The sequence below is a fragment of the Aotus nancymaae genome, unplaced genomic scaffold (assembly GCF_030222135.1).
Source record: "Aotus nancymaae isolate 86718 unplaced genomic scaffold, 86718_ANA_hifiasm-v0.15.2.pri h1tg000041l, whole genome shotgun sequence".
NCBI lineage: Eukaryota > Metazoa > Chordata > Mammalia > Primates > Aotidae > Aotus > Aotus nancymaae.
In genome coordinates this window covers 25035949-25152915 of record NW_026988455.1, presented here as the reverse complement: position 1 = coordinate 25152915, position 116967 = coordinate 25035949, and the positions used below count along the sequence as shown (strand labels likewise).

The 116967-nt window shown below is 44.0% G+C and overlaps 2 protein-coding genes and 3 pseudogenes across 2 annotated transcripts; 2 read left to right on the top strand and 3 right to left on the bottom strand.

Moving 5' to 3' along the window:
- Nucleotides 1–6253: 6253 nt before the first annotated feature.
- On the bottom strand, nt 6254–75896 carry LOC135268679 (zinc finger protein 169-like). The gene is made up of 4 exons (XM_064361607.1): nt 74182–75896; nt 17565–17760; nt 12341–12526; nt 6254–7305 (listed from the first exon to the last, which is right to left on the bottom strand). Exon 4 carries the CDS (start codon nt 6986–6988, stop codon nt 6254–6256), a length of 735 nt encoding a protein of 244 aa, XP_064217677.1. The 5' UTR covers nt 6989–7305; nt 12341–12526; nt 17565–17760; nt 74182–75896.
- On the top strand, nt 17730–18429 carry LOC135268680 (splicing factor U2AF 35 kDa subunit-like; annotated as a pseudogene).
- Nucleotides 27475–36265, top strand: LOC105725176 (NUT family member 2G-like). The gene is made up of 7 exons (XM_021671896.2): nt 27475–27490; nt 29851–30544; nt 32374–32502; nt 33482–33576; nt 34042–34331; nt 34806–34922; nt 36260–36265. The coding sequence occupies exons 1-7, from the start codon at nt 27475–27477 to the stop codon at nt 36263–36265; spliced, it is 1347 nt and encodes a 448-aa protein (XP_021527571.2).
- On the bottom strand, nt 58984–60252 carry LOC105724690 (rho GTPase-activating protein 10-like; annotated as a pseudogene).
- A 23851-nt stretch (nt 75897–99747) lies between the features above and the next one.
- LOC110568495 (small ribosomal subunit protein eS28-like) lies at nt 99748–99930 on the bottom strand (annotated as a pseudogene).
- Between the last annotated feature and the right edge of the window lie 17037 nt (nt 99931–116967).

Genomic DNA, 116967 nt, shown 5'->3' with positions numbered 1-116967 from the left:
GTAATCCCAGCACTTTGGAAGGCCAAGGTGGGTGGATCACTTGAGGTCAGGAGTTCCAGCCTGGCCAACATGGTGAAACCCCATCTCTACTAAAAATACAAAAATTAGTTGGGCATGGTGGTGGGCACCTGTAATCCCAGCTACTCAAGAGGCTGAGGCAGGAGAATCGCTTGAACCTGGAGGTGGAGGTTGCAGTGAGCTGAGATTGCACCACTGCACTCCAGCCTGGGCGACAGAGCAAGACACAGTCTCAAAAAAAAAAAAAGCAGGCAGCCCGGCGCGGTGGCTCAAGCCTGTAATCCCAGCACTTTGGGAGGCTGAGGTGGGTGGATCACAAGGTCGAGAGATCGAGACCATCCTGGTCAACATTGTGAAACCCCGTCTCTACTAATACAAAAAAATTAGCTGGGCATGGTGGCGCGTGCCTGTAATCCCAGCTACTCAGGAGGCTGAGGCAGGAGAATTGCCTGAACCCAGGAGGCGGAGGTTGCGGTGAGCCGAGATCGCGCCATTGCACTCCAGCCTGGGTAACGAGAACGAAACTCCGTCTCAAAAAAAAAAAAAAAAAGCAGGCAATAAGGCAATGGCTCTAGTAGAGTCAGCAACAGACAGAGGCTACCACACCTTCCCCATCCTTTCTGTTTCCACTTGCAAGTAGTCTTGCGTTCTCTAAATGTTTACAGCTTTTTGGCAGGGCGCAGTAGCACGCCTATAATCCCAGCACTTTGGGAAGCTGATGTGGGCCAATCACGAGGTCAGGAGTTGGAGACCAGCCTGGCCAACGTGGTGAAACAGTTGGTCCAGCAGTTCACTGATGTCAGCGTCCATATATCTGTGATTCTCTTGGTGGTCTCCCTCATGGTTCCATAATGGCTGCTGCAACTCCAGCTTTTGAGTCTTCACACAAAGTGGAAAGAGATGGGGAGGTGTGGTGAAATTTTCATGTTTCTTCTTTCAGGAGTGCAAAAAAGTTTCTTTGAAACCTCTCAGCAGACTTCAGCACATTTCACTGGACAAAAGCATATCACATGATCACCCCTTGACATCAGTCTGATGAGGGTAGTAGTCAGCATTTCTGGCCTTGATGGAAGATGGGCAGAGATCTCATGACTAGTTGGCCAGCTGGGATGCCTGCAACTCTCCTTCTGTATCTGTCTTCTCCATTGGACTGAGAGCTCTGTGAGAGCAGGAATATTACCCTATTTCCTTTCTTTTTCTTTTATTTTTTATAGAGACAGGGTCTTGCTATGTTGCCTAGACTAACTAGTCTCGAACTCCTCGGCTCAAGCGATCTTCCCGCCTCAGCCTCCTAAAGTGCTGGGAGTCAGGCATGGGCTACTGTGCCCAGCCTACTTCTTCTTTATGACATGGACCTGATTATATAGGAGTGTTCTGGTGAGTAACTGGGACAGTGCATGCTGATAACTTGTATGTACTGAACCCTCCAACAGCGGCTGTCACCATCGTGAACAATGAGCATTCACAGCAACTTCAGCCCCCCAGGGCCCATCTTATGTCTTGAACATATTTGATGCTGGGTGCCTGCATGCTGAATGAGGGGCTGAGAGTGTTGGGTGTGGGTTTTCACTCCTTCCTCCCTGCTCCCCACGGTCTCATAAGCATGTCTAGCTGTGTATTACACCCATACATTTTTTTTTCTTTTGATGCAGAGTTTTGCTCTTTTGCCCAGGCTGGAGTGCAGTGGCATGATCTCAGCTCACTACAACCTTCACTTCCCAGATTCAAGCAATTCTCCTGCCTCAACCTCTTGAGTAGCTGGGATTACAGGCACCTGCCACCACGCCCAGCTAATTTTTGTGTTTTTAGTAGAGATGGGGTTTCACCATGTTGGCTAGACTGGTCACGAACTCTTGACCTCAAGTGTTCCACCCACCTGGGCCTCCCAAAGTGCTAGGATTACAGGCGTGAGCCACTGTGCCTGGCCACACCCATACATTTCACCATGAACCTTCACATCTACAGGACAACATCATCTGTGAGGTAACATAGGCTGCCAGGAAAAAAGAAAGAATAATATGGAACATGACACCTTGCAGCCTTAGACAGGTTATCCTACCTCTCTGTGCCTCAGTTTCTCTGACTTAATGTAAGCTAATTCCTTGAGCCTGTTAGGGCTGTAGAGATGAAATAAGAGATAACACATGACAATGGCATCCCAACATTGGTGCTCAACTAGTGCCCCTTGTTTAGACTGGCTGATCCTCCAGGAACCCCAGGCAGGCAGGTGAGACAGGCACTGAGGGCTGGGAAAGGTCAAGTCACAAGCCAAGACTGGTGATGCCCAGGATCAGAAAACTCGAACAGCTGAGAGATGGCCTTGTGCAACACGCCTGAGTGAAGGAATAGCAGAGGCCAGGGGCTGCCTGCCTCAGACAGTCCAGCTGTGGTGGGGGGGCTATCCCCCAACTTCTCCCCGATAACCTGAGTCCAAGATGCTGTGCATAGGAGGGACTGGATTTTAGTATGTTCATCTTCTCAATGACACAAGACCACAAACTCTTTCAGTAAAGAGCCGGAAAGTAACTATTTAAGACTTCACAGATCATGTATGGTCTCTGTTTCATATCTTTGTTTTTGTTGTTTTGTTTTTTGTTTTATACAATATCAAAAAAAAATGGCCAGGCATGGTGGCTTACGCCTGTAATCCTAGCACTTTGGGAGGCCGAGGCAGGCAGATCACCTGAAATCAAGAGTTAGAGACAAACCTGACCAACATAGTGAAACCTTGTCTCTCCTAAAAATACAAAATCAGCCAGGCATGGTGGTGCATGCCTGTAATCCCAGCTACTCAGGACGCTGAGGCAGGAGAATCTCTTGAACCCGGGAGGCAGATACTGCAGTGAGCCGAGATCATCCCATTGCACTCCAGCCTGTGCAATAAGAGTGAAACTACATCTCAAAAAAAAAAGGTCTAAAAAATCTAAAAGCCATCTTGGTGCACAAGCTACACAGAAAGGAGCTGCAGCTGGATTTGACCGCCTGGCTCCTCGACATGTCTTGGCACACCTGAAGCACTCAAGGAGCTTCCTTGCTTCATCTGCTGGAGGAAAGCCAGGCCTGGCCATGGCGCTGTTGTGACGTGGCTCCCAGAGCGTTTCCCGGCCTGTTCTAGCATCTGGTCAGGCCAGCAGCCTGAGAGCCATGGAGTCGCTGGGTGCAGCACTGTCCTGCCCCGTGTGCATGGAGCTGGTCACATCACCTGTGCTGCTACTCTCCCACTTCCAACGCTTCTGCAAACAGTGCCTGGAGCTGATCTTCATTTGCCAGAATTGTACCCATGTCCAGGAATGGTTCTGCCATCCAGTGTGTAGGAAATTAAGAGGAAAACTGGGGCCATTTCACTCCATGAGGGAGCAGACTTCTTTGTGGTCTGTACTCTTCGGACCCTGGTCAATAAGAAAACTGGAGATATTGTGCCCCAAATGAAGACCAGCAAGGCAGACCCACATCTATGAAGGGCTGTGGGAGGGGGCAGGGAGGGGGGACAGACTTCTCCTTTAGGCTTAGAAGACCCATCAGGACCCATGGGGAGGAGCTACAGGAGGATATACATTGTGGTCTAAGGTTGGAGAGAATGTTCTCACAGAACAGCCTGCTTGGTATATGCTGGGGTAGAGGTATTTATTAGCACTTGCTAGGTGCCTTGTCACTGTGGTAGAAGACCAGAGAAGCAGAGCTGATGAGGTTTCAGGCTTTGTCTTTCAAGGAGAGATAGACCACACATATGATGGCAGACCTCACAGTGCAGGTCTGCCGTGTGCCATAGGGGATGGGAAGGACACAGGGTAGGTGATGCTGGGTAGAATCTACAGTGGGATAGACGCTGATGGGGAGGGCAATTGTGGAAGAGAGAGTGGCAGATATCAAGGCCCGAGAAAGAGGGTCTAGGAAAGGAGGTGCTTCAGGGCCTGGCCGAGAGATCAGGGAGGCTTGAGTGTAAGGTGCTGTGGGACACATCTGGGGATTTAGGGTACCCACCAGAAGGGTAGGTAGGACGTGTTCCAGTATGCCCTACACATCATGCAAAGGGCTTTGCATTTTGTCCTGCAAATACAGAGGGGGCTAGTGACACATTTTAACCTGGAAAGGGTCATCATAACATTGACTTCTAAAAGAATACCATCACATGCTCTCATGGAAATGCCTTGTGTAACATTTCCCCAGCTGGACTGTAGAAATTATGATTGGTGTTGCTCCACACCCTTTGGATATTCATGGAAGGAAGGAAGAAAATCTAGAAGGAAGAGGTTGCAGGCAAAGGAATCCTGAGGGGCTGGAGGGCATGGAGGGAGACAGGCACAGATCTCCCAGTCCATTATCAACTGGCTCTTGGGGGAGGGGTGCCATGAGGTAACTGCAGAGACAAGTCTGCAGCTCAGAAGCACCAGACATTCGGATGGATCATTTTATTTTTCAACCTGGAATTTTTACTTACTTGTATATTTATTTTTAAATCACATCAAAGAAATAATGTAGAAAAGAGTTTATAATGAAAAGCAGTGCCATCCTACCCCTAGTCCCACTCTCCAGAGGCAATCTCTTCCAACTGTTTCTTTTTTCATTTTTATTTTGTGAGACAGAGTCTCGCTCTGTCACCCGGGCTGGAGTACAATGGCACGGTTTTAAATTTTAAGGTGATTATGATGAGACAGAAATGAGGAATGCATAATTGGAAACTGGAATCCTTGCAAAGGACTTGCCCAAATTGCATTCAAGTGTTTTGTGGAGTACAGAAATTATGAGTGAGGCAGTGAAGGATATTCAGGTGATGTTTCTACACAAAGCGATGCAAGCATAGCTTTCTCCTTGCTGTTTATAGGAAAATGTGAGAGGAGAAAGATAAATGGAAGGAACACTTAAGCAAAAAAGAACCAGTACTTAAAGATTTGAAAAATTCTCAGCCTGTTCACATTGCAAAAAATGAGAAAGTATGTTCTCACAAGAACACTAGGGTGTGTCTGGACAATCACATGATAGAGAGTTTAGTGTAGGTCTGAATGGAACCGATGAATCATCTCACCAGAAATGCTCCCAGCTTGAACTGAATAGAGAAAGAGACAGGACAAAATGAAGGCAGGCTGTTGGACTGGGATTCCACAGGAAGGTACAAGAGAGCTATCCAGCTGCAAACATAAGTTAATCTTCAAGAAAAGGGAAGAATGTGATTCTCAAAGGTTCTAATGAGCCTAGAGCATACAGGTCTAGAGGGCAAGCATGTCTCCTCAATTTCAGTGGGCCAGGAGCCGCTGCCCAGGGCTAAGGGAGCAACGCTGTGGCTCCCGTGAGCCCACAAAGCAAGGGTGCCAATCCAGCTGGCCCAGAGGGCAGAGCACTGAGCCAAAGGAGATTATTCTCAAGACTTAAAATCTAATGGAAGTTGCCTTGCTAGGTTTGAGACTTGCTTGGGATCCATCATTCCTCATTTCTTTCTCATGTCTCGCTTTTGGAATGGGGAAGTCCAGCCTCTGCTTGTCCCACCATTATATAATATTTTGGAAGCAGATAATCCATCTGGTTTCACAGGATCACAGCTGGAGAATTTTGCCTAAGGATGAATTGTACCTTAAATCTCACTCACACTTGATTTAGATGATATTTAAATGAGATTTTGGATCCAGAGTTGATGTTGAAATGGGTAAACAATTTTGGGACTGTTGGGATCATGTGAATGCATTTTGCATGTTAAAAGGACCTAAACTTTGGTAGTGGCGTATCATAGACCAAATTTGGTTTCCCAAAAATTGTTGAAGTCCCAGCCCTGCAGTGTGGCTGTCTGGAGATAGGGCCTTAAAGAAGGTTATTAACGTTAAATGAGGCACGTGGCTATGGCCCTATTCAAAATGACTGGTATCCCTACAAGAAGAGGAACTCACGCCAGGAAAGCATCCACACAGAAAAAAGGCCATGTGAGGACATGGCCAGAGAGCAGCCATCCACAAGCCAAGCAGACAGGCTTTAGCAGCAACCAAACCTACCAATACCTGGATCTGGGACTTCCAGCCTCTATAAATATGAAAATGCATTTCTGTTGGTAAAGTCACCCAGCCTGGGGTACTTTGTTATGGAACCCCTAGCAAGCTAAGACAAATTGTGAACATAGAAAGTAAACCAAAAATCAACTCTCTCATGATTGATGAAACAAAGCTACAGTTTTTGTTTCCGTTCCATTTCAGGAAACTGAAGCATTTACTAGTGATTTCTGCCAGCTTCACACTGACGAGGAAAGGAAAGGTCAGAAGACCTCTTGTGGTAGGAGCTGATGGCCAGACTTGGTCCTCCTGTGTCTATGCAAGTGAGACTTCTGGCTAAAGCCACGCCCACACTCCTTGCAGACATAGGGCTTCTCCCCAGAATGGGTCCACTGATGTCGGATGAGGGGAGACTTAACGCCGAAGCCACGCCCACACTCATCACAAATGCAGGGCTTCTCTCCTGAGTGTGTCCTTTGGTCAGAGATAAGGTGTGACTTCTGGCCAAGTCCTTGCCCACACACCCTGTCTACATAAAGCTCCTCCTCTGAGTGTGTCCTCTGGTGTCGGGTGAGGAGTGACTTAAAGTCAAAGGCACGCCCACATTCAGTGCACAGATAAGGCTTCTCCCCTGTGTGTGTCCTCTGGTGTCTGATGAGCGTGACCTTCTGACCAAAGCCACGCCCACACTCAGGGCACAGGTAGGGCTTCTCCCCTGTGTGTGTCCTCTGGTGTCCGATGAGGGTGACCTTCTGGCTAAAACCCCGCCCACACTGGGGGCACTGGTAAGGCTTCTCCCCTGTGTGTGTCCTGTGGTGCTTGATAAGGTCTGATCTCTGGCAAAAGCCTCTCCCACATTCAGGACACACATGATGCGTCTGGTGGCTGAACAGTCTTGACTTTTTGCTAAGTCCCAGTCTATAGTTTCCATGTGTGACTGCTCCAGATTCTGAGGTGTCTACTCCCTTCAACATTGTGTCTGAGCCCCCAGGACTCATCCTCTGGGCCAGGCAAAGGTCTATCCCTCCTTCTCTGTTGTCTTCCACCCATTCTACTGGGTCACCTTGATGTGAGCTGAACAATGTCCTAGAAATTCTGCTTGGTCTCTTTCATAACGAGGTGTCAGGGACTTCTGTCTCTCCACTTTCTCCTTTTTCACTAGAGCAGCTTGGAGCTTCTAGTTGGAAGTCATTTCCTGCAGATGAGCTTGGGGAGATCTGTGTGGGATGACCACTTAGCGCATATTGTCTGAGGAGCTGAGAGCTAGAAAAGGCCGCCAGGCGGGGAAGACTGGGCTGGAATTCTGTCCTAGGCTCTGCTAGAGAGAAAGTCTCGGTCAGAATCGCCACGGGTGCCTGTGGATTGTAATACCTGCCCAGAAGTTATTCTTCAGATGTTCACAACAAAGACCTATCTTCCATCCCACAAGGGCACTTTACATCCTCTACTGCAGCACAGAAAACCCATACTACAAACTAGTCCTATCAGCCAAACGAAAAAGTTCAAACAAGCATCACAGGCAGCTTCAGCTCTATACATTGTTGCAAGTAGAGTTACACATTTATCTTCCTTTCCTGGGCACTGCTCCCTTGCTTTTGCTCCAGCTCAAGCCTATTAAATCTTGCCTGAGAAACGTTTGTTTGGCCTGCTGTTTATGCAAGAGCCAAGAACTTGGTGTCTGGGATGCAGTAACAGACTGACTACCATCTTGAAGGAGCTATAAATAAGATCTAAGTATCTGGGCTTGGTGCGGTGGCTCATGCCTGTAATCCCAGCAGTTTGGGAGGCTGAGGTGGGCAGATCATGAAGTCAGGAGTTCAAGACCAGCCTGGCCAACACAGTGAAACACTGTCTCTACTAAAAATACAAAAATTAGCTGGGTATGGTGGTGTGCACCTGTAGTCCCAGCTACTCGGGAGGCTGAGGCAGGAGAATGCTTGAACCTGGGAGGCGGAGGTTGTGGTGAGTGGAGATCATGCCACTGCACTCCAGCCTGGGTAACAGAGCAAGACTCCATCTCAGAAAAAAAAAAGTTCCAAGTATCTGAAGGGGAACCATACTTTGGGCTTCCTTGACTGTGATAACTCAGGTAAGGGGCAGCTGTGAATCTGATAAGCTGTAGCAAGAGATACTGGTTCCTGTGTGGAATAGGCTTTAGGCCAGGGAGCTTCCGTATCAGCCTGATATGAGTCATCTCCTGAACTGCGGTATGGACACTCTAAGTCCTCTTGAAGAAGAGGAATCCCTGATGCTGCCCTCCAGCCTCTGGGCAGATTGCTGCCAAGTATGCTCCCCAAATAGCACTGCACAACACTGTGCAAACTGTTTTGCTCAATAATCCAACTTTTTTTTTTTTTTGAGATAGAGTCTCTCACCAGTCTGGAGTGCAGTGGTGCAATCTCAGCTCACTGCAACCTCTGCCTCGTGGTTTCAAGCAATTCTCCTGCCTCAGCCTCCCAAGTAGCTGGGACTACAGGTGTGCGCCACCACGCTCAGCTAATCTTTGTATCTTTAGTAGAGACAGGGTTTCACCATGTTGACCAGGATGGTCTCGATCTGTTGATCTCATGATCTGCCTGCCTCAGCCTCTCAAAGTGCTAGGATTATAGGTGTGAGCCACTGAACCCAGCTGCAATCCTGGATTTTTAAAAAATCTGGAGAATTAAGGAGAAGCTCAGTGTTTGAAGGTTAATAATAGATAACTCCTTATTAACACAAAGATGTTTCAGGGATTATACATATTTTGGCTTAAGCATATTCTTATCCATGCACAAAAACTGTTAAAACTATAGAAATTGACTTTTTAAAAACATTTTGTTTCTAGGTTTAAATAAGCTGTCAATTGGAGATAATATGAATTCCCACCATGGTATAAATTAAAGACTCTGGAAATTGGCAGTGCTTTCAGCGTCCATAAGTTCATACCATAACTCCTAGGTAATTATGGACTAAGTTCTCTCTCTTTTTTTTTTTTTTTTTGAGTTGTAGTCTTGCTCTGTCACCCAGGCTGGAGTGCAGTGGTGTGATCTTGGCTTACTGCAACCTCTGCCTCCCAGGTTCAGGTGATTCTCCTCCTTCAGCCTCCCGAGTAGCTGGGATTACAGATGTGCACCACCGTGCCTGGCTAATTTTTGTATTTTTAGTGGAGACGGGGTTTCACCATGTTGACCAGTCTGGTCTCGAATTCCTGACCTCAAGTGATCCAACCGTCTTGGTCTCCCAAAATGCTGGGGTTACAGGTGTGAGCCACTACGCTTGCCAGGACTGAATTATTATAAGTCATACAGGACATTCCTCAAAAGAGAAGTCTGCTTTCATCATCTCTAAAATGGTTTGCTGTAGGGAGTAAATATTCAGTAAGAGAAAAATAAGGCATTTTCTTATCCATGGCTAGTTTCTCTTTTTTACCTTACTTTTGCTTAAAAACTCCTGCTATAACTCAGATTAGAAATTTAGTCTCCTGGAACAACAAAAAAAAATTTTTTTTTTGAAATGGAGTCTCACTCTGTTGCCCAGGCTGGAGTGTAGTGGCATAATCTCAGCTTATTGCAACTTCTGCCACCCGGCTTCAAGCAATCCCCTCACCTCAGCCTCCCGAGTAGCTGAGATTACAAGAGCATGCCACCACGCCTGGCTAATTTTTTGTATTTTCAGTAGAGACGGGGGTCTCACCATGTTGGCCAGGCTGGTCTTGAACTCCTGACCTCAAGTGATCCACCTACCTTGGCCTCGCACAGTGCTGGGATTACAGGCGTGAGCCACCACACCCAGCCCCAGGAACAAATTTTTAAGAGCACTGAACAGAAATGTACCCGGTAAGTAGAGAGCCATACCAAGAAATGGAATCAGGGTTTCAAGTGCCCTAACGTAACAGAGTGAACAATTTAATGGAATTAAACTACTTAACAGAAGACCCTTGGTTCAAGGCAGATGATTATAAATAGAATACTGATTTATATGTTATTTCATTTGCTAACTACTTTTAGTCACAGAATATGTATTTCTTATTTTTGACCATACTATTCCTAAGAAAAACTCTTCGTATAATTGATTGGAGTCAGTAAGATCATATCTGCAAGAGGGAACTTAAGCAGCTTTAGGGATGGCCATTGATATTCTATCTGGAATACAGAGAAGGTTCTTGGTATTAAAATATTCCAGTGGAAAAAGATGTGAGTTTTGCAAGATTACAGGATGCAAAATCACTATAACATGATCCATTTTATCTCTATGTACCATCAATAAACAACTGAAAATTGACATTTAAAAATAGCATCAGGCTGGGTGTGGTAGCTCATGCCTGTAATCCCAGCACTTTGGGAAGCTGAGGCAAGCAGATCATGAGGTCAAGAGATCAAGACCAACCTGGCAAACATAGTGAAACCTCATCTCTACTAAAAGTACAAATACTAGCTTGGTGTGTTGGCGTGCACCTATAGTCCCAGCAACTCCAGGAGGCCGAGGCAGAAGAATCACTTGAACCTGGGAGGCAGAGGTTGCAGTGAGCTGAGATCGCACCACTGCACTCCAGCCTGGTGACAGAGCAAGACTCCATCTCAAAAAAAAAGCCTGGCATGGTGGCTCACGCCTGTAATCCCAGCACTTCGGGAGACTGTGGTGGGTGGATCATGAGCTCAGGAGTTCAAAACCAGCCTGGCCAAGATAGTGAAACCCCATCTCTACTAAAAATACAAAAAAAAATTAGCCGGGCGTGGTGTTGGGTGCCTGTAATCCCAGGAACTCAGGAGGCTGGGATATATGCATACATTAATTTTCAGGGATGTTTAGCAAGGCTACTTGTGTAGAAAAATTGGAGCTAGGTAAATGACTGATTCTAAATCATGGAAATTCGTTAAGCAGAATTTTTGTTTTTAGACAGGACCTCACTCTTTGCCCAGACTGCAGTGCAGTGGCATGATCATGGCTCACTGCAGTCTCCAACTCCTAGGATCAAGTGATTCTCCTGCCTCAGCTTCCCGAGTAGCTGGGATTACAGATTCAGACCACCACCCCTGGCTAATTTTTAAATTTTTTTTGTGGAGATGGGAGCCTCTCTGTGTTGCCCAGACTGGTCTTGAACTCCAAGGCTCAAGCCATCCTTGAGCCTTGATCTCCTGAAGTCCTGGGATTGTAGGTGTGGCCCACCAAACCAGCCTTTTAGTAGAATTTATTGTTCACATTTAAAGTCATTTTAAGGGAGAATATTTATAATCGACAGAAAATGCTCACTATAGGCCAGGCAGAATGGCTCACGCTTATAATCCTAGCACTTTGGGAGGCCAAGGTAGGCAGATCACTGAAAGTCAGGAGTTCAACACCAGCTGGGACAACATGGTGAAACCCTGTCTATATTAAAGATACAAATATTAGCTGGGCATGGAGGTGTGTGCCTGTAGTCCCAGCTACTTGGGAAGCTGAGGTGGGAGAATTGCTTGATCCCTGGAGGCAGAGGTTGCAATGAGCTGAGATCATGCCACTGCACTCCATCCTGGGCAACAGAGTGAGGCTCCGGCTCAAAAAAAAAAAAAAAATGCTCACTATATATTGAGTGGGGGAAAGCAGTTTACAAAATAGGTTTTGGGAATGGGTGCGGTGGCTCATGCCTGTAATCCCGTCACTTTGGGAGGCCGAGGTGGCACGAGATCAATGGTTCAAGACCAGCCTGGCCAACATGGTGAAACCTCATCTCTACTAAAAATAAAAAAATTAGACAGGTGCAGTGGTGGACACCTGTAATAACAGTTATTTGAGAGTCTGAGGGAGGACAACTGCTTGAACCTGGGAGGTGGAGGTTGCAGTGAGCCGAGATTATGCACTCACTGCACTCTAGCCTGAGGGAAAAAAAAAACAGGTTTTGGCTTGAAAAGAAAACAGGGAGATATACTATGGATAGACAAAGACAGGAAAGTGATATCTCTAGGTGGCTGGATGCTAGGCATAAGTTTTATGCCATGTTATTTTTGTTTGTTTATTTGTTTTGAGATGAAGTCTCACTCTTGTTGTCCAGGCTTGAGTGCAATGGCGTGATCTTGGCTCATTGCAATCTCTGCCTCCTGGGCTCAAGCAATTCTGCTGCCTCAGCCTCCTGAATAGCTGGGGTTACAGGCGCCTGCCACTACGGCTGGCTAACTTTTGTATTTTTAGTACAGACAGCATTTCACCATGTTGGTTAGGCTGGTCTCAAACTCCTGACCTCAGGAGATCCACTGCCTCGGCCTCCCAAAGTGCTGGGATTACAGGCGTGAGCCACCATACCCGGCCGCCATGTTATTTTTGTAAAAATAAGATTAAAAAGGATATTTTTTAAATCTCGGGGTTGAACACTCGGGGGTGGTCAGCAGTTCACTCACCAGTGCTTGTGGGCTTTGTTCTCTCCCTGGAAAGGGATGGAGAATTCCATGTCCAAAGGGAGCCTCTGCCATCCACAGTTCTGAGCTTCAACTCACTAGGACTTCTTTCAAACTTGTGTGATGAGGAGACTCTGATGTTGGCCTCAGTTCCCAGGCTGAACTCAGCAGATCAGCCCATGAAAACTTCTGTATTGAGACAAAAGGATTGGAACTGTCGGAAAGCAACACCTATTGTCCTGGTCTTGACACCAAGGAAGAGGACAGATGACAAAGAAACTGAAGACAGGTGGTGGAGAGAGGTATAACATTCCAGCCCCTCAATCTAGAAATGCTAGCAGGACCAACAACAGCTTCATAGACCAGGCTGGGCACGGTGGCTCATGCCTGTAGTCCTAGAACTTTAGGAGGCGAGGCGAGTGGATTACCTGAGGTCAGGAGCTCGAGACCAGCCTGGCCAACATAGTGAAACCTTGTCTCTACTGAAAATACAAAAATTAGCAGAGGTTGCAGTGAGCCAAGATCGCGCCACTGAGCTCCAGCCTGGGTGACAGAGTGAGACTCCATCTCAAAAAACAAAAACAAAAACAAAAAATAGGCCCAGGGTCAGAATCCCCCGGTGAAGATTCTTCATAAGAAAAAAGACAGGATTGTAACTCATCAACAGCTGCAGGGCAGGCCATGGGGAAAGAACAAAAATTTTCCAAATAATCAAAATTAGAACTAACTTTTCAGGTCCCAGCTTGCTTTTTAAATCTCAAGCTAATCAGAACTTTGCCAGGGCCAAATTTAGTGAGCCTCCATCACCAAGTGTTCTTCCCAAACCACCAAGCTGTTTCCTTTAATTCTTCAGATAAGGTAATAATGACATTTTAACTTAAAACCTTACTTAAAGTAGAGGAACAAAATAAGATAAAGTACTAATGTTTACATTAAGCTACGTTTACAGATAATTGTCAATTGGTCTAAAACAAATTCACCAATGGATTAATGTATTTGTGTAGAACTGTAAATTAATGTAAAAAATATAACTGACTTCATCTCATTTGTTTTATGTGTTAGGTGCACTGTGATGTAATGATAGCATCAGTGCAACTTAAAGTAACTAGATTAATAATTGTACTATTGTGTAACACTATTACGTGTTCTCAAATAATTTTTCTTTTTTGGACATAGTCTTGCTCTATCACCCAGGCTGGAAGTTCAGTGGTGCAATCTCAGCTCACCACAACCTCTGCCTCCCAGGTTCAAGTGATTCTTGTGCCTCAGCCTCCTGAGTAGTTGGGATTATAGGTGTATGCCACCATGCCCGGCTAATTTTTGTATTTTTAGTAGAGACGGGGTTTCACCATGTTGGCCAGGCTGGTCTCAAACTCCTGACCTCAAGTGATCCACCTGCCTTGGCCTCCCAAAGTGCCAGGATTACAGGTATGAGCCACTGCACCCAGCCTCAAATGAATAACTTTTAAGTGAAACCATTCAACTTTAGATTTGGAGACTGGCAAGGGAATCAATGTTCTATTGAATGTTGGAGGAAAATAGTAATATACAATTATTATTCAGGGACAGTAGGATGTTGAAAATGAATCACATTATAAACATCTACATAAGACACAGGATTGAGAAGTAGGTAAACTTCTGAAAGTTCAGAATACTAGCATCACTTAAATCAGTAATATGCCAACAACCTGATGAAATCCGGTCTCTACTAAAAATACAAAAAATTTGCCAAGTGTGGTGGCATTCACCTGTAATCCCAGTTACTCGGGAGGCTGAGGCAGGAGAATTGCTTGAGCCCAGGTGACAGAGGTTGTAGTAAGCCAAGATCATGCCACTGAACTCCAGCCCGGATGACAGAGCAAGACTCTGTCTTAAATAAATAAATAAGATGTAAACTCCTGCATAATATCTTGATAACATGTTTTTACCAACTCTAAGGGTAAATGCTAAATATGTTAACCCAATAGCAAGTAAAATAAAATGTGGGTCAATTTAAAATTTTTGGCTAGTGCAGTGGCTCATGCTTGTAATCCCAGTACTTAGAGGCCACGGCAGTTGGATCAGCTAAGGTCAGGAGTTCAAGACCAGCCTGGCCAACATGGTGAAACCCTGTCTCTACTAAAAATTTAAAAATTAGCTGGGCATGGTGGCACACACCTGTAATCCCAGGTACTCGGGAGGCTGAGACAGGAGAATCACTTGAACCCGGATGCCAGAGGTTGCAGTGAGCCAAGATTGTGCCACTGCACTCCAGCCTGGACAACAAAGCAAGGCTCAAAAAAAAAAAAAAAACTAAACAAATAAAATAAAAATTTTAATTGTTAATGCTGTTTTCTAATTTGGCACCTTTTAAATGTTTATAAGCAGATGGCTGAGTTGTATTTTTCTACATAAATTCAGATGAAATAATATTGTCCAAACTAAATACTGATATTCTAAAGTTTATAAAGTATTTAATGTCCATAATATGTATTTGAAGCAGGAATTTTTTAAACCCCCATCATGCCCCCAACTACAGAAGAAACTCAAATCTCCTCTTTAAATCCTGTCTCCCTCTTGTCCTCCAAGAGGCTGTCAGGTTTGAGAAGTGGCAGGGACTGGCTGGAAGGGCACTCACTCCTGCCATAGCCTCCACATCTGGAGAACCCACGCATCCAAGGAGCTGGGGGACAGAGATAAAGCTGGTGAGACCCTTGCCCTCTGCTAGGCTGTGGAGAGAGCAGGCCTTTCAGGATATCCAGGCAGGCTGGGGTTGTGGCCAGAGAGTACAGGCATCTGTACCAGCTCTGGTCCAGGCACCATCCCAAGGCTGCCAGCCAGCCCTGCAGGGGGAGCATGTTCCAAAGTGTTGAATTCCAGAATCCATCGGAAATTATAAGGCCAATTAAATGCCCTCAGTTTAGAGCTCTGGTGAGGCTTAAAGAGCTCCTTCAATCCCAATGACTTTTTGCAACTTATTGTCCCCAGAAATTTCCCAGTGCCTATCACTGTGAGTGGGAGGGAGCAAGGTCTTGGCCTCTCCTCCAAGTCGCTGAGGAGTGACCGTCTTAGTGTCCCAAAGCAGGGACTGGACCGAATCCCACTCAAGACCAGAAAACCAGGGGAATGTAGAACCTAAGGCAGCTGCTGGTTCCCTGGGGACACAGCCTGGGGAGGGTGTCCTGGCTGACAGCCTGCCTCAGGGACATCTGCTCACAGGTCCCTGGAAGCTGTCATCATCTTTTTCAGAATCTGTCAGGTTGCCATGCACCCCTAAACAAACAAGACACCCATTCTGCGAGTCTCTCCAGCTCCATTGCCCTTTGGAGGTTGCTAGTGACAGGAAGAAAAGAATGCCTTCCTTGAGTTTTCCTATTCAAATGCTTATCGGCCTTGCACCCTGTGCCATAAACTTGTAAAATAAGATACCGAGATGTCCAGACATGATGGACTCTCTGTGCCTATTAGAGGAGCTCCAATTTTCTTTTCTTTTCTTTTTTTTTTTTTTTGAGACAGGATCTCACTCTGTCACCCAGGCTGAAATGCAGTGGTGCAATCTCAGTTCACTGCAACCTTCAACCTCCATCTCCTGGGTTCAAGCAATTCTCCCACCTCAGCCTCCCGAGTAGGTGGGATTACAGGTGCACACCACCACACTCAGCTACTTTTTTGTATTTTCAGTAGAGATGGGGTTTCACCATGTTGGCCAGGCTGATCTCAAACTCCTGACCTCAAGTCAGAACTCCACCTCGGCCTTCCAAAGTGCTGACATCACAGGCATAAGCCACTGCACCCAGCCAGAGCTCTACATTTAAAAGCAGAATGCTGTGGCCATAACAGGATGAGAAAGAGTACACCTTGGTTTCTCAACAAGCAGCTCTTGACAAACATCCTGCTTTACAGCTCTGAGCCAGAAAAGTTTTAGTAACCACAGCCAGGATAAACTGCAGCCAGAAAGCTACTCTTCGAAACCTACCCAACTCTGTCTCCCATCCCACCCCCACCCCCCAAAATGAACAGCTGACAAAGACTTTTGGTTTGGGGCTTGAAACCCTCCCAATCAGGGCTGGATTATTTGACCAATCAGAAATGAAGTAGTTTTAATCCTTCATCAGCATAAACAGACTAAGACTATGGGCTAGAAATGTTATTTAAGCCAGACCCTCCCTTCGTTCTTTGAAGAGGACACTTTCATTTGTACTGAAAGGCTGTGCCTCCCAAGTCTGTGAATGTTTTTTATGGAAAGTAAAGTTCTCCCTTTTTCCTCTGCTGATCTCATGGTCTTTTGTTAGCCCCCACTAGGCCTTTCTAAACAGGGCCACAGCAGGAAGGTCTGATAATGGTGAAAGGTGACTGAGATAGGGCCCACCTTGCATATTTTTAGAAGCCTTAGCAATAATAATATAATCCAACCTCCTCATGTGACAGATAAAGAAACTGAGGCTTACTGGAGTGATGGGCCAGGCACGGGTGGCATACTAGCTTCAGTCCACAAAGACAGCCCTGATAAAGCCTGGAGAAGTTTGTTAGGAGGGTTTCCCACCTAATTTCCATCCACCTAGCTATTAATGCCTGGAAAATTGTAGTTTCTACCTATCTTGAATGAAGACCTGTATATAAGCTCCGTGTCTATGTGTGTGTGTGTGTGTGTATTTGCTGTATACAGACTTTGCATTCTTTCTGACATAGCATTACATGGTGAGCTTTTCCCAGTGTCATGCAGGAGGCTCTCGAATATGTTTGTAGGAAGAATGCCAAACAGTCTTTGAAAAACCTCAGCTTGAAGAGCCATCCCATATTCAACTGATACAGTTGAATGTGTCTCACAAGTCCTATTGCTATGCCTTTAGGTTTTTTAAATCAGTTTTACCTGTCAAAAAAGTGCTGCTGAGAACATCCCTGTTAAGTCTTTGCATTTCTGACTCTTTATAAGTGATTCCTAGTACTAGACTTGTCACATTAAAGACCACAGATCTTTTGGTGCACAGTGCTTAGTTGCCTACTAAGAGGACTGTGCTAGTCTATACATCTAGAGGAATGAGGGTGCTCACTTTCCTTCCTTGCTGGTGAGGCTGACAATTTGTTATGAGAGGAGGAAAGTGACACAGTCCATATGCAGCTAGATGGTGGTCACGTGGTGTATTCTAGGGGCATCACGTTCTTTGCTTGTGCCACTGGCCCATTGTGCTTGGCATCTCCAGTACACCCAGCACCATGCATGTTGCTGACTCAGTGAATGTGTTCTTACCTCGCGTCCCATCTCTCATCCCAACTCCCATAGGTCACAGCCCGATCTATCTCTGGGGCTGTCATTTTTCCATTCCTCTTCAGTGGAAAACAGGAAGACACGTCATGTGCGGGCATCGGCAGGGTTGGCAGTGACCACAGCAATGTCTGAGGCGGCGGGTGGGAAATGGTGGAGTATCTGGCCTCCATCTTCCGCACTGGAAAGATAATGTCAACTGTTCATTTTATTTCAAAATTGGAGCATGTCGTCACGGAGACAGGTGCTCTCGGTTGCACAATAAACCGACATTTAGCCAGACCATCTTAATTCAAAACATCTTTCGTAATCCCCAAAACAGCGCACAGAAGGCTGACGGCTCACACTGTGCAGTGAGCGACGTTGAGATGCAGGAACATTGTGATGAATGTTTTGAGCAAGTTTTTACAGACGTGGAGGAGAAGTATGGGGAAGCTGAGGAGATGAACGTCTGTGATAACCTGCGCGACCACCTGGTGGGGAACGTGTCCGTCAAGTTTCGCCTTGAGGAAGATGAGGAAAAGGCTATGATTGACTGGAATAACTGTTGGCTTACGGTCCGCCGATCCAGGCCGAGCGGTCGCCGCCATGAGGGACTTCAGAGAAGCCTGTTGCCGTCAGCACGAGAAGGGAGAACGCACGTGGGGCGGCCTCTGCAACTTCATGCATTTGAAACCCGTTTCCAGAGAGCTGCGGTGGGAGCTGTACGGGCGCGGTCGCAAGAAGCATAGAGCAAGATCTCGGTCCCGTGAGGTCGTTCCCGTGGTCGTGGCGGTGGCGGTGGCGGCGGCGGCGGACAGGAGCATGACAGGAGGCGTGGAGAGACTGTGAAAGATCTGCGCGATTCTGAGCCATGCCATTTTTACCTTATATCTGCTAGAAAGCGTTGTAGTTGATTGACCAAACTAGTTCATAAAGGGATTTTTTTAAAAAAAACAACCAAACACAAAGATGGGTTTCTGAATAAAATTTGTAGTGATAACAGAAAAACAAGCAAACCAGGAAGATACACACGCTGCTAGCACCAGGCATAATGACATCATGGTGTTCTCCTTCCTGTCTTTGCTTTCCCATTTGTCCTTTTGCTTTGTGTCCTTCCCAGTGCTGTCATATGCCCTGGGTGGCTGCTGTCACTTTTACTTGGGGATGTTTTGGTTCCATATAAAGGACAATAAAGGGAAGGGCAGATCTCATCTTTCCTGCACTCATCCATTTATTTATTCATTCAACAAATATGTCTTTTGCCACCTATTGTATATGGGCCAGTATGCTTATTGGAGACGTAGAAGGAAATAGTATTGGTATGAGTATCTGACAGTGCTGGACATGCACTAAATGACAAGCACTGCATTCAGGATAAAATTACATACATGATCGTATTTAATACTTACCACAGCCCAGCCAGATAAGTACTGTTATTTCCCCCATTTTAAAGGTAAGGGAAGTGATACCTACAGAAGTTAAAGGTCACAGTTGATTAACTGGTGAAACCTAGATCTCAATCCAGGCCATCAGCATTCAAAGGTAGTTTCCACAAAGGCAGGGAGTATTCCAGGAAGAAGGGGTGTCATTTCTGAATGGCCTTGATAGGGCTTGTTAAAGAAACGCTAAGAAAGTGAATGTGGCCAGGGCACAGAGTTCTCAAAATTGTACCTACAGTATTTGTGATTGTACCTCTATCATAATGTGAATGGCTTCTCCTAATCTCAGCCTGCTCTGTGTTTTGCTTGGGTACAAACTCAACTGTGACTTTAGGGCTAAAGCACTGAGCCTCCTGCAGGCTCCACTAAAGTCCTAAGCATCTGTCTACTTTGATGACTTTGTCCACTGGAATTGCCAACTTTCCAGTGTTCCAGAAGGACACTCTAAGGGCCCATGAAGAGCTCCATCAACATCATGGATGCTACTTTACTTTGACCCCAGTTGTTTATCCAGAGTTTCAAATATCCCTTTATACACTTTTTTTTAAAACTATGATAAGTGAATAGTTATCATCAGATACAGATTCAGGTAGGGAAAAGAAATACGAGCCGAAAAACTAACTCAGGAGGTCTCTAAATCCCATTAATAATAAGGCTCCACAGTAAAATGACAGAACTGTGTTCTGTTGGTATTCATTATTCCCAATGAGAGCACTGCTCTGCCCACAATCTGCATTCTAATGTTTCTTCTCATGAACGGCTTTACGATTTTGCCAAGTCACCTAGATACTCACTCCCATGTTACAGGGGTTATGAGGACAAATGAAATAAAGCAGTGGTTCTCAAACTTTCATACAGATTCCTGGTCCCCTCCCTAGACTTTCTGATTCAATTCATTCTACTTTCTATGTGATGGTCTGTCTTCTACTTTGTCCTAGTCTATTTTAAAATTTTGTTAGAAACTGGTTCAAATTATTTAAAGAAGGCCAGGCACAGTGGCTCAGGCCTGTAATCCCAGCGCTTTGGGAGGTGAGGCCAGCAGATCACTTGAGGTCAGGAGCTCCAGACTAGCCTGGCCAACATGGTATACTATAATACACAATAAAAGATGGCTGTTACAATTACAACTTTGGGGATGTGTAACCACACTTAATAACCACATGAAAAAAGACACTGTGAAGAAACACATGTTACTGCTGACCAGTAGCAGAGGTCATTGTTCCTTAGGAGCTGGTCCACCATGCCCTCCACTGGGCACAGCTGGGCACTGCTCTGTAAATGAGGGGAGTGTCTTTCACATCACCAAGTACTAATCAATAACCTTATCACATACCTCTATACATATAAATTCAATTCTCTATCCTGTATAAACACAGAACCCCATCTCTCTATCAGAGACACACATACGACATTCCCAGAATACATAACCCTAATAACCACTTACTAAAAAATACAAGCACATAGCCCCACAAAACATTCATCCAAACTGCCATGCCCTTGAACACACACACACTCAATACTCATGTAGTTCTCTACATGCCCTAAATATACCCACAATTAACTAACACCACAAATATGTAAACATGCCACTTCATATCCCCAAATACACATACAGTTCCACAATACCTGCACATATATAACCACACTTCCAAATGCTCACACAAAAATAACTCCTCCATCTTCCAAGACACAAGAATCATACAAACTCCACCTCACAACTGCACACATTCATCCTACCAGTCCCCCAAAAGTCATGGATCTTCCCTCACACATTGAAATAGCCATATACAACCCCTGAAAATCATGAGAAGAAACACACAAAATCATACAACATGTCCTGAGCACACAAAGGGCCTTCCTACATTCCCCAAACAGAGCGTACATTCACAAAAATATAGACACAAGCACTTTCTCTATTATTGCCCATGTGCACATTATAATTCTTCCAAATATTCCAAACATTAGATACATACAAATCCCCAACAATCATTTGAGAAAACACATCTTCACAACCTAAATCACAAATATCTAACCCCAGTTCTTCTGGCATACATATACTACATCTCATATCTTCCAAATATAAACACTAGCTCCTACACACTCGTGGGTAACACCCCCCATGGGCACCGAGGCAGGAGAGCTGTGCAAACCCCAGGCACAATTAGTGTCTGAAGAATATCTTAGTTTATAGTGTTATTACTCAGCTATTTCCTTTATATAATCCTTCTTATATAATCATATATTAGTTTATAGAATTAGTGCCTGAAGTATAACTTAGCTTACATATATCTAGCTTGTATAATCATACTTAATACTTATATCTAACATACTTAGTTCTATGTAATCTTTCTATATAATCATATAGGTATTGTAGTCGGAGCTGTACTGATGCATTTAGTGCTGATTTATGTAATCTTTCCATATAACCATATAGTAGTTCGTAGTGGGAGGAATGCCTAGAGCAGTCACAGAACAGAAGCAAGTACATGGGAAAACAGCCAGACCAGGACAAGAACCAAAGACCCAGGCGGTGGCGTCCCTGCCTGAAAGGACATACACTGCATGGCAGGCTTAGAGAAAGAGGCTCTCCTCCTGATAAAGGAGCTGTAGTACCTTGCATCCAGTTCCTGTGGGAAGTAGGCCTCAGGCCTGAGATCCAGGAAATAATCAAGGGAGAAGAACCCCTCTGGTGTGACCAGTCACGGCAGCTGTACACCCTGTCAGACTTTTCTCACTTCTGGGCTAGATCAAATCATCCTCCCATAAATATCTTAAGAGAGAAGAACAAGCCTGTCAGCTCCCACTGCATTGGCTTACAGTATCCTTCTATTAGAAATCCTTTGAAGTCTCCAGCCCCCAGATAAGACATGTTGTGCACAACATCTGTTGCACATGACACCTGTTGCACACAGCCCACCTCCTTACCTTGGTGACCTAATGGGGGTGGACTCCTTTTCTGTACATGACCCTCTACTACTGTGCATGGCACAGTCCCCTACTGCACACTGCCCACCTCTCTGCCCAGGTGACATAATGGGGTGGCCCCCTCACTTGTGACTCATGTGATTATGTATGCCCTATCACTAAGCCTATAGATGATGACCTCACTCATGGCCCTTCCCCCTGCTTGTACCTAATAAATAAGGACACTTCTGGGCATTCAGGGCCCCCATTGGTCTCCACTCATAGGTGGCTTGGCCCCCAGGTCAAGATGCCCTTCACCAGTTCTTCAGTGTCCTGTCTCTTTACTTCTCAGATCCTGCACTTCAGCACAGCATAAGGGACACCCCACGACCCTATTGGGGGCCCAACAGCCCTACACACACTCTCACAAAAACAGTTATGAATAGTTATGAAGAATTTTTTTTTTTTTTTCAGACAGTCTCGCTCTGTTGCCCAGACTGAAGTACAGTGGAGTGATCTCCGCTCACTGCAACTTTCACCTCCTGGGTTCAAGCAATTCTCCTTGCTCAGCCTCCCGAGTAGCTGGGACTATAGGTGCATGCCACCATACCTGGCTAATTTTTGTATTTTTAGTAGAGATGGGGTTTCTCCATGTTGGCCAGGCTGGTCTTGAACTCCTGACCTCAAGTGATCTGCCCACCTTGGCTTCCCAAAGTGCTGGGATTACAGGTGTGAGCCACTGTGCCCAGCCCAATTATTACCTTCTTTAATCTGCAATCTCCACACAGACACCACCAACCCACAAATGTGAATACATATTAGATTCTCACCAGTTAAATACATTTCAAATTCCAATCTAAGAAGTCATATAAACACATTTTTCACATACACGCAACCACCCCACAAATCTCATATTCCCCCAAATCCAAAACAAACTTTTCTTACATTCTCAAGTACACACACTCCAACTGCCCAAGAAGACACACACATGTGTGCAGTAAATTTTAGATATAATACATGTGTAGCCTACAATTTACAAATAATAATATGCACTACTTTTTATTATAAATTTCACGTAAGTAAGTGATTCTCGTAGAAGTTTTTGACTTTGGCCACACTCTTGCATCCACAACCAACTTGTGCTACCAAGTGAACGGACTATGACTAAAGACCTGTTCTTCCACTTTGCAGCTGCTCGTATCATTGACAAATGAGCATATTGGAATATGCATGCTGGGTGATCATTCTGATTAAGTCAACAAGCTTCACAACTCATTCAATGAGGATGTCCGTGAGAACATCACTGATTTTACCAGGACAAGAGCTACTTCTTTGCTGAACTGCATCACGGTTTCAACTGCTGGGGTTTTCCTCAAGCTCTTGCATTGTTCAAAATGTGAGAGGCACACACTGGTGACCAGCAGGGGCATGACCAGAAGGTGATTACCTTCTAATCACACATAGCTTTATTTTTAGGTAATACCACAGATGATGCCATGAGAGCAAAGGCCATTGGGTAACCGCCATTTCTGCTCACACTGCGCATCTCCCTGCCCCAACCACCGGCAACGGATGCTGGGAGCCATTGAGGGCACCTGCCACGTGCTGGAACCCCACCCGCCTCCAGGCTCGCGTGCAGGTCAGGGCAGGCCTGGAACCCGCCATTGGAGGGCCCTGCAGGAGCTCTGCAAATGGAGGGACATGGCACCTGGGAGCTTCCTGGGGCCAGGTGATGCCTCCTCATTGGAACCTCCATGACCGTCCCTCTGAGAAACCAGTGCGTCCAAAACGACCACTCCTAATTTTCAGTAATACAAACCTGCAGTCCATACACACAGCTAACAGCCTCGCTGAAAGGTTTACCTTTGGAGGGTTTATCCTAAATCAAATTATCCTCAGATTGAAAAGTCTTGCATTCTCTTTGGATTGCATTTATTTCATTCCTGCTCATGCCTTTCAAAATAATAGCATGCCCTATTTTCCCACTCAGTCTGGGGTTCCATTAAAGAACATTTCTGGCAAAGAATTTTAGACCTGAAAAAACACTCCAAAAGATGTTTTCTTCTGACTCCACTCCCAGAGTTTTTCCTACTGCATTTAAATGATTTCTAGAAATGTTTTTGTTATAGCTCTGATCAATTTCAGTAGACAAAGCAGCAGATAGTAAGGGAATAATTCCTCACTCCCCCACACCCCACTCTGCAACATAGTTGCAATTAAAGTTGGCAAAAAAAAACTAGTAGAGAAGCAACTCACTGACTTGAATTTGTAATAGAAGAAACTTTATTAGTCAGATCCTTTCTGCTCATTTGCAGGTTCCTATTGTTCCTGGCTCCACCTGGTGAAAGTGAAGAGTCTTCATGTCTACGTTGGTCCAGAGCCTCAAGTGCAGAAACTGAGAGCTCTGTAAGACACAGCATGGACCCACCATTCCTCTACCTACCTTCTGTTATTGGGTGGAAGAGCATCTGTCTTCTGAAATGAGATCCATGCTCTGAGATGTTCTTTCTCAGCAGTCAGTGTGGCCCAGGACTCCCTGTGGTCATGCTCAGAGAGCAGGGGCCAGAGGACTTTTAGCCACCACCTCCCATGGCCAGTCTTCACAAATTACCTTTGGCTAATTTGATTGTCTCTCCTCCTGGGATCTAGGACTTCAAACACATACAGAGGGGGTTGCAGAAGTCAGACAAGACACTGTTCCACGGTATACTTTTTGTATCAGTGGCTCAGAAAAAGACTAATTCAAATCCAGTATCAAAGCTGTGTGTGAGAATCTTGAGAAAGCGTCAGCTGACTGACTTGACAAAGGGAGGAAACAACCAAGAATTCTGCCCTTCTTCAGTGCCTGAGTAGGAGATTTTCCCTCTACATCCCTCTGAGATGAAGTTATTGATGGAAAATCATTGAAGGTTGCCCCGTGATAAAAGATCAAGTCCTCAGAAAGGTCTCCAAAGTGGTTATTTTGTTTTTGTTTTAATTCATTAAGTTTACCATGATTTTGCTTGAATTGCTGTCCATTGATCTCAGCTAAGATCGAGGTGAGCTGCACGGTGGAAGAGGGCTGCATGTAAGAAGGCAGCTCTGTCTCAGAGGACAAAAGGCCTGGGTGCACCCAGACAGGCAGGCACTGCGTGGAGGTCGCTCCCCTCCCAGTGGCCACTTTGGAGGCATTTCATAGAAATGCTCAAGGACCATTTAGGTTTAGAGTTGGGACCAAACCGAGAACCCATGAGGAATATTGGAGAGGAGTTAGGAAATGAGTTTCTCACACAACTGGAGCAAGGAGGGGGGAACCCTGGGCTTGAGACCTGCAATCCGCTGCCCTCCCTGCAGTGTGGCCCCAGTTATGTTTTCCTGCAACTCTGCCTGCATGAGTCCAGTTGTCTTTGGAAGGGACAAATGCTTCATAAGTGCCAACAGGGAGTGTTTCAGGAAATGATCACAGTGTGCACCCCTCCATCTGAAAGCTTCTTCCCTTCCCCAACTCCCATCAGTGCAAAATTACTGTGGCCCAGCAGAGAGTGACGTGTGTGTGTCAGATTTTGTTGCTGTGCTCTCAGTACTCCCCACTCCTCATCTCCTCTGATCAGTTTCCTAACACTCCTCCTGTTCACAGCACATAACATGAGTGCTCTTTCCTGCCATTTTGATGCTGATAAATGGTCAGTGATTCTCAGTGTGAAAATGAGAATGAAGCAACTTTTTTGTTAAAGACAGGCTACAATAATTCCTGTGCTGAGAACCACATTCGATGACACTGAATTCCAAAGAGCAAGGCTGTATGCTGAAGACAAGGCCAGCAGTGAGCAGAGAGAGGCCTGCCAGGATTCTGACATGCACAGGGGTGCATGGGAATGGGGATGAGACATTGATGGAGAGCATCCTGGCTTGTCTCAGAATGGACATGGGTAGTGGATTCCTAACTCCTGGAGAAAGCAGAGCTCTAGGAATTATAAGCCGCTTTATGTTAGGAAAGAAAAAGATGGTGTTATGTCTTCCTGTCCCTTACATCTGGGCCTACTGCCACTAAACCTAGAAGCTGAGAAGGATATAACGGTGACTCCAGACTTCACTGCATCAAATCAGCCTGCTATTTTTTCTACAATGGTTGTGTTTAGTGGTGTAGCCAAGATTCACACTTGAGTCTCCTTACTGTAAGTTCTCACTCTTACAGTGAAGACTTAACAATAATCACTTAATATGTTACACTTTTTTGGGAAGAGTCACCAGATAAAGTTCAAGATCCCAGTGAGTTGTGAATAACACAGATGAAGGATAAACAGATTTGTTGTAAAAGTATACTCTAAATATATGGATCACAAGTACAATAAAAACTAATTTACTGTTTACTTTGAATTCAAATTCAATTTGGTATTCCTTATTCATACTTGCTAAATTCTGCCACTCTTCTTCCATGCATTTTTAATTTTGAAAAAAATGTTACAATGTCTCATTCTAGCAATTTACCTGAGGAAATAAAGACAAGAACCACATTACTGACACAAACATAGTCACTGCAAATAACAGAAAGATGAAACATATTAATATATTAATTTTTACCCAAAAAAACCTGAAAGCATTTTTAGACAGCAAAAATAGCTTCATTATGCTTTTGTTTGCATAATATATCTCTGGAAAGATGAAAAAGAATCAGAAGACCCATTTGCTCCAAGAATGAAAATGTTGTGGACAGGGAAAAAGGTGGGAGGAAGACGGGTCACTGCCTATTTCACTGTCCACAATTTGAATTTAGAATCATGCAAAAGTGTTGATTGGTTAAATTAAAATCATTTGAAAGATTAAAAAATAAACTTTTAATACCAGCACAATACGCTGGGAAACAAAATGAAAGGCTTTCTGGCCTCATAGCCACTCTTTCCCGGACTGAAGCTTTCCAGCAAAGGAGTTGGGAAGTAAGGCCGGCCTGCTGGTGTGGACAGATTCCAGCAACATACATGACCTGGGAGCACAAGGACGGCTTCCATAACAATGATGAGCACACAGCCACCTAATAGCCTGGATCCTCTGAACCAGGCACAGGATCCAGACATGGATCGTCTGACAAACACAGGGGTTCTTAGGAAGTGTCCTAAATTGTGTTTAGGAAGTGCAGCCCCTGTTGAAATTCATCAAGAGTGGGAAAGAGCCCAAGTGGGAAGGAGCATGGGTTGAGGGGCACAAAAGTAGGTCTGTTGATAAAGAATGGAAGTAAAGGGGACATCAGGTTGAAGCTTTGTGCTGTGAGTCAGAAGGACAATTTAAAAGTTGCCTGAAGAGGTGCATGCTGTCTGTGTTGCTGCCCTCCAGCTGGAAATGAACCTCAGCTCTTGCCTATTGGCTGGAGCCCTTCACAGAATGTCCCTCACCGCTACCAGTACCTGCTGCAGCGCCCCTCCCCCTCTGCAGAATGTCTGGGGTCCTGGGTTCTAAACTTCCTTACTTTCAGATTTTAACTGATCTACCTGAACTCAGGAGAATCTGTTGAGGCAGGTCACTCTCTGGGTCCTGTCCTTGACTTTTCTCACTGTGGAAACTGCCAGACAGTGGTGTTAGGCACCAAGCCTGAGGGGATGGCTTCAAATGGAGGTGAGTCTGTAGGGACAGGGGCATTATCCAAGTCTCTGCCATGTTTCAAATCCTTGGGAATTCAAATTTCACACTGCCCCAGGGGACAGTTGATAGGGCTGATGTCAAGGAGGGAGGGAGCACTGGATGTCCCCAAAGACATCATACCTAGGGAGGGTCATGGCACCCTGAGTCTGTGGTTAGGGAGGACGGCTCCTTAGAGGTGGACCAAGGTGCCTGGGGGAATACACCATATAGGGGAAAGGATGGAGTGGATGTATTGATTCTTTCTAGAGGGGGACAGGTCATGTCACTGCGTGTTTGTAGGGAGTGGTGGGATGGTGTTGTGCTTGTGGCCCAGGGAGGATGACAGGCAAGCCTGAGCCCTGTGTTGTGTCTTCAGGCTCCTGGAAGGTGCCCTTCCATAGTGTTCAGAGGGATTTGGACTGGAGTTTTCTAGATCTTAGGAAGGAGTGGGGAGAAGTGGTCTCAGCCAGAAAACTGTTGGGTGGGTTGTCTGTGACAGAACACGCAGTGACAGCCTCTGGGTGGGCGAGGCTGGGCGCTACTGTAACTGCCGCAGCCTCTCAGCTCCCTCCCCAGGGGTGGCTTCTCCATCAGTTCAGGTGGCTGTTGGCTCTGATTTAACAGGGGTGGGGGGAGTTGGGGAAGTTCAGGCAACACGGCCTGGGCTTCCCAGGTTGTTCTGAATTGTTCATCCTTTTGTGGAAGCCCAGGTCTTCAGACCCACTTCCTCTTATCTGCTAGCTCATGGCCTGTCCTCTGCACTTTGTGTTACTATGGAGATGAAGGATTTGCTTCTATTCCATGTCTACTACCTCATGAATGGGGACAGGTGTGGACTCTTGTTGGTTCTCAGTGGAAGGATCTGGAAAGACTGGTTTCCTATTCAGTAGAGGAGGAGGGTAACACACAAATAGGAAGACGGTCCTCTTATTATTATTATTATTATTCAAGTTAGGATGTGTGTCCTGACTGATGAGGTGCATATGCTGTATCCTTTATCCCCCTTGACTGGAGACTGCATGAGGTCCTAGTGAACAGGGATGAGCTCCAGACAAAGTTGCCCGCCTGGCCCATGGCCCAAGAACCTCTGGTTCTTGGTTGGTCACTATGTTCAGTTATTGGGAGCTCAAAGGAAAAGGACCAGAGGTGGGCTCATTGTCCCACGAACTAGTGTAACACGACCAGCAGCTGTGAAAATCCCTGGACACCTCCCCTGACAGCCCCACTGCTCACTGCTTGCTGGCTGCGCCCTAATCGTGTGCCGCTGTTGCTGGCTGCGCAATGACAGTATCTCAGGGAACGCCACCACTGCTTCTCAGACCTGCTCCCTGGGAACAGAGCTTCCTGAGTGGCAGCCAGGACCACCGACCACTGAGGAAAGGGTGGGCCTAATCTGACCCCTGTGTAGCACTTGCTGTGCATGGTGCCAGGACAATCACTTGCAGGCTGGGCGTGACGCGTACCGGTTATCTTCAGGGTTCACAGCGTGCTGGCTTGGGAGAGATTTCCATCCAGTGGTTTTCTTTCAGTGTTTCTTTTTTGAGACAGATTCTTCCTCTTTCACCCAGGCTAGAATGCACTGGTGCAATCTTGGCTCACTGCTGTCTTTGCCTTCTGGTTCAAGCAATACTCCTGCCTCAGCCTCCTGAGTAGCTGTGATTACAGGCATGCGCCACCACACTCAGCTGAGTTTTGTATTTTAGTAGAGACATGGTTTCACCATGTTGACCAAGCTGGTCTTGAACTCCTGACGTCAGGTGATCCACCCACCTTGGCCTCCCAAACTGCTGGGATTACAGGCATGACCCACCACACCCAGTCTATCCAGTGGCTTTCTCTTGTTGTGCTGAGTTAGGAAAGAAAGGGCTTTACAAGAGCTTCAGGAAAAGGAAGGCTGAAGAGGAGATGGGGCCATAGTATTAGGAAGCTTCTGGCTTCCTCTAGGCCTTCTGAGTGCGGAGCACTGCCCTGGAGGAGGCCCCTCACCTGCTGCTGAGCATGCTGAGGGCCTCCAAGCTGGCGAGAGATTCATCCTGACCCATGGCTTGGGAGATGACTGTAAGGCTGGTAAGGTCTGCCAGGGATGCCCGTGGGAGACCCTCAGAGGCAGCGAAGGCTTGGCTGTTGCTTCTTGGCAGACAGGGGTCAGGGAGTCTAGAGGAGCCAGGGCCAGGCTCTCTAGTGAAGCGACCCTCCCGTGAGGTCACCGAGCATCCGATGCACACACAGGGACACTTGCAAGCTGCAGTTTCCCTGTCACAGGCCCTCAGCTGTTGGGACACCCCTCTGATTCCCAGTGACTACTGCGGACCTGCAGACCCCAGCTCATTCACCTCTTTCCTTTATCTCCACAGCATGCCCAGGGCTGGAACTGGGTGTGACCGAGAATCCTGGCACCTCCATGCCAGCGTTCACGACTCTGCCCTTCGCCACACCTGCTCCCGGCCCAGCACACGGGCCGCCCCTCGTGACTGCAGGGGTTCCTCCAGGTGGCCCTCCAGTGCTGTCTGCCTTCCCCAGGACCCCTGTGGTGGCAGGACAGGATGGCCGAGGCCCAAATTGGGCTAGGGCTTCCAACGTCCTTGTCCACATGAGGACAGAAGTGGGGCCTGTGAGGGCTCCTCAGGCACAGACCTTGCTCCTAAGTCAGGCCCCCCTCGTCTGGCAGGCTCCAGGCACCCTCTGCGAGGGCGTCGCATGTCCACCTCCCCAACCCCTGGCAGCTGCCCCTGTGGTGCCCGCTATGGCTGCCCAGGTCTTTGGGGGCACCAAGGCCTGCGAGGGAGGCTGGCCCCAGGGCCTTCCTCCTCCAGCACCACCGGCTCCCCAGCCAGCCCCCATGATGCCTCCAGGGAACGCTGGGCCATGGCCACAAGGGGCTCATGGAGAGGGCAGCCTGGCTCCCTCCCAGGCCAAGGCCCCCCCGGACGACTCCTGCAACACCAAGAGCGCATATGAGAATTTCCGACTCTGGCAGCACTACAAGCCCCTGGCCCGGAGGCACCTTCCCCAGAGTCCCGACACCGAGGCACTTTCCTGCTTCTTCATGTGAGTGTCCTCGGGGCACCAGAGCTCATCCTGCAGCTCACCCATAAAGAGGCTGCTGGATGGAAGGGAGGTCACGCTGTTCAGGGGAGCTTGCAGGGTGGTGCTGAAGGCAATGGGTTGAGCTATGGAAGGGCACATTTTCAGCAACATTAATCTGGCTGCCTCTCAGGACAGACTCTCAGGGGCCTCATCTTGCCTGACCCTCACTGTCCTGTGAGTCCAGCCAATCCTTACTTTCAATCATTTTCATGACAATGTTTACAGAACACCCAGGTCAGAGAGGGTTCCTGGTCCAACATGAGCCACAGGTTGGGTTTAGGTCTTTGAGTGAACCCCAGTGCCTCCCCTTGACCTGAGTGGTGAAGGCCAGGGGCACATCACATGGGGCTGGGGTGGGAGCTGCAGGAACCTGGCACACACCCACTATTCTGCCAAGGTCCCGCTGGCACAGCGGTGGTGGAGCCTGCACAGGGAATGGTCTTGGGCCCCGCACTAGGGTCAGTGCTGGGCAGGTATTTGCAGCTTCACCCTCAATCCCTCCTAGAAAAAGGGATGATGATGCTTCATTCAGAGGATGGTGAAGAGGTGACTTGAGCTCACATATGACGCACACAACACAGTGCCCGGCACATGCTGTGACACATTACATGATAGCAGTTATGATTACTGTTCCTATTGCTATCATTATCAGAACTAGGCCATCTAGGACAGCGCTCCCCAAAGCTACAGGCTCTGGTGATGGCTCTGAGTGCACCACGAGCCCAGCAGCCCAGGGCCGTGGACTGTGGTGACTGAGGCAGCAATGCCAGCATCTGGGAGAGTTTGTCGATTCAGTCCCAGTCCTGCCTCTCTCCATCCTGCAGTGCCTCTGTGACGCTGTGTCCCCTGCTGATGAGCAAACCCATACTCCACGGGAGCTTGAGCACATCTACCATGCAATATACTGATCACTCCCCTAGGCAAGTCCCCTGCCCAGTGTGTAGGTGTAAGGAGGCCCCATCTTTGCTCCCAAAAATCTTGCCGCCCCTGCATCCTGGAACTGGTTGCCTTCCCCCTTGGAGCTGAGTCCCGGTGCACTGGGGACCCTGATTCTCAGAATGGAGCCACCCCAGGCTCACAGGCTCCACATGCAGTGGGCTTGGACGATGCTCTGCTTTGGTTCTGATTTCCGCTCCTCTCCAGGACCCTGAGGCTGCGTCCCCAGGGACTGCCTTGCTCCAGAGTCCCGAGGAAGCTGGTTAAATGCTCAGTCCTGGGGCCCTGGAACCTGCACAGTGAACCCTCGCTCCCCGGTCATTCTTTGTGTGCACTGTCTTAGTCAACTCGGGCTCTGCCATAACAAATCCTATAGACTGGGTGCTTTATCAGGACACATTCATGTATCCCAGCTCCAGAGGCCGGAAGTCCCAGGCTGAGAGGGAGAGCCCTGGTGTCTCCTCCTGCCCTTATCAGGACTCAGATGCCATGATGGGAACCCACCCACATGACCTGCTTTAACCCCGATTGACTCCAAGAATGGACACACCGGGGCTGAGGGCTTCAGCACAGGAATGCTGGGGACACGCATGTTTCACCCACAGTACTGAGTTCACTTGTCAACACTGTAACACTGAGGACTCAAGGGGCAGTCGGGGATGCCACCTGGTGGCTTGTGTTGATGTTTGATATTGGGGGTGTGTCCTGGAGGCTAAGGAGCCCACCTTGGGGAGAACAGGACAGGGACACATGGCAGGACACGTGTGGGGAGGACAGGGGCCGGGTGTTGGGACCAGGTGGGCTTGGGATGGAGGGTGGGCTTGTGGACTGGGACTGACTGCACTGCCTTACAGCCCAGTTCTCCGATCCCTGGCCCAGCGGAATCCCAGCATGACCCTGGAGGAGGGACTGTGGTGGGCCGTGCAGGAATGGCAGCACACGAGCAACTTTGACCGGATGATCTATTATGAGATAGCGGGAAAGTGAGTCTGGGGTGCAGGGCAGAGCCCACATGGCAGGGTGAGAGAGGGTGACAGAGGCCCGGTGGCCATGGTGGCTTTTCAGGATGGAGCATGAGGAGGATGTGGACAAACACAGGCCCTCCTGGGCCTCTGGCTCCCTCAGGAAGCTGCTCCTCCCTTCTAGGGTGCTCTGGGGTCTCTATCCTCCCCTGGTGGGAAGCCACGCCCTGCCTGGCCTGGGGCCAACCCCTGCCTGATGCTGGGGGTCATGGAGGGAGCAGCCAGCATCACAGCCCAAAGGAGATCACTGCCAGCTGTGGGGATGGGGAAAAGGGGCGCTGGTGACTATAGACAGAGCAGGGTGCACTCTCCTCACAGCAGTGGCCAGAAGTCAGTTTTCACCCTTCCCAGCCTGGCCAGGATTGGAGAAACCTGTGCTGGGTCAGAGGAGACCTGCATCCAGGACACCATGAGACCCATCTCTGGCCTGCCTGCCTTTCCTCCTCAAAGTCCCCTCTGTTAAGACAGACAGACAGCAGCCTCAGGGGAAAGGGGCCCTGTCTTCTGGGGCCAGCTTTTGCTTCCTCCTGAGCAGGGGTCTCCCAGGCCTCATCTTCCTGGGTTATCCTTCAGGGACCCACAGTCCCAACCTCAGGACTCCTGCATCTGGCCAACATTCCTGACACCTTCTGCCATAAACCCCACCCCTGGCCAGCTGAAGCCTGGAGGAAGGGTCCCCCTGGTGCCCTCCAGGGCCTCGTGGCCCTGACTTGAGTCGGGAAGCCCTGTTGATGCCATGGGCTCTGCAGGGGCCGGGTGAGGGAGGGTGAGCCCAGAACTCTGGGAGCAGCTCCCTCCTGGGATGGGGGGATGGGCCCCAGGGAGGGCCTGGATAGCCCGCCCGAGGCACTCCTTCCCATCCCTACCATCGGCTGCTGCCTGGTCCTGGGGGCAGGGGGACTGGACCCTCTCAGCATGGCCTGCACCTTCTTCACCCCAGGTTCCTGGAGTTTGAGGCTGAGGAAGAGATGCAGATTCAGAAGTCGAGGCTTGAACATCAAGGACCATCGGCCCCTGAGGTGGTCAAGCAGCCAGGTACAGCTTCCCACATTCCCACAGGAGCCACAGCAAAGGCCAGAGGGGCCAAGGGAGGCCACTCTCCCCACACCCCATGCCTTCCTTCAAGAGAGGGATTTGTTCCTTCCAACAAGACAGCTCAGGGGAGCTGGGGGGCTGGGCAGCCCGTGGTCATGAAGTGGGTATTCACCTGGTCACGTTTCCTAGCTACTCTCTCCCTTCCTCATTCCAAAACTCAACATACAATCTGCCCAGGAAGCAGGGATGAGCGGGTAGAGTACTCAGCTTATCGGTGGCTCCAAACTTCCTCCAAAACGATGCTGTCTCACATGTGCCCCTCCTGCGGCGTCTCCTCTGGGGGCACTGTGGTTCAGGTGGTCCTGACCCAGCTGAGACCTACTTCATGTCCCCGAGCCCTGCCCTCCCCTGTGTGGTGCAGGCAGGAGGAGCAGCCCTCACCATCCTCCTCCCTCCCTGCCTCAGTGTACCTTCCCAGCAAGGCTAGCCTCAAGGCCCCGCCTGCCTGCCTGCCACCACCCAGGCCCCAGCAGCCAGTGGAGACCAAGGCCCCTGAGGAGATCCCCCCTGAAGTGGTGCAGGAGTATATAGACATCATGGAGGACCTGCTGGGGCCTCCCATTGGGGCCACGGGGCAGCTCACGGGACAAAGGGAAGAGGGCGAAGTGGAGCAGGAAGAGGACGGGATGCTTTCAGACCCCAACCTCCTGAGCTACATTGATGATCTGTGCTCCCAGGAAGACTTTGTCACCAAGGTGGGCTGGCCTGAAGTGCTGGGGTCTGCAGGATTCTGGGTGGGGGGCACTCACAGGTCCTTGGAATTAAGCTCTGTTCCTTAGCTACTCTGCAGGGGGTGGATGTGTGTGTTTCCATGGATTTGAGTGTCTGTGTATGTGATTGTGTGTGTCTGTGTGTTTGTGTCTGTGATTTGTTACTGTGTGTCTATGTGGGTGTGAGTGTGGCGTGTGTATGTTACTTGTGTCTGTGTCTTTTCCTGTGTCATCTGTGGGTCTGCTTGTGTGTCTGTGTGTGGATTGTGTGTCTCTGTCTGCATGTGTGTATGTTACCAGGTCTGTGGTCTGTGTGTGTAGCTGTGGTTGCCGTGATATGAGACAGCTCCAGAAGGGTGGGGACGGGGCACTCCCTGCTTTCTGCATCTCCTCCAGGTGTCCTTGGCTCCAGGTTACTCCCTGCCCGGGAAGCTCATGCCGTCTTCCTTCTGTTTCCAGGTGGAGGCCGTCATTCACCCCCGATTCCTGGAAGAATTGCTTTCCCCAGATCCACAGATGGATTTATTGGCCCTAAGCCAGGAGCTGGAGCAGGAGGAAGGACTCACCCTTGCCCAGGTAAAGCAGGGAGGGAGGGGAACCCAGGTACCCTGGGGGCAGGAGGGACCCAGCACACAAGCCCCGCCTGATTGCCTACCCCACCCTGCGGGGATGCCCGGCTTCTTGAGGAGCCACTCGGAGGTGGGGAGGTGCAGGTTCAGATGGAGCAGGATGGAGAGGAGCCAGGGAGGGGAGTCAGGATGCAAACTGCAGTGAGGCCCAGTGGGATGCCCGGCAGAGCCACACCCTCTGTCTTTGACACGAAGCCCAGCTGCCTCAGGCTTCCCTGCCTGCCACCCAAGTGCCCTGGTCTCCACCGCCCTGGGCCCTGCTCACACGTAGGGCAGTGCCAGTAAGTGCCCCCTTTCCTCCCACAGGTAGCAGAGAAGCGCTGCCTATCCCTGAAGGAGGAACGGTGTGCGAGGGCAGCCCCTAGTCATGACACCGCCCAGCTGGACTCAATGTCTTCTGAGTCTGCAGCGGGCCAAGAAGCAGAGAGAGATGTCTCTGGCCCCCAACAAGGGGGGAGCATGGAAACCTGCCCACCCCAGACAGCTGACCGGGACCCTCAGGGACGAGGCAGTGCGTGCACTGGCATAAGCAGGTCCATAAACCCTGTTGTCCTTTTGGAGAGACTAGATTCCAGCAGGCTGAGTGCTGCCCGGCCAGACTCTCCTCCCCAGGACCACAGACCCACCCCCCAGAGGGCTTCCCGGGACCCTCAGGGACGAGGCAGAGCACACACTGGGATGGCCAGGTCCATAAACCCTGTTGTCCTTTTGGAGAGGCTGGATTCCATCAGGCTGAGGGCTGCCCAGCCCAGAGCCTCTGGGGTACAATCCCTGGCTTGGGGGATGTGTGGCCCCTCACAGTCCCAAAAGAGAAAGGGTGATCCCTTGCCCTCTAAGGGGAACAAAAAGCAGCACTGTAGCCACTAGAGGGACAGGGCAGGCTCTCTGGTGCCAATCCTCAAGGGTGGGGCTCTCAACTCTCGGACCCAAATGGCACCAGGTGACCCAAAGCAAAGACTTCTCCCCCAGTGCTGATCTTGCTGGGCATTAGCTTTGGAGGGTGGGGGAGGGAGGGGAGGGAGAGAAAGGGAGAGCAAGGGGAGGAAGAGTGTGGCTGAATGGGAAGGGAGGATCTAGGGGGAGGGGGTAGGAGGTGTGGAGCAACATCTTAGAGGCCTCCTGTGTAAATAAAAATATAGTGTTGTTGGAAATGCTCTCGGGGCTGCTGCCTCTGTCCTCAGGGCTGTGCTGCTCAGTGGAGGGGGGTCTGTGAAGGAGTACAGAGGGACCGGGAGATGCCAAGCACTGGGGACCCACGGGGGCCAGCCCCACTCATTCCTCCAGGTGTAAGGTGCCCCATTAGATGCTCCAGGGACTGACAGATGCTGAGGAAGCCCTGATCCCTCCCACCACCCACTCACAAGCCCCCGCCTGCTTTAGTTATCAGCATCCCTGGAAAATCCTGGGATGGAGAGAGCTGGCTGGCTCTTGTTCTGCCCAGTGGGACCTGAGGAGAAGGCAACTGCCTGCAACATGGACACAGGGAGAGGCGGCCGCTCCTGCTTAACCCTCATCAGGAAAAGCTCGGGCCCTGGGCTGAGGGGAGATGTCGAGGCGTCCATCCACACGGGTGTGTTTGGGATACAACGGTGGGTGGGGAGCAGGGGAAGTCCCTCTGCCAGTTTCTGAGCAGGAAAGAGTCTTGTCTAACTGGCAGAAGCAGATGCTCCTTGCTGTGGCCACAGGGACTGGCCTCAGGGGCCCTCGGGGTCCTGCATGGAGCCCCCCTACAGCTATGATTCCCTTCCCATATGATGACTAAACTCTTGTATGGCATTGATGCAGACACAGATTCACATTGGTATCTGAAACAGTTCCCTCCCAACCCGCCATCACCAATGGACACAAGCATGGCCAGCCTGCCAGGCGCCGGGTGGGTGTGTCTGCTGGTCCCAGGGCCAGGGAGAGCTGGGACCAAGGCCGAGAGGGGCTGAGAGTCAGCCGTTCTTCTGCCAGGCACAGACCCCAAGGGCAGAGCAGGGGCTGCCTGGGATGTGGCACTGGCTGTCTGGGAAGTGCCCTGGGAGTCGGGGGCTAGGCGTTCGCTGAAGGGAGACTTCTGGAGTCTAAGAGTGAGATGAGGACTGCATCAGGAGAGGGACTCAGGCTGGGTAGGACACTCTGCTCTTTCCCACATTGTCCTGTCCTCCCCATCTCTGCTGAACTCCCCTCACCCCATGTGGCCAACCTCTACCCCCTTACCCCTAACCCACCTCTTAGAATCTCAGATCCCAGCATAGACAGGACCTGGCACCCGCCCTGGTTCCCTCCTGGCCAACACCTTCTTCACTGTCTGTGTTCCAGTTCCTCCCCAGGGCCCTTGTTGACTCAGGACCACGGTGACTGCCAGAGCACTGGTCTCAGCACTGCCTGTACACAGAGCTGTGATCATGGTGCTGGGGGCTGCCCGAGCAGCAGAGGCTGGTGAGGCACAGCTGTCTGTTACATGGCAGTCTGGCCCCTCTGCCTAGTGACAAAGGGAGCCATGTTTGGGTCCTCTCCGGCTCCATCCACACACAGAACACACCAGTCAGCTGGACAGATGCCCCTCTGCCCCATCCCTTCTGCTCCATGTGGGCAGTGTTGGAGTCCAGTCCTCTGTGGCCTTTGGGAAGAAGAGTTTATCTTGGCAGGGCTTCCCCAGCTCAGCGCACATCAGCCCATCGGGGAAAATGTGGGGAGTGAAGAGTCACTGGTGGGTGATGTGCGCAGCTCCCGTGATTCCTCTACATTCAGGGTCATCCTCAGGAGACAAGGTAGCACCTCCCCTTTGCAGGGTTGAGGAATGGTAAGTGAGCCGTGTTTGAAGGGAACGTGGCCTGTACTCTGGTGTGTGTGGGTGCTCGGCCAACTTCCTCACCTAAGGATGAAAGTGACACCTCGGCTTAGTGACATCTCGGGACTCCTGCTGGCTACCCCACTGGCTGTTGTCTGCCCCATGTCCCTGTCCTTGTTTTGGCTGAACCATTCCCAGGAGGAAGAACCTGTGCTTCCTCCACCTCTGTGTCCCACCTCTGCCCTACAATCTGCCCCTAAACGGGGACAGTGGGGCTGACTGCGGGGCCCTGATAGACTGAATGTTCATTTCCCCACTCCTGCCAATTCCTATGTTGAAGACCCAATCCAGGATAGGTGATGGTATTTGAAGATGGGGCCTTTAGGAGTTCTTCAGGGTTAGACAAGACCATGAGAGTGGGGCCTTAATGTTGGAATTAGGGCCCTGGTAAGAAGCAGAGACCCCAGAGCTCTCCCCAACAGGAGGACACAATGAGAAGGTGGCCATCTGCAAGCCAGGAAGACAGCCCTCACCAGAAGCTCACCACACTGGGACCCTAACCTTGGACTTCCAGCCCCTAGACTGTGACAAATACATTTCTTTTCTTAATACATGCCCTGCCCATCCCCCAAATCTATGACACTTTATCCTAGCGCCCTATGTGACTAGCACGAGGTCCATCATCTCAGGAACTCCCTTCATAACTGGTATCTGGAAACTGCATCAGAGCCATGGGAAAGAATGAAGAAAGGCTGAGCCCTTTACGATGGTCAGCACACCTCCACTCCAAGTGCAGTGTATCAAACATGAACCAGGAGTGCTGTGGAACACAGTGAAAGGGAATCTGTAAATACCCATGACATTGTCATATCCATGCTCAGGGAAGCCAGGCAGCTTGCTCACAGCAGGTGCTGGGGGAGTGCTGAGGCTCTCAGTGGGCTTGGCCTCCCTGCTTATGCACCCAGGTTACTCTCTGGGAGCCAGTGCAGCTGGGGCGCCCCAGGCACATTTGTCTCCAGAGCCCCCTCCCTTCACTGCTGAACAACAGATCCCTGAAGAAGCCATGGTCTCCTGGTAACCTCCATCTGACAATGTGAGCAAGGCCGGCCCCCGGTAGTGAACATGCTGTGGTTTCTGACAGCTGCCAGGATGGACTTGCTCCAGGTGGCTGCCATTTTCTAGCTGCACTTTGATTCTAACTTCAGCGTCCCATGATGTCTTTCAGGTCTAGGTGCCCTGGGCGGTATTAGTGAGAATCACCTGCTTTGTGGGATCTGGGCCAGGCTGCCCCCTCCTGGCCAATCGGCTGATATCTGGCCAGGGCTGCCAGAGTTGCTGTCAGAGTCCCAGCCATCACTGGACGCTGACACTCAACAGTGGCCCCCACCCTAGCACATCCCTGTGAGGGAGCTGATACGCTGGGTTACTGAATTCTGAGTTATGATGTCATTGAGCATGCTTGATCTCCACACCTGTGCCCTGTGAGCTCATTTTAGGCAAATGTATGCAGACTAAGGCTGTATTTACCCATGGTTCATTTTCTATCCTCATCTCAGTCCTCAAGGGATGAATTCCTCCTCTCACGCCATGGTCTTTCCTCAGAATCTCCTTTGTCTCCATTCATTCTAAAGATCATGTTGTAGGGATGTTTATCATGTATACAGTATTTGCATAAACTATATGAGCGATTAAAAGATATTCTCTGACATTAAACACAAACAACATAGAAATCTCACAGGTGAAGATACGATCATAAGATGCCTAATCAATGTCAGTGGATAGTTAGTCAAAGTCAATTGCTTCATCCCCTTGCCCTTCATTAGCATAGATAGAAACTGACTGTGTACAGGCTTCACTCTTTCATAATGTGCCAAAATAAAACCCCAAAGCACACATCGCACAAACCAAGTCATGCCACTGGGACCATCGTGTGTTATCTGAGCCAGCTGAGCCATGCCAACTCCTACCCCATCTCATGCTTTTCCCAGCATTGCTCAGGAATGGGAGCATCTGTGTGAGTCAACATCAAGTGTCACAAATGCTGCATTCATAAGATATCCTGCATTCAAGTCCACTGCTTTTTTTTTTAACTATGCAAATTTTACATTGATCTGTAAACACCCATGACGTCATCACTTCCACACTCAGGGAAGCCATGCACCTCGCTCACACCAGGTGCTGGGGGTGTGCTGAGGCTCTCAGTGGGCTTGGCCTCCCTGCTCATGCACCCAGTTCACATAAAAAAAAAATAGAAACCACATAGAAAAAATATGATAGAAACTAATTTAGCCACCACGTAGATGTGGGCCATGTTAACATTCCACCATTTTCTCATTTTTAAAATAAAAGTTTTATTAAGACATTCACATAGCATGCTTTCACTCACTGAAATTGTACAATTTGTGTTTAAATAGAATTTGTAACCATCACCACATTAAATTTATTTATAGAATTTGCAGCCATCACTGCATTAAGTCTACTTACAGAATTTGCAAGCATCACCTCGATAAACTTTAGAACATTTTTATTGCCTCAAAAAGAAACCCCTGGTTGGGCATGGTGGTTCACTCCTATAATCCTAGCACTTTGGGAGGCCAAGGCAGGGGAATCACCTGAGGTCAGGTGTTCAAGACCATCATGACCAACATGGTGAAACCCTGTCTCTACTAAAAATACAAAAAATTAGCCAGGTGTGGTGGCGGGTGCCTGTAATCCCAGCTACTCAGGAGCCTGAGGCAGGAGAATCTCTTGAATCCGGGAAGCAAAGGTTTCAGTGAGCTGAGATGACACCATTGCACTCCAGCCTGGGCAACAAGAGTGAAACTTAGTTTCAAAAAAAAAAAAAGAGAGAAAGATAAAAAGAAACCCTTAGGTTGGGCATGGTGGCCCATGCCCGTAATCCCAACACTTTGGGAGGCCAAGGTGAGTGGATTACTTGAGGTTAGGAGTTGAAGACCAGCCCAGCCAACATGGCAAAACCCCTTCCCTACTAAAAATACAAAAATTAGCTGGGCGTAATGGCACATGTGATCCCAGCTACACGAGAGGCTGAGGCAGGAGAATTGCTTGAACCCCAGAGGCGGAGGTTGCAGTGGGCTGAGATTATGCCACTGCACTCCAGCCTGGGTGACAGAGTGAAAAAAAAAAACACTCTGTCACCCCATCTGCACCCTAGGCCTACGTAACCACAACTTTACTTTCTACATAGTTTTACATACTCTGGACTTTAATATGAATGGAATCATACAATATATGTCTTTCACAATCTGTCTTATTTTACTGTGACTATTTCCAAGGTTCATCCATGTTTTTAGCATCTATCATCACATCAAATCTTTTTGTTGCTGAATAATATTCCATTGGTGGATATCCTGAAACTTATTTATACATCAGGTGATGAACATTTGGATTGTTTTCACTTTTTGGCTATTGTGAATAACACTTCTAAGATATTTGTGTACAACGTTTTGTGGGGATGTATGTTTTCATTTCTCATAGCTATATACCTAAGAGTGAAATTGATGGGCCATATGGAAACTCTATGTTTAACAATTTCAGAAGGTACCAGACTATTTCCAGAGTAGAGATACCATTTTATATACTCACTAGCTGTGTGAGGGTCTCAGTTTTTCTCCGTATTCCAGCTGTTTATCATAATCATATTCCAGCTCTTTTTGATAAAGTCATCCCAGTGATTCTAAAGTTGCGTCTCGTCATAGTTTTCATTTGTGCTTCCCTGGCATTGAACCTCTTTCATGTACTTATTGGTCATTTGTGTATCTTCTTTGAAGCAATGTGCACTCAACATTTACTCATTTTTAACTGGTGTGTGTTTTGTCACTGAATTATAAGAACTCTTTACGTATTCCCAATAAAAATCCTTTAAGTGGGGGGCTGGGCAAGGTGGCTGACCCCTGTAATCCCAGCACTTTGGGAGGCCAAGGTGAGTGGATTACCTGAGGTCAGGAGTTCAAGACCAGCCTGGCCAATGTGGTGAAACCCCGCCTCTACTAAAAATACAAAAATTAGCTGGGCATGGTGGTGTGTGCCTGTAATCCCAGCTACTTGGGAGGCTGAAGTAAGAGAACTGCTTGAACCTAGAAAGTGAAGGTGGAGGTTGAAGTAAGCTGAGATCGTGCCACTACACTCCAGCCTGGGCGACACAGAGAGACACCGTCCCAAAAACAAAGAAACAAATCCTTTACCGGATATAATTTGCAGTAATAGTCTCCTATTCCATGGGTTGTACTTAACTTTCTTTTTTGTTTTTTCTGTATAGAGGCAGGGTCTCGCTGTGTTGCCCAGGATGGTCTTGAACTCCTGAGCTCAAAAAATCCTTCCCCACCTCGGCCTCCCAAAGTGCTGAGATTACAGACCTGAGCCACTGTGCCTAGCCATCATTAACTTTCTGAATAGTACCCTTTGAAGAACAGAAGTTTTTTACTTTGGATGAAGTCCAATTTATCTATGTGTTCTTTTGTTACTTGTGCTTTTGGTGTCATATTTAAGAATTCATGAACTCATGCTAGGTCATGAAGATTTATTCCTATGCTGCTGCTTTTGAAAAAATCATTTAAAGCATTTTGAAGTGTACAGTGCAGTCATGTTAAGTACATTTACATCACTGTGAATATACTTAACATGTTAAGTATATTCTTCTTAATCTTTAGAAATTTACATCTTTAGAAATTTTTCGTCTTCCAAAACTAAAATTCTGTACATATTAAACACTAATCCCATCACCACCACTCCCACTCCTACTCCCAGGCCTCAGCAACCACTACTGTGATTTTGACTACTTTAATACTTCATATGAAAAAAAAATTGTCTTTGTATGACTGGCTTATTTCACTTAGCATAATGTTCTTGAGGTTCATTCATGTGACATGGTTTCCTTCATTCTAAAGGCTGCTTAGTCTTCTATTTTATGTATATATTTTATATATATATATTTATATATATATACGAAATATGGTATAATGCATATAAAAATAAAAGTAAAGAAGGCCAAAATTAGAAGGCCAAATTTTATTAAAATCACTTATACAGCAAAAAGATTTTATCTCTAGGTTTCAATAGGCTGCCAATCGGAGGATATAATTACCACTATGGTATAAATTAAAGAACTTTTAATAGTGGACGTTGGCAATGCTTTCAATATCTAAAATAAGATCATACCATAACTCCTGGGTAATTATAAACTAAGTTCTTCTTTTTTTTTTTTTTGAGATGGAGTCTTGCTCTGTCACCCAGGCTGGAGTGCAGCTGCATGATCTCGGCTCACTCTAACCTCTGCCTCCCGGGTTCAAGTGATTCTCCTGCCTCAGCCTCCCGAGTAGCTGGGATTATAGGTGTCCGATATCACGCCCTGCTAATTTTTTTGTATCTTTAGTAGAGATGGGGTTTCACCATGTTGGCCAGGCTGGTCTCAAACTCCTGACCTAGTGATCTGTCCACCTCGGCCTCCCAAAGTGCTGGGACTACAGGCATGAGCCACCGTGCCTGGCCTGGACTAAGTTCCTACGAATTATTATGGGACAACCCTCAACAGAGAAGTCTGCTTTCATCAACTCTGAAGTTGTTGATTATTATAATTAATAAAACAAGGCATTTGGTCTTATCCATGGCTAGTTTTTCCTTTTTATCTTACTGTTGCCTAAAGATCTCTGCTATAAGTTACAGAATAGGAATGGAGTCCTGGGGCAAATTTCAAGACACATTAATCAGAAATGTACCAGGAAGTATCAGTTAATAGCAGGAAACTGAATCAGGATTTCAAGGGCCCTTTCAGAACAGAAATGGACAATTTCATGCAGTTAGACTAACATAAGATCCTTGGTTCAAGGCAGACAGTTATAAATAGAAATACTGATTGATTTTATTCCATTTTAACTATTTTTAGTGACAAAATATGTATTTCTTATTTTTGACTATGCTACTTGTAAGAAAAAGTTTCAACAGATAACTCATTGATTAGTTAGTAAGATTACATCTGCATCAGGGAACTTAACTAGATTCAGGGATTATCACCCATACTTCTGGAACACAGAGTACGTCCTGTCTATTAAAACACTTTATTAGACATTTTACCAGATGATGGCTGGACATGGTGGCTGACGCCTGTAATCCCAGCACTTTGGGAAACCAAGGCAGGCAGATCACCAGAGGCCAGGGGTTCGAGACCAGCCTAGCCAACATAGTGAACCTCCATCTCTACTAAAAATACAAAAATTAGCTGGATGTGGTGGTGCATGCCTGTAATTCCAGCTACTTACGAGGCTGAGCCAGGAGAATCTCTTGAACCGGGAAGGAGGTTGCAGTGGCCAAGATCATGTATTATATGTCATTGCCTGGATAATAAGAGTGAAACTCCGTCTCAAAAACAAAAAAGAAATGTTCCTAGTTGATATTGTGATACCTTCATCCATAAATTAATTTCTTCTTGATTGGCTCACAATTATACTTTTCATGCTGATAATATTCAGAGACCAGTCTTGTGGACTAAACATTTTTGTGTTCATTTTTTAATTGACAAATAAAAATTATATATATTTATTTTGCCTAATATGTTATTTTGAAATATGCATACATTGTGAAAGGACTAAATTGAGCTAATTAACATATATTACCTGTTTAATTTTTTTCTGTCATGAACACAGCCAATCTGCTCTCTTCACAAGTTTCAAGAATACAATGCATTGCACAGTCACGCGCTGCATAACAATGTTCAGCCACTCTGGACCACATAGATGACAGTGGTCCCATAAGATTATCATCTCTTCTTTTTTTTTTTTTTTTTTTTGAGATGGAGTTTCACTCTGTTGCCCAGGCTGGAGTGTAGTGGGGTACGATCTTGGATCACTGCAACCTCTGCCACCCAGGTTCAAGCAATTCTCCTGCCTCAGCCTCCCAAGTAGCTGGGATTACAGGTGCCTGCCACCACGCCTGACTAATTTTTTGTAGTTTTTAGTAGAGGCAGGGTTTCACCATTTTGGCCCAACTGATCTTGAACTCCTGACCTTGTGATCCACCTGCCTCAGCCTCCCAAAGTGCTGGGATTACAGGCATGAGCCACAGTGCTCAGTCTTTTTTTTCCCCCTAACTATATACTATCTAGGTTTACATAAGTAAACTCTATGATGTTCTCACAATACAAAATTACATTATGACACATTTCTCAGAATGTATCCCCACTGTCAAGCAATGCATAACTGTATTATGGTTATCGTACATTACGTCTCTTAAACTTTTTCCTCTTACCTAACTGAAATTGTGTATCCTTTTACCAATATCTCTCTATAACAAAAGAAGAGGATTCCTCCTTTTGTAAGGCAGTATAATAATCCATTGTGTATATATGGTCTAATTTTTTTAAGGCATGCACTGGTATTACCACAATCTTTGGAAATATGACAACAGCTTAGCTATGAAACTATAAAGGCATATAAATAAACATTTTGCTAATGACATTCAACTTAAAGAAATAGCTAATAATTAATGATACTCAAGTAATTGAAGAGGGAAAAAGATTTTTTTTGTTTTGTTTTTTGTTTTTGCTGGATGTTTCTGTGGTAACCATAGACATATTTTGCTATAGCAATTCCAACACAGGTGGAAAATAAACTTAAAATTTCACCAAGTTTACTCTGGTTGTACCCCTCCTGGGTTCAAGTCTCAAATCAAGGTGATATTATCATATGTGAGCCTTGTAGGAGTCTGACATCTAGGAACCATTTTTATGTCAATATTTTGTTTGTGAACATCAGTACTCACAAGTAACACCTTCTTTCAACCATGTACCGACTGACATGCACAGCTCCCCTGAAACAATCAGAGATATTGGGCTCCATTACTTCATGTGCAGGTTTTTCTTGGCTGACCCTGTCAACAGGACTCTTAGCAAATGGAGAGCAAAAGCCTTAACTTGCTTACAACAATGGGGCCATATAGGATTGATTTATATTTACTGACAGAGCAAATTAGGCTTTGCATAGTCTGATATCTCTTCTTCTATTTGGATAGGTGCTTTAGAATCAGTTGGAGAGGATCCTCATAAAAATCAAGAAAAAGACAATTGATCATCCAAGGCCAAACTAATATAATGTTTTTTCAAGACTTGGCTTGGACAAAAAGGAGGCTGTTTGAGTAGGCACTTAGATATTAATTACGTCACTTTTGCAATTACTATAAATTGCTGTTGCTGTCAAATCTGTTACTAATAGGGTCTTAAATGTTATTGTGAAGCCACTTCTTTATGAGTTCATGATTTTGCATAAATGAGCCCGAAACAACCTACATGTTCAAACCTGTTAAATGGGCAAATTGCATGGTATGTGAACTATGTTTTTATGAAGCTGTTACAAAAGAAAACCTCTAAAAGAGTGAATGGCCAACGTGGGGAAAAAGGGATGAAAGGTCCTATCAGAAAAATAAGCTACAGATTAAATGTGCAGGACAAGGCTAGAGTGAATCCTGTGCTGTTGGATTAAAGCTGAAGATAGTATGAATTCATGTTTATTTTAATATAGAAAGGTAGATGTTTATAGAAATAGGTATGTGTGTAGATAGGCATTTACAGAAATAGATATGTGTACATGGGTCAGTAAATATACAACTGTTTCCTACCTCTGTCCCTGAGGGGACCAGAAGCATAGCTAGTGTCTACACCTTAGACTCTAAATACCATTCTTTAATAAAAGAAGCCAGGGAAGGCCAGTTCAGGGCCAGGACAGGGAAAATGCAAGATGAACTTGGAACATCTTGTTGTATAGAAATTAAGGATCGTTCTCAATGGCTAAAGCTGGAAAAATTCGAGTAACAAAATATTAAATCATAACCCAGTAAATAAAATAAGTAGTCATGAATCCATAGTGATACAAATAAATGACTAAATGTACAAATAACAGGAGAAGCCTGGGTGTGGTGGCTCATGCCTGCAATCCCGGCACTTTGGGATGCTGAGGTGGGCACATTATGAGGTCAAGAGATCAAGACCATCCTGACCAACATGGTGAAACCTTGTCTCTACAATAAATGCAAAAATTAGCTGGGCATGGTGTTGTGTGCCCGAAATCCCAGCTACTCAGGAGGCTAAGGCAGGAGAATTGCTCAAACGCGGGAGGTGGAGGAGGCTGCAGTGAGCCAAGATGGCACCACTGCATTCCAGCTTGGACAACAAGAGGGAAACTCCATCTGAAAAAAGAAAGAAAGAATGAAAGAAAGAAAAAGAAAGAAAGAAAAAAGAAAGAAAGAAACAGGAGAGGACGGGCATATCTTCATTACAGAACAATTCCACATAAATGGAGAAAATTTAAAGAATAAAAATCAACTTTAGAACACTATAGTAATTAAGTTGCTGGAGGCAAGATCCATCAATGAATGCTAAAATTTAAGGACAAAACATTAAGAAGAGATATTTAGTGGGGTGCTATGGCTCACATCTGTGACCTAATACTTTGGGAGGCTGAGGTGAGAGGATCACTTAAGCCTTGGAGTTTAAGATCACCCTGGGCAACACAGGGAGACCCCATCTCTACAATTTAAAAAAAAATTAGCCAGGTGTGGGAGTGGTACATGTCTGTAGTCCTAACTACTTGGGAGGCTGAAGTGGGAAGATTCCTTGAGCTGGGGAGGTAGAGGCTGCAGTGAGCCATGATTGGGCCCCTACACTCCAGCCTTGGTTAGAAAGCAAGATCCTACACCATCTCAAAAAAAGAAAAAAAAAAAAAAGATTACTTACATATCTTAAAATTGTCTTCCTAAAATATCTGTTATTTATTTCTTTCTTTTTTGAAACAGAGACTTTCTCTGTCACTCAGGCTATAGTGCAGTGGTGTGATCTCTGCTCACTGCAACTTCTGCTCCTAGGTTAAAGCAATTCTCCTGTCTCAGCCTCCCAAGAAGTTGGACTACAGGAGTGTGCCACTACATCCAGCAAATTTTTGTATTTTTCATAGAGACAGGGTTTACCATGTTGGCCAGGCTGGTCTTGAACTCCTGACCTCAAGTGATCCACCTGCCTCAGCCTCCCAAAGTGTTGGGATTACAGGCATGAGCCACCACATCCAGCCAAATACTTGTTAATTGCTAAGGCGGTTTTAATATTGTGTTCACAAATTCTTTGATAATCCTTTCTCCAGGAGATACAGCTTAATTTCCCTCCCTTGGCATATGGGCTAGGTGTGGTGACTACTTCTAAAAATAAGAGTATGGAAAGAGAAAAATGATAACTTTATGGTGGCAAAACTTGTCAGACTTCAAGGTCAACATCACCAGAAAAGTCACATTGGTATCATGTGCCCTTTGGTAAGATACAGTGAAGACACTCACCTGTGTGATATTCTCACAAATAGTTGGTAGTGCCAATCTAATAAGAAAACATCAGACAAATCCAAATCGAGACACTATGTAAAGGCCCCGCCCAGTTCCCTTCAAGTGTCAAGGTCATGAAAGACACAGACTGACAGACTTACAGATTGGAGGAGACTAAAGAGATGTGACCACTAAATGCTACATGGGATCCTTGATTGAATCTAGATCAGAAGAAGGGGAAGAGTGAAAACCTAGTGGAAAATGCAAATCAAGTCTGTAGTTCAGTTAATAGTATTGTCCCAATGTTAGTTTATTAGCTCTGGCAAATGTACCACAATTGTGTAAGATGTTAACATCGGGAGGGAAACGGGAACTGACCCACTGGCCCATGGCATCCTACTGTAAAAAGAGACTTCACTTATTCATATATTTACTGTTGGCTTAGACTCATAAGGTTTTATTTTTTTCCCCCATGCTTTGTAAGTCATTAGTGTACTCAATTAGATTGATACTCCAATTGTCCCAGATTTGGCCAATAGGTGGGAGTTCCTTCAGACTGACTCTTCTGTCCTAGTGGGATATTCCATCTTTCTTTCTTTCTTTTTTTTTTTTTTGCATTTCCCTTTTGGCCTGACAAGGTATTCTGGGATCATCGAATCCTAGTCCTGGAAGCAGCCCCTTCTTCATGTCATCCTTTCATTACTGGGAAGTGGTGTTACAAGATCTGGATACTGCCTGTGCTCACTGCTACTGGTGTGTCCGTGCTTCTTAGTCTTTTCAGTGGACAGACCTAGAAAATACATATGTGTGTATACACATGCATATACATGCACACAAAGATGCATGTGCACATAAACATGCATGGACACACACATACGCATCTTAGGAATCAAAAGTTCATACCAATACTTTCAATTCCAGTCCATCCTCACAGGATTTTCGGTTTGCCCCATTCCTCCTCTGTAGGACTTTTCTTCCACAGTGAGAACCCTGGCTCCCAACAACACAGACACATGTACTCATTTGCTCAATCCGATAATGTATATAAAATAGTTTTATATACATTTTTATAGAGTCAGGATGACTCTGCCCATACCACTACAATATACAAACCTACTAGAGTTTGGATTTGTTTGTAATTCTAATTCACATATAACAAACCCTACCCAATCAAGACTGAGGGGGTATAGTCAAACACTATCTGCATTACTTTTCCTTCTTTCTTATGCGAGAGGTAACACACTGTATAGACTTTTTCCACTTTGCTCTTTAACATTTCCTTTAAAACTCACTCCATTAACAGTTTGCTGATATCTTCTTCATTCTCTTCACAGTTACATCTGACTCCATCATGTGGTTATTATTTCGTATGCTTGAATGTCCAAGTAATTTCCAGTATTTTGCAACTATAAATAATGCTGATAAGTAATCATGTACACATGTACATTCATATCACTGGAAGTGACTTTTTTTTTTCTTGATATGGAGTTTTTTGCTCTTGTTGCCCAGGCTGGAGTGCAATGGCGTGATCTCAGCTCACCTCAACCTCTGCCTCCTGGGTTCAAGTGATTCTCCTGCCTCAGCCTCCCAAGGAACTGGGATTACAGGCATGTGCCACCACCCCTGGCAAAAATTTTTTTTTTATATTTTTAGTAGAGATGGGGTTTTTCTATGTTGGGCAGCCTAGTCTCAAACTCCTGACCTCAAATGATCCACCAGCCTCGGCCTCTCAAAGTGCTGGGATTACAGTCATGGGCCACCACGCCTGGCCTGACTCTCTTTTTTTTCTTTTAAGACAGAGTTTTGCTTTGTTGTCCAGGCTGGAGGGCAGTGGCATGATCTCGACTCACTGCAACCTCTGCCTCCCAGGTTCAAGCAATTCTTGTGCCTCAGCCTCCTTAGTAGCTGGGATTACAGGTGACCGCCACCACACCTGGCTGATTTTTTTGTATTGCAGTAGAGATGGGGTTTCACCATATGGCCCAGCTGATCTCAAACTCCTGAGCTCAGGCAATCCACCCATCTTGACCTCCAAAAGTGCTAGGATTACAGGCGTGGGGTAACGCACAAGGCCTGGAGGTGACTCTTAAGGGATACATTCTTAGAAGTGTGCTCGCTTGCTGTGTCAATAGGTATGTGCATATACAATTTAATTAAATACTGCCAACTTCCCCCAATAGGACTTAAAACATTTTGCATTCCCACCAACAATATATGAAAATGCCTGTTTCTCTACAGACTCACCAATAGACAGTACTGTTAAGCTTTTATATTTTTGACAATTGGATGGGTGAGAAATGGTATCTCGGTGTGGTTGTAATTTATGTTTCTCTTACCATGAGTGAATTTAACATCTTTTCATATATTTAAACATCTTTTGACAAAGAATCTGTGGATGTCTTTTGCCCACTTTTCTATAGGATTTTTAGTCTTTTCTCCTCAAGTTTTAAAGCATCTACAAAGTAAGGTTTAACCTTTTATTTTTATTTATTTATTTTTTTAGAGATGGAATTTCGCTCTTGTTGCCCAGGCTGGAGTACAATGGGACGATTTCAGCTCACTGCAACCTCTGCCTCCTGGGTTCGAGCAATTCCCCTGCCTCAGACTCCCAAGTAGTTGGGATTACAGGCATGCACCAGCACACCCAGCTAATTATGTACTTTTAGTAGAGATGGGGTTTCAGCATGTTCGTCAAGCAAGTCTCAAACTCCTGACCTCAGGTGATCCGCCCTCCTCAGCCTCCCAAAGTGCTGGGATTACAGGTGTGAGCTACCATGTCTGGTCTCAGGATTAACCCTTTATTAGAGAAATATGGTGATTTGGAATATGTTGATAAGGATTTTTTGCAGTCATTTGTCTTTGATGTTATGGTACACTTTGTCCATGCAAACGATTTTTGGTATCTGTAGTTTTTATTTATTAATCCTGTATTGGCTCTGGATTCAGAAGTAGAAAGCCTCTCCCTATATTAGGTTAAAGATTATTTCATCCATATTTTCTTCTAACATTTAAATTTTTTTTTTCACATTGAAATCTCTAATCCGTTAGAAATTCTCGTGTATGATGAGAGGAATGGAATTTTACTATTTTCCATATGGCTAGTCAATGTCCCATTTATTAAAAAAGTATTTGCCACAGTCATTTGATATTCCACCTTTCTCATCAGCATTTTTAAATGCATTCTGCTCTTTTATTTATGTTACTTTGATCTATTCATGTGCCAGTACCATGCTGTTTAAATTATAAAGGCAGCATAGATTTTTTTTTTTTTTCTTTTTTTTTGAGACAGAGTCTCTCTCTGTCACCCAGGCTGGAGTGTAGTGGCATGATCTTGGCTCACTGCAACCTCCACCTCCTGGGTTCAAACTATTCTCCTGCCTCAGCTTCCCAAGTAGCTGGGACTATAGGCACATGCCAACAAGCCTGGATAATTTTTTGTATTTTTAGTAGAGACGGGTGTCACCATGTTAGCCAGGATAGTCTCCATCTCCTGACCTCGTGATCCACCCCCCTCTGCCTCCCAAAGTGCTGGGATTACTGGTGGGAGCCACTGTGCCCGGCCCACATAGATTTCTTATTTCCATAAAACACGAATATTCATTTCTGGTGTGGTTTTCTATTAATACAATCAAAAGTATTCTTTTCCCCTGCTCTCATCATCATTTTTATCTAAAAGAGAGGTTTCAGGTGTATCTAGCAGAGACATTATTTAAAAAAAAAAAATTTCAGATTGATTGATTGAGATGGAGTTTTGCTCTTGTCGCCCAGGCTGGAGTGCAATGGCATCATCTCAGCTCACTGCAACCTCCACCTCCCAGGTTCAAGTGATTCTCCTCCCTCAGCTTCCTGAGTAGCTGGGATTACAGGTGCCCACCACCACGCCTGGCTAATTTTTGTATTTTTAGTAGAGACAGGGTTTCACCATCTTGGCCAGGCTGATCTTGAACTCCTGACCTCGTGATCCACCTGCCTCGGCCTCCCAAAGTGCTGGGATTACAGGTGTGAGCCACTGCACCCAGCTTCTTCTAACATTTTCTGCATCATTCTTCCTGCAGTCACCACCACAGCTCTCAGTATATGCTCACCTCGCCATTCTTTGCCCACTGGTGTTAAGATGCTACTGGCATTTGCTGCCTCTTCAACAGCCGAGCTTCTCATGAACAGCTCCTTCCTCATCTTCCCTCCCTGAGCAGGTCCTTGGCAACCTTAATTTCTCCATTGTGATTTTAAGTTATGCACCCAGCAACTAGAGATAATGGCACCCTCTGAAGCTACACTTTGTAAGGGAGGCGCCTGCCCTCCTCTCTGGCTTTCCCCCTCTCAGGTGACAGACACAGAGGCTCCTCAGACTCCAGGAGCCCATAAGGAAGCTGCAAAGGGCATAGGAAGTACACTGGAGGTCTCCAAAGAAGTTTTGTTGAGCCTCGATTTGTGGGGTGGTGCAGGTCATGCAGGTGCAGTCCGGAGAGGTTTGAGCAGGTGTAGCCATATATTCTCACCCTGACAGGACACAGAGCATTGAGGGAAGGGACAGTGCTGGCTGCAATACCAGCTGCAGCCTAGGGAAGTGGGAAGGAGCTTTGGATTGACTGAGTAGAGGCAGAGATTTAAGAGAGGAGGGCGGGAGAGGACCGACGTGCCCAGCTCTGGAGGCAGGCTCTCTGGGACATTTTCAATACTCTTCGGTTTTCTTTGAAAAGAAAAAAGGCCCAGATCCCAGGCACTAGCCCATTCATCTTCCATGGAGTATTCATTCAGCTGAATTCTGGAAGAGATTTCTACACCAGTGGCATTCTGTAGTGAGTTCTAGGCTGGAATTCAAACCCAGGTCTACCTCTTCCCAAAACAAGTTCTTTTCTCATTTCCAAGAGACCAGGCAAATTCTGAGCACAGTAGAAAAGAAATCACTTCCCAGGGCCGGGCATGGTGGCTCACACCTGTAATCCCAGCACTTTGGGAGGCTGAGGTGGGCAGATCACCTGAGGTCAGGAGTTCAAGACCAGCCTGACCAACGTGGAGAAACCCTGTCTCTACTAAAAAAATTAGCCAGGCATGGTGGCACATGCTTGTAATCACAGCTAGTCGGGAGGCTGAGGCAGGAGAATCACTTGAACCCGGGAGACGGAGGTTGTGGTGAGCCAAGATCGCACTATTGTACTCCAGCCTGGGCAAAAAGAGTGAAACTCCATCTCAAAAAATAAAAAGACACAGTGAGACCTGGTCCTTCATTCTCCGCACTCCGCTGGCATATCCAACTGTACAGTCATCAACTGCGAGCATTTGTCTTCCCTCTGGACTGAGTTACTGTGGAAGACAGAGTAGGTCCTAACCAAAACTCAGTGAACTAACTGAAAGAACACAGGTTCCAGTTTCACCTGGTGGAGTTTGTAATGGCTTTCACGACAGATGTTGGTAACAGGCCGCAGCAGTGCCAGCCTGGAAGTATTATCTTGCAAGGTTTTTACAGTCACTTCCTTCTCCGGGTCTTGTCAGCCTTCCCCAGGGTGGAATGTGAGTCCTTTCCTCCTCCTGGATGGTGTTTTGGTGACCAGGAAGGGACATATTTCAACCTTCCCCAAAGATGAGGTGGCATTTGGTCTCAGGAATTTGCCACAAACTCATGTCATCTCTGTGTCTTAGGACATTTATTTGAAGGGCAGGGGAACAAATGGATTGCAGAGAAATATCCTGGCTGAAAATATCCTGGAAAAGTTTAAGGAGGTACTTGAGACACTTCACACTGAGGAGCAAACCCAGCTCAAATGTGTGAAAAGCATGGAGAAATCATGAATCTGGTATTAAATTATACTTTTTAAAGTTTTATTTTTGCCTAGCAGCCCAATCTGTCAAATGACTCAGCAACCCTACATAGTTGAAACCAGATGTTTACTCAAGAGTACAGTAGAGGATTACTTTCCAAATCCACAAACCAATGCTGACTTTATTCTTGATTCCTAACGTGGAGCCCAGGGACGAATATGTGTGCATGTGTGTGTGTGTGCATGTGTGCATGTGCACACATGCAGTATTTATCCCTGCAGCCCACAGTGGGGTTGAAGGGGTCAAATGTAGTCAGGGCTCAAACAGCAACATTGATTTATGAGATTTATGAGACTCCAGCCACCCTCAGTCATCTTGGAGAGAGGGTGGGGTAAGATGAGACGGGTGAACTGGCTATTCCTTCTGTTGCTCTCTAAATGGCTGCTGAGGAGTGACTCCTTTGGAGAGCTGAATGTAATTCTGGTGTTTGGATGCTCAGCACACGTTTTCCACACAGTGTGCCATATGAACCCTTAGTTGTTTCTGTGCAATGCTCTGTACAATGTATGTTTCTACACACATATCTACAGTGTGACTTGTACAAATCTGTATGTGTTCTATGAGACACTCCACATTCTCTTGCTAAGGGATCTTCAAAGATAATTTTGAGGTAAGTTTCCCTTTTGGCACTGACTTTAGGATGGATCCTTCTGTCAGATGGGACACCCCGTAAAAAGGCTTTAATTCTTTGCTACTAACAAAACAGATTTACAACCTTTAGCCTGCTTAACTCCCTGAGCAACCCCAGAAGGGAAGGAGAAGGCACAGTTTTCATGTTTTTTTGTTTTTGTTTTGTTGAGATGGAGTCTTGCGCTGTTGCCCAGGCTGGAGTCCAATGCCTAATCTTGGCTCACTGCAACCTCTGCCTCCTGGGTTCAAATGATTCTCCTGCTTCAGCCCCCCGAGTAGCTGGGATTACAGGCGCCCACCACCACATCCAGCTAATTTTTGTATATTTAGTAGAAACGGGGTTTTGCCATGTTGGCCAGGCTGGTCTACGAACTCTTGACCTCGTGATCCGCCCACCTCAGCCTCCCAAAGTGCTGGCATTACAGGCATCAGCCACCGCGCCAGTAGCATCAGCCACCAGGCTTAGGGGCCTCATCTAGGTTGCTTTGTCTTTGCTAATTATCAGGTGTAAACTAAATTGACAATTTACTAGGAACAAGTCAAAAGTATTCATGAGTCTTCATAATTTTGCTGCAATGTGAAACTCTGAAGCTAACTCCCAAAGCGGAGATGTGGCTCTGAAAGAGGGTCTCCTAGCTCTGAATCAGGTCCATCCTGGTGGGGTAGGGTCTCTGAGATCCTCTACCTTCAGCCCACCCCCTGGGCCACTCCTCTCTTCCTTGCAGCTCACACTTCTGCCGAGATCAGTAATATTGCTTGGGACAGGCTAGGTCAAGTCCCTGAGGTGCAATTACGTATTTCTCTTTAGACTATGCCTTGGTTTAGTTTTTCACAAATTCGCTGTTTCTGCCTGGTCTTCAGCAGTCACCTCCATAGTGTTCACTCAGAACCTGCCCCTGAGCTGAATAAGGAAGGGAAGGAAGCAGAGGAAGCAGGCAGGGGAACGGCTCCTCTTTGATCCCTTCCATCTAGAAATGTGCTGAGCTTTATTTTGAGTCCCGTAAAGGGGATCCACTTTGTTTATGGAGGTCCTTGTAATATTATCAATAGCTACCACGTGTTTAATGTCATCCAGGTGTCAGGCACTACTCCAGGCATCTTACGTGCATTGCCCTACTTAATTCTGATGACAATCCTAAGATGCCGGTGGTATGCCAACATGGGAAAAGCTCTGGCCTTAGACTCAGAAGGACCTTGTCTTCTAATCTCAGTGCTGTCCCTTCCTGGCAAGTTACTTAGAGCCTTCTGAGCTTCCTCTCCGATAAAACTGTACTATCTAGGCTGGGTATAGTAGCTCACACCTGTAATCCCAGAACCTTGGGAGGCTAAGGCGGGCAAATCACTTTAGGCCAGGAGTTGGAGACCACCCTGGCCAACATGGCAAAACCCTGTCTCTACTAAAAATACAAAAAATGAGTCCCAGCTGCTTGGGAGGCTGAGGCAGGAGAATTGCTTGAACCCAGGAGGTGCAGGTTGCAGTGAGCTGAGATTGCACTCCTGTACTCTAGCCTGGTGACAAAGGAAAACCCTGTCTCAAAATAAACAGCAAAACAAAACAAAACCATACTATCTAAAGCAAAGGATGGTTGTGTGAGGATTCTGTGAAATAACAACATGCACTTACTAAATCACCACCAGACCATCCTAGTACTATCATCACCTCTGTCATACACATACCAGGGTGTCCTGTGCAACTGACTTTTATTTTTATTTATTTTATTTTATTTTATTTTTTTGAGATGGAGTCTCACTCTGTCGCCTAGGCTGGAGTACAATGGCATGATCTTGGCTCACTGCAACCTCCACCTCCTGGGTTCAAGTGGTGGTCTTCCTGCCTCAGCCTCCTGAGTAGCTGGGACTACAGTCATATGCCACCACACCCAGCTAGCTAATTTTTGTATTTTTAGTAGAGACAGGGTTTCACCATATTGGCCAGGCTGGTCTCAAACTCCTGACCTTGTGAGCTGCCCACCTCTGCCTCCCAAAGTGCTGGGATTACAGGTGTGAGTCACCAGCCTGGCCTTTGCAACTGCCTTTTAATACCTGCTTCACACATTCACAATATCATTAGCCTGGGAAGGGCAGGTCTCTAGCATATAGGGTTGGAAAAGGAAGGAAAGAAAGTTTCACTGGCTTTTCTCAACCAGATGTGCCTAAGTGACGAAGAGCCAATATGCAGGATATTCAAGCTCTTTGGGGACCACAGTTCTCACCAGATGGCCAAGATTGCTGATGCATTCACAAAGAGGAAAACTAGCTTTGCTGAAGACATTCAGCAGGTGCGTTGGAAATCTGAGAGCACAGCCCAGGAAATGGAGGTACAGCTTGAATGATTCCTCTCCTGTCCCCGCCTTAACAGGAAGACAATGTTTGGTTCTGGTTTCAACAGTTTTCTCTTCAGAGTACTAGGCCAGCAAAGGTAGTGTTTAAATGCAACGGAGAAATCATACATTGCATTCTCTAGAGACAGGTGCCCCTTGAGTCTGTCCTGAAGAATGCCAAGTTTTGAAATGCACACCTTAAGAACTGGGTCAGTCCTGATTGCTTTCAAGACTTCAAAAAATAAAAAGTTAATAGCCAATTAATTTACCTTCCCTGAGCTCAGGAAATGGAGCTAAGAGTCTAGGGAGACCAAAGCAGTTAGAGTACATAGGACAGAGTTCAGAGAAGAAATGGTTACACAAAGAGAGAGCCTAAAGACCTGTCCAGGGTCTTCCTTGAATATTCAGCAGTGAACTGATCAGCACATATCTGTGAAGACACTACCAAAGGTCTGAAAAGAAAACATAAAAATATTGACAGAAGAACACCTGTTGCTTGCACAGGACAGGGAACAATGCCTGTTCCCACTGATGAGACTGGAAAAATTCATACATCATGGAACATTGGGAAGAGTACTCGGAAGGTCTTGCCTCTGAGTAGTGGGGAATAATTAGCCCTAGATTGACCACTGCTTTGGACCCACCTAAAAAATAATAAAAGCAAGACCTGAAAAGATCAAACTCTTTCCAAGTACCTCAACTGCATCCCATAACAAAAGCGAAGATTTATAGGAATACAAAAATACCTAGCACCCAAAAAAGTAAAATTCGCAATGTCTGGCATCCAATCAAAGATTATCAGGCAAGGCAAAGAAGCAGGAAAACATGGTCTATGATGAGGACAATAATCACACAATCAAAATCAAATCAGAACTGAGACAGATGTTAGAATTACTAGACAAAGACACTAAAAGTTATTATCATTGTATTCCATATTTCAGAGAGAAAGTATAAAAATATTCAAACTAGAGCTACATCTACCATGTACTCAAACAAAAATTAAAAATTTTTTAAATTTAAAAAGAATTTCCTTGTGGGAAAATTGTGAGGGAGGTCTGTAACTGTATTATCTTTGTACTTATATAGGAATAAAATGGGAGGCAGGTTGCCTGACACAGTTCCCAACTTGACTTTTTCCTTTGACTTAGTAATCTTGCACATCAAGATTTATCTTCCTGCTGGGCGCGGTGGCTCACGCCTGTAATCCCAGCACTTTGGGAGGCCGAGGCGGGTGGATCACGAGGTCAAGATATCGAGACCATCCTGGTCAACACGGTGAAACCCCGTCTCTAATAAAAATACAAAAAATTAGCTGGGCATGGTGGCGCGTGCCTGTAATCCCAGCTACTCAGGAGGCTGAGGCAGGAGAATTGCCTGAACCCAGGAGGCAGAGGTTGTGGTGAGCCGAGATCGCGCCACTGCACTCCAGTCTGGGTAACGAGCGAAACTCCGTCTCAAAAAAAAAAAAAAAAAAAGATTTATCTTCTTTTCACAAGAGGTATACATTGTTCATGTGTAGGAAGACTCAATATTGTTGAGCTGTCAATGCTCTCCAAATTGTTCTGTAGATTTAATCCAATTATTAATCCAATTGTTATTAATCTCAGCAAACTTTTGTTTAATTAACAAGGTGATTCCAAAGCTTAGATAAAAAGGCAAGGATTCTAGAGTAGTGAAAACAATTTTGAAAAAGAACAAAGTTCAAGGGCTAACACTACCTGATTTGAAGAATTATGATAGCCAGGCATGGTGCCTCTCACCTGTAATCCCAGCACTTTGAGAGACTGAGGCTAGAAGATTGCTTAAAGCCAGGATTTCAAGACCAGCATGGGCAACAAAGCAAGACCTTGTCTCTACAAAAAATTAAAATAAAATTAGCCAGGTGAGGTGGTGTATACCTGTAGTCCCAGCCACCCACTTGGGAGGCTAAGACAGAAGGATCGCTTGAGCCTAGGAGTTTGAGGCTGCAGCAAGCTGTGACTGTACCACTGCACTCCAGCCTGGGCCACAGAGTGAGACCCCTCTGAAAAAAAGATTTTTTTTTTTTTTTTTAACAAATTCTGCCCTGCATTTTATTATGAGAAGGGGAAACTGCTGAAGCCAAAAAAAAAAAAAAAAAAGTTTTTAAAGTTATAAAAATGTAATCAGTTTCTCATAGGGTTTCTGGGGAAAAAAATATAAAGTATAAATCTATGACTCATTTTTTTCCAGAGATGATAAAAGTACGTTGCCTAATTTTACTCAAGGTAGTCTTTATAATAACTTCTTCCCTCTGTCCACCAAAAAAAGTTTCAAATAGAGCACATGAGCAGTGACAGTCAAAAGATTATATGTCCCAATAAAAGTGAATTCAAGCAATTAATCATTAGAGAACTGTTGCTTCCACCGATCAGCAGCTTCTACGTCAAAACAAAACCATCTGTCAGTGGAGTCAGTATGCCTCTTGGTACATTCTTTCAAAGAGAACACCTCTCCATCCCCAAGTTTCCCTCCAGATCTGTGCTCAAATGGGATCATGCTGAACTTCTTCGCTGCTTTTTGATACATGCAATAATGTTTGACTCAACTGGAACCAAACGGAGCAGGCCTTTTTTCCTGGACATACAGGTAGCCTTCCGGTATAAACTGACTTGCTCGTTTGTGGTCCTTGGGATTCTGCCTGATTTTGTTCATAAGCTCTTCCACTTCTGACCTTGTGCCTTCAAATCGATTCCATGTATTCTGAATGTTGATCTGTAGTTCCATTTTGTAGTGATTGAAGTCTTTGGCAAGTTCATGGCCCTGATGATAGAAGGTAAACATCCCCTGAAAAAATGACAGCATAGGTTCCACAAACTCAAACTTCTTTCTTTCTTGGATTTCCTGCAGCTTACACACATATTCGAGAGAGAGTTCATAGAAGTGTTGCTGGTTTTGCTCCACTTGGATATCTGCCTCTTGTAAATGTGAGTCTTTCTTTTTTGCTGATAAATTCAAATATTTATCAATTAGACTATAATTCTTTTCTGTCTCTTCGTCAAACTTCTTTTTTTCTTCCTTTACAGCTCCAAGTTGCTCTTTTCTGAATTTTTCCAAGGGTTTAATCAGGGTTTCAGTTACACTTAATGCCATAATTTCTCTCTGTTCTTCCAGATTCTTCAAAAAATTTGAAAATTCACGTAAGGAAGCATCTATGCATTGTTCATCATCTCTCAGCATCACCAATAAACTCAAACTTGAAGTCTCTTGAGTGAATGAGCAAACTTCCGCTGGGCCACTGACAAACTTTTGGTAGCAGCGATGAGGTTCTTCCCGTCCTTGATGAGCTCTTTGATGAACTCGTTGGTCCGCTGGAGTTCCGCTTCGTGAGCGCGGATCCTCTCCCGGAACCACGGGCTGCCGAGGTAGCAGTCGCTGAACTCCAGGGGCTGCAGCCCCATGACGGCAGCGGTGCTGGCGCAGTGCGCTCGCCGCGCGCTACTGCCCGAGCCGGGCTCCGAGGCCGCTGCCAGGTGCGGCGCCGCGCGTTCGGGGAGCCCGCAGGAATTAGCAGGCCTGGGCGTGCGGCAACTGAGGCGCGGACAAGTCCCACAGAGTCGAGTCCTGACAGCGCGAGCCACGGCGCCCCAATCCCGGCAGCCCCCGCCAAGCCCTGAGCCCCCGCGGCCCCGCGCCGCAGACACTCCCCGAGGCGCCGCACGGCCCGGCCCGCATTCCCGTTCTAAAAAAAAAAGATTTGGCCGGGCGCGGTGGCTCAAGCCTGTAATCCCAGTACTTTGGGAGGCCGAGGCGGGTGGATCACGAGGTCAAGAGATCGAGACCATCCTGGTCAACATGGTGAAACCCCGTCTCTACTAAAAATACAAAAAATTAGCTGGGCACAGTGGTGCGTGCCTGTAATCCCAGCTACTCAGGAGGCTGAGGCAGGAGAATTGCCTGAACCCAGGAGGCGGAGGTTGCGGTGAGCCGAGATCGCGCCATTGCGCTCCAGCCTGGGTAATGAGCGAAACTCCGTCTAAAAAAAAAAAAAAAAAAAAAAAGATTTTGGGGCCGGGCGCGGTGGCTCACGCCTGTAATCCCAGCACTTTGGGAGGCCGAGGCGGGTGGATCACGAGGTCAAGAGATCGAGACCATCCTGGTCAACATGGTGAAACCCCGTCTCTACTAAAAAATACAAAAAATTAGCTGGGCATGGTGGCGTGTGCCTGTAATCCCAGCTACTCAGGAGGCTACTCAGGAGGCTGAGGCAGGAGAATTGCCTGAACCCAGGAGGCAGAGGTTGCGGTGAGCCGAGATCGCGCCATTGCACTCCAGCCTGGGTAACAAGAGCGAAACTCCGTTTCAAAAAAAAAAAATAAATTTTTTTTTTAGTAAAAAATAAAAAGTATTATTTTAAAGCTATAACCATCAAAACAAAGTAATGTTGGCATCAGGATACACAAATAGAACAGTGGAAAATAGTAAAGAGTTTGGAAATAAACCCATAAATCTGAGTTTTTACAAAGCTACAAAAGCAATGCAGTGGAGAAAGGATGGTCTTTTCAGTGACTATCCAAATAACAAAACTTTTTTTTAAAAAAAAAGGAAAGAAAGGAAGGAAGGAAAGAAAAGAACCTGCATTCATCCTTAACACTATATGTAATAGATCTCTTGATAGATCATAGATTTATATACAACACCTAAAAACTATAAAACACATAGAAGAAAACATGGTAGAAAAATATTTGCAAAGCACATATCTGATAAAAGGTAAAGAATATAAAGAACTCTCAAAACCCAACAATAAGAAAAAAACACAAAAAAATGGGCAAAGTATTTGCATACTCTTCACCAAAGAAGCTACATGGATGAAAAATAAACATATGCAAAGGCTGTATTAAGGAAATGCAAATAAAACCACAGCAAAATAGCGCTACACACCTACTGCAAAGGATAAAGCATACCAAGTGTTGAGGAGGATGTGGAGGAACTGGAACTGATATCGGAAATGGTACAGACACTTTGAGACAGGCTGGCAAAATTTTTAAAAGTTAAATATATGATCCAGTTATTCCATTCCTAGGTTTCAAAGTACATTAGACTAGGAAATGGATATGCATACAAAGACTTGTGCACAAATGTTCAAAGTAACTTTCTGAACTAATAGGCATGAACTGAAGAAAACCCAGATGTACAGATGAATGGATAAACAAATTGATACACACAAGAACCCGTGAATGGAACTGAAAACTGCTGAGTGAAAGAAGCAAGACAAAAAAAGAGCAATATTCTGTTTATATAAAATTTTAGAAAATACAAACTAATGTTCAATTAGAGAAAGAAGGTCGGGATTGCTTGGAGAGGGAAGGTAAGAAGTGGGTGGAAGGAAGGCATGAGGAAACTTTTGGGAGTGATAGACATTTTCGTGATATTGCTTGCAATGGTGGTTTCCAAATACCAAATAACTTTCAAAACTTATCAAATTATACACTTCTTGGTTCATAAATTACACTTAATAAAACTATTTTAAAAATTTAGAGGATATTAAAAAACGGAGCTTACTGAACACTAGCAAGCATACGGCATTATCAGAAAACAAATGTATACTTTCCTCATTCATTTATTTATTTGTCTGCAGCTCTTGGATGCCTGTCAGGTGCTAAGCCCTGTGATGGTGACTGCGTGCACAAGAGAGAGCAAGACAAAGCTCCAGCTCAGTGAATTTGATGTCCCCTGTTGTTCACAAATGCTTTCATTTGACCTGTAGATATTTGTCAACCATTAGTATCTTGGTTCTAATGAAGGAGTAAGAACATTTTAAGCTGAAATTATTCTTTTTTTTTTTTTTTTTTTTTATTGAGATGGAGTCTCACTCTGTCACTCAGGTTTGAGTGCCGTAGCATGATCTTGGCTCACTGCAACCTCTGCCTCCCGGGTTCAACTGGTCCTCTCACCTCAGCCTCCCTAGTAGCTGGGATTACAGGCACACACCACTACATCCGGCTAATTTTTGTATTTTTAGTACAGACGGGCTTTCACCATGTTGGTCAGGCTGGTCTTGAATTCCTGACCTCAAGTGATCTGCCAGCCTCAGCTTCCCAAAGTGCTGGGATTACAGGCATGAGCCACCCTGCCTGGCCCCATTTTAAGCTGAAATTCAATGGTGGTGAAGAACAAAATTAATACTTTTGAGAAATGCCCTTGCAATGGTGCACTCTGAATTGGAGGGCTCTCTTCCGGACCCTAGCGATCTCAGCCTAATGGCTCACTGAGTGGTACTGAAGAAAACCATAACTCTATGTGCTGGGAATCCAAGTGTATTTTAAATGAGAAGCAGGGCCGGGGGAAATAAACAAGCTTGTTCTTGTGTGAACTTCTCCATGGGAGTTGTCCTGTTCAAAAATAAATGTACTGTACCATCTATTCCTTATCATAAAAACAGAAATTTGAATGACTCATTCAAGCTAATAAATAATGTATAATCTCTTTTAAATCTTTTTCATATTTGTGGCTCTGTTCTCTATAGAAAGCCCTACGATATTTATCAGAAAATAAATCATTTAACTTATCAGAAAACAGACCCTTTTACAAGTGTAAAATAATCCACAATTTGTAGCATTTTAATATTTCCTATATAGAAAAGAACTGTACATTTTCTTGGAAGCTGAAGTACAACCAAACTAGCATTAAAAATTCAAAAGAAATATTTTAAATTTTAAAGGACCCAACTGGGTGAAGGATTCAAATAAATCACGAAGATCTTTCCTTTCTTGACCCCATATGCCAACATCTCAGGAAACACTCAGTTCCAGATTATTCTGCATAGTCTGTGTTTAGTAACAATTTTCTGAACTCGAAGGAAGTAAAATGGCTACAACCTTCAGGAGCTCAACCCTTCCTGTCTCTCCCAACTTCTGCAGCTAACTTGGCCACTTCTTAATGTTCATTCTCCTCTATCGCATCTACAAATCTTGGTGTGTCCCACTGCTCAGCCCTCAGGCCTCTGTCTGTATTCTCTCCAAAAATAATCTCAAGTCCCTTATCTTTAAAAATCCCCTTGTGCTGATGACTCCCACAGCTAAATCTCCAACTCAGATCCCTGTCTTGAACCCCAGTCCCACACATACGACGCCTCCTTGAAACCCCTATAGGGGCCGAGCATGGTGGCTCATGCCTGTAATCTCAGCACTTTGGCAGGTGGATGCAGGCAGATCGCTTGAACCCTAGAGTTCAAGACTAGCCTGAGCAACATGGCAAAACCCCATTACTACAAAAAACACAAAAGTTAGCCAGGTGTAGTGGTGTAAGCCTGTAGTCCCAGCTACTCAGGATGCTGAGGTGGAAGGATCGCTTGAGCTAGGAAGGTTGAGGCTGCAGTAAGCTGTGATCGTGCCCCTGCACTCTAGCTTGGGTGACAAAGCGAGACACTTTGAGGAGGGGAGGGAAGGGGAGGAGAGGAGAGGGGAGGGCAGGAGAGGGGAGGGGAGGGGAGAGGAGAAAAGAAAGAAGAAAGAGAGAGAGAAATCTTGACGGGATGCCCTCAAGCATCTCAACCATAACATGCACAAAGAGAATTCTCAGTTCCTCACTACCCACCCCAAAATTGCTCCTCCTAATCTGCTGGGCTCCAGGCACCATGGCTCCCTAGGGTTCAGGATGACTGGCGCTATCATCACAGCACCCCCTCCTTACCAGTTGCATCTGTTACTGGCAGCAAATCCGGGCATGTCTGCAGCAACCTCAATTCTTGCCTCCTCAGCAGACAGAATTTGATGGAGGGGCATAAGGCAGAGGGAGAGACTGAGGCACGTTTTAGAGCAGAAGTGACAGTTTATTAAAAAGCCTTAGAGCAGGGATGAAAGAAATAAAGTACATTTGGAAGAGGGCCGGGCAGGCAACTTCAGAGCGCATTGTTTGACCTTTGACTTGGGGTTTTCTACACTGGCATACTTCTAAGGGGGTTGCCTCTTTTCTCCCAATTCTTACCATGAGGTGTGCCGCCCACATGTGCAGTGGCCCGCCAGTACTTGGGAGGGGTTCCATGCGCAGTGTATTTACTGGAGTTGTGAGCATGCTCACTTGAGGTGTTCTTCCCATACCAGAGTGTTCCTAGAAGGTCACATGCCAGTTACACTCCACCATTTTAACCCTTAGTGCACATGCTTGTGTCCACTCCCCTAACTCCTGAGATCTTATCGGGAGGCTGCTGATCACCAGTTTTAGATGTTTCTATCTATTGGGAGACTGCCTTTTGCTGGCACCAGTCATGACCAATTATTATTTTAGAGAGACAGCTTAATAACCACCTGACCATTACCTGATGGTTGCCTGATATTCCTGGTAGTGGTGGGGGTGCCTCTCCTGCCCTGCTCATGTCTGACTAGCTGCCCACTATAACACATCACACGGCTGCATGTCCTATCAATGCCAACTCGGACTCTTCCCATGTCTTCCCTTCTCCCATGACTCCTGCTCCCACCCTTGTCACCTCTGACGACTTTTGTGGCTCCCAATTGGCCTCCCAGTGCCCACCCTGTTCGTTTTCACAGCCAAGTGGTTGGGGAACATTGTAGATCATGCCATTCACTTGTTTAACATCTCAATTGGGAGGTGAGGGGAGTCTATACTACACTATTGTATATATTCATATATCTGGTTGCTAGCCCCCAGAACCTCTGTCATCTGGCCCCGTTGCCCTTTCCGCTCCCCAATGCACTCAGCCTGCTCAGTCTCTCAGCCTCCCCGGCCTCCTCACAGTGCCTCACACGTGACAAGTGGTTCCCATCACAGGGTCTGTGTCCTCGTGGTCCTACTGCCTAGATCTTTCCCTCTGATATTACTGCTGCCACCCACTGCAGCCTCTCTAACTTGGAGGCCTGCTCGAGTGTTCAGGCTTCTCCTCACTGGTCAACTGCCTGAGAGGCTTCCCAGATCTCTCCAAATAAACAGCCTCCTCCCCCAGCCCTCTGCCGCTATCCCCAGATCCTGCTGTAGCTTCCTTCCTCTTTCTTCAGAGCCTTCATCAGTATAATAATATTCTGTAGTATATTTAGAATATTTTTGTAGTTTTGTTGCCCTCAAGATTAAACAAGGTTAGTCTAGCAGGTCAAACAAGGCTGCGAAACGCACTGGGTGCTCAATGCCCATGGATAGAGGTTAGCAGGCATAGTATTTAACTGGCTGAATTGGCAATTGCAAAAACCTAGTTTTGGAAACTAATTCTGCAGGTTCACATAATTTCATAGTTTGCACATAATATTATAATATTTTTGTACTGCACTTTTTCTTCTTTTTTTTTTTTGAGATGGAGTCTCACTGTGTCACCCAGGCTGGAGTGCAGTGGCACGATCTCAGTTCACTGCAACCTCTGCCTCCTCGATTCAAGCGAGTCTCCCACATCAGCCTCCTGAGGAGCTGGGTGCCCACCACCACACCCAGCTAATTTTTGTATTTATGGTAGAGACAGGGTTTCACCATGTTGGCTAGGCTGGTCTCAAACTCCTGACCTCAAGTGATCCTCCCTCTCTGGCCTCCCAAAGTGCAATTTTGAACTATGATCCAACTCTCACCAAATAAAATCCCAGTGTACTTGCAAGACAGCATGATGCATCTAGAAGGGAAGAGTCAATTACCGGAGAGGGAGGAGGTATTAAGGAAGGGGTAAGAGATGGATTTGTTAAGTACCTATTCTGTGCCAGGCCCAGTGCCTGGGACTACATATTCATCATCGCATTTAGTTCTCTTCAGAACATAGGATCCCTTTCTTTTCTTTTTTTTTTTTTTTGAGACAGAGTCTCGCTCTCTCGCCTAGGCTAGAGTGCAATGGCACAATCTCGGCTTACTGCAACCTCTGCCTCCCAGGTTCAAGTGATTCTTTTGCCTCAGCCTCCTAGGTTCAAGTGATTCTTTTGCCTCAGCCTCCTGAGTAGCTGGGATTACAGGCACCTACAATCATGCCTGGCTAATTTTTGTACTTGTAGGAGGGGGTTTCACCATGTTGGCCAGGCTGGTCTCACAAACTCCTGACCTCAGGTGATCCACATGCCTCAGCCTCCCAAAGTGCTGGGATTACAGGCATGAGCCACTGCGCCTGGTCAAGATCCCTTTCTTAGAAGGCAGGAAACTGAGATCCAAGGCTACCTGGCTAGCAAGAGTCAAGATTCTCCTGGGTCTGTGTGGCTTCATTGGTGTGTTTCCCCTACTTTTTGCTGCCTCATCTGGAAACACCTGATCACAGGGTAATGCTGGTGCTGGGTTTTATTTATTTTTGAGGGAGGGTCCTGCTGTGTTGCCCAGGCTGAAGTGTAGTAGCATGATCATGGCTCACTGCAGCCTTGACCTCCTGGGCTCAAAGGATCCTCCCATTTCAGCCTCCCAAATAGCTGGGACTACAGGCATGTACCACCATGGTCAGCTAATTTTTGCATTTTTTGCAGAGATGAGGTTCTGCCATGTTGCCCAGGCACCTCAAACTCCTAAGCTTGGGTGATACCCCTGCCTTGGCTCCCAAAGTGTTGGGATTACAGGTGTGAGCCCCTGTGCACAGCCTGGTGCTAGGCTTTAGGGATGAACTGGAGACCACCAGTTACAGAGTATGAGATCTTGACTTTTTCTAGAAACATTAGAATGGTTGCATCTGAGATTTCATTTATTCCCCTCTAAAATATTCAGGTGATTTCTTCCTTGTAGCTATTCTTTCAACAATGATCTACATTTGGCTGTATCAGAAGTCCATGAGCAGTGGCTTTAAAAAATTAGGGGTTCTATTTATTTACTTGAACGAAATGTCCCAAGGTAGGAAATCAAGGCTGTTGGCTTGGGAGCCACAATGCTCCAGTGCTTTTCTCCTGGTTATTTGGTATGTGCTCTTTTCAGCACGTAGTCACAGGATGGCTGTCCCATATAGGCATCCTGTCCACGATCCCAGCAAGGGGAAACGGAAGGGTCAAGACTTCTCCTAGGGGCACCTGCCCACTTTTAAGCAGCTTCCCAGAAGCCCCATGACTGGATTCTACTTCTGCTTCCATTATATACCTGGTCATCCCACTGTCAAGGAAAGCAGCAAATGAATATAGTATTTTTAGCTGCCTACATTGGTTCCCCCAAAGAATCAGAGTTCTTTGGGTAGGAAAGAGGTGAAAAATGGGTAGTGGGTTGGCAACCAGCAGTGTCTGCCAGGCCTAGGGCCTCCCTGCCTCAGGGTGGGAGCCCAGGCAGAGCAGAGCCTGTGGGCCTGAGGACCTCCCTGCAGGGCTTGCCTTAGTGTGTGTTCGTGTTCCCTTGGCAGGACACAGAGAGGTTCATCAGACCTGTCCACCAGCGCTACCAGCACAAGGACCATGATTGAAACCATCAGAAACTGCCTGATCAGCAGTATCCACAGCCTCAGCCACACGGTTACCCTGAAGCAGGAGCTGGAGCTAGAGAACGCTTCTGAGTTGGAAAGGTTGCAGTGGGTGGCCCGGGACCTCGCAGCCCCCTGCAAGCTCTGCCACCAGATGTGGAGGCTCCTGCAGCAGCACAGGAATGCGGTACAGTTTCTGCATAAGGACAAAAAGCTCAGGACGGAGATGAAGAAGCTCATGCATGACAGCATGGTCCCCCAGGTCCCTGAAAAGGACAATGTGTCTATCAGGCACTATTTTCAAGAGCTCATTAAAGAAACAGACATTGCTGGGTTGGTTCTGCCTGAGTCGGCCCAGGTGCTGGCCACCACAGCCCGAGGCCTGCAGGACAAGCAGGGCCATGCAGAGCAAGCTGCTGGAACAAACTCCAGGAGATTTTATGCAAGTCAGAGTTGGGCTTGCTGCCAAAACCGAACAAAGAGGCAAAGCTTCCTGGGGACCCATGTTATTCCTCCTCCACTTCCTCCACTGGTGTGTTCTCCACACAAGGAAGTGGGCTTAGGTCTAGGGAATCAACAGTGTAAAGTCCTATTTTGGCCTCAAATGTCAAAAACTTTGATCATTTTGTCTGTAATCTGAAAGTTGGTAGACTTCACTTCTTAAAAAGAAAAAAAAATCTTTCCACATTATGATCTCTCTCTTAATTTGGGTTATTCTGCTGCTAATTAATCATCCAAAGCTTTTTTTCCCTCATTTTTAATGGAAACCTGCTTTAAAAGCTTGTCGCTGAAAGCTAACATAGGAAGGCTTTCACTAGTGGGAGATGCTAGGCTTGGCTGGGCTGAAGGTGGTGCAGGAGGTGAGTTCTTGGCACAACTGAATAGAACAGCATTGTGCCCTGATGACTTATTATGCAATTTCAGCTCAATTGAGCTTCAAATACTAGATATTCCAATGGCAATGGCTCCACAGAAATGAAGCCTTTGATTAGCTCTGGTCCATGGATTTTGTTCTTTTTCCATCACATTAGTACTAACTACAGTTTGTTGAATGCTTACCATGGACTACTATGCACACTTCATGTTAATGAGTTAATTTAATTCTCAAAATAACTGAAAGAGCTGAGAATTATTATCTTCACCTTATAGGTGGACACTCAGGGTCAAAAAATGTAAAGAACTGGTTTAGGATCACACATTTACTTAAATGGTGAGCCGTAAAACAAATCCAAGTCCATCTGGTTGAGGCCTGGCTTCCTGCAGGCTATTCCTGAGTCTCTGAAAAGTAGTACTGATTTGGAAATATCACCTCAAAGAACACTACTGGCCTGGAGTGGTGGCTTATGCCTGTAATCTTAGCACTTTGGGAGGCCAACACGGGAGGATCAATTGAGGCCAGGAATTTGAGACCAGTCTGGGCAACATAGGGAGATCTTGTCTCTACCAAAAAAATTCTTTTTTAAAATGGTCAAGTGTGGTGTCCCCCATCTGTAGTTCCAGCTACTTGGGAGGCTGAGGTGAGAGGATTGCTTTAGCCTAGGAGTTCGAAGCTGCAGTGAGCTATGATCGTACCACTACACTCCAGACTGAGTGACAGAGTGACATCCTGTCTCAAAAACAAAACACAAAAAAAACCCCACTATTACAATTCTTCAGGATTTCACTCTTCTTTCCAGTCCACTAATTTTTATTAAACATTTATCTTAAAATTTAGTGTTTATGAAATACTTTGTGAATGCCTATTATGTGCAAGTACTGAGTTTAATGCTTTACATACATTCCATTATGAGAACTCCATTCCAGCTGAGGAGGTAAGCATTAGAATGCCCAGTGCCAACTGAACAGACAGATGAACTGAGGTGGAAGATCAGCAGTTTGTCCAAAATCACAAATAGCATGGTAGAAATGTGGATTCTATGGGAGGCTGAGGCAGGAGAATCACTTGAACCTGGGAGGCGGAGGTTGTGGTGAGCTGATATTGCGCCACTGCACTCCAACCTGGGCAACAAGAGTGAAACTCCGTCTCAAAAAAAAGAAAAGAAAAATAAAAAGAAATGTGGATTCCAGATGTTACTCTCAAGACAGCCCTCCTCCTAACTACCTCATTGGTAGCATCTCCAGTTGCAAGTGACAGAAATTCCATCCAGTTCCGGGTGGGAAAAGAGGGAAATGTACATCTTCTGATGCTCAATGGGGAAGGAGTAGGGTGGCCTAGAGGATGCCTGGATGCGGATGTGGGGTCTCACCTGCTCTTACAACCCCTCTCTCTGTTTTTTGTCTGTTTCTTGATGCTTGCTTTGCTATTTTTGCTGTGGACTGACTTCTTCTCACATTTCATTACAGCTTGGGATCTGAGGCTAAGAGGACTTCCTTCTCCCAGTTCATGTTTACTACATTTCCAGGAAGGGACACTGGCCCTTTGAGGTACTGTCCCCTTACAGGACTAACCAACCAATGTCACCCACTCACCTCTGTGGTTAAGGTAGTATGATTAACAGCTAAGACCAAAACCCACAACTAAAGTGGGGCAGGAGGAGTATTTCAAAAGAAAAGACCATGCTTCCAGGCCAGAGGACACAAACTTAGATGACTTCAGGGACCAGGCTTGTAGTAAAAATGAAGCAGGCTCAATGGGGACTGTGACAAATAGCAGAGCCCACGCTGCACATAAAGAAAATATTGTCATGTTGGAATGCAGACTGAGTGTAGCCAGAGATGCCAATTTTTTTGAGAAAAGCAAGAAATCTAGATTTTTTTCATGTTAAATGTCTTGATTCTTTTGCATGCTGTCAGCTAGTTAAAAATAGTTTTAAAACATTGCGTGGTTGTAACAAAGCACTTCTGTGAACCAGATGTGACCGCCAGGCCATCACCAGTTTGCAAAACACTGGCTGTAGGTAGAAAATATAATAAATGTCCACTGCACCCCAGGAATGCTCCCTGGGGAGATTCACAATGCCTGGGGCCTCAAGCTGTGGGTTTTCTTTCTTTCTGCTGTAACTCCTCAAGAGGCAGCTCTTCTGAACACAGAAAATGGGAGGCCCCTAGGTGAGGTTTTGGAAGGCACTATCCAGACATCACCCTCGTGGTCAACATGTTCACCATGCTCTGTGCTAAGACAGACCTGGGCTGATTGTTGCAGAAGGCCCAGTGTATTACATAGCATCCAGAGAAATAGAGCCAAGAGGAGATATATCCAGATATAAAGAGATTTATTAAGAGGAATTTGTTTATGTGATTTATGGAGGTTGAGAAATCCCACAATCTGCCATCTGCAAGCTGGTGACCCAGGAAAGCTAGTTGGTAGTGTAGTTCAAAGGTTTGAGAGCCTGAGAGCTAATGGTATAGATTCCAGTCTGAGTCTGAAGGCCTGAGAGCAGGAGATCGATGCCCCAGCTCAAACAGGCAGAGCAAATTAAACCCTCCTCCACCTTTTTGTTCCATTTGGGCTTTCAATGGATTGGATGCTGCCACCCACACTGGAGAGGGCCACCTGCTTCCCTCAGTCTACCAGTTCAAATGCAGGTCTCTTCCAGACACCCTCACAGATGCACCTGGAAATAATGCTAGGCCGCATATTTGGGCATCCCGTGGCCCAGTCAAGTGGACACATAAAACTATCACACTCGGCAGGTGGCTCACGCCTGTAATCCCAGCACTTTGGGAGGCCGAGGCAGGCGGATCACAAGGTCAGGAGTTCGAGACTAGCATGACCAACACGGTGAAACCCTGTCTCTACTAAAAATACAAAAAATTAGCTGGGTGTGGTGGCGCACACCTGTAATCCCAGCTACTCAGGAGGCTGAACCTGGGAGGCGAAGAATCATTTGAAACTGGGAGGCAAAGGATGCAGTGAGCCAAGATCATGCCACTGGTGTGAGCAACAGAGCAAGACTCCATCTCCAAACAAAAACAAAAAACAAACAAACAAAAACTATCACACTCAGGAATAAGAGCAGGAAGTCCAACCTGTGAATAGTTGGGAGACCAAGAGGCAAAATGATCATCACAGCACCATGTGATGAGTGCAGGGCCGTAGGGGAGCAGCTACACAAAGGCAGAGCACTAAATATCTCCTAGGGAAAGGGGCTTAGGGAAAACAGAATCATTTGCCCAGTTTAAGAAATGTAGAGGGAGGGTTCTGTCCTAAGTCTGCACGGAGACAGGTAGACAAGTAGAATTGTAATCATGAGGCAGAAAGGCCTCTGGGACACACGCCTTAGGGACAAAAGGCCTCTGGCTGTGGTTTGGAGTTTGGCTACTCTAGGAACCTCAGATGTAGGACTTTGCTGGTCTACTCACCACTCAGCATCTCTGCCCAGTTCTCTTCCTGGGCCCAGCCAGCTGCTTCTCCTTCAACTTATTCACACTTTCTGTGGGTCCTGACTCTGATTATTTGTATCCTTCAAGCTCAGCCTCCACTTTTCTTTATCTTTTTTTCTTTTCTTTTTTTTGGGTTGGTGTCTCCCTCTGTTACCCAGGCTGGAGTGCTATGGTCGGATCTTGGCTCATTGCAACCCTCTGCTTCCCTGCACTCAAATGATTCTCACGCCTCAGCCTTCCGAGTAGCTGGGACTACAGGCATGCGCCACCATGGTTGGCTATTTTTTCTTCTTTTTTTGTAAAGACGGAGTTTCACCATGTTGCACCATGTTGCCCAGGCTAGTCTCAAACTCCTGACCTCAGGCAATCCACCCGCCTTAGCCTCCCAAAGTGCTAGGATTACAAGCATGAGCCACTACGCCTGGCCATGTCTTCACTTTTAATTCTACACTTCAAGAGAGATTTATTGGGTACCTACTGTGTTTGCCAGGCCCTATTCTAGAATGTGGGAAACAGTAGTGAAAGCATGCCAGACAAGTTCCTTGCTCTCATGGGGGTAGAACATCAATAAAATAAGCAAGATGGAGCCAGAGAGTGCCAAAATGTTGTAATGTTACAAAAAACAGAGTGGTGAAATCTGATTTAGGGTGGAGATTTAGACTGGGTGGCCAGCAAAGTCCTCTCCGAGCAGGGGAGGTTCAAGTGCCATCTGGGTGACAAGGACCAGCCAAAGATGAGTCAAGCATGCCAGCTGACCTGAGCAGTGGCAGGAGTGGTAAATGGAGAGGGAGGCCAGGGCTGGACACGGGGGCATGCTCAGACTTGAACCCAAGGAATACTACGGGCTGGTTTGCACTGCAGGCAGCTTGTTCTGTTTGATCCCAGATGAACGGTCAAATGCATGTTCTTCCTATACCTTGCTACATAATAACAATTAATGACAACCAGGCTCTGTTTATCACTCAGCAGTCCCAGATCACTTTCCTAGGTATGGTCTAGCTGAAATAGAGTCTCTGTCCGAAGGTACTCCTAGGAAACAAAGTTGCTGGACATTCACTAATTTTTTTGTTCTATTCTAAAGGCTACATGTTCTCTCCACAAAATGCCCACATGCATGTCTGTCACATTGGACCAGATTCCAGCCAAAGTATACCCAAATTTCATGGGCTTATATGAGATGAAAGTCATATCTTTCTCACTTAAAGTCCAAGCTTGTGTAGAGAGTACCCAACGATGCCACCAGGGAACTCAGGTTAGCTCTACATTGCTACTTGTAACTGGTGGGCACAGTAGCTCTCCACCACAACCCAATTACACCCAGGTAGCTAGAAATCAGAAAGGGGGAGAGAGAGGGAATCCAGAACCCCCTTCCATCCTTCTGCTCACAGCTCACCAGCCAGAACTTAGGCAGGTACATTCAGGGGGTAATTTAATTCTACAGTCACCAGAAAAACAGCTTTCTGTTTATTATAGAAAAAGGAGGCACTGGATATTGGGGAGCAACTATCAGTCACTGGCATGGCTTTTATTTTTTATATTTTTTCCTAATTATGAAAGCAATACATACTGCCAGGAATCCAGAGATACAAAAAGACAATAAAGGTTAGAAGTAATTCCAGAGGTAACTATTGTTTAAAATATACAAACTTTTTATAACCTTAGTTCTCACTTAACAGTATATCCTGATAATATTCCCATATCAATAAATATAGATCTACATTACCATCAGAGCTGAAGTGCCGTGGTGCGATCTCAGCTCACTGTAACCTCTGCCTCTCAGGTTCAAGCGGTTCTCCTGCTTCAGTTTTATTTGTCTGCATCTCTTGGATGCCTGTCAGGTGCTAGGCCCTGTGATGGTGACTAGGTGCACAAGAGAGAGCAAGACAAAGTTCCAGCTCAATGAATTTTATTTCCCTTGTTGTTTACAAATGCTTTCATTTGACCTGTAGATATGTCAACCATTAGTATCTTGGTTCTATTGAAGGAGTAAGAACATTTCAAGCTGAAATTCTTTTTTATTTAATTGAGATGGAGTCTCACTCTGTTGCCCAGGGTGGCGTGCTGTGGCATGATCTTGGCTCACTGCAACCTCTGCCTCCCAGGTTCAAGTGATCCTCTCACCTCAGCCTCCCGAGTAGCTGGGATTCCAGGCACTCACCACCATGCCTGGCTAATTTTTGTATTTTTAGTAGAGATGGGATTTTACCATGTTGACCAGGCTGGTCTCGAACTCCTGACCTCAAGTCATCCACCTGCCTCGGCCTCCCAAAGTGCTGGGATTACAGGAGTGAGCCACTGCATGTGGCCACGATCATAGCTTTTTGTGGCATGTTTGGACCATAATTTATTTATGCAATCACCTATGGTGTACTGGTAGATGGTTGTGATTTGAGGCTACTATAAACAAGATGATGAACAGCCTGTGGAGGATCTTTGTATGTTTGTCCTTTATTTTCTAGGCATAAATTCCTAGCAGTGGCTAAATGCTGGATTAAAGAATACTTTTAAGGATTCTGATTCTTGTTGCCAAATTGGCCCCTAGACTTGCAGAAATTTATACTAATGCCTCCAATGTTTCTTTGTTTTTAAAAACTTTGTCTTTGATTACTAGTGAGGATGAGCATCTTTTCACATTTATTGACCATTTTTTTTTGTTAACTGTTCACATCCTTTTAAACAGTCCATGTTTTAATAGGAGTGTTCACTTTATCCTACTGATTTGAAAAAAAAATCCACTTTATTAAGGATAACATATTAGCAAATGCTTATGTAGTACTTATATGTACCAAGCACTGTTCTTAGTTCTTAAGATGTTTTTATTAATCCTCTCAACAGCCTATAAGGTAAGTATTGTTATCTCTATCTTATAGATGAAGAAACTGAGGGACAGAAAAGATATACAATTTACCCATTGTATAGTTGTACAGCTAGGAAGAAGCAGAACTGAGATTCACACTCAGCAGTCTGGTTCCAGATCCTTGCTTTTAATCACTGGACATTCAATTTAAATTAATCATAAAATGAATGTTTTGTTTCTTAGAGATTTTTTTTAGACTTTTACAATGTTTCCAATTTTTGTCTTTTAACTTCAAAGTTTTTTAAAATTCAGTTTTCATTAACATTGTCAAATCTAGTAATATTTTCCACATGGATTCCACTTTAGGGTTTAGTTGGCCTTCAAGGGTAAAAAATGAAGCATAGATAGGAAGGTAAAGGGTAATTAATGTATGTCATATGCACTTCTGCAAACTCACCAAAAAGTTTCCGATGAACATATGAAGAAAATGTCAGAAAGGCTTATCGTGCTATATGGTTTCTTGTTATAAATTTCTTCTAAAGGCTGGGCACAGTGGCTCACACCTGTAATCCCAGCACTTTGGGAGGCTGAGGAGGGCAGATCATGAGGTCAGGAGATTGAGACCATCTGGCTAACACAGTAAAATCCTGTCTCTACTAAAAAAATACAAAAAAAAAAAAAAAAAAAAAATTAGCTGGGCATGGTGGCACTTGCCTGTAGTCCCAGCTACTTGGGAGGCTGAGGTAGGAGAATTGATTGAACCCGGGAGGCGTAGGTTGCAGTGAGTCAAAATTGCACCACTGCACTCCAGCCTGGGAAAATAAAAAAATAAATAAATTTCTTCTAAAACACATTGGCCCACCAGCCTCTACTATCAAGCTCTAATTGACGCTCACAGCGCCTCTGAACTCTGATATCCGACAATATCCTGAATCATTTACTAATACTTTCTTCCCACCCCAGCCTACTTCATCATTATTAGATTTCATTTAATACCACCCTTCATTTGGGTACTTGTCATGGACAGGAAAAATACAATTTCTGCCCTTGAAGAGTTCCACATCCCCTGAGGCATAACCCCACTCTTTCCCTGAACTATAGTCTATCTAGCTCTGGGGCATACTCTCTCCTTTCTCAATACATCTTTCAACCTCAAGAAATCTTCCCTAAATCCTACCCATGGCTCAAGCTCAAGTTTTCCTTCCTTTAGTTTCTTGTTCACTTTAGCTCACAAAATAAAGTCCCCATTAAAAAAACAAAACAAAATACTCCTTGGGAACTTATTGCATGCATTTATGAGTGTTAAAAACGGAGTTGATACCAGGGAACACCACCTGAGATCATAAATGTAAACGTATGGCATGTAAAGTACTATTTCCCATAGTTCTATTACAGATAAGGACCCTTTTTTTTTTTTTTTAAAAGTGTTGCACACAAAGTTACAATGAATTAGTAAAAGCAGAGCTAGAGCCCAGGTCTTGGGGTTCCCAGCCATAAAATCTTAGAACTGGCAGAAACCTGAAAGGGCACCTGAAGTAGTGATTTCAGAGTCCTAGCATGTGAAAGTCGTAATGGGGATGGAGGAACTCTGCTTTGGATTAATTTTAAAACAAGAAAATCAAGGACTGCTTTGAAAAACGTTTGAACGCAAAAATCTTCAAAACATGGGATGGAAATAGACAACAAGAGAAAACTCAAGGAGGTTGAGGTGGGAGGATCTCTAGATCCTGGGTGTTGAGGCGACAGTGAGCCGTGACCCGCCCCACTGCATTCCAGCCCTAGCTAAAGAGTGAGACTCTGGAAAAAAAACCCAAAACCAAACAAACAAATAACACACAAAAAAAATCCAAACCACAAAACGTAAAGGAATAACATTAAGAGGCTGGGTGGACACAACTCCACCATTTGACAGATGAGCAATGTGAGGCAGAGAGAGTTGGCCTGGCTAAGGCCTCCTGGAGGGCTCAGGGTCAGCGAACAGATAAGAGCCGGAGGCTGCACCCTGGACAAAGTTCGGACCTTCCGGGTTGCGCACGTGTGAACTCCCCCAAACCGGCGGAGTGAGCAAAGCAGCCGCCCCGCCCTGCGAGAAGCGCGCTCAGCGGCCACAGGACATAGCCAGCCCATCACGCGCAAAGGGCGGGACCTGGGGGACACCACCCACGCCACTCACCCAGCGCTCCAATAGAAAAGAAGGAGATAATATCGGTGGGCGGGCCAGACCCGCCTCTCTCGCGGTGGCCGCCCGGCGCAAGGCGGGACCAGCCGCCGCCCTCCAGTCGGGGACTGACGAGCTCTGCTAGGCCGAGGCGAAAGAGCGACGCGCACTTCAATCAGACGGCTTCACCAATGGGCTTGCGCGCTGTCCGCGGCGCCCGCCCCTGCCTCGGCCTCCCGGCGCCCGCGCTGCTTTCCCTCAGGCCGCCGCGGCGGGGCCCGCCCGCGCCTCCATCCGGGTCTTGGCGCGCTGCTCTCCCGGCGGCGGCAGACGCGAGGGCCGGGTCGTTTCCGCGGCGGCGACGGCCCTCTCCGCGAGCTCGAGGTGGGTACAGCGGACGCGACAACGAGCGCGGGCCCGGGCCCGTCGCCATTTTATCTCCCCGAGACCCACGGCGGCGGGTAGGCAGGAGGGGAGAGCCGTGGGCCGGCCCGCGCCCGTCCGGCTAGCGTGGGCTGGGATTCGTGGGACGGCCTGCTCTCTCCAGCGGGCGGGTTGCCCCGGGGCGGCCGGTGGGCTGCATGCGGAGGTAGCGGGCGCTCGGGCACGGGGGAGGGGTGCCGCGTGGCCGCCGCGGGGTTGGCCCCAACCCCCTCCGCTTCCCGCCTAGCTCCTCACCGACGGGGCGGGGGAGGGCGGTCATTCTTCACATTCCTTACCCCGCCCTTCCCCCCGCTTCAATCAAACTTGGGGCGGGCGGAAGGCCCGCCCTCCGGCCGGCGCCAGTTGGTCGGCGCCGCCTCGTGGTGTGGTGTGACTGGTTGTAGGGGCTGCCAGGTGCTTCTGACGTCACTTCCGCTATCATGTTTGTGGGCCGGGGAGACCTTGGCCTTGGGGGTTGGGATGAAGGAGGGAAGGTAGGAAGTGCGAGGGGCGGGGGACGGGTCGGGAAGGCGCGGGCGGGGAGGGCGGGAGAGTCGTGGCTGGCTCCTTGCCCCTGCTCCCCGCGGCCAAGTGCAGCCTCCCTTCCTGAAGCAGCTGCTGCGGCTGGAGGTCCGCTGCGGCAGCCGTCCTTGGCGAGGGGGAGGGGAACGCGGGAGCGGGAGGAAATCGTATCCCGGGGGATGGGGCTTGGAGATTTGCGACTTGGTGTCACCGGAAACTGCGCTGGCCTTTTGACTCAACACTGCAAACTTTCGGAACCGAGTGCCTCTCAGAAGGCTCGCTAATAAACTTTCCCGGTGGGCTTCTACTGTGAGTAATGTGGTAACCTGTATGTCCTTGGCTAGTAATGCCCTTCGGTTTTTAAACTTTTACAGTAGGTTCTGTGTCAGAGGTGATGGTATGTATTTTTCAACTTTTCAGTTTTTAAAAAATAGACAGCAGAAGGTGCGCAGGCAGGAAAAAGGCAGGGATGACAGTGAATGTTAAAATCTTGAGGTAAATCTGGAGACTTGGTTTTGCTGTTTGACTTCACTGATAAATACTGCTTTCTTGGCATCCAGTTCCTAAAGTTAAAACATCATGTGGCATTCTTTTGCATTTATTTCTGTTGGCCTAAAGTATGAATGTCAAATTCCAAGTTTATATGTAGTTTAGAAAATAATTGTTTATATCCAGAATTCTTTTGGTGTTTGGCAGATTCTGGTTTTATTTACTGTGTATTCAGGAAGTATGTATAGTTAGGGAAGTAAAAACTTCGAAGTTACTTTGGGTTTTGTGAGAATGTTTGATTTATTATACATGTTTGTTAAAAGTATTATTTTGAAACTTCCAACTTTTAGAGAATAGACAAATTTCTTGACGTCTTGTAAATTCAGTGATACTAAGTAATATTTTAAAATGTATCACTTAGGTACAATGACAGTGTGAGGGGGAAAAGCTAACTTTTTTGTATAGTTACATTGCAGTGACAGCTAGAGAGTATTTTTGTGTGTAGACAGGCTGTGGGTTCCCCTCACTTTAATTGAAGCTTTGTTGAACTTGAGACACTAAAGAATCTTGCAAGTGTGAAAAGTGGAGGGAAACAAAACACCCATTTCTAAAAAAAAAAAAAAAAAGTGTAAATCACTGCGTTCAGTTTACAGACTGAAGAGATCAGTATTAAACAAGTTAGTCTCAAATGTTTATACCTTAAAGACATTTTATTCCTGTTATTAACTAGACATTCTTGGTTTAGAGAGCAGTACACTAGACATTATGTACTTTTTATTTTAATAGCTGAGATAGTATAATAATTAGTCCTCTGGGAATTACTGAGTGTTAAGAGCGCCAAACCAGTGTTTCAAACTAGGTCCTGAGTCATTGGGTCATAAAATCACTTTAGTGGGTGGTGATCCGAATTTTTTTAAAAAGTAGGAAATATTCAGTTGAATACAAAATAGCATGTTGATTCAGCTCGACATTTGTGTATTCCTGCAAAATAATCTTGTGAAGCTAAGTGTCAAAAGTGAAAAACTTCCTCTGTAGGGTGTCTTTCTCGTTTATAGCATTGTATAAAGTATTATAGTTTAATACTTTTCTAAGGAGCATTAAATCAGCTGTTTATATTTGGTGGAGCATGAGCCCCTCATTTTAGTTTTCACAAGTTGGGAAATAAATTTGCCGTCTATGAACAGTATGCGTTTTAATCATAATATTTTTAATAGCCTGAGAAGGTTTTCTTTAGACCATAAGAGATCTTTTCCGTCCCAGAATATTAATTGCCACTGATTTTTCCATGTCTAGATGAGACTAGAAGAATCCAAATCCCCAGTAATGAGTTGTCAGCGTTGCCTAATGTGACCTCAGGACTGATCATTATATGCTTTTTGCCTGTGTGGATGTTCTAAGTATTGTATAATCACTTAAGAATGGACTTCATTAAGTAAACAGAATATGAGAGCCATTACTCCATTTTTGGTGCCAAGTCTTTTAAATCCAGACTATTTTACACTTATGGCACATAACACTTTGGGGCTAGACACACTTCAGGTGCTCAGTAGTAACATGTGACAACAGCTACCAAATGAACAGTGCAGGTCTAGTAAGTTGTCTAGCTGCTTTAAAAAATTTTTTTTTCTCCAGTTGAATAGTTTTAGTTTCAGATAAACAGCCAAAAATATTCTGTCTCTCCACAACTTCATCTCAATTGTGAGGAAATTGCATTAGTTGATCTCCCTCCCCCTCATCCCCCAAATAATTGACAAAGTCTCACTTATGTTGCCCAGGCTGGTCTCCAACTTCTGAGCTCAAGTGATCCTCCTTCCTCAGCCTCCCAAAGTGCTAAGATTACAGGTGTAAGCCACCATGCCTGGCTCAATCAGGTGATTTTTTTTTTTTTTAGGCCCTTTCTAGATACAAGACTTAAGTATTTTGAGGCAACCAACAGCTATACCTTTAAGTTACTTTTGCTTCTCTAAGAATATTTAAGACATTTTGGATGATTTGTTCTAAGATAACATAATACAAGTTAATAGCATTTTACTCTTCCGTTAAGCACAGTTGGCCTTTCTATCCAAGGATTTCGCATCCGTGATTTCAGCCAACCTCAGATGGAAACTATTTGGGGGAAAAAACTATATACAACAAAAGTAATACAGACAGTACAGTATAATGATTATTTTATATAACTTACATTGTATTGGGTATTTTACGTAATCTAAAGTATATAGGAGGATGTGTGTAGGTTATGTGCAAATATGACACCATATTTTATAAGGGACTCTAGCATCTGAGAATTTTCCTCAGGGAGGAGGTATCCTGGAAGCAATCCCTTGAGGATACTTTTCTACTTTGTGTGAATATTTCATTAGCAGGAAGTTAAAAATACATAGTTTTTATTGGCAAGTTATATAATTGTCAAATGCTTAGAAGGGAACATTTTTCTTAGTGAATTCACTCTTGTGCAGTATAGACTATGAATTGTCTGCTAAGGATACAGTTAATTATAGTAAACTGTGGACTCTGTATTAAATAATTAGACTCTACCTTTTTCCTTCGCTTGGGGGATGTGTAGACTACATGATGGTTTTTTTTCAACCCAGGAGCGTAACAGTATAATGGAAGATAGGAAGGCAGAAGATATTTAAAGGGTTGAGAAATAATGGTATATGTATAATGATCGGTAAGCAGAACAAGCCAGCCAAGTTGGATATTCTTCCTCACCCTAAATATTTGGATGCATTATAGTGTTTGCAGCAGAATTTACTTAGGTGTACAGGGGATAGCATAGAATGTGCTTGAGGTAGCAGGGAAGTTGGCCCAAAATTAACAAATTGCATTGGTAAATTTACAAAGGGACACTGGGAATTGAAATGGCATTAGTTACCTTTTTAGAAATCTTGAGAATTTGGATATATTGACTAATCAGTGAGAGTATCTTAAATGTCTGCTATGTGTCTTAAAATTGAAAGGAAATAAGAAATAGTCCTTTTGGAAAACCTGATTTACTAGTTAGCCGTTTCAAACTTAAATCTTAGTCTCAGGTTAGTGCAATGATTGATAGAATAAGAAATAAGATCATAAATTAGAATTAGATTAACTATCTTTAGAGAAATTTATTTATACATGTAAAGAATTCATTATCTTTTCTGTTGCACATGCTCTGTTGAAGGAAACAAAATACAATGGGAGAGTTTGCTTGTTAATACAATATTCAGCCTGTGTCATTGTCAGATAAGTTTGTTAATAATTCAATTATTTGAGATTGAAAGAAATCTGTTAAAGTAGCCAATGTTGTAATTTTGAAACAGTGGAGGAAATAGTTTATTTTACTTGTGAACTTTATGAGCTACTTTATTATAGGAGAACTTAAATTACTGTAGAAGTGTAGGGAAGTGTTTTAGCTCAGAAATAAAGTAGCTCATAAAGAAAATTTAAACTCTGGCCAGGCACAGTGGCTCATGCCTGTTATCCCAGCACTTTGGGAGGCCGAGGCGGACAGATCACGAAGTCAGGAGTTCTAGACCAGCCTAACATGGTGAAACCTGTCTTTACTAAAAATACAAAAATTAGCCAGGTGTGATGGTGCATACCTGTAATCCCAGCTACTCATGAGGCTGAGGCAGGAGAATCACTTGAACTTGGGAGGCAGAGGTTGCAGTGAGCTAACATCATGCCACTGCACTCCAGCCTGGGTGACAGAGCCAGACTCTGTCTCAAAAAAAAAAAAAAACAAAAAAAAACCTCTTACTAGATATTAAGAGCTTAAAAGGTAGAGTATGCTTGCATTTGGACTAAATTTAGTGTATTTTAACAATATAGAAGCTATTTTGAAAAATATTTTAAATTGTAAAGTTAGGAGTGTGTTCCTAAGTGTTTTCACTATAAGGAAATAAATCTGTTGGGGTAGTACATATGTTAATTAACTTGATTTAGCCATAATATAATCCTATTTTATGTACAGCATAAAAATACAATTTTATGTCAATTTAAAACTAATTACACAAATGAAATTAGGAATGTGAATGTTAATACTTAGTTATGAAAACTTACCTGATGCAGATACAGACAAGTTTGTAATTAATAGTAGGTTTACCTGCTTGTAGCATGTTTTAAAGTGATAGTATTTTTAACCGTCGCAAGTATATCTGGAAAGGTAAAATTAATGTTAGGATAGTTTGTCAAATTTATTTATTTAAGTAAAGTTGCCCTTTGTTGAGTTAACTTCTCAGACATTCAATTTGTTTTGATGTATCCCAGTCCTCAGAGCAACCCCATGAGATGGGAACGTTACAGTTCCCCCAAACGGATATGAAAGAACACAGCCGCTAAGTAGCTGTTTGACCCTGAAATCATTGCCCTTAACGGTTTTCCTGTACTGGTATGCTGAACTGAATGAAATGAGTTTAAGATACATTTTATCTTAAGTTGGATTTTGACTTTTAGTTGCCATATTTTTATTTATTTATTTACTTATTTTTGAGAAGGAGTTTCGCTCTTGTTGACCAGGTTGGATTGTGATGGCGAAGTCTTGGTTCACTGCAACCTCTGTCTCCCAGGTTCAAGCCATTCTCCTGCCTCAGCCTCCTGAGTAGCTGGGTTTACAGGTGCCCCCCACCACACCTGGCTAATTTTTGTATTTTTAGTAGAGACGGGGTTTCACCATGTTGGCCAGACTGGTTTCCAACTCCTGACTTCAGGTGATCCACTCACCTTGGCCTCCCAAAGTGCTGGGATTACAGGCGTGAGCCACTGCTGCTTTTTTTTCCCTTTCTTTCTTTCTTTTTTTTTTTTTTTTTTTGTGACGGAGTCTCTTCCTGTCTCCCAGACTGGAGTGCAGTGGCACGATCTCTGCTCACTGCAACCTCTGCCTCCCAGGTTCAAGTGATTCTTGTACCTCAGCCTCCTGAGTAGTTGGAATTACATGTGCCTGCCACCATGCCCGGCTAATTTTTTATATTTTTAGTAGAGATGGGGTTTCACCATGTTGGCCAGGCTGGTCTCGAATTCCTGATCTCAGATGATCCACCTGCCTCGGCCTCCCAAAGTGTGTGAGCCACTGTGCCTGGCCACCGTAACATTTAGTGGGAGGGTAGTTCCAGCTACAGATTGAGGTAGTATGTGAATAAGGACAGAAGGTGAATATTAAAGTGTTTCTGTTGCTTTTTAAGAAAGAATTACCAGGAAGATTGAATTCTGATAATTTTAGCTAAGAGTACCCTGCCTAAGAATGCAAACAAAGACCCCAGAAATTACATGCTTTGTCCAAGGACATAGTAAATGGGGAGCCAGCATTAACTGTAGACAGAAAAATTTCAGGAACTAAATGTATACTAGCTATCCACCCACTCTTAAACCCAGTACGCAAGTATTATTTAGTTGTGATTAGTGAGTTAGGGTTTTTGCCAAATTTACAAATGAATATTTCCATGGGTTTTTGTAATCCATAAATTCTAGTATATGGATTATGTTCAGTGTTTATGAGAGCTTGCCTAACTGAACATTGCTTTACCTCAGCTGTTTGGTTTTAGTTTCCACCATTTGCTCTAATCAGTGTCTAAACTACAGGCTGGAAACCATTGGATCATTAAAATCAGTTTATATGTACAAGAAAACAAATAAGAGAGTGAGAATATTGGGGTTTGTGAACAATGTTATTTATTGGGTTATTTATATATATAATTTTCAAAAAATTGGTATGTAAATTACCAGAATGCTTTCTAGCAATATGGTATTTATTTACTTAGCTGGATTGACAATAATACAAAGTGAGCATGTGACACTCACCGAGGTTGGATAATAATACATTTTTGAATGTTTGATTGAGGATTCAAACATGTTTTAACTGAGAAAATTGGTAAAGGGTGGAGGGTTGGAGTAGAGGTACCAGATGGTTTTTCTTTTGGCTGTTATTTATTTATATTTTGTTGGCTGTTAGTTTTTTAAAAGTAAGGAGTAGGCCAGGCGCAGTGGCTCACACCTGTAATCCCAACACTTTGGGAGGCCAAGATAGGTAGATCACCTGAGATCAGGAGTTCAAGACCAGCCTGGCCAACATGGTGAATACCCATCTCTACTCAAAATACAAAAATTAGCTGGGTGTGATGGCATACACCTTTAATCCTAGCTACTTGAGAGCATGAGGCAGGAGAATTGCTTGAACCCAGGAGGTGGAGGTTGCAGGAGCTGAAATTTCACCTTTGCACTCCAGCCTGGGTGACAGTGTGAGACTCCATCTCAAAAAAATATAAGTAAGGACATTGCTGATTCATGGGAAAGATTTTGGCTTATAAAGGGCCTGACTTTAGGGACAGGTGTGTCTGCAAGTTGATACTTGGCATCATCTAGCCATGTAGAATTGAAATGGGCTCAGATGTAGTATACATCTTGGTGATGCAGTGCTATCTCCCTTAATTTGGGGCAAGTCGTTAAACTTCTTAGCACCAATTTTCATCTAGAGATGGTGAAATGGTGGGGCCTTACATATTTTGGATATATGGTATTAATAAATCTTTCCCTTTTTCTTACAGATGTATTGATACTGCAGCTAGGAAAGCTGAGGGACTTCAGCTAAATTGCTTGTGCAAGGTTTCAATGGCAGTGAGTTAGTAGGGTCAGGATTTGAGCCCTAGTTTTTATTGACTCCAAATGAGTAATGTTGTGAACATTCAAGTACACATTTTTTCAATTCTCTTGCCCCTCTTTTTTTTTCTTTTTTGGAGGCAGTCTTGCTCTCTTGCTCTGACTGGAGTGCAGTGGTGTGATCATAGCTCACTGCAACCTTTTAACTCCTAGGTTCAAGCGATTCTCCTGCCTCAGCCTCCTGAATATCTGGGACTATACGCCTGCACCACCACACCCAACCATGTTCAGTTCTCTAGGGTATATACTTAGAAATTGAATTGCTGGGTCATACGGTGAACTGTTTTTACTCATCACAGCCAGTTTTGTCTAACACCAACAATCAGTTCTTCAACTCAATACCAACTGTCCTACAAATCAATTTAATTCTGAAACTACCTCGAGTTAATACGAACCTCACAGGTTGAGGGCTCAAGCATGCAAGGCTGCCTTCACTTCAGATGCCAGTTTGAAATCCTAGGTTGCCACCTGAATTTTTAACCAACCAGTTATAAATTAGGGTGTTTCACAACTTCTTCCTCTGGGTCTGTAATTTGCTAGGGTCGTTCAAAGAACACAGGAAGACGCTTATTATCACTGGTTTTTATAAAGGATATAAATGAATAGTCAGATGAAGAGGTCCTTAAGCTGAAGTCTGGTGGAATTCCTCGCACAGGAGCTTCTGTATCTGTAGAGAGTTACACCACCCTCCTGGCATGAAGATGTGTTTTTCAACTCAGAGCTCTCTGAACCCTAACACTTAAGGAGTTTTAATGGAGGTTTCATACTTAGGCATGATTGATTACATTATTGGCCTTTGATGGTGGTTTACTCTCCGTCCTCTCTGCCTTACCTGGAGGTTGAGGGGCTGGGGCTGAAAGTTCTACCCCTCTTATCACACTTTGGTCTTTCTGGTGACAAACCCCCTCCTGAAACTAGGAGCCACCAGTCATCTCTCAGTAGCATTAAAGGGACATTCATCACTTGGGAGATTTGGGGGGTTTTAGCTGTATGCCAGCCAGGATTTCCAAATGGAGACAAGGACTAAATATGTGTTTCTGATTACACTTAAAATGACTGTTTAACTTTTCTAAACTGTTCTCCAAAGCAGCTGCACCATTTCATGTTCCCACCGGCAATCTAAGGGTTCTAATTTTCTCCATATCCTTGCCAACGCTTTTATTAATCTTATTAGCTATCCTGATGAATATTACAGTATCTTTTCATCTGCCCGTTGGCCATTTGTGCTTAGGAGTCATATCTTTGGTGAAATATCTATTAAAATATTTTGCTTACCATTAGATTGTTTTATTTTTTATGTGGTATGTTTTGCACACCAATTTACAAAGAAGAATGCAAATCCATTCTTTTACATGCAGCTGTCTCAGCATTTGTTGAAAAAATGATTCCCAGTTGAATGAATTGTCTTGGCATGGTTGAAAATCGGTTGACCTGTGTATAGGTTTATTTCTAAACTTTAAATTCTATTACATTGAGCTGTATGTTTTTCATTACATTATGTAACTTTAAAAATTAGTGCTTTTGGTTATTAAATCACACCATGGAATACTATGTAGCCATAAAAAAGGATGAGTTCATGTTTTTTTTGCAGGGACATGGATGAAGCTGAAACCTTCATTCTCAGCAAACTAACACAAGGACAGAAAACCAAACACTACATGTTCTCACTTATAAGTGGGAGTTGAACAATGAGAACACATGGACACAGGGAGAGGAACAAAACATCACATACCCAGACCTGTCAGGGAGTGGGAGACTAGGGGAGGGATAGCATTAGGAGAAGTACCTAATGTAGATGATGGGTTGATGGATGCAGCAAACTACCATGGCACATGTATAACTATGTAACGAACCATGTTCTGCACATGTACCCCAGAACTTAACGTATAATAAAAAATAATCTTTATAGTGGCTACCTCCTAAATTATGAAGTCTGTAAATTAAAGAGTAATACGGTTTAGATTACTTGGGGTTATTAAATATTTTGGACTATGCCTTCAATCCCCTACTACCTTTCTCTCTGAAGGAAAGGATCCTGACCCCCCAAATCAGATCCAGGTAATGGTCTTTGATTTAATCCTAGTAAGACCACTTAAGTGTTTGCTGGCATGGGATAAATGAGTAGGTGCCTTTAAAAATTAGTTTCTCTTTATGTGTATATATATATATTTTTATATTATCTCTTTGTATATTAGTGCACTTGGATTATGCATGATGTACAGGACTTTGGGGTTTTGAAGTCATTGAATTTAATTAGAGGCTGTTGTGTTTTCCTGTAATGATTTGTTGTTGTTTGTCAAGGAAGGATAAGTTCATGAATTTTCATTTGTAGGAACTGTAAGAAAACCAACAGCTGATAATAGTAAAAGGTGGTGGTTAGAAGGTGATTTCTGAATCTTGTAAATACATGGTTTTAGGAGTGGACTCAGATAACCAAGCATTTAAAATACTATTAATGAAATACAGGAAATGAAAGCACAGCATAGATTATGCATGTAGCCAAAATGTTCAATTAAACTTCATTTTCAACATAAATGAATGAAAATGGCCTAATACTTTTTTTTTCTTGTTACTCACACAGGAGACCAGGATTACCGAGGAGGAAAGAAAGAGCCTTCCTGTGGTGCTCAACTGTGATTCCTTTTCATCATTCACCCTGGATGTTCTCTTCACTGTGGGATGAGGTAGTAGGTTGTATAGTTTTAGGGTCACACCCACCACTGGGAGATAACTATACAATCTACTGTCTTTCCTAACGTGATAGAAAAGTCTGCATCCAGGTGGTCTCATAGAAAGTCAGTTAACTAATTGTGTAATATTTAAGATTAACTTGTCTTTAAAAGATGTAGTGCAGCATTTGTTTATAGTGTGCAAGTTTATTACTTTAGAGAGGAAAGCTGTAGCAAGGACACCGGATGGGGGTGGGGATACCTTTTACTACTTGTCTTATTTTTGTGTCGGAATAAGTGTGTTTTTTTTTTTTTTTTTTAATTTTGATTGATGGTGATAATTTTATGTTGAAATTTTCTTTTGAAAGAGATTGTAGTTTCCATTCCAGAAGAAAAGATTGCTCTATCAGAGTGAGGTAGTAGATTGTATAGTTGTGGGGTAGTGATTTTACCCTGTTCAGGAGATAACTATACAATCTATTGCCTTCCCTGAGGAGTAGACTTACTGCATTATTTTGTTTTTATTAAGATGATGTTAAAACTCAGAAGAGTTAATTTTGACATTTTGTATATCAGTTAATTTTCTCTGTTCAAGTATAGTACAGTTAACACAGAGATTAACATTAAAAATTTTCACATATGGTATATTTCAGAAATTTGAAGTTAAGCAAAAATCTCAATGAGTAGAGTAAGTAGCCTTCAGGAAATCTTAGTAGAAGACCAGGCCCTTTTGGAATTGTGAATAGTTTTATTGCCTTACATCCTGGTACACATGTCCAAGGTGAGGTCCTGGGTGGTAAAGGTAAATACAGATTGGAAGGGCACTGTGTGAGCCAAAACGGAGTCAAATTAATCATTATTCATTTCCAGTTTGGGTTTTGGCTGGTCTTGGAGAAAGTTGTAAGCACTGTTTGATTGTTATGTTGATTTAGACAAACTTTACTCACTAACTTGGAAAAGGAGATATGGGCTCTGGGTTCTGCCTTTTGCTCACTGGTAAGTTGGTAAGATCTCAGTTTTGCCCTCAAACCCTGAAGTGTAGTCCCTCATTTACACAGTGGGATCACTTGAAAATGTCAGATGGGGAAATCTGTAGGCTGTTGCTTTAAGAAAATAGAAAAAAAAAAATACTGGAAAAGGTTTCTTGAAGTTTAACACCCATGGAGGCCCATGTTTTACCTTTCTTCCTGTAGGCAAACCATATGCTAACATGGGCCTTGTGATTAACAAGCAAGGCTAAAAGCTCTTTAAGTCCTTGCTGATTAAACTATTTTGTGTTGGAAGAAGAGTTGGAAAAGAGGTAGTGTGGAGGTGAGGGAGAGGTTACTTCCCTCTCCAATCATTTCCAAAAAATGGAATTTTAAGGAGAAATGTCCATTTATCCTTAATATCTAAGATAATTGCTGTGCAGTGCCATTGGTACTTTTCATGAGAGTAGAAACATCAAACTCTTCCTTGGATGGGCCCAACCCGGGTGACTTACTCTTGACCAAATTTATGCTTTTGGTTTTACCCACTGTGGACAGCTGCATAGGTAATCAGTCTTTGTTCTAAACTGCACATAAAAACAGGGGAAAATGACATTCGTTGCCTTTTGATGTGCCAAAGAAAAGTGGGAATGTTCTAAGAATTCTCTTTGGCTTAATCTTTTGAATTGAAAATATGTATAACTCGCTGAAAGTGTAGCAAGTACAGTCATGAAATTTGTGGTTTTCTGACACATGTTCCTCCCGCATTAACATTGCCAACTTCAATTGGAAACGTATCCTTACCTCACTAATAATTAAGGCCTGGAGAAAAATTAATTTATATATTTTATTAATTACGTAAGGACATTCTTATTGGCCAAGCAGAGTAAGTGAATTGAAATAAAACTTTTAAAATGTCTTTATGGAGAGTGTGACTGTCTGTAAAAGCTTGTTTTTAATGATGACAAAATTCATGGTCAGAATTTGCTTCTGTTTAATTCAGGGGTCAAAAAGTGAAATACCTTCAGAAGTCTAGGAGGGGCTAGCTGTAACTGGGAAATATAGTAAATTAATTTGCTCTGGTTAATAGGTGGCAAACAGGGTTTGTATACAGTGTCACCTACTTTTCCAGTTACCAAAAGAGATGAGATTTTATGAAACTTGATATTTAAACATTGGTAATTGGGCCAGGCACAGTGGCTCACACCTCTGATTCCAGCACTTTGGGAGGCCAAGACAGGCAGAGCACCTGAGGTCAGGGGTTCCAAACCAGCCTGAACAACATGGTGAAACAGTCTACTAAAAATACAAAAATTAGGCCAGGTGCAGTGGCTCAGGCCTGTAATCCCAGTACTTTGGGAGGCTGAGGCAGGAGAATTGCTTGAACCCAGGAGGCACGCAGTGAGCCGAGATTACATCGTTGCACTCCAGCTTGGGCAACAAGAGCGAAACTCCAGTAAAAATTAGCCAGGCGTGGTAGTTCATGCTTGTAATCCCAGCTACTCAGGAGGCTGAGTCAGGAGAATCACTTGAACCCAGGAGGTGAAGGTTGCAGTGAGCCAAGATCGCCTCTCTGCACTCCAGCCTGGGTGATAGAGCGAGACTCCATCTCAAAATAAAATAAAAAATAAAGGTAATTAAATGTTAAAAGTTAGCGACTCCAGTAATACATGGTAGGCTGAGTATTAGATGTAATTAAGTTACTTTCTTTTTCCTTTGTGACTTGAGGTTGGATTTTAAGCAAATATATTTGTGGCTTTTTACCAAGGTCATATGGCCAGATAACTTTTCAAAAGCATTAGTGAAAGAATTCTGATTGATTTGAATTTGAAACAAAACTCAAAGAACGTGACCTAATTTAACAGGTTAATTTGAAGCACATCTGCCAAGTAGAAGACCAGCAAGAAATAAAAATGGGTTCCTAGGAAGAGGTAGTAGGTTGCATAGTTTTAGGGCAGGGATTTTGCCCACAAGGAGCTAACTATACGACCTGCTGCCTTTCTTAGGGCCTTATTATTCAGCGGTAACCTGTTTCCTTGCTACCTTGCTTTGGTGTAAGCAGAATTCTTTCTGCAGGTTTTCTCAAATGAAAACATTGGAAGAATACCAAAGACAGCAATGTTTGCATTAGTGATTTATAAACTGCAGCATGGTGCCGACATTGATAACTGGAAGTCAGCTGATGAGAATTTGAGACTTCTGACATATACTTAGTTGCTAGTGTGTCTCCCTTTTGGGGTCACTGGAAAGTGTAGAAAGCATGGTTTTGTTTTTGCTCAGATTTCTCTTTCTGCGATACAGAGGCTGTCAGGTGTTCCTTCTCTGTGTCCTCTACATTATGTCTGAAGGAAATAATTTGACAAAACTGTTGAAATATTGCTGTTTTTCCACACTGTTTGTAAATATTTGTCTTGCCACATTTCTAGGTTTGTCTTCTGGATTTAAAATTTGGGGCAGTTGGGCTGGAATTGCATGGTGTGGGAATTGGTAATTGAGCTGCTGCTCGTTATGGTATGTAATAGTGATTTGTTTAATATGTACAAGGATTGGAAGATCAATAAAATGAAAATGATTATCTTGACAGGGTAATGGTGTTACATATTTTGTTAAAGTTATACATCTTTTCAATAAAAACATTACATCAAAACTGTGCTTTTAAAGTCATCCTTAACCTTTATCCCCATCCTTGCAGAATTAGATGCGTTTTTCATTAGTAATTATTTAAGATTTGTTAGTTCATAGTTTCATTGTTCATTAGCAGTAATTTGGTGATTGTTCGATCATTTACAGATGTATTAAAGCTAACACAAGCCATTTCCATCTCTTCCATTTTCGTAAACACTGGTGTGACTTTGTACAGACAATTAACTCTGCTCAGGATCACCCTCCTTTTTGTTGTTTTTTTTGTTTGTTTTCTTTGTTTGTTTTCGAGATGGTCTCATTCTGTCACCCATGCTGGAGTGTAGTAAAACGATCACAGTTCACCGCAGCCTTGACCTCCTGGACTCAAGCTTCCCAGTAGCTGGGACTACAGGTGCACACCACCATGCCTGGCTAATTTTATTTTTGTAGGGACGGTTTCACCATGTTGCCCAGGCTGGTGGTCTGGTGATCCTCTGGCCTTGACACCTCCCAAAGTGCTGGCCAGGACAGCCTCTTTTCTTAAGTAATTGTTTGAGTCTGCTTAGGCAGACACTACCTTGGGTTTTTTCGTTTGTTTGTTTTTGAGAGAGTTTTGCTCTTGTCCAGTCTGGAGTGCAACAATGCAACCTTGGCTTACTGCAACGTCTGCCTCAGCCTCCTGAGCAGCTGGGATTACAGCCATGTATATGCTACTGTGCCTGGCCAACACTACCTCGTAAATCATCTCATTTTGTGAGTCTAGTTTGAGCATTTATCATTCTAGGAATGAGTGGAATTTGTGCATTAGCATCCCAAGGTAGTCTTACTCTTTTTTCCAACTATTTTGAACAGTTACTTATTCATTCATTCATACCAAGACAGTCTCACTCTGTTGCCCAGGCTGGAGAGCAGTGGTATGATCTTGGCTCACTGCAACCTCCACCTGCTGGGTGGAGTAGGTAGGATTATAGGCATGCACCAGCACGCCGGCTGGAGTGCAAAGGCGTGATCTTAGCTCACTGCAACCTCTGCCTCCTGGGTTCAAGTGATTCTCCTGCCTCAGCCTCCCAAGTAGCTGGGATTACAGGTGCCCGCCAGTATGCCCAGCTAATTTTTTGTATTTTGAGTAGAGACAGGGTTTCACCATGTTGGCCAGGCTGGTCTCGAACTCCTGACCTCAGGTGATCTGCCTGCCTTGGCCTCCCAAAGTGCTGGGATTACAGGCATGAGCCACTGCACCCAGCCAGAAGGGACATTTTTATGGTTAAATTCGTTTAAAGAGTTTTCTCAAGAAACACTTTACGCTTTATATGTAATCCCTTGGAACTATCGCAGACTGCTTTAGACCAAGGAAGCCTGGAAAGTGTGGTTCTGGCAGGCTGATTGCCAGAATGAATAGAATTAGGGTTCCACTAGGAAGGAAGCAGGGGAGAAAGGAAATAACAGATAATTGTCTCTGCAGTAATCGACATTAGAGAAAAAAAGCTTGGCAAAAGACTCAAGCTCTGTTCCACTCCTGCCATTAAACAACAGGTGGCCTCAGGCAGAACTGACCGTGGGCTTGAGAAATTCTCATTGGGAGTCTGATAAGGCTCAGCCAGAGCTGTATGGGAGTTTTCAGTTTCAAGCAGAGGAGCAGAGAAAGCTGGTTAGGTGAGGGAGGCTTCCCACTTTACTTGAACCCTACAATGACTTAAATCACCGGGTCTAGTATAGAACTGGAACAGTAAAGCATTTTTTAAAGTAAACTTTAATTTCTAGAGCAGTTTTAGGTTTCAGCAAAATTGAGCAGAAAGCATAGAGTTCACATATACTTCCCTGTTCTATGCACACACTGCCGCCTTCACTATTGAAGTCCTGACCACTGGTACATTTTCATAAAGCAGTTTTTCCATTTTCTTTGAAGTTGCTTCATCATGAGAATTAGGCTAAAAGTCTTAGTTTACTGCCTCCTGGAAGGAAGGACAAGTAACTCAGCAATGACCAAGCAATATATTCTTAGCTTTGAGGCCAAAATTGGCTGAAAATGACAGAAGCAGGTACTTCAGAGAAAATGATTTTTATAAGGAGCAGTGGTAGGGAGAGGGTTTCTTTCTTTCCCCCACCCCTCCCCCTCTCCACTGAGTCTCACTTTGTCACCCAGACTGGAGTGCAGTGGCATGGTCATGGCTCACTGCTGCTTTGACCTCTCCAACTCAAGTAATTCTCTCACCTCAGCTTCCCACATAGCTTGGACTTCAGGTGCATACTGCCATATCTGGCTACTTTTCTGTTTTAGAGACAGCGTCTTGCTATGTTGCCCAGACTGGTCTTGAACTACTAGATTCAAGCAGTCCTCCCACCTTGGGCTCCCATAGTGCTGGGATTACTGGTGTGAGCCATTGTACCCACCCCGCATCATGCTTCAGTTTGAATGTGGTTGTGATGATCAGAGCTACTGCAGCCATCTTGTGACCATGAAGGGTAGGTAGGTCGATAATACCAACCTAGAGCTCTGACATCATTGAACTGTTGGCCATTGCCAGCATCTGCTCTCCACTTAGTATTAAGTGAGAAAAATGAACTACCTTATAGTGAATGGGTGCTGTGAAACTTGCAGATGAAAGCTCCCCTCATAGGATCCCACATAGGGAAGTCCAGGGAAAACCCCTAAGTAATAGAAGAGCAAAGGTGCTAAGCCATCAGCTAGGAAGAAGCCTTGTGGCTTAGATAAGGGTGGTAGACAATGGATCTCTGACGTCTGTAGCAGAACCCTGAACATGAGAATGAACGTGAAGTGGTGAGAGGCTGATGGCAAGATGACATTTCTGAAACCGGGATCTTAGAGGTGGTAGACAGCAAGGACCAAGCTCAGACCGTATGGACCAGACACCCCTCCTTAGTGCTGACATGAGTTAAGCTGTTTGGAAATTTAGATCCTCTTGAATTTGATACACTAGCTCTCCTAAAACTTCTTTAAGTCAATACAGTCTCTTAAATGGATGAAAATTTCATTGTTCTTCGATTTGTAGACATAAGGTCTCAAGATATTCAGCAACAAAAATTTTTGTTACATTTTTGCTCTCGAATGGCAACTGCAAACTTTGAACCCAACTGTGCAGTTACCCTAATGCAGAACTTAATGTTTCTAGAGTTTTGATGATTCACAATAAAATATAGCTTATCTTACTTAGGTAACATAGCCTAAGTTTCTTAAACCCCAAATCTCATTTTAGATACGTAAGTGTATTGTCCAGAGTGTTGAATATGAGCACATCTCACGATTGCTCTCAAATGCAAGTGTGTGTGTGCGCGTGCCTGCGCGCGCATGTGTGCAGTCCTTGCTTTGCCTAGTACCTTGTTATCAGAAAGTCATGCCCATAAGAACCATGTTCTTGCTTTGCCTTGGCTGGTAGAGAACTGTGCAAAGCAAGAACAAGGCTCCAGTATGAACAAGTTTGCATTAACATGGTATCATGCAATGTAAAAACTTCCTGTATATACTGTATGTACTCTGCTTCTTAAAATATGCCCAGCATCCTTCTATGTCTTTGTCTTGCTTCTCATTCGTTTTGGGCATGTTAGTCATAGGTCCTCAGGGGAAGCTGCTCTAAACTTTCAAGTTGTATCATCCAGCCCATTGGCAGCTACTTAGCCAAATACTATGCCCTGAAATGTGGTGTTATAACTGGGTCTGAAAGAAGAGGAGTAACCCAGTAGAGGGTCACTGACCGAAATGAGAAAGAAGGTGGTTGAGAAAGTCTGAAAAGATGCACAGGGTTTATTTCAGGTCTGATACATTTGTCTAATATCTCCCGAGATTGCAAATAAGGTCCCTAAGTAGTCTTACGGTTATTTTAATATCTTGGGCACTTCAGTATAGGGGAAAGAAGGGCTGAGTATGGTGAATGGCAAAGCAGAAGATGCCTGAATAGTTAGGAAAAAGAATCCTATGACTGGAAAACTGCATTAAAAAAAATAATATCAGGTTGATACATCCTTTTGTGATTGAGGGAAATGATGACTTAATCCCTAAAAGAATCATGCAACATGTAGACCTTTGAATATGGCTTTTTTCATTTAGCATGTTTTTAAGATTCATTCTTGGTGTGATATATAGGTTTTTGTTTTTGTTTTTGTTTTATTTTGAGATAGGTTCTCACTTTTTCCCAGGCTAGAGTGCAGTAGTATGATCTTGGCTCACTGCAGACTCAGCCTCCTGAGCTCAATTGTTTCTTTATATTGTTGAGTAGCATTTTCTTGTATAGATATCAAATTTTCTTTATCTTTTTTTGGTTTTGTTTTGTTTTGTTTTTCAAGATGAAGTCTTGCTCTGTTGCCCAGGCTGGAGTGCAGTGGTGTGATCTGGGCTCACTGCAATCTCTGGCTCCCAGGCTCAAGTCATTTTCCTGCCTTAGCCTCCCAAATAGTTGGGATTACAGGCGCCCACCATCTTGCCCAGCTATTTTTGTGTTTTTAGTAGAAATGAGGTTTCAACATGTTGGTCAGGCTGGGCTCGAACTCCTGACCTCAGGTGATCCACCCGCCTCGGCCTCCCAAAGTGCTGGGATTACAGGCGTGAGCCACTGCACCTGGTCTTGTTTAACCTCTCACCAGTTGGTGGGATTTTTTTTTTTTTTCCTAGCTTTGGTTCTTATGATTAATGCTGCTACACAGTGTTCATGTCTACAGTTCCTTTTATGTACATCTGTGTTCAATTATCTAGGAGAAATACCTAGGAGTAGAATTGCTGAGTTGTATGGTAAATTTATTTAACCTTTTAGGAAACAGACTGTCAAACTATTCAATATTTCAGCACCATTTTTTGAGAAGACTGTCTTTTTTTTAGTTTAATTGACCTGGCACCTTAATTGAACATTAATTTACTGTATATAGGAGGTCTTATTGATTGACCTGTGTTCTGTTTCATTAATCTATATATCTATCTTTATGCTAGTACCACACTGTTTTGATTACTGTGGCTTTATAAAGTTTTGAAATTTAGTATAAGTCCTCCAGCATTGTTCTTTTTCAAAATTGTTTTTACTGCTCTGGGTTATATGCATTTCTATGTAAATTGTACAATCAGCTTGTAAATTTCTTGAAACTCTGGGATTTTGGTGGGGATAGCAAATTGATAACAATGCTGAGTTTTCCTATCCATGAACCTGGAATGATCTCTCCATTTCTTTAGATCTGTATTTTGTTTGAGCAGTGTTTTGGAGTTTTCAGTGTATAAGCCTTACACTTCTTATTAAATTTATTCTTGTTGTATTCTTTTTTCATTTCTATTTTTCTTTTCTTTTTTTTCTTTTTTCTTTTTTTTTTTTTTTTGAGACAGGATCTTGTTCTTTTGCCCAGGCTGGAGTACAGTAGCTGTTCACAGGTGTGATCATAGTTTACTACAACCTTGACTCCTGTGTTCAGGTGATCCTCCTGCCCATCCTCCCACATGGCAGGGACTACAATTGTGTGCCACTGTGTGCAGCTGTCTATTGTTTTTGATAATATTGTGAACATACTGTTTTTCTAATTTGATACTCAGATTGTTCATTGCTAAATACAGTTGACATTCATATATTGATTTTGTGGTCTTGTAGCTTTTTTGAACTCATTTATTAGTTCCGGTAGTATATTGGAGGATTCCTTAGGGTTTACTGCATTTTGGATCATGTCATCTGTGAATAAAGACAGTTGTATTATTTCTTACCTATCTGGGTGCCTGTAATTTCTCTTCCTTTTCCTTCTTAAAAAATTGCCTTACTTCATTAATTAGAACCTTCATTGCATTATTGAATAGAAGTGGTAAGAACAGGTATCTTAGTTTGTTTTATGCTGCTATAATAAAATACCACAGACTGGCTAATTTATAAAGGACAGACATTTATTTCTGGTAATATTGAAGCCTGGGAAGTCCAAGATCAAAGCATGGGCATCATGTGTGGGCCTTCCTGCTGCATCCTCACATAGTGGAAGGTAGAAGGACAAGAGAGAGGAAATCCACTCCCATAAACTCTTTTTATAGGGTCATTAATTCATTAATGATGGCAGAGCCCTTATGACCTAAACACCTACTCTAGAGTTTCTATTTGAATTTCTTTTTATATTTTCTATGTATCGATATTCTCTATTTGTTTATATATTATATTCTTGGTTCACTCTAGTTCTTTGTTCTTGGTTTCCTTCAGTTCTTTGAGCATATTTAGGACAGGTGATTTAAAGCCTTTTGTATTAAGTCTGGGCTTCCTCAGGGATGGTTCCTGTTAATTTCTTTACTCCTGTTTGGCTACCCATACTTCCCTCTTTCTTTGTATGCCATACAATTTTTTTATTAAAAATGGCATATTTGGGCTGGGGATGGTGGCTCACACCTGTAATCCCAGCACGTTGGGAGGCCAAGGCAGGCAGATCACTTGAGGTCAGGAGTTTGAGACCAGTCAAGCCAACATGGTGAAACCCCACCTCTACTAAAAATACAAAAATTAGCCACGTATTGTGGGATGTGCCTGTAATCTCAGCTATATGGGAGGCTGAGGCAGGAGAATTGCTTAAACCCAGGGGTGGAGGTTGCAGTGAGCCAAGATCACACCACTGCACTCCAGCCTAGGTGACATTGTGTGACTCTGTCTCAAAATAAAATAAAGGGGGATATTTGGAATATTATAATTTGTATAACCCAAATTATATTTTCAAATACTATATTCCTTGTCATGTGTGGTCACTGAAGTGTCTTCTGGTATTTTAGCATTCAGTTATTTCACAGAGATGTGCCTAAATGGCTGGGACCAAAAATGAAACCAAAAAACTCTCCTAGTCTGCAGATTGGATCTGAGCTGAAGGATTCCTTCAATGCTTAGCCAGGCCATCTATGACTCTGCCTTAGTCTTTACCTCCTACTTGCACAGAGTTCAAAAATCAGCCAAAGGTGCAAGCCTAGGGTTTTCTCATGTCTTTATGAGCATGTTTCCAGCCTTGTGCGTGCACATTGCATTCTGGGTTCTCCGATATATGCAGTAGCCCTTCAAAACCCTTATTTCCCAAGAAATGTCTGCCTCAACTTTCTTCTTTCCAGATGTTTGATTCTGTATGCCACCCACCAGCTCCTGCCCTATGCACTATACCTTGATCCAGACAACTGTGTGTAGTATATATCTTTGAATGCTTTTGACAGGTGTTACCTGGAAAACCACTCTAGCCTGAAGGGCTTGGGGAAAAAAAAAAAAAGCTTATCCTATGCACCAGTCCCTCAGGGAATTGTCAAGTCCAAACTCAGAACCATAATTTTTGGGAAACATGGTTATTGGCACCAGAAAGCTAAACTAGGAATGCGGGTCCCTGTTCCCATTGCTATTGATGAGGGGGGAAATGAAATTGGTAAGAAAGGAAGCAAAAAAAAAAAAATCTTTTTTTGTTAAGCATTTCCCTGGTTGCTGCCAGTTTTGTATTAGAATTCAGAGTTTGAAAAAAGTTGATTCTGTCAGATTTTGCCAGCTTAATGGTTGCTTCGCTGGAAGGACTGGACTGATTATTAGAACTCCCTACTCCATCATTTATGTGGCATCACCTAACTGCTTTTGCTTGCCTTAGAACTTCCAGTACAGAGATGAAAAAGAATGGTGAGAGAAGACATTCTTTCCTTGTTCTTGGTCTCACATGGAAGACATTGAGTCTTTCACTGTTAAGTATGATGTTAGCTGTAGCTATTTTTATTTTTATTTTTTAACTTTATTATTATTAGTAGTAGTAGTAGTAGAGATGGAGTTTCACCATCTTGGCCAGGCTGGTCTTGAACTCCTGACCTTGTGATCCACCTGCCTTAGGCTTCCAAAGTGCTGGGGTTACAGATGTGAGCCATAAGCTATTTTTTTTTTTAACTTGGAACACAAATGCTTTATTTAAAGGTCTATCTCAATTTACTTGTGGTGGCACAAAATAAAGGAGCAGATCATGACACACCATTTCCATCTCAAGTGGTCGAAGCCAACATCCAAGACTCAGTGAGCGGCCAAGCTCAGAGCAACCTCCAGACCTCTCACTCAGATTCCAGTAGGGTGAGCACGTCACCCTCTTACCCTTTTACATTGCGGATGATGGAGCAGCTCATGTCGTCCATAAATTCCACGTGTACCTGTGTGCACTGTCCCTGAGAGCCGGTCCTGCTCAGGACCTTGGTGACCCTCGCCAGCTTGATAGGCTGCACACAGCTGGTATCCATGATGGCGGCTTGGTGGCAGTCTGGTGGAGAGGAAGCTGTAGCTATTTTTAAGAAAATCTTTATTAGGTTTAGGAAATTTCCCACTATTGCTGGTTTTATGAGAGTTCTTATGAATAGTATGAATTTTGTCAAATGATTTTCTGTATTTATTAATATGGTCATGATCATGTGGATTTTTAAAAAATGTTTTGAAATTTCTGTTCTTTTTTGTTTTTGTCTTTTTGTTTTTTTATGTTATTCCAATTTTTAAAATTTCAATAGATTTGGGGATACAAGTAGTTTTTGGTTACATGGATGAATTGTATAGTGGTGAAGTCTATTTTAGTGCACTTGTCACTTCAGTAGTGTATGTTGTACCCAATATGTAGATTGTTATTTCTCACCCTCCACTCCTCTCCTGCTTCTAATTTTCCATAGTCCATTATATCACTCTGTATGCCTCTATGTACCCACTTATACTATTATATGTTGTCACTTACAAGCTTATGTTTGTTTGTTTTTCTGCTGATTTGATTGAATTCTTTGTAGATTCTGGATAATATGCCATTGTCGGATGTAGAGTTTACAAATATTTTCTCCTATTCCCTGGGTTGTCTGTTTATTCTGATGATTATTTCTTTTGCTGCATGGAAGTGTTTTAGCTTAATTAGGTCCCATTTATTTATTTTTGTTTTGTTGCATTTGCTTTGGGCATCTTAGCCATGAATTACTTGCCTAGGCCAATGTCCAGAAGAGTTTTTCCTAGGTTATCTTCTAGAATTTTTATGGTTTTGGGTCTTAGATTTAAGTCTTTAATCCATCTTGAGTTGATTTTTGTGTAAGGTGAGAAATGGGGATCCAGTTTCGTTCTTCTACATGTGACTAGCCAGTTTTCCCAGCACCATTTATTAAATAGGATGTTCATTTGCCAGTTTTTATTTTTGTATGTTTTGTCAAGGATCAGTTGGCTATATGGATTTGGTTTTACCTATGGGCTCTCTATTTGGTTCCATTGGTCTATGTGCCTACTGTTATATCAGTACTATGCTGTTTTGGTACTGTATTAGTCTGTTCTTGCACTGATATAAAGAAATACCTGAGACTGGGTAAGTTATAAAGAAAAGAGGTTTAATTGGCTTATGGTTCTACAGGCTGTACAGGAAGCAGAGTGGTTTCTACTTCTGGGGAGGCCTCGGGAAACTTAAAATCATGGTGAAAGGCAAAGGGGAAGTAGGAACATCTTATGTGGCCAGAGAAGGAGTGAGAGAGAGAGAGGTGGGAGGTGCTACACACTTTTTTTTTTTTTTTGAGATGGAGTTTTGCTCTTTTGGCCAAGGCTGGAGTGCAATCGCATGATCTCGACTGACTGCAACCTCTGCCTCCTGGGTTCAAGCAATTCTCCTGCCTCAGCCTCCTGAGTAGCTGGGATTACAGGCACCCGCCACCATGCCTGGCTAAATTTTTTGTGTCTTCAGTAGAGACAGGGTTTCACCATGTCGGCCAGGCTGGTCTCAAACTCCTGACCTCAGGTGATCCACCTGCCTCGGTCTCCCAAACAGCTGGGATTGCAGACATGGGCTACCGTGCCCGGCTGGCACTACACACTTTTAAAACAACCAATCTTGTGATATCTTACTCACTGTCATGAGAACAGTACCAAGGGGATGATGCTACCATTCATAGGGACTCCACCCCATGATCTAGTTACTTCCCACTAGGCCCCACTTCCAACACTGGGGATTACAATTTGACATGAGATTTGGTGGGAACACAGACCCAAACCATATCAGTAACTATAGGCTTGTAGTATAATTTGAAGTCTGGTAATCTGATGCCTCCAGATTTGTTCTTTTTCTTACTATTGCTTTGGTTATTCAGGCTCTTTTTTTGGTTCCAAATGAATTACAGGATTGTTTTCTTTAATTCTGTGAAAAATAAGGTTTGCATTTTGATAGGAATTGCATTGAATCTGTAGTATGGGCAGTATGGTCATTTTCACAATATTGATTCTTCCAATCCATGAGCATGGGATGTGTTTCCATTTGTTTGTGTCATCCGTGATTTCTTTCCGCAGAGTTTTGTAGTTCTTCTTGTATAGCTCTTTTACCTCTTTGGTTAGTTAAGTATATTCCTAGGTTGGTTTTTTGTTTATTTGTTTGTTTTGTAGCTATTGTAAAAGGGATTGAACTCTTAATTGTATTCTCAGCTTGGTCGTTGTTGATGTGTAGCAGTGCTACTGATTTGTGTGCATTGATTTTGTAATCTGAGACTTGACTGATTTTTTCTTTTTTTTTTTGAGATGGGGTCTTGCTCTGTTGCTGGAGTTCAGTGGCGCAATCTCGGCTGACTGCAACCTTTGCCTCCCGGGTTCAAACGATCCTCCTGTCTCAACCTCCCAAGCAACTGGGATTACAGGTGCCCACCACCATGCCCAGCTGATTTTTATATTTTTAGTAGAGATGGGGTTTCACCATGATGGTCAGGCTGGTCTCGAACTCTTAACCTTAGGTGATCCACCCACCTTGGCCTTCCAAACTGCTGGGATTACAGGCATGAGACACCATGCCCAGCCAATTGAATTCATTTATCAAATCCAGGAGTCTTTTTGAGGAGTGTTTAGGGTTTTCTAGGTATACAATATCATCTGCAAACAGCTGTAGTTTGACTTTCTCTTTTCCAATTTCGATGCCCTTTATTTCCTTCTCTTGCCTGATTGCTCTGGCTAGGACTTGCAGTACTATGTTGAATAGAACTAGTGAAATGGGCATTCTTGTCCTGTTCCAGTTCTCAGGGGGAATGCTTTCACCTTTTCCCCATTCAGTATGATGTTAGCTGTGGGTTTTTCATATATGGCTTTTGTTATTTTTAGCTAAGTCCCTTCTATGCCTAGTTTGTTGAGTGTTTTTTATCATAAAGAGATGCTGAATTTTATTGAATGCTTTTTCTGCAACTATTGAAATGATCATATCGTTTTTGTTTTTAATTCTGTTTATGTGATGTATCACATTTGTTGATGTGTGTATGTTAAACCATCCCTGCATTCCTGGGATGAAATCCACTTGATCATGGTGTATTATATTTTTGATATGCTGTTGGATTTTGTAAGCTAGTATTTTGTTGATGATTTTTGCCTCTGTGTTTATTACAAATATTGGTCTGTAATTTTCTTTTTTTGTGTGTCCTTTCTTAGTTTTGCTATCAGGGTTATACTGGTTTCATAAAATGAGTTAGAGAGGATTCCCTCTTTCTCAGTCATTTGGAATAGTTTCAGTAGGATTGGCACCAGTTCTTTGAATGCCTGATAGAATTCATCCATGAATCTATCTGGCTCTGGGCTTTTTTTGTTGGCAATCTTTTTTGAAATTACTGATTCAATCTCACTGCTTCTTCTTAGTCTGTTCAGGGTTTCTGTTTCTTCCTGATTTAATCTAGGTGGGTTGTATGTTTCCAGGAATTTATCCATTTTCTCTAGCTTTTCTGTTTATCTGCAGAGAGGTGTTCACAGTAATTTTGAATGATTTTTTTCTATTGCTATTGTGTTTATTGTAGTGTCTCCAGTTTCATTTCTAATTGAGTTTATTTGAATCTTCTTTTCTTGGTTAATCGGGCTAATGGCCTATCAATTTTGTTTATCTTTTCAAAGAACGCACTTTTTTGTTTCATTGATCTTTTGTGTTTTTTTAATTTAATTTTTATTTGGTTCTATTCAGATCTTTGTTATTTCCTTTGTTTTGCCAGATTTGGGTTTAGCTTGTTATTGTTTCTCTAGTTCCTTGAGGTATGATGTTGTCAATTTGTGATCTTTCAGACTGTTTGATGTAGGCATTTAGTGCTACAAACTTTCCCTTAGCACTGCTTTGGTCCTATGCTGGAGGTAATGATGACTTATGTCACTATTATCCTTCATTTCAAGGTATTTTTAAATTTTCATTATTTTTTTCTTTGTTGAGACAGAATCTTGTTCTGTTGCCCAGGCTGGAATGCAGTGGCACAATCTTGGTTCACTGCAACCTCTGCCTTCCAGGTTCAAGCGATTCACCTGCCTTTGCCTCCTGAGTAGCTGGAACTACAGCCATGTGCCACAATGCCTGGCTAATTTTTGTATTTTTAGTACAGATGGGGTTTTGCCATGTTGGCCAGGCTGGTCTCAAACTCCTGATCTCAGGTGATCTGCCTGCCTTGGCCTCCCAAAGTAGTGGGATTACAGGCATGAGCCACTACACCCAGCCTAAAATTTCCATCTTGATTTCATTGTTAACCCCAAAATCATTCAGGAGCAGATTGTTTAATTTCTATATATGTGTATAGTTTTAAGGGTTCCTTTTGTAGTTTATTCTAGTTTTATTCCACTGTGGTCTTAGAAGATACTTGATATGATTTTGATATTTGGAAATTTATTGAGACTTGTTTTGTAGTCTCTCATATGGTCTATCTTGGAGAATGTTTCATGTGCTGAAGAGAAGAATATGTATTGTGTAGTTCTTGGGCAGAATGTTCTGTAAGTATATGTTAGGTCCATTTCTTCTAGAGTGTAGTTTAAGTCCATTGTTTCTTTTTTTTTTTCCTTTCCTTTCCTTTCCTCTTTCCTCTTCCTTCCTCACTCTTATCACCTAGGCTGGCTTTATCACAGTGGCGTGATCTTGGCTGACTGCAACCTCCACCTCCCAGGTTCAAGTGATTCTCTTGCCTCAGCCTTTCAAGTAGCTGGGACTGCAGGTGTGCACCACCACACCCAGCTAATTTTTATATTTTAAGTAGAGACAGGGTTTCACCATGTTGGTCAGGCTGGTCTTGAACTCCTGACCTTGTGATCCAGCTGCCTCAGCCTCCCAAAGTGCTGGGATTACAGGCATGAGCCACTGCACCTGGCTAAGTCCATTGTCTCTTTGTTGACTTTCTGTCTTGATCTGACTAGTGCTGTCAGTGGAGTGGTTGAAGTCCCCCACTAATCTTGTGTTGCTATTTTATTTCTTAGTTTTAGTAGTAAATGTTTTATGAATCTGGGAGTTCCAGTGTTAGGTACATGTAAATTTAGGATTGTAAAATCTTCTTGTTGAGTTGATCTTTTTATTATATATAAGAATCTTCTTTGTCTTTTTTAAATTTTTAAATTTTTTTAGTTTTGTTGCTTTAAACTCTGTCTCATCTGATATAAGAATAGCCACTACTGGCTGAGTGTAGTGGCTCACGCCTGTAATCCCAGCACTTTGGGAGGCCAAGGTGGGCAGATCACCTGAGGTCAGGAGTTCCAGACCAGCCTGGCCAAATGGTGAAACCCTGTCTCTAATAAAAATACAAAATTAGCCCAGTATCGTGGCACATGCCTATAATCCCAATACTTGGGAGGCTAATGCAGGATAATCACTTGAACCCAGGAGGTGGAAGTTGCAGTGACCTGAGATCGCACCATTGCACTCCAACCTGGGCAACAAGAGCGAAACTCTGGTTCAAAAATACAAAACACAAAAACAGAATAGCTATTGCTGCTCACTTTTGGTTTCTATTTGCATGGAATATCTTTTTCTACCCCTTTATCTTGAGTTTATATGAATCCTTACATGTTAGGTGAGTCTCTTGAAGACTGCAAATATTTGGTTTGTGATTTTTTTAAAATCCATTCTGTCAATCTGTATCTTTTAAGTCAAGCATTTAGGCCATTTACATTCAATGTTAATACTGAGTTGTGAGGTACTCTTCAAGTCATCATGTTAATTGTTATCTAGATACTTGTTTTCGTCATTTTGTTGTTGTTTTATGAGCCCTGTGTGTTTTATGCTTTCAAGAGGTTCTCTTCTGGTACATATCAATATTCTGTTTCAGGATTTAGAACTCCTTTTAGCATTTCTTGTAGGGCTGATCAGCAGTCTGAAAATGACTTTATTCATTTATGAAATTCAGTTTTGCTGGATACAAAATTCTTAGTTGACAGTTACTGTTTAAGGAGGCTAAAGGTAGTACCCCAATCCCTTCTGGATTCTAAAGTTTCCAGTGAGAAGCCTGCAGTTAGTCTGATAGGTTTTCCTTTATAGGTCACCTAGCGCATTTGTCTCACTGCTCTCAGAATTCTTTCTGTCATGTTGACTTTAGATAGCCTGATGATTATATATATGCCTTGGTGAAGTCCTTTTTGTGATGACTCTCCCAGGAAGTTTTTGAGCTTCTTTTATTTGGATATCTAAATCTCTAGCAAGGCCAGAGATGTTTTCTTCAATTACTCCTTCAAATAAATTTTCCAAATTGTTTGCTGTCTTCTCGCTCAGGAACATCAATTATTCTTAGGTTTGGCCATTTTAGATGATCCCATATTTCTTGGAGACTTTATTCATTTCTTTTGACTTTTTTTTATTTTTGTCTGATTATTAATTTTAAAACTATGTCTTTGAGCTTGGAAACTATTTCTTCTGCTCATTCTAATCTATTGTTAAAACTTTCCCATGAGGAGGCTGAGGCAGGAGAATTGCCTGAACCCGGGAGGCGGAGGTTGCGGTGAGCCGAGATCGCGCCATTGCACTCCAGCCTGGGTAACAAGAGCGAAACTCCGTCTCAAAAAAAAAAAAAAAAAAAAAAAAAAAAAAAACTTTCCCATGTATATTGTTGTTCCGTAAATGTGTCTTTCATTCCCAGAAGTTCTGTTGAACTTTTCTTTAAAATACCTATTTCTTTAGAGTATTTTTCATTCATATCCCAAAGTTTTAAAAAATTTCTTTATATTGGCTTTCACCTTTGTCTGATATCTTCTTGAGTAGCTTAATAATCTTTTAAATTCTTTGTCTGGCATTTCAGAGATTTCATCTTGGTTTGGATCCATGGCTTGGAGAGCTAGTGTGATCTTTTGGGGGTATAATAGAATCCTATTTTCTCATATTACCAGGGTTATTTTTGTTTTTCTTTTGTCGTTTGGGTAGACTATTTCTTCTAATTATCCTTGAATTTATTTTTTATTTGAATTTTTTTAAGTTCTCTTTTCCCCTTAAAGATGTGACTTTATTGTAGCCTATTTTGATTCTTGGTGCTTTCAGAGGTGAAGACTCTGTTATTAGTTCCTTGGTTATAGAGAGTCTTTGTATGATGGCTTTTTCAGATAGTGGTTGTAGTAGCATTGTGCTCACTGTCTCCAGTGGGGTTGAAATTACAAAGCCCTCTTGAAGCTTACCTTGTTTCCCTGTGGTGTGTACTTATTTGTTTATTTTCCCTGTATTTTATTTACTGGGTTGAATATTTTAGGCTTCAGACCAGTAGAAGAGGCATCACTGAGTAGAAACTGGCTGGGTTATTATAGGTAGGTAAATGCAATACCCAATGATGGGTTGAAGTACCAATCTTGACATAGGTGGAGCTCTCAGTGAAACACACTAAGGTCTTATTAGGGGGTAGGTTTGGAACCACCTCAACTCCCCTGCAAGGCCAGCAGGGAAGCAGTCCACCTCCCAGACACACTCCTGACCCAGCATTCCAGCTATTCAGATCAGACAGGCACCTCTTTTTGTCTGCAGGAATGTTGTTTCAAGTAGAGAGGAATTGTGAGTCTACCTCTCATCCAAGTCTGAACATAGAAGGTGCTCTCTACTCTGGGGATGCACTTACCCTGAAGTGTTCCAGCAAGGCTGTCTATGGTGTGCCCACACCATGCTCCCACTGGAAAAGCCCCAGTTGTTTCTGCAGTGGTGGACAAGGGGAAAAAGATTCAGATTTTTCCTGCTGAGCTCAGTATTGTAAATGTGCCTCTGCTGAAAGAAACCTTCCACCAGCAGAAAGATCTAGGACTCAAGGCCTGCATATAGATTTTTTTGTTCCATGAGTTGTTCCCTTGATGTGGTGCTCTCCCATTTTCCCTAGGAAGTTTTCCCCTAGGAGTAGGATTTCCTGAGAAAGAGACTACTGTTAATGCTGCTGCTTCTCTGTGTCTAGCCACCCAGTGGAGCTGCCACACTCCAGGCTGGTGCTGGGGAATGTCTGGAAGAGATCCAGTGATATGACCTGTCCTTAATCCTCCCAGCAGCAAGTACCAATACCCCTTCTGATGTGGGTCACAGGGGAGTGATGTAAACTCCGTGAGATTCCTTGGTTGTAAATAGCCTTAATATGTTAGCTTTCTCAAATGCTGCTTGTAGTAGCAATTAACCTGTCAGGTGGACGGACTTGGGACCTGCTTGGTGCAGGCAATGGTGATAGCTCAGGTTATGCACAAGTTTTCTCTTTCCTGGGCACAGTGTTATTCTACCCAAAGATGCTATTATGTATCAGTTGGCCTCCAGTCAGGAGGTGGCACTTGCAAAAGAGCACCAGCTGCAGTAGAAGTGGTGGGATTGACTCCTTTGCTTTATGTTAGTTGCCTTATGTTACCCCAGAGACATACTCTGGATTCTCAGGCAATGGGTGAAGCCTTAGGGCTCCCAAAAGTTGCTGTCAGAGTAAACTACCAGGGTTGGTGGAGGGGCAAAGCCAGGTTGGGGCTGGATCAGGCAGATCCACGCTTTGGCTCACCATGTGCAGGGCAAGCAGAGGCCCTTGTGGGATTTGGGGGACATTTCTCTGGCCATTGGGGTAATGTTTCGAGAACATAGCTGCTTCTGCCACACAAAAGAGTTCACAAGCCTCACCCAGCTCTCATGCATTTGGCAAGGCAGGTCTCTCACTTTCAGTGTTTGCCAGCAGCAGTTAGCTAAATTCCAGGCCATATAAGCTCAGAACACAAAACTGCCCTAGGCCATAAGCCTTCCCTGTGGAGACAGGAACCAGTTTTCAGGCCATGCCCCCTCTTCATCTACCGGCAAAGCAAGAGTGCCCAGTTCCTGTGCCTGTGGCTGCAGCACACTTCTTACCCACTGGTTCTGGTCAAGGGCGTTCATCTCCACTCAAGATTATATGAATTTCAGTTGGGAGCTTCTTTTAACCTGTAACCACTGCCTGAGATAGTTAGCCAACTTCTGTGAGACCCTCTGTGACATAGAATCAGGAATGGCTTCCCTTGGTCTGTGCTGGAGACTAGGAATGCATGCAGGGCTCTTCTTGCTTCTGCTTCTACTTTTATATTCCCCCACTACTCCCTATATTAGTTCCAGTGCTGGGTAGGGTTAAGGCCTTTCTCTATGGGCTGGATTGCCAGGTTACCTGGTGGGGATGTATATCCTGGAGGCAGTCTCTCCCTCATCACACTCTGGGGACTTAGAGTTTTTCACCTGGCTCACAGGGTGTGTAGGCTGCAGCCTGCTGCTTCTTTCAAAGGGTCTATGGTTTCTGTTTTTTTGTTCAGTTCCTATGCTGCTTCTTAGAAAAAAGTTCACAGTATAAATTTCTACTCACTATTTTGTCTTTCCAAGTGGGAGAGTCATGCTGATATTGTCTCCAGTCCACTGTCTTGGGAAGAAAAACAAATGTGATTTTTCTTAGTTAGCCTATCCACATGGTAGATTAGACTGATTGATTTTCAAATATTGAAATAGCCATGTATGCCTGTAATAAACCTTCATTGTATTCATGTATTACTTTATTTAAATGTGATCTCTTTTCTTTAAAATATATTTAACATAGTTTTTAAAAGTCTTTGCTAAATCTATTGTTTGGGATTATTCAAAGATGAGTTCTGTTGACTTGTTTCCTAAGTATAAAACACTGCTGGCCAGGCGTGGTGGTCACGCCTGTAATCCCAGCACTTTGAGAGCCCGAGGTGGGCGGATCACGAGGTCAAGAGATTGAGACCATCCTGGCCAACATGGTGAAACCCCGTCTCCACTAAAAATACAAAAATTGGCATGGTGGAGCATGCCTGTAGTCCCAGCTTCTTGGTAGGCTGAGGTAGGAGAATCGCTTGAACCCAGGAGGCAGAGGTTGCAGTAAGCCAAGATCACGCCACTGCAAAAAAAAAAAAAAAACCAAAAAAAAACAGTATTTCTTTACATGTCTTTTTTGTTGCTAAAAGTTGGCATTTTACACATTATGTTATAGGAACTCTAGATTGTGATGTGCCCTACAGGAGGTTATTGCTGTTTGTTTGTATAATACACTTGTCTGGACTAATTCTGTGGAATTTGTCTCTGTTGCAAATCTAATGTCTTGCACTCACATTTTTTAAAGAGACAGGCTTTCTAGAATTACTCTTGTTTCAGCATATTTTGTCAGCCAAAGATTAGTCAGAGGTTTTGTTCAAACATCTCAAGCCAGTTAGGTCCCCACTCTTTGCTGATAGATCTGTGTATAGTTTGGAGAATGTATTTGCTGTGGTTTGAATATTTGTCTCCTTCAAAACTTGTGTTGAAATATAATCCTCAATGTGACAATATTAAGAGATGGGGCCTTTAAGAAGTGATTTGATCATGAGGGCTTTGTCCTCATGAATAGATTAATCTGTTCATAGATTAATGGATTAGTGGGTAAATGGATTAATGGGTTATTATGGGAGGGGAACTGGTGGCTGTATAAGAAGGGGAAAAGAGACCTGTGCAAGCATGTTAGCATGCTCATTCCCCTCCCCATGTGGTACCCCATGCTGCCTTGGAACTCTACAGAGAGTACCTGTGTTAGTCCATTTTGGGGTTGCTATAAAGGAATACTTGAGGGTGGGTAATTTATAAAGCAAAAGTATTTATTTGGTTCATGGTTCTGCAGAATGTACATGAAGCATGGTACCAACACCTGCTCCTGTGAGGTCTCAGGAAGCTTACAATCATGGCAGAAGGTGAAGGGGGAGCTAGCATGTGGCATGGCAAGGGAGGGAGCAAGAGAGAGAGGGAGGAGATGCCAGGCTCTTTTGAACAACCAGATCTCACATGAACTCATAGATTGTAATTCACTCATTACTGTGAAGACATACCACGCCATTAATGAGGGATGCATCCCTATTACCCAAACACCTTCTCCTAGGCCCACTTCCAATATTGGAGGTCACATGAAACATGAGATTTATAGGGAACAAAACAGTAAAACCATATCAGTCCCCACCAGCAAGAAGGCTTTCACTAGATGCGGCCCCTTGATCTTGGACTTCTTAGCCTCTGTAACTGTAAAAAATTTTGTTTCTTATAAATTATCCAGTTTGGGGTATTTTGTTATAAGTAAAAGAAAGTGGACTAAGAAAGTATTAAAGTTTAGGCTTTCAAATCTTCCGTAGGTTTTTTTTATTGATTGATTGATTGATTGATTGATTGAGCCCTTTCAGGCCTTTTCCATATGTGTGCACAGTCTTGCAGTCATCCAGGAATGTGTGAATAGCTGTAGTCCTCTCTGGTCTCTTCTACATATGTGTGCGATTTTCCAGTAAGTTTGGGATGTATGGAGAGCCTATCAAGGTTCTCTATGTCTATTTCATTTTTAACATCTGTTTGTTAAATTTCTGGATAATCTGCTGGTGCCTTGCTTTTCTCCAACCAGGACTGCAACTCCAGGGTAGCTGAGTCACTGGCCTTTCCCATTTGTTTGCTACCTAGATTGCTACTGTTTTTGACAGTGTTGCTGGGTATAGGGCTTTTTGCACTCTGCTCCAAGTAAAGTGAGTTCAGTTCCCCCTGGCAGGACACTGTAGAAATAATTGCTCCAGAGAAAGACATTCAAATACTGACGTTTAAGAGAACCCTAACTAAAAAGGTGGCACATTGTCTGATCACTGGACAGGCAACAGTTTTGAAAGTGTGGTCCATGGACCTTCCAGGGATCCTTAAGATCCTTTCGGGGATCTAAAATATCAAAATTATTGCTGAAAAAGAATAAATAAATAAAATATCAAAATTATTTTTATAATATTTCATATCCTATTGCTTTTTTCAGTGTGTTAATTTTTGCACAGATGGTCCACAAGCAATGATAGGTAACACTGCTGGCCTATTTAGCATGAATTAGAGCAGCAGTACAAACTATTTTAGTAGTCACTTTTTTCTTCACTGCCATACAAGAGTCATTAAAAAGCCACTTTAGGCTGGGCGTGGTGGTTCATGCTTGTAATCACAGCACTTTGGGAGGCCGAGGTAGGTGAATCACTTGAGGTCAGGAGTTCAAGACCAGCCTGGCCAACATGGTGAAACCCCTTCTCTCTTAAAAATATAAAAACAGCCAGGTGAGGTGGCCAAGATTGTGCCATTGCACTCCAGCCTCAGTGACGGAGACAGACTGTCTCAAAAAAAAAAAAAAAAAAAAAAAGCCACTTTGACCAGATGCAGTGGCTTACACCTATAATCCCAGTACTTTGGGAATCCTTGACAGGTGGATCACTTGAGGCCAAGAGTTGGAGACCAACCTGGGCAACATGGTGAAACCCCATCTCTACTAAAAATACAAAAAAAAAAATCCAGGTGTGGTGGTACATGCCTGTAGTCCCACCTACTTGGGAGGCTGAGGTATGAGAATCACTTGAACCAAGGAGGTAGAGGTTGCAGCAAGCTGAGATCGCGCCACTGCACTCCAGCCTGGGTGACAGAGCAAGACTCTGTCTGAAAAAACAAAACAAAACAAAAATTAACAACAACAACAAAAAGTCTGGGCGCAGTGGCTCACACCTGTAATCCTAGCATTTTGGGAGGCCGAGGTAGGCGGATCACTTGAAGCCAGGAGTTTGAGACTAGCCTGGACAACACGGTGAAACCCCATCTCTATTAAAAATACAAAAATTAGCCAGGCGTGGTGATGGGTGCCTGTAATCCCAGCTACTCAGAAAGCTGAGGCAGAAGAATAGCTTGAACCCAGGCAGCAGAGACTGCAGTGAGCTGAAATCATGCCACTGCACAGTGAGACTCCGTGTCAAAAAAATAAATAAATAAATAAAAACCACAATGCCACTTTTACTTAAGAATGTTCTTGCTGAAGTAGTAAATTTATTATTTTAAAAAAATTCTCCACTCTTACATACATGAGTTTTTAATATTTTGTATGACAAAATGGGAAGCATGCATAAAGCATTTGAACAATTATTTTAGTTTGTGAGCTTTGGTAGCTTTTTGGTTTTGTTTGTTTGTTTGTTTGTTTATGTCTTCCTCTATCATCTAGGCTAGAGTGCAGTGGCATGATGACAGCTCACTACAACCTTAACCTCCTGGGCTCAAATGATCTTCCCACCTCAACCTTCCAAGTAACTGGAACTACAGGAATGTGCCACCATACCTGGCTAATTTTTTTTTTTTTTTAGAGACAGTATCTCACTATGTTGCCAAGAACTCCTGGGCTTAAGCAACCCTCCTGCCTTGGCCTCCCAAAATGCTGGGATTACAAGCATGAGACATGGTGCCCCGCCTGATTTTTTTTGTATGTAGGAAAACCATTTTTCTTTGAATGAACTACTGATAGAACAAATATGAATATTCAGACTGGATATTTGGCAGACATTTTCTCAAAAACCAATAAAATGAGCCTGTCATTCTAACAACATTTGTTGCCAATGATAAAATTTGAGCTTTCAAGCAAAATTTAGTATTTTGAAAATTTATATCTGCTTCTCAATATTTAAAGATGTTGCTGATGGGATCAATGATAATGATATTTTTGATATTATATAAAGAAGTATACTGTACTCTCAGCTACTTGGGAAGCTGAGGCAGAAGAATCACTTGAACCTGGAAGGTAGAGGTTACGGTGAGCTGAGATCGCACCACTGCACTCCAACCTGGGCAATAGCATGAGACTCCATCTCAAAAAAAAAAAAAAAAAAAAATTGTGTTACCATTGGAAAGCCCTGCATATCTTAGGGAACCAGTATTTTCCAAATGACCAATGCTTGGTGTAGCAAAATCATGTATGGGCCCATCCAATAGGGGTTTCACATTTAAAATGTATTAAGTACTCAACTCAATAGCAAGAAAACAACCCAATTAAAAAATGGGCAAAGGACCTAAAAGGACATTTCTCAAAAGAAGATATACAGATGGCCAACAAGTACATTAAAAAATGCTCAACATCACTAATCCTTGGGGGGAAATGCAAATTAAAACCGCAATGTGATACTACCTCACACCTGTTAGAATGGGTATTATCAAAAAGATGTAAAATAAGTACTGAAGAGGATGTGGAAAAAAGGGAACTCTTATACATTGTTGGCAAAAATGCAAATTAGCACAGCCCTTATGGAAAACAGCATAGAGGTTCCTCAAAAAACTAAATATAGAACTCCTATAAGACCCAGTAATCCCACTTCTGGGTTTATATCCAAAGAAACAAATCCGTATGTCAAAGGGATATCTTCACTCCCATGTTCACTGTAACATTATTCATAAGAGCCAAAATATAGAAACCTAAGTGTTCATCAATGGATAAATGGATAAAGAAAATGTGAGATATATATGATGCATATATCTGATACATATATCTGAGATATATATATCATATATGATATATATATCTCACATTTTCTTTATCCATATATATCACATATATATCCATATGTATATATATATCATATATATGATAGATACATATATAATACATATATTCCCCAATGGAATACTATTCAACCTTAAAAAGGCAGTCATTTGTGACACATGGATGAATCTGGAGGACATTATGCTAAGTGAAATAAGGCAGACACAGACAAATACCACATGATCTAATTTATATGTGGTATCTAATGAAATTGAACTCATAGAGAGTAGAATAAAGGTTACCAGGGTGATGGGGGTGGGAGGGAGAGAATGAGGGATCATTGATCAAAGCGTAGAAAGTTTCATAGAGACAGGAGGAATAACTTTTGTAATCTAATGCACAACAGGGTGCCTATAGTCAATAATATGTTAAATATTTCAAAATAACAGAGTTGGCTGGGTGTGATGACTCATAACTGTAATCCCAGCACTTTAAGAGGCCAAGGCAAGCGAATCACCTGAGGTCAGGAGTTCAAGACCAGCCTGGCCAACATGGCAAAATCCGTTTCTACTAAAACATAAAAATTATCTGGGCGTGGTGGTACCACCACCATGCCCGTAGTCCCAGCTACTACTTCAGAGGCTGAGGCAGGAAAATCACTTGAACCAGGGAGTTGGAGGTTGCAGTGAGCTGAAATTGCACCACTGTACGCCTGGGTGACAGAGTGACACTCTGTCTCAAAAAAAAAAATTAACAGTAAATTTCAGATGTCTCTACACAAAAAAATGCTAGATAAGGAAAGTGACAGATATGTTAATTTGATTTAATCATTCCATATTGTATACATATATTAAAACATCACATTGTACCCCATAAATGTATATAATTATTTGACAATTTAAAATATTAATTTTAACAAGGAGCTTTCCATAAAAATGATTTGCCTATTACCTTTTGAGTAGTCTAACAGTATCATTTGTAAATCAAAACAGAAAACACAAAAACAAAATTAAATGTGGGTAAAGATACATTCAATGTGAAAAATAAGTTAATGGATTTAAATGTACCAATGAGAAAATTTTATTGATAAGTATTGAGAGTCCACAGTGCAACCTTTAAGAAACCAGTATTTAAAAGAAAAAAAAAACAGTATTTATTAAATTTTGTTGTGGTGTCCAATGTCCATAATTACCTAAAAGGGCTATTTTTAAATGCCCCCTTTTCCAACTACATATTTGCATGAGTCTATCTTGTTATCATATACTTCAACCAAAAAAAAAAAAAAATACATATTGGCACAGAATGAAGGCAGAAGCAGATATGAAAATCTACTTCTATTAAGCCAGACATTAAAGAGATTCACAAAAACATAAAACAGTGCTACTCTTCTCCCCATTTTTGTTTTGAATAACACACACACACACACATACATATACATACATATATATATATGTGTGTGTGTGTATATATATATATGTGTATATATATATACTTTTTTTTTTTTTTGAGACGGAGTTTCCCTCTTGTTGCCTAGGCTGGAGCGCAATGGGATGATTTCGGCTCACCACAACCTCCATCTCCCAGGTTCAAGTGATTCTCTTGCTTCAGCCTCCTGAGTAGCTGGGATTACACCCGTGCACCACCATGCCTGGCTAATTTTGTATTTTTAGTAGAGATGGGGTTTCTCCATGTTGGTCAGGCTGGTCTTGAACTCCCGACCTCAGGTGATCCGCCCACCTCACACTCCCAAAGTACTGGGATTACAGGCGTGAGCCACTGCACCTGGCTGAATAATGTATTTTTTAAAATAAAATGTTATCTTAACATGTAATAGCTTTATTTTAGCTATTTTATTTTACTTGTTTTTTTTTTTCTTTCTTGAGACAAAGTATCCCTTTGTCACCCAGGCTGGAGTGCAGTGGTACAATCATAACTCACTGCAGCTTCTAACCCCTGGGCTCAGGCGATCATCCTACCTCAGCCTTCCAAGTAGCTGGGACCACAGGCATGCGCCATCACACCTGGCTAATTTTTTTTATTTTGTGGTGATAAGGTCTCACTATGTTGGCTAGGCTGGTATCAAACTCCTGGACTCCAGTGATCCTCCTGCCTCAGCCTTCCAAAGTTCTGGGATTGCAGGTGTAAGCAATCATGACCAGCTACTTTCATTAAAGTATTTAATTTTTTTATTTCTAATATAATAGTAATTTTAGATTTAGCCCACTTAAACATAAACTCTTTGTGTCCTGAATAATTTTTAAGTATCTAATGGAGTCCTGAGACCAAAATGTTTAGGGACCGATCACTGCTCTGGAGGTTATGGTATACATCCTTAACTTATCATTGTCTATTTTTAAAAGATATACTTTGTGGGCAATGTAAGAACTTTACAATAGTGTACTTCCAATTGCTACCCTCCCATACTTTATGCTTTTGACATATGTTTTATTTCACTATATGCCAGAATCCCCATATTATATTGTTTTATTTTAAACATTTGAGGCACCCATAAACATGTGTTCAGCACTCCATTTAAGAAAAAACTTGCTGTTCACCTCTGACAAGTGCAGTTACCTGAGAGCCTCCAGCTGCAGGGCATTCAGGATCTGCCTTAGCTTAAGAACTGAGGACATGATTTCTCTGCCAATAAATGAGCATGACAGGCTTACTAGGGCTTGACCATTTCGGCGCAATGCAAGACTCCTTTAATGGGCTTGCTTTGCTATGAAGCTCCTTACTGGGTTGTCAAAAGATTTTGTCAGCCCTGCCTACCAAATTCTG

What these genes read in the sequence shown, in the direction of transcription:
- LOC135268679 (XM_064361607.1), bottom strand. Translation starts at nt 6,988, where the DNA reads ATGAGTCCTGGGGGCTCAGACACAATGTTGAAGGGAGTAGACACCTCA.
- LOC105725176 (XM_021671896.2), top strand. An exon ending in GCACTTTCCTGCTTCTTCAT is followed by an intron (nt 30,545 to 32,373) that starts GTGAGTGTCCTC and finishes ACTGCCTTACAG; the next exon opens with CCCAGTTCTCCGATCCCTGG. An exon ending in TATTATGAGATAGCGGGAAA is followed by an intron (nt 32,503 to 33,481) that starts GTGAGTCTGGGG and finishes TCTTCACCCCAG; the next exon opens with GTTCCTGGAGTTTGAGGCTG.